This window comes from Ovis aries, chromosome 3 (genome assembly GCF_016772045.2).
Source record: "Ovis aries strain OAR_USU_Benz2616 breed Rambouillet chromosome 3, ARS-UI_Ramb_v3.0, whole genome shotgun sequence".
In the NCBI taxonomy this organism is placed as follows: Eukaryota; Metazoa; Chordata; class Mammalia; order Artiodactyla; family Bovidae; genus Ovis; species Ovis aries.
In genome coordinates this window covers 181378223-181507866 of record NC_056056.1, presented here as the reverse complement: position 1 = coordinate 181507866, position 129644 = coordinate 181378223, and the positions used below count along the sequence as shown (strand labels likewise).

The window sequence follows — 129644 nt, the reverse complement described above, 5'->3', positions numbered from 1 at the left end:
TCAGATAAAGGGGCACTTTGACAGCCCAGGTAGGAGCTAGGTAAAGGTAAGTGCCCTTAAAATTTTACGTCCCAAAGAATTTGCATGACTGAATGAAAGTGATCATGGTGAAATTTCAGGCCTAGTCATGTCTGGGGGGAGGGCTAGGAAGAGGATGTGTCTGCTTGCAGCCCACATCATGCTCAGAGATGTTGGGGGGTTGGGGGTCACAGTGGAGCTCAGGGCAGAAGGGAGGAGGGAGCAGAGGTCCAGAGGGACAGAGGGGCTTTGATCCAGGCAGCCAGGGCTGGGGGCTTCTTTGAGGCATGTCCTCCAGCTCTCGAAGGACCTTGTCCCTGCCGCAACTCTATCTGGGCAGATGGAACCACTGAACACTGAAGCCTTGACCCCTTCTTTTCCAAGGAGGAGTCTGACCCCAAAAGGAGCCGCCCTGTGCTTGTCAGGTGTGGGGCTTCCTTTCTTTCTGAGTTGACCTAATGCTGGGTGTGTGGGCTGCGAGCCGAGTGGGGCGGCCTCTGGGCTCACAGCCTGTAGGGATGGGATGGTGTACTCTACAGCCGACGTCCTCTCCACCCCATGCATGGAGGGCTGCCGGCTGGCCCGCTTTTAGAAGCAACAGCAGATTTACGGGTTGTTCCCAGATCCTGAGGGTCGGGTGGAGGGAACAGGACTCGGGCCATCTGCTGCCTCCATTGTCTCAGAATAGCTACATAGGGCGGGGAGCAGAGTCAGCAAGGATCAGAACTGGGATGGAGGAAGGAGGGAGCCTGGGATTAACCCTTTGTGGGTCTGTGTGGGGAGGGGGAAGCTGCCTATAGGCTGTGCTAGGGTGACCTGAGCGGGCCCCACAGGCAGGGGCTGGGAGTATGGTGGGAAGGCAAGGTTGAACCACCTTGTCTTGGCCTTGCTGTACCCCTCAGGCAAGTATTACTCCCATTTTACAGGTTGGGAAACTGAGGCACCGAGAGGGAGAAGGCCCTTGGTCCAGGTCATGGGGCTTTTAGGAGCCAGGGCCAAGGCTCGAGACTCCACAGTGGTCATCAGTGCGGGACAACCGTGGAGGGTGGGAGAGCCTCAGGCTGGGCTCGACCCTCCGTTCTTCTACCTCTCAGCCCTTGAGCACCTGACTTCGCCATTCCCTGTCCTCACTCCATTCCCTGTGAAATAGAGTGACTACGTAGCCTGCAGGTGTGGTTTTGAGACGCTGCACAAAAAGCTCCTGGTGCAGGTGGTTCCTCAGTAACCACTGTCTCCCAGCTCTCCTCGAACTCAGTCTTCTCAGCTGTAAAAGGGAGTGAGAAGAGCATTACCATAGCACCCTCCTCGCTGGCCCCCCCTCAGACCCCCTCCGCCTTGCTCCTCATTACTCCTCATGGGTCTGCAGTTTCTCTGTCTGCCCCAGCTCTCCCTGGAATGGTCCCTCAACTCTGCATGGCTGGATAGCTCTTGCCAAGCCCCAACATCCTCTCCTAGGGCAGCTTTCCTTGATCACCCACCACAAAGTGGCTGCCTGACTGCCATCACTTCGCCCTGGGGTAGCTCCCCAGGTGGCTCTGAACCTTGCAGGCACGTCTCTTGTTGGTGCATCTGCTTGTCGTATATTTGTTGCTCGCCCCTGTCTGACTGTTATCTCTGTGATCCCAGGGATCGTGTTGGTTTTGCTCACTGCTACTTGCTACCTGGCACATACTCAACGAATATTTGTGGGATGAGTTGAAAAGTGGATGAGTGAGCTTCTCAGAGCTCTTCCAGCTTGTCAGTTTTAAGATTCTATGAAAGGTGCTAAAATCCCTTGGGGACAAGATGATGGGGAAGCTTTGTAATGGAAAGATCAAATTGGTAACATTGACCATTTTTTTTAGTATCACGCACAAAGGAAAAATTTGACCTTAAGCGCTCCTGATATGGTGCACTAGGAAGGATACAGCTTCACCCAGGAAGTGTGCTTGCCAAAGTAATTGACCCCGCGTATCAACCCTCTCGGTCTAAATATCAGTCTCCAGGAAATGGCGGGAGGGCACAGTAGAACATGTTAAATGACACTGTGAGGGGTCAACCAAGCAAATCAACAGTGGGGACAAAGACCTGGTTTCTTCAACAACTAAAATACCATAAAAAAGGAAGAAGGAAGGAATGTTAGACATTAAAAGAGATTTAGGAGTCATAGCAGCAAAATACAGTGCCTGGATCTTGTTAAGATCCTGGTTCAAATAAATGGATCCTAAAAAGACATTTTTTTGAGAAAAATAAGGAAATTTGAAAATGGACTTCGTATTAGATAGTTTTAAGAAATTGCTAATTTTATTAGCTGTGATAATGAGGTTACTTTTTCAGAAATATTCTAATATGTGAGAGATGTATTCTGAAATATATTTGGGTGAAATGATATATTGTCCATAATTTTTTTAAGGAGATGCTTGGGGGCAAGGAATGAAATAAGGATGTTAAAGTGGGGATAGTTGTTGAAGTAGGGTGGTGGGCACACGGGGGTTCACTCTTGCTATTTCCTTTACTTGGGTGTATGTTTGAAATTTTCCATCATAAAAAGTAAAATTAAATAAATAAGAGTGCTATGGATATTCTATTTTGCTGGCTATGGCCCTCCCCATTCCCTTTTTTAACTTTCTCCCTCCCCTCCCCCTTCCTCCATGCCCCACATTCAGGCCCAGAGAACATCTGTTCTCATCAGACACTGCTGTCCTGACTCTACTTCCTGTTCTCCCCAAACACCAGAGAAAGGAGAGGCAGACCTTGACTGGAAGCTGGTCCCTTCCTGATTTGCATTTTGTGTGTTTCCTGGTTTCTCTGAGGCCCATCCTGATTTCTTTTGGTTCTGAGCACTGGTCCCAGCTGCTTCATAACCCAGCAGCACTTTCCTTGGGCAGTCACAGTGACAGTCACAGCCATCGCTTACCACTCCCCCTAGTCATCTATCCAATAAGAGTTTACTGCTCAACTCCTCTGGTGGGGGTGTCTGGGATCCCTGTGTTAGAGATTACACAGGAGAGTCAGGTATAAGCCCTACTCTCAAAAGGGAGCTCAAATCCCAGTTGGAGCAGTATTAAAAACATAGCTTATCGTGTAAGTGATGATGAAATGTGACCGTAGGCAGAAGAAGGAGGACTCAATTCTAGGGGCAGCAGGAATCAGGAAGGTCTCCCTCTGGAGCCAGGAAGACGTCAGACTGAATGAAACGTGTCACATCCTGCCTTGCATTTAAGTCTAGGGAGACCCGAAGGAAAGTGAAAATGTTAGTTGTGGTTGTGAGTACTACTGTCTTCCTGTGCCTACTTATATCGCCTTGCAGGGTAAAGGTGAATGAAGTATGTATGTACCTAGCACTGCGTCCACATGAAACACAGGGAGTTCTCACCCTCGTTCCCCTTCCTATATCTCCTCCTGAGTGACTGTGTAAATTCTCCCAGGGCAGAGACCCGGCACAATGCATCTCTGTGCCTCATATTATCTGGCACAGTGCTAGGCACATAGCAGGCACTTCACACAGACCAAAGACTAGTTGAGTGACTCAACCTCAGGCTAGTACCAAACTGGTTGAATTAGAATCACAGGTTCTTGGTAAAAACAGATTCCAAGGCCCCATCTTAGATCTTCGGAACTCACATCTCCAAAGAAGGGGCCAAGGAATCTGTGTTTTTACCTGGTTCCCAAATAGTTCCTGGCTTAGCAAACAAGGTGGGAGTTGAGGTGAGTTCAGCACCATGGACAGAACCTCACACAGCTGCCCCATCTCCTCTCTTTCCTGGGACCAGCTGGGGCAAGGACATTCTATGTTATGTGACAGGAGTTAATGGTGTAACCCTGATGGGGGCCATGAGACATCTGCGGCCTTGGCCCTCATGTGACGTGGCCCTCTTCTGTGCTTCAGGAGCGAGTTTGGGGCGGGGGGGGCGGCACTGGTCCTGCTGTGGGAGACAGCGCTGAATGCACAGGAAGAGGCGGGATAATGAATATCCCCTCTATTTCTTTACAAGTTATAAGCGACCCTCATACTGTGCAAGCAGCAAAGCATGACGCCTGAGCCAGTGTGAACAAATTAATCCCCCAAAGGTGGTGCAGCACCTACTGTGTTCAAGGGCTGTGCTGGTAGCCAGGGGGCACCTGAGGATGAGCACGATACAGCTGCCTCCCCAAGGAATCCGCAGCTTGTCAAATATGGTTCATTGACTGTTAGAAAGGATAGCAGCCTTGAAGATAACCAGACCCAGAGTCAGCGAGTGTGCTTACTGGAGAGGCAGCCTGGGGAGTGGAGAGAACAGACATGTGGCAGAAAAGGCTTTTGAGATTTGGGACCTTGTTCTAGCACTGACTAGATGTGTGGCCTTGTGCCTGCTGTTTAGCTTTCAGAGCCTTAGTTTCCTAATCTGAGAAGTGGGAGTGATTACATCCTTCCATCAGCCCGGTTTCAGGGGCACAGCCCCAGCACCATTCATTCACTCATAGATTCACGTTCATTCATTCACATTACATTTGTGCCAGGTGAGCTGACAGTCACTGTGAAGGCTATTGAGAGTCAAGGTGCTTGAGAGATGGCATGGAAGGGGTATAAACTGAGGTGGAGGGTAATACTCCTGGCCTCCAGTGAGATGACATTTCCAGCCTCCCTTATAGTGAGAGGCCGGCCATATGACTGAGTTCTGGCTGATGGATGTGTCCCACTTGCAGTCCTGGCCCATAAAATTCTCCCCTATGAGATGATCTCTCTCTGTCCTCATCGCTGGCTAGATGGAGAGGACTTTGGGTTATAGGAGCCTGGAGATGGGAGGAGCCCAGGTCCCAGAATCTCTTTGTGGAAGTCTGTCCACCAAACAGCTGCACTGAATTGTTAGAAGAACCAGAAACAAACAGGTGTTGAGTTGAGGTCTTGGGGTGTTTGTCACCACACTTAGCCTGTCTGTGCTGTCTGTCTGTGCTCAGTCATGTCTGACTCTTTGTGGCCTGCCAGGCTCCTTTGTCCATGGGATTTTTTTTTCAGGCAAGAATACTGGATCCTCCTCCAGAGGGTCTTTCCCGACCCAGGGATTGAAACCACGTCTCTCACATCTCCTGCATTACAGGTGAAGCCATCCAGGAAGCCCCAGCCTACCCTGACTAATACTAATACAGGCAGATACAGCAAGCAGGTAAATGAATAAACAGGAGTTCTAGAAACTGATGGAGTGATGAGGGCCACATGCAGGAAGGAGCCAGTGGGGGATCTTTGGAGGACACATTATGGATTTATTTTTAAATTCTTCTAAGCTTAACAAGTAAACTTTTAGCCTCTCAATGGTCCTGGTCTAAAATTCTCTAGCTTTGTCTGGATAACCTCCTTCTCAAGCCTTCTGAAACCCCATCTTGCATGATCTGTGTCACTCTTAACTCTGCCTTCTGGATTTTATTTCAAGGACCTGCTGTTTGTTTGTCTTTAATTTTTATCTTTAATTTGGCCCTGCTGGGTCAGAAACCTGTCCCTTCATGCTACATAGCTCCAGTGACCTTTCTCTCTCCCACCCATATCCTGGCCTTCTTGGAAAAGTCTCCAGCCCATTGACCCTCCCCCACCCCAGCTTTGTTCAGTATTTGAGTGTGAGCAGATCTGCATCTTTAATGATTTTATAGAAGCAGGGTACAGACCATGAGACTGAAAACATCCAATTTACCAGTTGGTTTGCAAGAGATATTTATGTAGTTCAAATCTGTTTTATTTATATCTGATTATTTTTAAATTAAATCAAAATAAATTCTAATGCATTAGTATGTTTACTGTGATATTTACCCATTGCCGCATAACAAACTACCCCAAAATGTAGTGGCTTAAAGCAGTGACACCACTTACTTTGCTCATGCATCTGTGATTTGGGCAGGTTTGGTAGGAAAATTCATCTCTGCTCTGCTTGGTGTCCACTGGGGTGGCTCTGGCTCGGGATGGATCATCTGAAGGCTCTGACATCTGATGCCTGGGTGGGGAAGACTCCAACTGCTATTGTTATTCTCTCTATGAGGTCTCTCTGTTATGATGTTGTAGGGTAGCTGGACTTCTTACATGCTGGCTCAGGGCTTCCAGCCAAGAGAGTAAGCTGGGTTGCCTCTTATGATCTGGCTTAGGAAGTCTAGCAACATCAACCATGGCCAGCTCATATTCAACGAGAGGGCTGACCCCACCCTTGCCTTTAAGAAATTACATTATTAATTTTAAAAAATGTGTTAAAATATATAACATGAAATTTCCATTGTAATCATGTAAGTGTACTTCAGTTATATTAATTACATTTACAATGTTGTACAAACATCACCAAAACTTCTTTGTAACGGTCATCCATGTTGCAGCATGTACCAGAACTCCATTCCTTTTCACAGCTGCATACTATTCCATTGCCTATATATGTCACGTTTTGTTTATCGCTTCATCCATCCACAGACACTTGGGTTGCTTCCATCTTTTGACTATTGTGAACAATGATGCTGTGAATGATGGTGTACAAATATCTGTTTGCATGTCTGCTTTGAATTCTTTTGGGACTATACCCAGGAGGGCAATTCCTGAATCATATGGTCATTCTGTATACCTTTTTTTCTGAAGAACTGACATACTGTTTTCCACAGCAGCCACCCCATTTTACATTCCCACCAGCAAAGTACAGGGTTCAAATTTCTCCATATCCTCACCAGCATGTTTTCTGTGTGTGTGTGTGTGTGTGTGTGTGTGTGTGTGTGTGTGTGTGTTTTAAGTAACAGTCACCCTAATGAGTATGAAGTCTCGTCAATGTGTATGAACCATCTCCCTGTGGTTAAGGTCCGTCTAGTCAAGGCTATGGTTTTTCCTGTGGTCATGTATGGATGTGAGAGTTGGACTATGAAGAAGGCTGAGCGCCGAAGAATTGATGCTTTTGAACTGTGGTGCTGGAGAAGACTCTTGAGAGTCCCTTGGACTGCAAGGAGATCCAACCAGTCCATTCTGAAGGAGATCAACCCTGGGATTTCTTTGGAAAGAATGATGCTGAAGCTGAAACTCCAGTACTTTGGCCACCTCATGCGAAGAGTTGACTCATTGGAAAAGACTCTGATGCTGGGAGGGATTGGGGGCAGGAGGAGAAGGGGACGACCGAGGATGAGATGGCTGGATGGCATCACGGACTCGATGGACGTGAGTCTGAGTGAACTCCGGGAGATGGTGATGGACAGGGAGGCCTGGCGTGCTGCGATTCATGGGGTTGCAAAGAGTTGGACATGACAGAGCGACTGAACTGAACTGAACTGAATGGCTAGTGATTTTAAGCATCTTTTAATATGCCTATTGCCATTTGTATATCTTCTTTGGGGAAATGTCTTTTCAAGTCCTTTGCCCACTTTTTAATTGGGTTGTTTTTTGTTGTTGTTCTTGTTGATGGGATCTCACTCTTTTTTGCAGTCATGTAGTGTTTCAAAGAAGAGTTATACAGTTCTTTTACTAACCGGTCCTCTATTGATGGCTATTCAGGTTGTTTCCAATCATATGTTGTTCAAGCAATGCAATAACGAATTTTCTCCTACACGTTATCATGCTCAGGTGTGAGTATATTGGAAGAGAAATCCTTGCAGTAGGATTGGTGAATTAAAGAAAAGTTGCATGTGTCAGTTTGGTGGATGCTGTCCAATTGCCCTTGAGAGAGTATGCACCAGTTTATACTCCCTGTAGCTATGTAAGAGAGCAAGGTGCAGCTTTAAAACTAACACTAAGTTTTCAGCATTATGCCAAAGATTTCTTCTTCCTTGGGGATGCTAATCTGACATTTCCTAATACCGATTAAAATGTTGGCCTAACACTGCCCTCTGTTAAGGGATTTGCAACTTAATTGCATTTGTTCATAAAATGGAATTAATATCAAATAACTTGACATCAACAGTGATTTTTGACCCTGTGCTATGACAAATCCATTCATGTTTTATGTTTAAGGAATCTATTCAAAGTTAAAAAACTGCTTCTTAATACCATTAAAACGATATTTAAAAATCAGACTCAATCTCAATATGTATGCCAATCTTTCCAAATAGGATACTATTTATTTTTATCCATTTCCCCCCCAGAGGTACAGCCATGAAAATTCATGCCTGGAAACTCTTTTCTGTTATCAGTGGTATCTAACAAGATCATGGAACAACTCGCACATCAAATATTAACTCAACCTGCACTTTTTAGGTGACGTGGATTTAGAAGCAAACAGCACACTTTCCATAGCGAATGCCAAACCCCTCACTCCTCTGGCTTCTAATTAAGAAAGTAACTGAAAGTCGTTGTGTTCAAGCCAGTATCCAATTAAAACAGATAAACAGACTGTGGCCGCATTAACTTATATTAGTTATATTAATAATATATTTATTATATATTATATATTAATAATATATATTTATTATATATTAATATATATTCGTAATTAACTAGACAGTTTTCAAGAAGAAGGGGACTTTTTTCAGAGGTGAAAACGCCTGTAAATGAAGAACTAACATGTATTAATAAATCAACTCAGGACACAAATTCTATATGCTCTTCATGGCAACTTATGTAATATTTATATTAACTGATAAGACATATGTCAAATAAGACGATGTGCAGGGTGAGTAAATGAGAAATAGCATGTTAAAACCATAGTAAATACACAATTCACTTAGCACTGTGTGTTAATGTAGAAACTAGGTTACATGAACAATAACTCACTTCTCTTTCCTCGCACGATGCCTTCAAGTTCATCCAGTCCAACCTCTTACCCAACAAAGGAACCCCGGATCACCCAAGCACTGCTGATTCCTCCAGTGATGACAGTTGTATTTATCTCAAATGGCAGCGAAGCCATGATGCACCTTAGAAGTCACCTAAATTGGGTGCTTTGGGGCTTTCCCCTTCTCTGGGAGCTGTCCAGAACACACTGGCTTCTTCCTCAGCCACCTGAGGTTCAGACACATAACTGCCCAGAGATTTAAAAAAAAAAAACAAAAAAAAACCTTCCCAGGAGATTTCACTTTACAGCAAAGTTTGGGATCATCTGTTTCTACTTTACAAAGACCATTATCACCTGCTGGTCATCTCCACATTCATTTGTCACACAAATTTTAATTGAACCTTTTTTGAACTTTTATTGAAACTTCTATGCTAGGTACTGAGGATACCCATATGTTACTTGCCTAATTTTTTTTTGCACCTAAAGACATTTTGGGGTGAATTAAAAAAAAACTTTTTTTAATGTGGACCATTTTAAAAGTCTTTATTGAATTTGTTACAATACTGCTTCTGTTTTATGTTTTGGTTTTTTGGCCACAAGGCATGTGAGATCTCAGCTCGCAGACCAGGGATTGAACCCTCACCCCTGCATTGGAAGGGGAAATCCCAGGCCATTGGACTGCCAGGGAAGTCCTAAGACATTTGTTTTAAACAGAAAGTTTATATAATGGATTTGACCGGCCAGATCTATTAAATCTATCATACTTCAACATAGGCACATAATTCTTAAAATAAATAAGAATTACCTAAAAGGTACACTACTATCTAAGAAGTAAACTACTGACTAAAAGGTCCGTTGTATATTACTTGTGATATTCATACCACCTTTTAGGAAACAATTCACTGCTGTATCTGTTCACTCATTCTTTCATCCATCCATCCCATATTTCCTGAGCTCCTCTGATGGGCCATGCTTGATACTGGGCATCCTCCCCTGCCTTCTTGCTTGACTATGCCTAGTGTCCATCAGTCACCCAGGAGCCTCCCACACTCCCTGCTGCTGGAACCAGAAAGGAGCTGTCCTCACCCAAAGCAGTCAGGCCCTGACTGCTGACCTGGGGGTGGAGTCCCAGTGGGTAGTGTAGGCTGTCGCCGCCAGGGGGCACTCCTGCCTCACTGCTGGCTTCTCACCCAGGCCAGGGCCAGGGCAACGTGGGCCTGGCTGGAAGGGGAGGATGGCTGGCATGCTGCGGAGGGGCACCAGGCTAAGCTTTTGAAGAGCCTCAGGGGGCTGAGCGACTTCACTTTCACCTTTCACTTTCATGCATTGGAGAAGGAAATGGCAACCCACTCCAGTGTTTTGCCTGGAGAATCCCAGGGATGGGGGAGCCTGATAGCTTACTGTCTATGGGGTCGCACAGAGTCACTCAGCAGCAGCAGCAGCATGGGATAAGGAGGCATGGAAATGGGGCCCCTGCACTCAGATTCTAGGAAACTTTCCCTCTTCCCTGATGGGGGAAAAGAGCACACAGTACATCTATTTACACAGGAGCAGCTGGCGAGAGCGGCCCTTGATGAAACCATCCTGCCATTTGGTGAAAGGCAAGGCCACCCTGTGTGCAGATACTGAGCCATCATAAGCACCAGACAGTGTACTACAGCTGATCCGGAGCCTGTCCTCTACCTCAACCCTCTGTGATTCTTTCCAGGGCAAGGAGAGGGCTGATGGGGGCCACGGGGGTCGCTCCTGGGGACTGGGGCCACCCTGATCCCCACCTACAGCCAGGAAGACCAGTCCAGGTGGATGGGGCCTTCTACAACTGTTCTTCCCCTGGGCCTCAGTTTTCCCTTCTATAAAATGGAGCTGAAATAATTTCTGCCCTACCTGCCTCTCTTGGGAGCGTGGCTGTGAAAACTGCTGCAAACAGCAAATAATAGATTTGAAGAGAAACAGGAAGATCTAAAATGGAACTTGGAGCCCTCCTCTCTGCTCCTTCCTGCTTTGGAATTTGCTCCAATTTGTAATCTGTGTGAGTAAGTCAGTGCTTCACCACGCCTTGCTGGAGCTGGCAATCAGGTGCGGTGGTGGCTTCTACCTTGCCCTGCAATGACTTTTCTCTAATTGCTCTAATCTGTGTTTTCACGCACTTGCTGTAAAAAGAAGAGCCGCCAGCTCCACGGAGGAGGGGAGCTGAGGCGCGAACCCCAGGCAAGGGGGAGGGGGAAGGAAGCATGAAGCCGAGCACCTCCTGTCTGCAGCCCCTGGCAGCGGAAGTGTGTGCGAGGGTGACAATTCCTGGGGAGCCCGCGTACCTGGGAAAGGGGATGGGGGAGGACAGGGAACCCCGATTAAGTCTGTCTTCCAAGGAGAAGAAGACAGGGCAGAACGCCAGCTGGGCACAGGGCAGAGAGACCCCAGGGAGCAGTCTGTGGGTGAGTGTTTTCTCCGTGTGCGAGTCCCCCTTGTTTCTGGGAGTGTGCAGCTGTGGCTTTCTATGAGACAGGACGATTCCGTGTGGTCTCACCTGATTTGTCATGCCTTTGGGAGGACAGCTCAGTATGCGTCTGTGTCTGGTGTTTTGTCTCCGACTGTGTGTCTGCACGTGAGTGTGTGTGAAAGAGAGAGCGGGTTGCATGTTACCCCCGCTAGCAGCTGGCTCTGTGGGACTTAGCTTCCAGTTGCAGGGCTTTCTTGCTGAGCCTCTGGGAACCCCACCTTGGGCAGAGGTGCTGGTGCAGCTGGGGGCGAGATGGTGCTAGCCCAGATAGCCGCTTAAGCCCCTCCTGCTGGGGTAAAGCGATTATCTGTGTGTGTGTGTGTGTGTGTGTGTGTGTGTGTGTGTGTGTGTGTGTGTGTGTGTACTTGTATAGGTGGGTGAGACTGAGCTCACAGCCTTTAGGGGTTGCAGAATCCTCAACTACCCCCAAAAAAGGTCCAAAAATTTGCCCATGGTGTTTCCTTCCCTCCCTTCCCTTGCCAGGATTCGCTCCCCCTGGCTGACCTGGATATGTGCATTTACACAAAGACAAGATGCTCTGCTTCTAAATTGCTTCTCCTCCTAGGGGTTCTCTGGTGCTAATGGTGGCATTTCAGTCAGTGTCAGAGGGGAGATGGCTTGGGATGTAGGGCGCTTCCTGGTGCTGCCTTGGTGACATGGGACAAATTGAGATTCTTGACCTTGTGTTTGACAAATGAATTGCGTATAATCACCAGTTAGTTTTACCTGTGTAAACCTAAGCAAGAGGAAAAGCTTTGGGTTGCTCCTCCTGGTGCCAGGAGACTCTACACAAGATTAATTACGATCAGAAGCAGCAAGTGTGAAGTCCACGGATGAAATGTTCCAGAACTGGTGAGTAAATTCAGTTTCCTATAACAAACACATGATAAAGAAAGAGAGTTCTCAGCAGAAACATGTCAACAGTGGCTAATACGTAATATCTCCTCCTACATATCAGGCACCAAGCTCTTCCCAGGTCAGCTCTTGAAACCCTCAAAGCCACCGTATGATGCCCATTTTATTTTATTTTTTGGTTGTGCTGCATGGCACGTGGAATCTTAGTTCCCTGACTAGGGATCGAACCCTCACTCCCTGCATTGGAAGCACAGAGTCTTAACCACTGGACTTCCAGAGTGCCCATTTTAGAGATGAAGAAACTAAGGCACAAAGAGGGTAAAGAATTTGCCTTGAGATCACACAGTTCATGGAGCGGGAATTTGAACCCAGGCTGGCTGGTACCCTTGCCTACTACCCAGCCACTAGGTCATGAGTTGTAGGACAGCCCTATAGGGTGGGCTCAGTGTGGGTTTAATGCTGTTCCTTCTTGCATGGTGGCTCAGATGGTAAAGAATCTGAACGCAATGCGGGAGACCTGGGTTTGATCCCTGGGTCAGGAAGATCCACTGGAGCAGGAAATGGCAACCCACTCCAATATTCTTGCCTGGAGAATTCTGTGGACAGAAGAGCCCAGTGGGCTACAGTCCATGGGGTCACAAGGAGTCGGACAAGACTGAGCTACTAACACTTTCTTTCCTCTTGCGGGAGACCCACGAACCTCAGTTTTCACATGGCAAAGTCTGAAAGAGACTTACCCCATGTGGCTAGTATTCGTTTCGTGTGTTTTCTCTTTGTGGTATGCAAATATTCTCCAGCTCGTCCTTTACTTCTGCAGCAGGTATGAGGTTCAGCCCAGCACCTTGCTGTCTCACCTGTGCCTGTGTCAACAGCTCCAGCCGCCGTGATCAGCATGGAGCACCACTGACACTGGTTGGTGAGGCCCCCTCCAGTTCAGGCCAAGGCTGATTCACAGTGTCTGGGAGCTGGGGTTTGAGTGCTGGTATCTTAGAAAATCTGACAGGAGGCTGGGGGTGCACCTGGAAAATGGGGGGTGCAAGAGGTGGAGGTTGCACCGTAAAGTCTACCTCATAAGGCTTTTGTGTTTTAGTTAGGGATTGCTTCGTGTTGCCAATCACAGAGACTGGAAATGACAGTGGCTTATACCAGATTGAGGCTTATCTCTCTCTTATATAAAGGATATCAGGAGATAGGCATCCAGGATTGTGGGGAGGGAGGCTCAACTGTGTCTTGAAAGCACCAAGTACTAATTTCCTCATTTCTTTTAACTTAAGAGAAAATTGAGGTATGATTTATATACAGGAAAGGAAATTAAATGCATGGATTCTAAATGTATAGTTTGACGGATGTGCGTATGTGTATCAAACACGCCCAGGATCCCAGAAGGCTCCCTCGTGTGTTCTCTCCTAGTCACCAACCCTTTCTCCCCCAAGGCAATCACTACCCTGACTTCTGTCACTAGAGACTGGTTTTGCCTCTTTTTACCCTTCATTTGAACAGGGTCATAGAGCACGTTTTCTTGCTTTTGGCCTCTTGGACTTAGTGTAATGCCTGTGAGATTCATCCAAGTTGTGGCACATATATCAGCAGCCGATTCTTTCTTATTGCTAAGTAATGTTCTATGGTGGGGAAACACACCACCATTTGTCTATTCTTTCACTTGCTGATGGGCATTTGTGCTGTTTTCTGTTCATAGTATAATGAATAAAGCTGCAATGAGAATTTATGTCAAGTCTCTGTGTGGACATGTGCTTTCACTTCTCTTGGGTAAATCCCTTGGAATGGAAAGGCAGAATGAGTGTAGCCTTGTGAGAAGTTGCCAGACAGTTTTTCAAACAGGGTGAACCACTGACAGTCCCATCGGCTGTGTGAGAGAGTTGATCCTCATCCTTCTGTGCAATACTTGATACTATCAGTCTTTCACATTTTGGCCATTCCTTTGGGTGTGAGTGGCAGTTTACTGTGGTTTCCTTTTGCATATATCTCTGATAGCTGCTAATGTAGAGTATCTTTTTGTGCGTATTGGTCATTTTGATGTTCCCTTTTGTGAACTGCCTCTTCATATCTTTGCCTACTAAAAAATTGTGATTTTTTTCTTATTGATTTGTAGAAGTTCTTTATATGTGCTGGATACTAGTCCTTTGTCAGATATAGGTATTGAATTATCTTCTCTGCATCTGTGTATTGGCTTTTCTTTCTCTTAATGGTGTCTTTGGCTGAATGTAAGTTCTTAATTATTACAAAGCCCAATTTACAAATTTTTCCTTTATGGTTAATGTTCTTGTGTTATGTTTAAAAACACTTTTCCTCCCCAAGGAGTCTTTCTTCTTAATTTATTTTTTAATTGAAGGATACTTGCTTTACAAAATTTTATTGTTTTCTGTCAAACCTCAACATGAATCAGCCATAGGTATACATATATCCCCTCCCTTTTGAACCTCCCTCCCATCTCCCTCCCCATCCCACTCCTCTAGGTTGATACAGAGCCCCTGTTTGAGTTTCCTGAGCCATACAGCAAATTCTCATTGGTTATCTATTTTACATATGGTAATGTAACTTTCCATATTACTCTTTCCATACATCTCACCCTCTCCTCCCCTCTCCCCACGTCCATAAGTCTATTCTCTATGTCTGCTTCTCCATTGGTACCCTATAAATAAGTTCTTCAGTATCATTCTTCTAGATTCCATATATATGTGTTAGAATACGATATTTCTCTTTCTGACACATTTCACTCTGTGTAATAGGTTCTAGGCTCAACCACCTCATCAGAATGTGTTCTTTTTTATGGTTGAGTAATATTCCATTGTGTATATGTACCACAACTTCTTTATCCATTCATCTGTTGATGGATATCTAGGTTGCTTCCATGTTCTAGCTATTGTAAACAGTGCTGCAATGAACACTGGGATACATGTGTCTTTTTCAACTTTGGTTTCCTCAGGGTATATGCCTAGGAGTAGGATTGCTGGGTCATATGGTGGTTTTATTCCTACATTTTAAAGGAATCTCCATACTGTCTTCCATAGTGGCTGTATCAATTTACATTCTCACCAACAGTGCAAGAGTGTTCCCTTTTCTCCACACCCTCTCCAGCATTTATTGTTTGTAGACTTTTTGATGATGGCCATTCTGAACGGTGTGAGGTGATAGCTCATTGTAGTTTTGATTTGCATTTCTCATGTGTTTGTTAGCCATCTGTACATCTTCTTCAGAGAAATGTCTGTTTAGGTCTTTTTCTCACTTTTTGATTGGGTTGTTTGTTTTCCTGGCGTTGAGTTGTATGAGCTGCTTATATATTTTGGAAATTAATCCTTTGTCAGTTGTTTCATTTGCTATTATTTTCTCCCATTCTGAGGGTTGTCTTTTCACCTTGCTTATAGTTTCCTTTGCTGTGCAAAAGCTTTTAAGTTTAATCAGGTCCCACTTGTTTACTTTTATTTTTATTTCCATTACTCTAGGAGGTGGGTCATGGAGGATCTTGCTTTGATTTATGTCATAGAGTGTTCTGCCTATGTTTACTTCTAAGTTTTATAGTTTCTGGTCTTACATTTAGGTCTTAAATCCATTTTGATTTTATCTTTGTGTATGGTGTTAGGAAGTGTTCTAATTTCATTCTTTTACATGTAGCTGTCCACACCATTATGGAAGAAGCATCTTTGCCCCATTGTATATTCTTGCCTCCTATGTCAAAAATAAGGTACTCATAGGTGCAAGGGTTTATTTCTGGACTTTCTATCTTGTTCCATTGGTCTATATTTCTGTTTTTGTGCCAGACCATACTGTCTTGATGACTGTAGCTTTGCAGTATAATCTGAAGTCAGGAGGGTTGATTTCTCTAGCTCCATTCTTCTTTCTCAAGAATGCTTTGGCTATTCAGCTTTTCCTCCCCAAGGAATCTTTTAACACATGACTCCATCTGGCCTCACCCCACCTGGCTGCTCTCTCTGCCTCCCCATCCTCTATTAGAAGTGCCTCCCAGGAGCAAGGGGTGAGGAAGGCAGAGATGGGATGGCAGATTTGTGGGGAAGAGCAGGGTTAAAGCCTCCCTAGAATACGAGATCTGTGTCCCCCACCCCCTTCCTTCCCTGTGCGGATTTGGGTTTATGCTGGGCTGCAAGATTAAAGCCAAAGAGATTAAAAGATTACCTCTGACAGGGAAGGCAAATTCTGCCTCTTTGCTCCTAGAGCCATGAGGGGGAGGGGTGAGAGTGTTACTTGGGTGCAGGTGGCGGGGTGTACTGATGGAGCCATCTCCACTGCCAGGGCCCTCCCCTTCCTGCTGAGAACTCTGCCTCCTGGAAGGCTGAAGCCTGGGCCACTAGCTCATCTCTCTGAACATCTGATCCCAAGTTATAAAGGGCACGGGGGCTGAGCTGGATACTGAGCACCAACATAGGCTTTAGTGGGTCTTCAAAGTATGACCCCCAGACCAGGGGTCCCCGTATCAGAAATACAACCTTCAGACCCCTTCCCAGACCTATTGAGGCAGAAACTTGGGGGATGGAGTGGGGAGAGCAATCTATGTTTTAAAAGCTTTCCAGGGGATTCTGATGCACATGAATATCTGAGCACCAGTGCCTTTAGTTATGGTAACAATTGCTAATTTTTAAAGCATTTAACTGTGCTCACCAGTGACTCTTCCAAAGAGTATGCACCCACTCACTTATGGCGCTATTACTCACCTTACTTTACACATGAGGAACTGAGATGCAGAGAGGTGAAGCGTTTGCTCAGGGTCACACAGCTACTAGATGACTGAGCCCAGACTTGGACTCTAAGGGGCTGGCTCCAGAGGCTGAGTCACTAACCACTGCTCGAAACCATTTTGAATTCCCAGTGCTGTGCATCCTGGCTTTCTCAGAAGGCCACAGCTTTTGTCAGTGGCTCCAGGGAGTGTGACTTCAAGAGGCTGACTGCTTCAGAGGCCCCTGGCTTGCAAGGTCCTTTCCCAGCTTCCTCAGGGTTTGCTGACCACACATCTTCCTGCTTCCTTTCCCTGCCTCCTGGGGCGGATGGGAGCCCCCTTGGCCAAGGCTGAGGGAAGGAGATGCTGAGAGCTGACCTCAGCTGCACAGTAAGCCAGAACCACAGACAGAGACCCGCCGCGCCACGTCTCAGAAATTCATTTATGTCTCAGTTCATTCCCTCATTTCAGTGTTTAGCAATCAGAGCGAAGTAGAGGCCAGCAGAAAGCCAGAGGCAGAGAGAAGGAAGGGGGAAGAGGAAAACTGTCCGTTAATTTTACGATTCTCCCTGTTAGTCCCCTCCTGTCACTAGGGATGCTGAAAAAGCCCAACCCCCGAAGCTGGAAAGTGATCAAGGAACAGTCAAGGCCGAGATGAGGAGGCTGATTTATGGGGCCAGCGCTGGGGAGAGAGAGTGAGGGCACCAGCTGCGGGAGAGAGCAATTCATCACAGCTCCCGGGGAGAGTGGAGGGCCTTCACAGGTCTAGCCCTCACTGGGCTCCCTGGCTTGCTCTGCTCTCAGGAGGCCAGAACTTATCTTTGGGGCTCCCAGTACCTCTCACTTCTCTCCCCCAGTTCTCCTGGGTCTGTAGCCTCTTGGAACCTTTGAGTTGGGGGTGGGATGGGGAGGAACAAAGAATACAGCCCCAGGCAAGTCCCTTCTCTGAGCTTCAGTTTCCCCATCTGTAAAACCAGAGCCTCGGCCTAGCTGGTCAGCCTCACAGGGAGGTTGTGGAAGAAAAAGGCGTTGGCCATGAGTTGCAAAGCCCTGTCCCACCCAAGAGATGACAAGTGTGAGGAGGGAGTGAGGACCTTGCCTCCTACTGCTGTGGTCCTGGGTTCTTCATGTGGAGGTGTATGCCAGGCACACAGGGCTGCTGCAGCTGAGGTTCTGTCTGTGCAGGTGCGCCCACCTGTGCATAAACATAATGTGTCCAAAGCCACAACCGAGTGTATGGAGCATGCGCAAGTATGCATGTGCGTGTGCAGACACGCATGTGTACATGTGTGCAGCTGCACCGACACCTGTGAACTCCAGCTCTCGTATAATCTCTCTACCCCCACCAGCCTGGGAGGACTGCTCTGGAGAGGTGGTGGGGGTGTGGCTGGGTGCTTATTCACAGGCCCCATCCAGCTGGTTATTTATTGATTAATTCTGCTGCCAGCTGATAGATGCCAAGCCTGTGCCAGACGCAGGCCCTGGGCTGATTTACATAATTAAAAACCATCAGTAACAGAGCGGGGCCTCACCCGCCAACTGTTTCCTCTAGCATGACAGGCCGAGCCTCTCTCCTCTCCCCGCCCCTGTCCTCTGCCTCCTTCCGGCTCCCTCTCCTTCCAGACCCCCTCACCCTCCTGGCCTGCTCTGTGTCAGCATGCTGGCCTGGGCCCCTCCATGACGTCAGCCACCACTCAGTCAGTGATGGAGAGCTCGTAGTGTTCTGGGATTCTCCAGTCACTGACTCCGAGATGCTATTAGTGGATGGTTCTAAGGTTCTTCGATGGAAAGCCTCAGCTATAAGATTCAGCTCTGATCCTCGGAGTTGTGATTTTTCAAGTCTATTACTCTATGTGACAATGGGGAAACGATGTTTGCTCTCAGCAGCTCTGCCTGCGCTCGGGGAGGTGGGGCTGCTCTCTGGAGGGCCTGGCTTTCTGCGGAGGCCGCCATGGTGGATGGGGTGGGTCAGGCCCTGCTTTCCAGGAGGAGAAGAGCATCATGGCAGAGGGCTGGGGTGGGGTGGGGGCTGGGCACCGCAGGAATCTGTCAGAAGGAAGGAGGACCCAGGGATACCCGAGGAGGGCTAGAGGGAGAAATCCTTGCTGATGTCCTAGGCACCAAGAGGGATTTGGAATATATGGGATCCTGTGGAGTGTGTGACATTGGTCCCTTTGCTGGTGTCACCTTCGGTGTCTTCAGAGAAGACTCTGGCATCAAGAGAGACAGTCTGTGGGGAGGAGTGTGGATTATTCTATTTCCCAGCTGTGTGATCCTGAGGGAGCTACTCAGCCTTTCTGAGCTTCAGCTACCTTCTCATCTGTGACATGGGGTTTGTTGTAAGGATTAAGTATTAACTTCTGGGGACTTACTTGGTGATCCAGTTGCTAAGACTCTGTGGTCTCAATGCAGGCAGCCCTGGTGCAATTCTTGGTTGGGGAACTAGATCCCACATGCCTTAGCTAAGAGTTCACATGTTGCAACTAAAGATCTTGCATGCCTCAACTAAAAGACCTGGCGCAGCCAAATAGATAAATAAAATAAGTAAAAAATAATTCTCTACAGTGCGTGGGATGCAATTGGTACCTGCTGAACCCCTAATAACTGGTGGCTATAATTGTGTGGGTCCTTGGGGAAGATGAGTAGGAGGCTGGTCAGATATGGTGAAAGTCCAGACACACAGAGGGGTTGGGTTTTCCCATTTTTGCAGGCTAGCTCCCAGTGGGGCTGGTGCTTGGAGGATGTTGGTTGAATGAATGAGTGATTCTTCTCTCAGCTCTTCCCAAACACAATGCCAGCCCCAGCCAGCCCTCAGCCAACTTAGGCAGGGTATCTGGGTGAATGGCTTCTCTCAGGCGGGTCCCCAGGACTTGCACTCTTCTCCTCCATCTGTCCCATCTCTGCCTCTTGGGCTCCATTCTCACAACCCAGCTCTGATCCTCAGCAGTAAGGTCTGCCCCTCCCCAAACCACCTCCAAGATTGGTCATAATTTTAAAAACTGAAATAAAGTATGTTTAAAATTAACAATAGAATGTGAGATGGTGCAGCTGCTGCGGAACACAGTTTGGCAGGTCTTCAAAAAGTTAAACAGAATTACCATATGATCTAGCAATTCCACTCCTAGGTATACACCCAGAGGAATTTTAAAGTACATCCTCTGAAAAAGCAAAAGCTCAAACAGCTTGTACCCCAGTGTTCATGGTAACATTATTCACAATAGTCAAAAGATAGAAACAACCCAAATGCTTATCTGCAGATGAATGGATAAATAAAGTATAAAACCTTTGCACTTAGTTGCTTCAGTCATGTCTAACTCTTTGTAACCCAATGGACTGTAGCCTGCCAGGTTCATCTGTCCATGGGATTTTCCCAGCAAGAATACTGGAGTGGGTTGCCATGCCCTCCTCCAGGGGGTCTTCTGGACCCAAGGATTGAACACTTATCTTCTGTGTCTCCTGCACTGCAGGTGAATTCCTCACCACTAGGCAACTGGGGAAGCCCATAAAACATATATAAAGGTATGAAAAATACAAGTACATATAATGTACAGTAATATAATGGAATATTAGTTAGCCTTAACAAAAAAATAAAATTCTGATACATGCCGCCACATGGATGAACCTTGAAGACATTATGCTAAGTGAAGAAAACCAGATGCAAAATGACAGATTTGATTTACATTCTTTTTTCAATCAAACTTGCAAATTTGATTCCAGTCAAATTCAATTTTCCATATTATACACTCATGGAAGTGTACGATTCTACTTATATGAGGTACATAGAATAGTCAAATTTGTAGAGACAGGAGAAGAGGTTGTCAGGGGCTGGCAGAGGGAGAAATGCGAAGTTAGTGTTTAATGGGTATAGAGTTCCAGTTTGGGAAGATAAAAATATTCAGGGAGTGGATAGCGGTGATGAATGTACTTAATATGATCGAGCATACTTTTTTAAATGGTCAACTTCTTATTGTATATTTTAGCACAATAAAAGGTTTCTTTGCAACTGAGGGAGATGATTTTGTCTTTAATCCTTCTCTTTTCTTTTTATTTTTTAATGGCCACCATTGACCCTCCAGGCTCCTCTCCTGGTCCCCAGCACATAACAGGACCCTACTCATCCTTTGCTGAATGGATGAAGCGGGCCTCCCATCTGTCCCCGCAAGGATCCTCCTTGACCCGCTACCTGGCCAGGCAGCTGGTTCTCTTTTCTGTCTTTATTTCACCAAATCTGACAGCACTTGAGCCGGCCACAGGTTGTTTGGGCTGCGGACCAGTGCCTGGTAGTGATTAGGTGGTTCTGGGCTTTGAGGATTAGACATGGCCCCGAGGTGACCAAGAAGCGGTTTCTCACAGCGGCCTCTTTTAGCACCCATCAGAAGAGACAGCACCACCCTCGAGAGCCGGCAACCATGGGGACAAACAGCCTGGCCTGAGCTTTGGTTGCATTTCACACTGGAGAGGATTCCTTCTTGTTCAGCATGAGCTCCTGGATGTGGCTTTTATTATGTGTGTTGCTGTGTCATCGATTTCTCCCCATGAGCAAGTGGAGAAAATCGTCAAGAGCTGGGGCAGTGTCAGGCTCTTGGGGATCAAGAAATGTGCCCCACATCAGGTCTTACAAAACCCTGGTATCTTTCATCAAATGTGAACATTATCACATAGGCCCCGGGTGACAGAGTCAGATTATTCAATGCTGACTGTTTAGCCAGGTCATGTTTCTAAAATCAAAGGAGTAGTTTTTATTGGCATCATCATGTTGTAGAGAAAGACGTTCAATCTTGCCTCTCATTTTAAAAAACTTGATGAGCACCTTTATTCAACAGTGAGTGATGCTCAGGTCGCAACAGCAGAGTTTTGCTCAGCCCATCCCTTCTAACTGCTGCTGAAAAGACATCTGCTCAGTGGACTCGGTTTGATTGTGCTTGCTATTTTCTCCATTTCTCTCAACGCTGAATGAAGATCAGGGGGTACGTTGTTGCCTGCCAGCTGCTTGGCGAACAAGTGTAAGGGCTAGCATTCCTGAGCTAGCGCCTCCATCCGTGAAGCTGTGCCCTTTCCTGCCACCCATAGGGTAGCTGAATGTCAGTTCTGATCCCTGTGTGCCTTTCCAGTCCACATCGTGACTCACAGAGTTACCATCCACTTAACCCCTGAAGTTCTCTCTTGCAGCGTCAATGCTGAGTGATGAACAGGACCCAAATAAATCACAGAGCACATTTCCCTCATATATGTACAATAATCAGGCTTCAGGTGATAGAAGAAAATCCAACTGTAAGTACTTTAATAAATAAGGTGTGTTCCTGGAAATATAGGAAAAAACCCACAGCTTTTTATTTTATTACCTGCCTTCCTCATCCCACAGGTAGCTTCACTATCTAGTGTAAGATGGCTGCTCCAGCTCCTGCCACTGCATCTGCATTCCAGCCTACAAGAAGTATGGAAAAACAAGAGAGGTATACATCTTTCCTTTTGAGGGCATGAGCGGGAAATTGCACAATTCCTCTCTGTTCTCATTCCATTGGCCAGGATCCAGTCACAGAGCCATTGTCACCCTGCTTATTTAACTTGTATGCAGAGTACATCATGAGAAACGCTGGACTGGATGAAACATAAGCTGGAATCAAGATTGTCAGGAGAAGTATCAATAACCTCAGATATGCAGATGACACCACCCTCATGGCAGAAAGTGAAAAAGAACTAAAGAGCCTCTTGAGAAAGTGAAAGAGGAGAGTGAAAAAGTTGGCTTAAAACTCAACATTCAGAAAACTAAGATCAGGGCATCTGGTCCCAAAACTTCATAGCAAATAGATAGGGAGACAGTGAAAACAATGACAGATTTTATTTTGGGGGGTCTCCAAAATCACTGCAGATGGTGACTACAGCCATGAAATTAAGACACTTGCGTCATGGAAGAAAAGTTATGACCAACCTAGATGGCATATTAAAAAGCAAAGACATTACTTTGCCAACAAAGGTCCATCTAGTCAAAGCTATGGTTTTTCCAGTGGTCATGTATGGATGTGAGAGTTGGACCATAAAGAAAGCTGAGCACTGAAGAATTGATGCTTTTGAACTGTGGTGTTGGAGAAGACTCTTGAGAGTCCCTTGGACAGCAAAGAGATCCAACCAGTCCATCCTAAAGGAGATCAGTCCTGAATATTCATCGGAAGGACTGATGCTGAAACTGAAACTGCAATACTTTGGCCACCAATGGGAAGAACTGACTCATTGGAAAAGACCCTGATGCTGGGTAAGATTGAAGGCAGGAGGAGAAGGGGATGGCAGAGGATGAGATGGTTGGATGGCATCACTAACACGATGGACATGAGTTTGAGTAGGCTCCTGGAGTTGGTGATGGACAGGGAAGCCTGGTGTGTTGCAGTCCATGGGGTCTCAAGGAGTCAGACATGACTGAGTAACTGAACTGAAGTGGTTTATTTTGAAAATGAAGAGACCACTAGTTGTCCCCCAGTATCCCCTCTCCTCTTCTATAGTACTAGTAGAAGTTTTGCTGAATATGATGTACATAGCTGCACAGATAAAGACTACATTTCCCAGTTTCAGTTAAGTTCAGAGTCTTCTCCAACACCACAGTTCAAAAGCATCGATTCTTTGGTGCTCAGCTTTCTTTATAGTCCAGCTCTCACATCCATACATGATTACTGGAAAAATCATACCTTTGACTAGACAGATCTTTGTTGGTAAAGTAATGTCTTTGCTTTTTAATATGCTGTCTGGGTTGGTCATAGCTTTTCTTCCAAGGAGCAAGCGTCTCAGCTATACGCTTTAGTCTACTTACTTTACTTTTTTGGTCGTACTGCACAGCATACAAGATGTTAGTTCCCCAACCAGGGATCAAACCCACGCCCTCCATAGTGGAAGCATGGAGATTTACAGCCGGACCACCAGGGAAGTCCAGGCAGTCTCTTCATTAATTCAGTGAATAGCATAGACTGCCCACGGGGGTGAAGATGGGACAGTGAACAAAACAGCAAATATTCTATTTCTTCTGGAGCTCACACTAATGTGTGAGAAGAACAACAAGAGAGGGTCTCAAGGAGGGCGTGGTCAACTGTGCCTAAGGTGGCTGATGGGACAAATCAGAGGTGAGGTAAGGGCCTGGTGACCTAGACAAGGAGTGGAGAGGAGGGGCAGAGACTGACTGAAGGGGCCTCCTGGAGAGGAACTGAATTGGGGTGAGTGAGAGCAGACAGTTCTTTGGGTATTTTTTCTTTGTGTAAAACAAAGAAAAAGAAGTGGGAGTATGAAGTTAAGACAGGTTTTTTAAAGATGGAGAAATACAGTATGTGCGTAGTAGTGAAAATGATCTCAGGGGAAAATGAAAAATGAAGATGAAAGAGAAAGATGTGGGAAATGCTGGAGGAAGATCCTTGAGGAGATGAGAGGGATTGGGATGAGGGCACATTGGAACTCTGGTCTTAGAAAGAGGGACATGGGTATTGGTGGAGTCTCTTCTGATTCCTCCTGAATCCTCAGTGAAAAAAGGAAACAAAGTCAACATGTGACAAGAAGCCTCCAGGAGGGATGAGATGGCTGCCACTGTTGTCTCCAGCATCATGCCAGCATTCCAGGTGGGAGGAAAGGGGAAGAAAAGTGAAAGAAGAGAGACATCTTTCCTAGAAACTCACCTGCTGCTTTCTGCTTAGATCTTATTGGTCAGAACTGAATCACATGGCCACCCCTAACTGCAAGGGAGGCTGGGAAATCAGGACCAGGATTCTCAAGATCAGTTGACAGGAGTGCACACTGCCTCATCAAATGCAGCCAGAGTTTAGCTAAAAGAAGGAAGGGGGCTTGCCTGCCATGCCCTTCCATGCCTATGCCAAGGTCTGCTGTGCCCTGCCCCCCAGGGGGTTGTGCCTCTCTAAAGAATGCACAGGCAGCCACTGTGCCTGTATGATCATTACAAGTCTTCTACATCACTGGCCATTAATTCCATGGACCACGGCTCCCAACTCCAATAGTGTTATTTGACAAAAGATAAAATAATCTTGCCAATAGCTTAACCTGTTTGCTCTGACTTGTCACTCACTGTGTGGCTGCCTTTAGAAGGGTCCTGGTGATAGAGTGGTTTGTACCTGGCTTTTCTATGGGGCCAGCCACTTTGAATAATGCCTCTGTGCTTCTGGTTTCTACTCTGCCGTTAGTGATGGGAGCCATCAATTTTGTACTGGAAAGCTTTATTTCATGCTTGTTCTAGAAACACTCCAGTGGTTTCCCAGAGTGATGCTATGATTGTTTTCTAGGGAAACATGTGAAAACTTCAAAGGCTCCTACCGACCACTAGACAACGTGACAGAAGAGACCCCGCACTGGTTGTAGCTATGACACAGATCCACTGGCAGGCACATGGGATTGTACTTTCTATTTTTACTCTTTGTCTTTGCTGGTGCAAAAATCATACCTCTTCAAACCAGAGCATTCAAGTAAAAAATCCTAGTCACTGATTATGGTTATGCCTTATTCTAAATTATAGAATTTAAAAAATATTTTCACCCCTAATTTCATGTTTCAACAAACCATTTTCCACGATCAATCCATTTTGTTCTTTGAAGCTGTAATATGACACAAACATGTTTGAGAGTTTATTACATGCCAGCCACTATACTAAGTGCTTTATATAGAATGTGGCAGTTTTAATACATGCTTCCTTTTTTTTTTTTTGACACTCCTCCTGTGAAGAGCTGGAATTTACATCCCTTTCCTTTTAATCTGAGCTGGACTTACTGATTCGTTTATCACCAATACTAGGCAGTGAAAGTAACGCTTTTTGATTTCCAAATTCAGGTGCAAAAATGCCATGCGGTTTCTGCCTGGTTCTCCTGGGACACTTGTTCTAGAGGAATCCAGGCACCAATTCCCCTGATTCTGCCATGCTAGATGTGGGCACCAGCTCCAGTAGAGCTGCCAGACTCCAGTGGGCACCAGATGCCAGCCATGTGAGTGAGCGATCTTGGACGTCCAAGGCAGCCCAGCTGATGCATCAGATGACGGCAGCCGCAGCTAGCATCTGACTGCACCTGCGCGAGAACCCCCAGTGAGAACTGCCCAGCTGAGCCCTTCCAGAACTCCTGACCCACAAAAGTGTGAACAGAATAAAATGGTTGGGTGTGCGGTTTTTTTTTTTTTCGCCGCTAGAGATTTTCAGCAGCAATAGTAACCAGAAGACATAGAATTCATGTCATCTTGATTTTTCAGATAAAGCAATTGAGCCCCAGAGAGATTAAGCAACTTGCATCTGTTTTCGTGGCAAAGATAAGAGATGAGTGCAGGCAGCCTGATTCTAACATTCTGCCTCTTGACAATAAGAGAGGAGAGGAAGCAAAATTAACCAATAAGCAGGAATACACAAAACGTTAAAGTGTGCCAGCCAGGCTACAGCACCTGCAAAAAGTCACAATATTCCACTTCAGAATTGCAAAATGGAAGCGAATGACATTCCTCCAACTTTTCCTCTTTCATCCGAAAACTCACAACTGCCCAGGGAGGTCAGGGTTTTGAGACCACACAAGGGAGGTCCAGACCCCTTGATTCTTAGTATCAGGCATGGGAGTGCTGGAGCTTCCTGGCAAAAAAATATTACAGCCATAAAATTAAAGGAAATCAAATTGAACTGTTGGAAGCACCTTGGAGTTCATCTCATTCAATCTTCCACCCAGAGCAAAGCAAGGAAAAGCCATGGGAGAGCAAAGCTCAATACAGTGGCCTGAGTAGCATCAATAGGAGACTTATGATTAATGTGCAAGGAACCGTAGAGGAAATATGGCAGGGTCGGATCACGGGGTTAGGATGGTCACTGAGGTCTGGGGACTGGGTCAGCTTCATGGGCATGTAACTTGTGCAGTCACCCCGTGCCCCGTGCCGTAAAGGACCCCATATTTCACTGAATGCTCTGCACTGCTGTCTTGAAATTCTCAATACTTTTTGAAAAGGGGGTTCTGCCTTTTCATTTTTCATCAGGTCTCACACATTATAGAGTTTGTCCAGGCTGTGGAGGTCTGAGAGCTGGCTCAGGAATGAGCATTTCAGCAGGGAGAGTGGGACAGGCAAAGCCTGGGGGCTAGAAAGCCCAGAATCAGCTTGGGAAGCAGTCACTTGCCCATGACCATAGTCAGGAAGAGGCAGACAAGGAATTGGACCTGGTCTCGTCAGAGTCCAAGGCTCACGGTCATAAACACTTTGCTCTTCTGCTTCCTTGGGCACCTGAGCTGCCCTCCTGACTGTTCCTACAGTGGTAGTCTTCTCTTCCAGGGAGCCTTCCTGGATTGTCTGGCCCACCATCCTTGCCATTCCCCCTTTCCTTCATCCTTCTTACCTGACTGAGTCTGTGCCAATCCCAACAGGGCTTTGTCTTCCAAGAAGCCCTGGGCCCAGTGCTCTTGCTGCAGACTTCATGTAGATTTCATGGTGCAACCTTTCTTACTTTCCCATTCTTAGAGCTGGGCTAAAACTCCAAAGAACTGATAATGCGAGTCAGTCTGGTTCACATTCCTCCCACCACTGACTCTGGCACAAGCAGCTTAGCCTCAGTTTACCAATTTGTTAAGTGGGTGTAGACCTCACATTAACCACTGGTCATGTACCTCCTCACACACAGCCATGTCAAGAACATTAAACCTCTGTGCTCTTCCCTGCTCATGGCCCAGATCAATCATGAGAAAACTTCAGGCACACCTGAATTGAGGGACATCCTCCAAAATACCTGAGTGAAGGTGAAAGTGTCAGTCGCTCAGTTGTGTCTGACTGTGACACCAAGGACTGTACCCACCAGGTTCCTCTGTGCATGGGATTCTCCAGGCAAGAATATTGGATTAGTTTCCCATTTCCTTTCTCCAGGGGATTTTCTTGATCCAGGGATTGAACCTGAGTCTCCCGCATTGCATGCAGATTCTTTACCATTTAAGTCACAAATACCTGGGAAATATCCTTTAATTAAAACTGTCAAGGTTTAGAAAAGGAAGGAAAGAATGAGATGCTGTCATAGGCCAGAGGGGACTAAGGAGAAACATGAAAGAATGCAATGTGGGATCCTGGATAGGATCCTGGAACATCAGTGGGAAATGGGGGAAACCGAATCTGGAGTTTAGCACTGGGAAAGATTGAAGGCGGGAGGAGAAGGGGACGACAGAGGACAAGATGGTTGGATGGAATCACCGACTCATTGGACGTGAGTTTGAGCAAGCTCTGGGAGATGGTGAAGCACAGGGAAGGAAGCCTGGTGTGCTGCAGTCCACGGGGTCACAAAGAGTTGGACGCAACTGAGCGACTGAACAACAACAGCAATATATCTGTGCTAATTTTGACAAACATATTGTGGTGATGCGAGATGTTACCATCAGGGGAATTTGTGTGAGTGGTATACAGCTATTCTCTGTGATATATTTGGAGCTCTTTCTAGAAATCTAAAATTGTTCCAAAATAAGCTGTTTATACACATAAGAAGAAACAAACAAACAACCTCAAGGAACCTGTACTGCTGCTCTTCCGGTGTCTGCTCCGAGTCCCTCCCCGAAAGGGACTGACAGGTCCTCCTCTGGCTGCAGCGGTGGGGGCACCTGACCCAGCCTGGGCCATTAATCTGCCCTCATCACCCTGGCCACCATGGTTGGTTCAAGGAGTAAACATGTGACCTACAATGGACCAATCAGAGTCCTCCCCTGGAACTGTGCTGCTTGGAATTGAAGGACCTTCCCATTCTTGCCATGAATCTGTCAGGCTGTTAGTCTGGGGTCTCCTGGTTGCGCTGAATGGAGACTGTGGCTCAGAAGAATTAGTTGCCAAGAGAGAGAAACAGGCAGAGAATGTAGATGGCATTCAAGACGGCCCCTCCTCCTCACTCTTCCTCAGGGAGGCCTTTTCTGCCCTATCCTCTTATTAGAGCGGGTATATCCTCCTTTGAGTTTGTCAGTTCAAACTGGGCTCGGGTTGGGTTTGTCACTTGCATGCAGAGAGTCCTAATATAACATCCCATCCAGTCATTGTGGAGATTTGATGGGATTTGTATATAATCTGGCTCATGGCAGTCATCCTGTAAATGGCAAGGGATATTTTTTCTTCTCCAGGGAGTCTGGGGCCTGCTGTGAACTTCAGCCTGTTTGGTTACGGCCCTGACACTTGCCTTGCTCCCCTCCTGCCTTGGGCATACTGCTTAATACCAGCTCAGCTAATACCACACGACTTCTCACCTCTGGCCCTGCTCCTGGCCTCCTCCTCTTGGTGCTGTGAGCTGTTTTTTTCTTTCTTTTTTTTTTAAATTTTGGTTGTGCTGGGTCTTCACTGCAATGTGTGGGCTCTCTGGTTGTGGCATGCAAGTTCAGTTGCCCCGCTAGTGAGATCTTAGTTCCCGAACCAGGAATTGAACCCACATTCCCTGCATTGGAAGGCAGATTCTCAACCACTGGATCATCAGAGAAGTTCCTGGGAGCTGAGTTTAGGCTCTGCTCTGGGAAGGGTATCAAGGAGAAGGAAATGGAACTTAACCTCTGGTAGCAAATTTCCTCCTCAGAATTGGATGGGGGGAAATCCTAACACTGGCCTGGCCAGACTGAGTGAAATCAAGGTGAAGCTGGGTGTTTGAAAGCCACAGTTTGTCTAGTACTTGTTCTGAGAATGAACTGGAGGAACTGTGGAGACTGGAGTTCCACGGGCCCCAAGTGAGAGGTGGGCGGGGGAGCAGGAGATGTAAGGGGAGGTTTCAGAGAAACCGCAGGCAGAGCAATCAGAAGGATTTGAGTGAGAAAGGGCAGAAGTCGCTCTTTTATCTCAGGTCTGGGCTGTGGGCCAGGAAGGCAGAGACACCACCAGGGAAATCCAGGGCAGAGTGACTGAGGGCACGCAGCCACCTTGCCCTGGAGCTGGGCTGGGAAGGACCTTGCTCAGCCCGAGGAGGGAGGAGGCAGGTCCTGGCTTGCCGTCCTGAGCCTCAGTTGCCCCTAAGTCCTGTTCTGGCCATTTCATGCCTCTCTGGCTTGTTCCTTCCGGGGGCTCTGCCTGCATGTACCTCCCCACCTGTCAGGCTGACAGAGCATCTCTCTCTCTCTTTTGTTTTGCATTAATTAAAATTTTTTATGCAGTTTAAAATGGTTACTTTCGATTTACAGTTATTACAAAATATTGGCTTTATTCCCCATGTTGAACAACACATCCTCGAGCCTCTCTTATTCCCAGCAGTGGTACTTCCCACTCTCCCACGTCTCCATCGCTCCCCCCACCCCCCACTGGTAACCGCTAGGTTGTTGTCTATACCTGTGAGTCTGCTTCTTTTGTTATAGTCACTAGTTTGTTGTGTTTTTAAGGTCAGAGCATGTTTTCTTTTGTGAAGTTTTCTTTTTGCCCACCTCCTCGCCATCTCCTGCCCTGTGTCCAGGGCAGTACTGACTTCACTTGCCTTTCTGTTTCCATGCATTTTCTTTCCCTGTCTGCTTACTCTTCCTCCCTTCATCTGTTCTCTCAGGCGTAAGCTTGATCATTTTGTTGAACAAATATTTTTGGAGTGCCGGCTGCATGCCAGATCCTGAGCAAACCGAGGTGAATAGCGAGGACCCTGCCCTTGCGTCTGTGACAGCGACGGGGAGAGAAGGGGCTGGATTTAGGTATATTTTGGAGGCAGAGCTGATAGGAGTTGTCATATATCTCCTATCAGTTCTGCAGGGAGCTCAGAAGGTATCAAGGTGGCATCTGGGTTTGGGGCCTGAGTAACATACATCAGCCATTCTGCACAGAGCTTGGGGAACACACAGTTACCCTAACCCTGACCCACTCTCATACCTGGGTTCTAGACTGATAGAACACTGGGTATAAAGGCAAGGTGCTAGGAAGGATGAGCTACATGGGGGCTAAGAGTGGAGCTACTAGCCTAGACTATCCTAAGAAACCCTTAGTCACAGCACTGGTCCATCAGCAGGAAAACCTGGATGAGCTGCAGTGTTGCCTCTTGCTTGCTGTGTGATCTTGGTCAAATCACTCAGCATCTCTGAGCCACATCAGTAAAACAGCTATAACAACATAAATACCTTGTAAGATTGCTGTCATTTTTCACTGAGCCTTTGACTCATGGGGAACACTTGGCATCCGACCTGAAAGAGATAGTAAATGCCTCTGTTTCAAGCTATTCTTATGATTCTAGGTAGAGTGTGGCCAGGTTGCAGAAAACTCCAGATGCCAGTGTAAGGAGCTGGCACTTTATCCCGCCGGAGTCAGAGCCTGGACATTTTTGAGCAGAGGAAGAACACAAGGAAAGCAGCCAGTCAGTGCCTCTCCAGTCCCTGCAGCATCCAAAGCCTTGGAGTCGGCCTCGAGCCAGCGGTGACAGCCCAGCCACAAGGCCAGTGACCTCCAGCTCCCAGAGCCCTCCAGCTGCCCCAGTTCTGGACCCAGGCAGTAGAAGCCAGTTTGACCCCAACCCCCAGCATCCCTCTGGGCAGAGCCAGATAGATGGTTTAATAATGCAGCTGCCTGGCTGACCTCGTGGCCGCTGAGCCAGCTGAGATTCATGCCTGCACCCCCCCCCCGGAAGGATGCGTGTGTGCTAAGTTGTTTCAGTCATGTCTGACTCTTTGTGACCCAGGCTCCTCTGTCTTTGGGATTCTCCAGGCAAGAATATTGGAGTGCGCTGCCATGCCCACCTCCAGGGGAATCTTCCTAACACAGGGCTCGAACCTGTATCTCCTGTGGCTCCTGCACTGCGGGTGATTCTTTACCACTGAGCCACCCGGGAAGCCCCCACATAAGGAAGAGTGAGTGAAGTCTCTCAGTCGTGTCCGACTCTTTGCGACCCATGGACTGTAGCCTACCAGGTTCCTCCCTCCACGGGATTCTCCAGGCAAGAGTACTGGAGTGGGTTGCCATTTCCTTCTCCAAGGGATCTTCTTGACCCAGGGATCGAACCCAGGTCTCCAGCATTCCAGGCAGACGTTTTAACCTCTGAGCCACCAGGGAAGCCCCACATAAGGATGCTTAGCCCCAAATGGCAGACACCCCCATGGTGCACGGCTCAGAGGCCTTTGGCTGGTGGGCAGCAGACAGCAGAAAGGTATACAGAGCCCCAAGCATTCCCACCCCCTCTCCAGCTCTCCCTGGTAGGTCTCAGAGGAGACCTCTGGCTCAATCCCACCACCCTCTCCAGCTCTCCCTGGTAGGTCTCAGAGGAGACCTCTGGCTCAGAAGACTAGAGGAGGTGGTCTGTCACAGGGCTGCAGTGCCTGTGGCCTATGCCTGTGTTGGAGTGGTCTTCTGAGTCTGACCCTTCACCAGTGGACGGGGCCACTTATAAGGACCCTCCCCAGCACATGTTATATCTTGCGAGGGCCTGGGCACTCAGGGCACAGAACAGGTCAGATATTGCGGGGTCTGGGAGTTGTTCACATTCTGGTGGAGGCATCTGGTGTCTAAACAGGGGCACTCACAGTCCTTCCCTGCCCCAGGGTGTGCTCCAGGCCTGCTCTACCAAGACTGGCAGGGAGGCAGGCTGGCCAACCTCACCCCCCAGCTCCAAGCCATGCATGCTATCAGCAGCCCTAATGAGGTTCCCTGGGGCCCCTCCCATAACTGGATTTCTGGATCAAAAGGTCTCCACCTGGACATTTCAAAATATCCCCCAGGGTCCGGTCTTAGCCTCTGGCCCTCACAGACACCCTCTCATGGGGGCCACACACCAAGCCACCCTTCATTCTTGCCTGGCTTCATCAGGAACTTTATGTACATTCTTCAAGCCCTATTGACCTTGAGTTGCCCTTGATTCTTGGAGGATGATAGACCCAGACCTAATCTTATGAAATTAGATTCTCCACCTCCTTTATCCACACCCCCAGTTCTGTTTTCACTCTTGCTAGTCTGAATGCAGAACATGGAACCTCCTCAATTTTCCTAAATACAACTGATCTACCTCAAGCCCACTGGCCTGCCAAGATGGCTCCTGATGCTACCTTCCTCCTAAAATTCACACCTGGGTCGTCCCCTCCCACAGTGAACAGGGCAGACCTGTGTACCCAATAGGAAATGGCCTAAATGACAGTGTGTACCTTCTGGGGATAGGTCATGTGAGAATGACGGCTTCCTCCCTGTTCTCACTCTGCGGGAAGCAGCTGCCATGCTGTGAGGACACTCAAGCGTCCTATTGAGACGGCCATGTGACTAGGAACTGAGGCCTCTGGCCAACAGTTGGCACAAACTTGCCATCTGGGAAACAGACCCTCCAGGGCAGTCTTCGGATGAGCGCAGCCCCGGCCAGGCACCTTGACTGCAATCTCATGAGAGATCTCAGGCCAGAATCATACATGCATGCTAAGTTGCTTCAGTCGTGTCCAGCTCTTTGCGACCGTATGGACTGTAGACCACCAGGCTCCTCTGTCCATGGGATTCTCTAGGCAAGAATACAGCAGTGGGTTGCCATGCCCTCCCCCAGGGGATCTTCCCAGGCCAGGGATCGAACTCGAGCCTCCTGTGGCTCCTGCATTGCAGGCGGGTTCTTTACCACCAAGCCACCAGGAAGCTGAAGCTGAAATCATTCGCTCCCAAATTCCTGACCAGAGGAATTGTGAAATAATAACTATTCTTTTGCTAGCTGAAGCCACTGAGCTTCGAGGTAATCTGTCCCGCAGCAATAGATGACTTAGACAATGAGCATGTAGACCTTCCTGAGGAAGTGGTGGGGAGAGGTGGTGGGGGAGACTGAGGTTGGGGGAGGGGCTTACATTGCTGAAGTTTGTGCGCTCAGTCCCTTAGTCATGGCTGACTCTTTGCAACCCTATGGACTCTAGCCTGCCAGGCTCCTCTGTCCATGGGTTTTCCCAGGCAAGAATACTGGAATGGGTTGACTCCTCCAGGGGATCTTCCTGACCCAGGGATTGAACCCATGTCTCCTGTATTGGCAGGCGGATTCTTAACCGCTGAACCCCACCGAGAAGTCCTTATATTGCCCACCTTCCCTCAATTCCCAGCTCCAAATCCTCTCATCCTTTTTATGCCCAGCAATATTTGCTCCCTAACCTCTACCTTTAACCTGGCACACCCTTACCTGTCACAGTGCCCAGCAAAACAAAATGCCCTCAGCTAAGTGGCCCCACTTTCCCAAGAAGACAGCCCACATCTATCTCTTTATATTCAGTCTGGGACGGTTCCATGGTGGACAAGAGGCGGGGGTTTTAGTAGGGGAATTTTCATTGTTTGTCCTCTGGATTCTGAGTCTCACCCCTGGTTCCTGTTCTGAGTGATCATAGCCCTTGGTTCTAGCATTGGAAGCACAGCAGAAAATCTGATTTTTGTTCTGGATCCAAAATAGGAATATGACACCCCATACGTGGTCAGTGTGTGTGTGTTTCTCTAAAACAATCAATTAACCTAATTTTCTTAGCATCAACTCGAAATGCCATGTAAACTGAATGAAAAAAAATTCACCTAAGTATAAAGGGTAGGTCTTGCTATTCACCTTAAACAGCCCATGAAGCTTTTTTGGCAATTGATGGGTTCTTCACACTCTCACTCCTCTTTTCTCTAAGCCTGCAGAAAGTAAGATCTTCCAGAAACAGGTTCTTGTGGTGATATGGCCAGGGCAGTGTGGTCATTGACCACATCTGGTCAATTTAGGGCTCTTGCAGGTGGGCTGAGGGGGGCAACTCCCAGGCAGTATGGAAGATCCCAGGGTCTGGAGCTAGGCAGCTGGAAATGCCTGCACCTCATCTGGCACTGAGGCTTCTGGGATGGTTCTGCTGTGGCTGCTTTTCCCGTCCATACATCTCTCTAGTCACAACTCAGTGAGCCCAGCCTGGGGCACCTTGACCCAAATTCCACCAAGACTGTACATGGCAGTGGGGAGAGAGGAACTTGGGAGTCTTGTGGGAAGGGGGAGAGGTGCTGGGTTCCCAGAACGAAAAATCCCTAATGTTCATTTTATGACTTTTTTTTTTAAACTTTGTGACTTTTTAATGAGAATCATTTATGTTACAGGCCTTGCACAGTGCCTGGCTCTGAGTGAGCCCCATACAAGCTAGCTACTATGAGAGAGGTGTCGACGTGAGAAATAATTTGGGGGAGGATACACGCGAGAATGAATAATAATAGGATGTGATGTGTGCTGTCATTAAGGCCTGCACAGACTGTTCTGGGAGCCAGTGGAGGAAGGAGTACCTTGGTCATCTCAGCTCAGGGGTGGTCAGGGAAGGCTTCAATGAAGAGGCAGACTCTGAGCAGTCCCTGATGACAGACTAGAAGTAGACTGGTGGGGAAGGAATAGGAAAGGGGGAAAATCTTCCAAGTTGAGGGAACAACATGCTCAAAAGCAAGAAAGTGTGGAGAGGTGAGAGATTCATGGTATGTTCTGGAAAGGGCAGGCACTGGTATCTGGGATCCAGAGCTTGTATAGGATGATACGAGATGACGCTGGAAAGGTAAGTAAGGGCTTGACTGCTGAGGGTCTTATTTGGGAAAGGCAGGAAGTTTGGGTTTTGTTCCTTACCAGGGAGGGTGTACCATTCATCTCTTTGTCTGCACCCAAGGTAGACATCACCAATCGATCTTGACACTGCAAAGGAAGCACCCAGGTAGCTGCTGTCAATCACTCGGCCTCATCATGAAAAAAGGAACACACTTCATCTCTGCATGGGCTACTGGAGGGTTGAAATAGGTGGGTGATGAGGGAGGTTGTTGCAGGTGTTCAGGTGAGAGATGGTAAGTCCTAACCTAGGACAAGAACCATGGGGATGGATTTGTTGCTGCCTGCGTTTGTTTCAACCTTACCTGTCCAGCTAGAGATTGCAAGCAATGGATTCATCTCTACCCCTAGGCCTGGTCAGGGAGCTCAGGGTCCTGTGTGTGTGTGTGTGTGTGTGTGTGTGTGTGTGTGTGTGTGTGTGTGTGTATGTATTAGCTCTGTCTGGGCTCCATTGTAGGGAGAAAGGTGCTGTACTTCTGGACCTGCGCTAATCTGCAGGGTTGCCACTAGCCACGTATGGCCATTTAAATCTAAATTAATAAAATAAAAATTAAAAATGCAGTCCCTGAGTCCCACTAGCCACAATTTCAAGCACTCAGTGGCCACATGTGGTTAGTGGTTACTGTATTGGATGATGCAGATATATAATCTTTCCACCGCCACAGAAAGTTCTGTTGGATGGCACTCATCTAGAGAAAGCTTAGTTGGGTGTCCAGATCATGTGAACCACCATGACCCTAGTTAGCCTAGGTCAATTCCATCTTCTACCTGGTGGCAGTGACTAAGTTAAGAGTCTGAAAGTCTTGCCAATTTATGTCTGCCTGCTAAGGACAAAGCCTCTGAAGGGAGACTCTTAGAATGGATTCAGAGCTTAAAGTAATCTCAGAGCTAATCCACCAGACTTGGAGGTTCCAAGGGGAAGGGAGTGCCCTCGTGGTGACTCCCAGCACTGTGCTGGAGACAGGGCTGCTTCTGTTATTCTCATATCACAGAGGAGGAAACTGAGGCTCAGAGGGGCTTCCCAGGTGGCGCTAGTGGTGAAGAACCTGCCTGCCAGGAGACCTAAGAGATGCAGATTCGATCCCTCGGTGGGGAAGATCCTCTGGAGGGAGACAGGGCAACCCGTTTCAGTATTCTTGCCTGGAGAACCCCATGGACAGAGGGGCCTGGTGGGCTACAGCCCATAGGCTCTCACAGTCAGACAACGACCAAAGCCACTTAGCACCCATGGGGGCACGAGGCTGAGAGACAGGTGTGACTTGTTCTTTGGCAGAGGAATAGTAAAGTCACGCAAACTGAACCAGAACAGACTGTTTTGCTGTCTTGTATTCCTTGGAATCATTGCTGAGGTTTTTGGGCCGGAGCAGAATTGGTGGAACTCCTCCAGTGCCCTCCTGGCAGGCCTCTGCACCCGCAGAGCCTCAGCCATAAGGGTAGATTGGGGAGCTTTCTGCTGTTGCTCCCTAGATCCACCAGAGGGCGCAGAGGCTGTTGTGCGTCCGCCTGAGGTGGGCGGTGCGGTGCGCGAGTCCTTCCTTCTAGCAAGGACTCTGGGCTGGGACCCTGCTTCTCGCCTGGCCCTGTGCAGGGCCATATGGTCCATATGGTCCCTGACCTCTAGGAGAGCTCAGTTTAGAGGGCAGAGACAACATAATGGCTTGTTTGGGTCTGCAGCAAGGGGCCTTGAAGGGTGGATAGGAGTGTGCCAGCCAGCTTGGAGTGCAGTTGCGGAGGGCAGAAGTGGGACATTCAACAGTTTTGCTCCTACTCAGAGAAACCGTGACCTCGGTGGCCTAATTTTCAGAGCTTGCCTGCCCTCCTTGCCTCATCCTGGACCTGCTTTTCGGTTTTCAGTTGACAGAATAGAGGGATTTCTGAACAGATTCTTTATGCTCTAGTGACACCTAAACTCCGAGGAGTTCCTCGCACACACCAGGTGGTCTCATGCCTCTGTGCCCTTGCACATGATGTTCCCACAGTCTGAGACACCCTCCTCCACCTTCTTCAGTTGACCAGGTCCTACTCATCCGTTGATTTAGCTCAGGCAATGGCTTTTTCCAGAGAGTCTCTTCCATTCCTGGCCCGGATGAGATGCTTCTTCTGGGAGTTCCTGCAGTCCATTTTGCTGTGCACGACTTGAGGACTGGCACTGGCGCAAGGGGCCCCATAAAAGTGATTGAGACGCCTAAGGCCTGTCCCGAGCAGAGCTTCAGCCAGTAGGTGTGCCGGCCCAGGGGCCAAGGAGGGGCCTGTTTCTTTCTGCACGGGAAGGACATAAGCCAAATCTTCTCACTGGATGCTTGTGTACCAAGTGTGTGTGTGTGTGTGTGTGTGTGTGCGTGTGTGTGTGTGTGTGTGTGTGTGTGTAGGGTGGGGGGTTATAGGGCCCGCATGCCAGAGCTTCTTCCTGCATCTCCTCCCTCTGTGTTTATGTGGGGGACAGTGGCTAGGGAGAGGTTAGGGCTCGAAGGCCTTAGGAAGCATCTCTGGGCTGCAGCAGAGCCCAGTGCGCCCCTGGCCATACTTCGCGAGGGCTGGGGAAAGGTAGTGAGCACCGCCCAGAGTCCTGGTCCAAGGACAGAGAGACCTGGAGTCTAGTAGTACTGTCTCTGCTACCAAGCTGGCTTCTGACCTTGGGGGATTCCCTGCGCTCCGCAAGCCTCAGTTGTCTTGCCTGTAAAATGGGAACGCACCAGCCACACTCCTCCAGTTGCCAGGGGTTGAACACAGGACTGGCGATCGGGGAGAGGGCTGCTGGGGATGGGGTGTGGGGAGCGGGGGATGGGGGGTTCCACTGCTGGGTTCGGGGGAGTCCAGGGGCTGCAGGCGTCTTCGGGCGGGCGCTGGGGGGCGCCGCGCACCTAGGGCGGCTCGCCCCTCCGTAAGTTTGCCTCCAGCTGTTGAATGCGCCCGGGGCGGCGGTGGGACCGGGTCCCCGCAGGGTCAGCGGGGCCGGGGGCCAGGGCGTGCTCGGGACTTAGTCGTCTGCGGGGCCTCGGCTGGCAGCGGCCGAGCCCGGCGCGGCCCCGGCCCGGCGGGCGTGTGTCTGTGAGCGTGCGTGTGTCCGCGGCGGCATCGAGCCTGGAGAGGGGGCGGGAGGGGTCTCGCTGCGGCGAGGCCTGCGGAGGGCGCGGGCGCGGGCGCGGGTGGCGAGGGCGGCGGACAGCCCGCGGCCGCGGCCCCTGACGCACGCTGCGCTCCAGCCCCCTCCCGGGCGCGGGCCCCGGCGGGGCAGAGGCGCGAGGCGGGCGGCGGGGTCTGCGCGCACCCGGCGGCGGCTCGCAGACACACCGGCCGCGCCACAGACACACGCCACGCACCGAGCCCGCCGGGCGCCGAGCGCATCGCCCCGCGCCCGCACTCGCACTCACACTCACACTCGTGCGCAGGCCCCGCAGCCGCCGCGATCGGAGGCGGTACTCGGCCTGGAGCCCAGCAGGGGCCGGAGGTGAGTGAATTCCTTCGGATCTGAGAGCCCGCGGCCGGCCCAGACTGTGGGAGTGGGCGCTGGGACCGGAGGACACCCGCTCCGCCATGGGGGTGGGGCTTGGAGGAGAACTCAGCCGGGGGAGGTTGAGACGGGGAAAGCCACCCCCGGCGCCTCCTGGGTCGGGGGATCCCCGTGAGACGCCCCCCCTACCCCTCCTCCGGGAGGACCACCCTGTGCAGGGCTGGGGGTGGTGGACGGAGGCGGGGTGGGAGGACAAGGAGGACGGTCGGTGAGGTGAGCAGTTTCGGGGGGTGGTGCAGAGGTTTGATGGTGGACGGTCGTGCCAACCAGTACAACAGCGCGCCTCTCTGCCCCCATCTTTGCGATTCGGGGGCCCTCACACCCCTCTTTCAGGGAGTGGTGCGGGGGTCAAGGAATTCATCTTCTAGCTGGTAAGGGGGAGTTGATTGGTGCGGGATGACAGCTGAGGTGGGGGGGGTGGGAGCTAGGGTGGGGCTTTACTCCCCTTCCCCGAAGGAGGGCGACGGTTTGGTAAGAGGACCAGAATTGGGGAGTGGGGGCTTCCAGGGGGTGGGGACCTTTGCGAAGGCTTTACCCCTTCCTCTGATGGCGCTGGTGTGGGGCAAGCAGGGAGGCAGCAGAAATCGACAGACTGCAGCTCTGGCAGGGCCAGGGCCAATGCTGGTGTGTGTGTGTGTGTGTGTGTGTGTCTTCCAACAACTGGCAGAAGAGGGGGGCAAGGGGTGGGTGTGTTGGTTGGTAAGATGATGTGTGCACGTGGGGAAGGATGTGTGTTCTGTGTGCGCACACAAGGCTGTGTGCAGGGATGGACTCCGCTCTGTCTGCACACACACACACACACGCGTGCGCACGCACACGCACACACACACACACACGCACACACACACTCTCTCTCTCTCTCTCTCTCTCTCTCTGTCCGTGGTCTAGCAGAATATTTGGAGGGGAGAAGGCTGTGTGTTTTTCTATGTGTGCACTGGGGGAGCTTGTGTCCAGGACAGAGATGGCCAGATTGTGGTGTGTCAGGCGTGCCCAAGAAGGGAGATGACTGGGATGGTGGTGCTGACCCTCGCTGGGTTCAGCTCCGGAGGAACGTGGTACGTGGTACTTGAAGGCACTTTCTGCAGCTCTGGGCTCCCTGCTGTGTCCCTTCCACCTGGACCCCTCCCACCCAAGTGCCTGCCTTTGGAGGGCGCTTGGATCCCCTTGCCGAGACACAGGTGTTGGACTGGAGTGTGTGTGTGTGTGTGTGTGTGTGTGTGTGTGGGCTGCGGCTGTTGCTGTCAGCAGGCCAGGCTGTCGGAGGAGAGAAGGGGGGAGGAGGGGGTGCTGGCAGCACCTGGAGGGATGTGGTGGAAGCTGCAGGCCCCAGGCTACCAGATTTAGTTATGGAGGAGGGACATTTTCATCTGGGGAGCGGCCTGGCGGGAGAGTATTTGCATGTGCCTATGTGTGTGTGCCTGGCTCACACATCTGTTCTCAGAGCCTGTGGGCACCTGTGGGACGTGTCATGTCTAGGCCATCAGCAGGGCATGTGGGTCCACATATACGTGTAAACATGTGTCCGGGGAGAGTAACCCCTGTGCCTGCACACATGCACACACACAGGTGCTGTCTGTAAATGCCTGTCCTGAGAGAGCTGTGTGCACCAGCGGGAACTCTGGGCCATCAAACCTGGGGCAAGAAGGAAGCAGAGTAACTGAAGGGGGTCTCAGGGAGAAGTGTGTTTGTGTGACGTCAGTGAGGATCTCTGGGTGTGACGTCAGCTCCAGGTTGCCAGTGACGTCACTGGGACAGCGGTGTGAGAGGTCACCCCCAAGGACCGGGATGATATCAATGGGCAGGTGAGGGAGGTGTCACTGTGAGGGTGTGTGGTTCATCGGGGTCACGTCCCTGTGTTTTGAGAGATGAGAAGGGGAGAGGGGTGGAGCTTTGGAGTGAGCAGTCCTTCCCAAGAAGCCCCATTTCCTGAGTGGATGTGGGACCCATTTCCATAAGGCCTGCCCCCACCAATGGCACATCTCTGCTACCTCCCCCTACCCATGTCCCCTCTCTCCCCTCTGCCTGGGACCCCTTTTCTCTACTCCATCCTAGTCAGGCCACACAGAACCTCAGGTGAGTGTGTTCTGGTGGGTGAACATGTGTGTGTGTGTGTGTGTGTGTGTGAGTGCAGATGACAAGACAACAGAAAACAGCCATAGTGAGGGAACCAGAGGCCTTTGGCTTTCACTCCATGTTGCCGCTCTGTGTTTTGTGATATAGACATTCCTGTCCTCTCTCTGGGCCTTCAGTTCTCATCTGTCACCTGGGAGGTGGTTAGGGACTTGAGGGAGGAATTACAGGAGGCAGAGGGCTTCTGAGGAGCCAGATGTCCAGCACATGGTAGAAGTGAGCCCCGTCCCTTGGCCTTCTGTCCCCCCCCTCCCCCCGCCCCACCTAGAGCAACTGTTCCCCTGTTTTGCTTTAAGTCGAACTTTGTCAAGAGCTTTGTTTTCTCTCCTTGGATCCTACGGCAGTCCTGTGAGGCTGGCAGGCTGGCTATTATGTGGCCATTTGCCAGATGAGCAAACTGAGGTCCAGAGGGTAGAGTAAGCTATTGTTGTTTCAATCCTTAGTAAGAACTCCCCTGCTGGTGGGTGTGGGGAGACCCCCATTGGATGGGCAGGGCACCTGCATTTAACAGAGGGACAGAGCTCTCTGCAGTGGGGAGAGGAGTGGGAAGTGTCAGGGTGGGGAGCCCAAGGCCGGGAGCTCGGTGGAGGAAGTGGAGGCCTCCTGACTTCAGTCCAGCACCCTCTTGTTCTGGCGCCCCAGGAGATTCCGAGGTGGCCCGACCGATAGGAACGGCTGCATGCAGCGCCAAGCCTCTTGTAGTAGGGTCGGCCTGGGGTGCTCATCGAGGGCTCTGAGCCTGCTCCCCAGGCTGGTTCCCTACCCCCTGAGGTCTGGCAGGGTGCCTGCTGTGGACGCAGTCCTCGTTCCAGTGACACCTCTGCTGTGTCCTGGCCGTGTGTGACGCAGGGATCAGCCTCCCCGTCTGTCTCCGAGGTGGTGGCTGCTTGCCTCCCAGGCTTACTGCTGAGCGGGAGAGAGTGGCGCCTCCCCGGGAAGTCGGGATAGTACCCATCATAGCTACTCTCACCACTTCAGCTCCAGTGCCCCCAAGCCGGGTCCTCCATCCTGCCACCCCCCTCCATGTCCCCCGCTCCAAAACTGCTGTGACAGCACGCTGTGCAGACCCGACAGCCAGGAAGCAGATTGCCTTGAACCCCAAGTCTCCTTAACAAGTCAGGCCTCTTTGGGGAAAGCTTTAATAGTCCAGGTTAACTCAATCCTCTGCCTCCTGCTGTCTCAGCCCAATCCCCTATTAAATTTGCCTTCTTCTGGCTCAATGAGCACCTGGGGCAGAGGCGCTATCACTAGTACTGGGGATGGTGTCTGGGAGGGATGGAATAATAGTATCTCCGCCTCCCCACCACCCCCAGTTCTGCAGACAGCCCCCAGGGAGGCCCTAGAGAGCCCCTGAGGACTGGGGAGAAACCTGGGAAAGTTTACACCCAGGGTGCCAGGGGAAGGGCGCTGGCTGCACGGTGCTGCTGACAGCAATAATTATAGTGATAATAATAATGATATTAGCTGATATTCATCGAGCCTGTACTGAGAGCCAGCCCTGGTGGGAAGCTCTTTATAGGCATACTCGTTTAATCCCACTAAGCCTTCTACACTACAATTGTTATTATTCCTCATTTCCCGGGCAAGAAACAGAGAGGTTACTGACCAGCTCTGGGCCACACAGCAGCAGAACCAGGACTGGAAGACCCATGGGTGTACTCTTTGCATTGTTAACCATTAACTGATGAAGCCTTTTGCTGGAGGACCCGGGGCATCTCGGGGTTCCCCTCTCTCTGAGACACCTCTCAGGGCCTCACTTTGCTTGTCTGGAAATAGGGGCAGTGACCCTGCTGTAGGGAAGCAGTGGGTGTGGCTGCAGGGACAGAGGCGCAATTAGGCTCCTAGGTCTCAGCCCCTGCTCCCCCTCACTCTATATTGACCTGTGACATTCTGGAAGGTAGGTCCTTGCTCCCAGATTCTCCCACAGTGCCTAGCACAGTGCTGGCTGCACAGCGGGTGCTCCTTAGGGGCTCCCCTGGGTAGTGGAGGGGATGCTGCTCTAGGATTATCATCTTCCGCAGGCCTGAGGCTGTCGAAGCCTCAGTTGGGGCCTCCTGGACCACTCCTCCTCCCTATCCCTATCTGACTTGTGGAAGAGCAGGAACTCAGGGTCCCCATTCTGCCTCTTTGTCTCCTTGATGTGTGTCCCAGGAAAGAGAGTTCACTTCCAGAAGGTTCTGTCTCTCAATGTAAAGTGGGGGTAGTGGTACTGAATTCCTAACTCGGGTTGGTTACATAAGGGAATGACAAGCATGTAGCATTGTGTCTGGCACATAGTAGGTGTCAATTAGATGATTTCCCTCCCCCTTCCCATCTGTCTCCTTTATTCATTCCTGGTTCCCTGGAATGGGGCTTGGGCTGTGTGTGTGTGTGTGTGTGTGTGTGTGTGTCCAGCCTTCTCTCTTTCAGCCTGTAGTTCCATTCCCTGAGATGCATAGAAATTGTTTTCTAGAGCCAGGCTGGGGTAGCCCGGGAAGCATGAGAAGAACCTGGGAGCAGCATACCTCCCAGTGGAGTGTACAGAGGGGCTGGGAGGGGAGCAGGGCATGTTTTTGTGGGTGTGTCTGTGTGTGTGCACCCTGGTCAGCACCTCTCTTGGGCAAGCAGGGAGCCATTCCCAAGGGCCCAGCCTCAAGGCTGACTTAGTTTCCCTCCTTGGCCTGTCTCTATCGCCTCTCTTCGCCTACAGTTCTCCTTGGGTCTGGGGGGAGACACAGGCTGTGGGGTCAGCCTGCCTGCCACCCTCCCTTCCCTGCCCTTGTCATTACCTGGAGCAGGTGCGGGGGGAGGTCTCCTGTTCCCACAATGTGTCAGCTCCAAACAGGCAGAGACTAGCAAGCCCTCAAAAGGTGCTTGTTGAACAACTTTCTTTCATCTACCAACTACTGAGAATGGGCTGATGTATTTTGTATTCAGTTCACACACACACACACACATACACACTATTATAAGGATGTCTCACCAGGTATAACTGCTGTGCCTGGGACTCAGACAGGAACTCCCAGAGATCAGTTCCTGTCCTGAGGAGACACGAGACACCCAGTTTGTCTGCCAGGTGCCTGGCATGAGGCCTGCACACAGTAGGGCTTGCTTGACGGGCTGTCCCTGTTAGTCTGTGACCCGGCAGACCAGGGACTGGTGCTGAGCCGGCCTTGGAAGCAGAGCTGGAGAGGTGGTGATGGCTTCCGCTTTGGGCACTGCAGAGTCCCCAGGATTGCACGCCCACTACGAGCCAGGCTCAGGGCAAAACACTGTCTATTATCTTGTTTAATTTTGGCTGGAGGATTGTGGAAGAGGTCCAGCTGGCCTCTGGGGTGGGGGCATGCCAGGTGGAGACCATGTGAGCTGAGGTCTGGAGGTAGGAAAGCCCGGAGTGGAATTTGGGACAGTGAGTCTGGACATGAAGTTTGGTGATCAACCACACAACAACCTAAATAACCCTAAAATCAGAGCTAAGAAATCCAGCATTATCCTTTCTGTCAGAGAGTATCAGAGTCTGTGGGTACTTATTTAGATGCAGATCCTCAGGCCCTGCTGGCAGAGATTTGGATTCAGTAGGGTTGATGGGGAGCCCAGGAACTTGAATTTTTTAGTGCATTTCCAGAAGATGAATTCACCCTGTTTGTGGGGTGGATGGCAGCTGAGGGGGCTGCTGCCTATTCCAGGGGATCTTCCGGACTCCTCCCACAACCTGGTAGGCATCAAAGCCATATCCGATTTCCAAAGGGGGCCTGAACACAGAGAATCTAGGCGCCCTCCCTTGGGTGACACAACATTAAGACCCAGGCTGATACTGACTAACACTGACTAATAACCTTCGTGGTCACTGACTGCTGTTCTAATAACCTTCGTGTTCACTGACTGCTGTTCTAAGCCTGTTCAAGGAGTCCTTCGTCAAACCCTCAGAACGACCCTCCGCATCCTCGCTGTTGCACAGAGGAGGGCTGGAGGCAGAGTATGGGTCACGGTTCAAGGCCTCACTGCTGGTAAAGAACTGAAGTGCGGTGGGATGGGGAGGGGAGGAAGTGAGGCTGGAGAGGGCCTGCCCCAGCATATTGGAAGGAGCGATGCCCTCCCGTCTCCTGCCTTTGGTGCGAGGACGCGGGTGGAGCTGAGCCTGCGGCTGTGCCTGTGAGCAGAGGCCAGAGGCGGGGGTGGAGTGCGGAGCGGAGCAGCCGGGAGGAGGAGGGTGGAGAGCCCGGAAGGCGTCCAGGAGGAGGCGGCGACGCAGAGTCGCGTAGCGGCGGCCGGAGGCTGTTCATCCGGTGGGCACTCTGGCCGAGGCAGGTCCGGGGCCTGGCGGGCGGCGGGGTGTCTCCGCCCAGGGGACGAGTCCCAGGCTGGCCCACGCGGTGTACCCGAGCCCCCTACTGGGCACGTGCGCGGCGGCGGGGCCGGAGCCAAAGCCGGAGGGGCGGGGGAGGAGGACGGAGGGGACAGGAGAGCCCACACGGCCTCCGCCGCCCCGCCGCCGCGGGGTCCCATCCCGGCCGCCCGCCGCTCAGCCGAGCCCCAGCCCCGCGCCGCCGGCCCGGCCGCGTTGGGCGGGTTTCCACCTTACTTCCCTGTGCTTAGAATTTGCAGCCGCATCTCCCGGCGCTCCAAGCCAATTTCACGGCCTCTGGGCTCCGCGCGGCGCGCGCGATCGTAAACCGGCCCGCGCCCACGGAAACCGGGCCAAGGGGGGCGACCGAAACGAGGACCCGCCGAGGCCCCGTGTTTCCGATGGGGTGTGTGGGTCAGGTGGGTGTGGGCCGGATGGGGCGCGCCTCTGAGCTGCCCTGGGAGAGATGGGCGGGGATGCAGGTGTGGCTATGTGTGTGCAGAGTGGCCCCCCAGTGTGAGCCAGCTTGGGGATGCACGTATGTGTTGGCCTGTGTGTGCCTACAGGGGCCCCAGTGGGCTTGTTTGGGTGTGTACGGGCTATGGTCCGCAGTGAGCAGGGGCCGGTGTGTTTCTGTGAGTGTATTGACCTGTGTCTGTGCAGGGTCTCAGGTGTGTTGAAACATGTGCCAGCCGCCAAGTTAGGGCAGACGCCCCAGTGTCTGGTTCTGTGGGCAGCTGGGTCCAGTACCTCAGGGTCTGTGTGTACACGTGTGTCTGAGGGAGAGTGAAATTCTGGGGGATTAGTTGCTGTCTGGGTGTGCCCCCTGGGTGCCGGTGTGTGTGTGAGGTTATAGTGTGTAGCCCATCCTTGCAGGGTGCGTCCCATCCCTGCTGGCCACTGGGTGCAGGGTCGTGTGAGCCTGGTAGCTGAGGAAAGAGTGTCCCTCCGGACCTGGAGCTGGAGCTAGCTGGCTGCTTCCTTATCCGCCTGGGCTGGGGGTGGTGGATTTGAGGCATCGCGGGGAGGGCGGATGGGAGGGGGGTTGGCCGAGTGTGTGTTTCTGTTTCATTGCTGCCACTGGCTGTCAGCACGCGGTGGGTCTACAATATGTTTGTGAATGGCCGTGTCGAGGGGGCCGAGGTGTGAGCCCCTGCCTGCGGGGGAGGGCCCAGGAGTACCATCTGGGCTGATGAGGTGTGGGGCCAGGCAGAGAGGGGCCTCCGCGGGACGGGATGAGCGTATGCATGTGCACGTGTGCGCACAGATGGAGGGCAGATTCGGCATGTCTCTCCGGGGTTTGTGAGTCTCTGCAGGTGGAGGTCAGGCAGGTACGTTGCTCTAAGGGTGTGTGAGCAGTGGGGCAGAGACACTACACCTGGCAGAGCACAAGTGGGGGGCCATAGGGGTGGGTGCTGGTCCTCTCAAAGTTCTGAACAAGAGATGTGCTGGGGTAGGGGAGGGGTGCTTGTTCCCTGCAGCAGAGAGGAAGAGGCCCAGCTGTAGAAGGGGGCGGGCTCAGTTGGTGTTGGGGTGACTAAGAAGAGGGTGGTGTGGTTGGAGAGGTGTGCGTGGGTACCAGGCATTAGGTCAGTGTGTGGTGCGTGTGGCCATCCCCACTTGGGTGTGTGTCTGTGATGGGGAGTGAGGTGTGGGGCTGGGACTATGACTTGGGAGGACCCTCCAGGCTGTGGGCCCAGCTAGGAGTGAAGGACATGGGAAGGGATGAGGTGGGTGGGAATGGGGGCCCTTCAGCTCCCAGAAAATCTCTCCATCTGTTGTTTGCACCTCCTGCCCAGGGGCCATGGAGAGACTGGAAGAAGCCTTGTGGCCCCCGCCCCTCTGCTCTTCTCACCGCTGCACCTTGTGGGGTGGGGTGGGGAGTCCCCGTCCTCTGTCTGAGTCTCGAGCCCCTTCCCCTCCCTGTCTCTTGCCCCGTCATCTTTCTGTCTCTGTCTCTCTGCTCTCATCGCCCCATCTCTCTGCCTCCATCTCTCTCCATCTCTGCCTCCATCTCCTTCCACTCCTTCCCTCCCTCTTCTCACACTGATATTCATTTGTGGTATATTCGGTTGCCATGGGAAACCTAAGAAAGAAGTGAGTGTACCCTTCAAGACTTCAGCATTTTTCCCTCCTCCCTCCCTCCTGCTGTCCCCCCCTCCCTCCTCTCCCTCCCTCCCCTTTCTCCCCTTGCCTCCTCCTCCTCCTCCTCACAGAAGGAGAGGACTTGGGTGAAGAGCTGCCGCCGCACCTGAGACCCCACTGCTGCCACCGCCGCTGCTGTTACCGTGGGGACCTGCCTGAGACCAGGCCAGGGACAGAGCTTCACTGGTCAGAGGGGCTCCTTCCACCTGCAGAGATCTGGTAAGAACAGGGTCCTTCTCACGGTGTGTGAGTGTGTGGCTGTGTGTGATCACGGCTCACATGACCTGGCCTTCAAAACCCGTGATGTGGCCCGGCCTCTGCCTCCTGTTCCCTCGCCCCTGCCCCCAGCTGCAGGCACCCCCACTCTGCTCCTCCCCAGCTTCCCTTCCACACGGCCTGTGAGGCAGCTGGCAGAACGGTGGGTCTTTGAGGGACTGGGCCAGTCCGCTGGGGAGGGTGGGGAGGAAGCCCCTGCTGGCTCAGAGATCCCACTCCTGCCCTGTAGCCCAGCTGAGAGCCTGAGCTGAGCCTGCCTGAGCCCCAGCAGGGCCGGGGGCATCTGTACCCCAGCTGAGGGTGAAAGAACTGGCTTCCAGGAGATGGCCTGGAAGATCATGGCCTCTTCTGCCTCAGGTGGGGGCCTTTCCATGTAGAGAAGGGCAAACTGAGGGGCTGGGAGTGAGCTGGGAGCAGAGAAGTGCCGGCGGCACCAGAACCAGGCCAGATCCAGTGTCATTGAACTTGGAAGGAGGCAGGGGAGCAGTCTGACACTAGGAGGCCACAGGCAGGGCAGCTGGCAGGAGCTGTCCCAGCTGGGGCTGGTGGCGGCCCTGGAGAGGAGAGGCCAAGCCTGTCACTGTCACCTGTGCTGGTGGTGGCCACGTGGAGGGAGTTGTTGTCCAGGCAGGGTGCTGAGTGATGGTGGTTGCCGTGGCAAGGGAGCTGCCTCTGTGGCATTGTGGTCTCCATGGAGAGAGGAGGAGACAGAGGGAGGAGGCTGGCTGTCTGGGCTTGGTGTTGGTGGTTGCTAAGGAGAGGGAGATGTTGTCTCTAAGATGCGGTGGTCCCCATGTGGAGGGGCTGTGGCTGGGCAAGGAGTTGGGGTTCCCCAGGGGAGGACTTGTGTTGGGTGCTCTGGAGGGGGCTTCTGCAGGGAGGGAGTGGGGGTGGTGGGTGCTCCATGGAGGGCCAGAGGAGGGGACGATGCGGGAGGGGCTACTGCTCTGGTCTTGGTGTTGCTGGCACAGGCTGAAGGAGGGTTTTTGGGGGCGGGAGTGAGGCACCCTGGGTGGGTCTGAGCTGTGCTCCCCGCTCCCATTGCCCGTCCTGTCCTGTCCAGACCAGACTGCGGCCCCTGCTGCACCCCTGGCCTCCCTTCTCCCGTGGCCTCCTCTTGCCAGGCCTCCTGCCCACCTCGTGGCCCAGTGCTCCTGCCTCTGCTCCTTGAGCCCTCTCCCTCTTCAGGGCCTCACTCATCCCTCATCTGGACACGTCCTCCCTGCTTGTCCCCAGATGACTTTGTCCCTATCCTTCGTGTTTGCTGAGCTCTGGGACGCCCAGCACTGATGCTTGCCTTTGAGGTATCAGAGAGGGGAAGAGACTCGCTCAAGGTCACACAGCACAGATGCCTTGGAACTGGGGTTTGATCCTGGGTGCCTGCCTCCCCAAAGGTCCAATTTTTTAGGCCTAACTCCTTCCTCCAGAGACTTCCTACCCCATTCAGAGTTGTCTCTCTTCCCTCAGTCCCCAGATCTTCTCCAGAAGCACACATTCCATTTAAATGTCACTAACAGGCAACACGAAAGAGCACAGAGTTTAAACCCTGACTCTGTGGCTTACAGCTGTTTGAGTCTGTGCCTCAGTTTCCCCTTCTGTAAGATGGAGATGATGCGTTTGCCTCTCAGGGTTGCTGTCACTTGAGATAACTTCTGGGATGCCCTGGTTCCTGGCATGCAGTAGACTCTCAGAAAGTAGTAGCTACCACCGTTATCATAATTCCTTTAAAGAATGACTTTTAAATGGTTTTCTTACTTGCCTGGGGTGGACAGGGTGACTTCTCACCAGAGATCTGCCTCATTTTGTCCTTGTCTGTGCTCCTTGAGCAGCGGAGGTGCTGACCTGACATCAAGGAAGCAGGAGGCGGGGCCTGGTTGTCAAGTCAGGATGGAGGCTGACTCCCTGTCCAGTGCTCCAGGCTGACTCCCTGTCTGATGCTCCCTGTCAGGTACTCCCTGCCTGCTCACTCCAGGGGCCTGGATGTGCACTTTAGTCATGTGGGCCTTGTACCCCTAGCTGTGCCGGGGTACCGCAGCCCTTTGGCTTCCTCCCCAGGGCCCGGGGTTCTGAGCCAGCTCAGCCACCCCTGGCTGGTGGTACCCTGGAAGTATCGGGGGAAAGCTGTCCTGTTAACCTTCTTGGCACCACCAGAGGACAAGCCAGGCAAGGGACTGAAAAAGATATACAAAGAGGGACATCTGAGGGGTCTGGGAAGTGACTAGCAGGATGTCTCTCCAGTGACAGAGATCTGAGTTCAGATCCTGCCTCTGCCACTGTCTAGGTGGGTGGGCCTGGCAACTTTTCTCTGCCTTTCTGGACCTCAGTTTCTTCATCTGTGTAATGGGCATAGTGAGAATCGTTAGACCACCTTGACGATGTGAGGCAGGGGAATGATGTTAAAACATACAGGGAGATGTTTCCTGGAGTGGCAGCGGCTCTTTCTAGAACCTGTCAGCCTTCTTCACCTTTCAGGCTGAGTTGGGTAAGAGGGGAGGGATTGGTCCTGGGTGGCCCCAAATGACAGAAGTGGGCCCAACCAGGTACAGACCTCTGTTAGTCACAGGAGACTTTGTGACAGCCAGAGCTGTCTTCGGATGGGGTGGAGGAGGAACCGAGTGCTCTAAGTGCAGTGGAACCACAGAAGATTGGCAGGGGCAAGAGCTGAGGATTACAAGACCCAGGTCCATGTCCTAATGTTGCCCTTTATGGGCTGCGGGATCTCGGGAGCCTCAGTTTCCCCACCTGCAAGATGGGAGGAATCATAATGGAACAAGGGTTCTGTTAAATGAGTTCAGATACGTGGAAGAGATCTAGGAGTCCCTTGAATCCTCACGGCATCTCATTTTCCAGAAGCAGAAAGAAAGCAAGGTTCAAGAAGCTTAAAGGGTTCATAGCAGTAATACTGACATCTGCTCTCTACCGATTTTCTGCTATGTGCCAGGCATTTTCCCACATGCTCCAGGTCTCATTGAATTCCCCAGCCTTTGCACTTGCTGTTCCTTCTACAGGAGTGACTGTTCCTTCTGTGCCCATTGCTGCTCCTCAGGCTTGTGGTATGGCCGTCTCCTGTTCTGGCTCATTGTCAACTCTTCAGGGAGCTCCCCCCACCCCCTACCCCCTGTTCATTGTTCTGGTTTTTTCTCTCTGTTTCCTTGTAACCCCTAATGCAGCCTATGCTATTTTGTTTATTTGCTTGTTTATTATCCTTGGGGCTTCTCCAGTGGCTGAGCGGTAAAGAATCCTCCTGCAGTGCAGGAGACACAGGAGATGTGAGTTTAATCGCTGGGTCTGGAAGACCGCCTGAAGGAAGGCATGGCAACCCACTCCAGTATTCTTGCTTGAAAAATCCTGTGGATAGAGGAGCCTGGTAGGCTACAGTCCAAAGGGTCGCAGAGTCTGATGTGACTGAGCTACTGAGCACTTATTATCTACCCTCCTACTGTCGTGGAGTATCAGCTCCATGAAGGTAGGAGCTTTTTCTGTCTTGTTCCCTGCTCTGTCCTTAGGGCCTTGAATGGAGCCTGGCACATAGTAGATGTTCAATAAATACATGGTGACAGCATGGATGGGTAACCTGCCAGCTACCCTGGAGGGTCATCTCATCATCCCCATTTTACACATGAGGAAAGTGGCTCTAGGGAAGGTTGGTAGTTGCCCATGGACGCACAACGGGAAGTAGGTGGCAGACCTGGCACTTGACCCCAGATTGGGCTGATTCCGGGTCAAGTCCTTTTCCTGCTATACCACACCTCCTTGCTGTGGGGAGCTTTGCATTTTTTAGGGTATGGAGTTTAGACTTTACTCCGAACACAGAGGCAGAATCACAGAAAGACCTTTAAGTAGGGAAGGCTCCTGCCAGAAGGAAAAGATTTTGGTAGCAGCCAGAATCGTCAAAAGAGATCAGTTCAGCTGCCCACTAGCTGTGTGGCCTTAGGCAAATTAATCACTTTGTGTCTCAGTTTACTTGTCCATAAAATGGGGATACTATCTTGGCTGATCTCAGCTGGCTTCAGGGAGGCAGTGGGCTTTGAGCTTTGGTTTGCAGACTTGCCTCCACAGTCCCCTCCCCAGGGTGGGAAAACAGCATCTGCTGAATCACCCCAGTCCACAGAGGCCCCACTGCCAGCCCTGAGGGGTTTGAGGTTTTGAGTTCCGAACAGGGGACTTTTTCTGTGCTTGGGACAGGCCATTTTCTGCCCTAGCAGCCTGGTCTTTCTAGTCCCACTCCACCCCTACTGCCCTTAGAAAAAGAGAGAGAAGATCAGAGAGGAGAGAGAAGGTTTTAATTGAGCACCTACTATGCACCAGGGCCATTCCTGTATGTATCCCCTTTCACAGTCGCAGCAACCCAGGCAGAGCAGGTTTGTTATACCCATTTTCCAAATGCCCAGACTCAGGCTTGGGGAAGTCTTCCACAGGGCAAGCGCAGGGATTTGAACCTAGGCTTGGAGGCTTCTGTCTCCTCTGTGTTGGAGGAGGGGAGAGAGTGATGAAAGTGTCTGGGGTGGGTCTGCTCTGGGGTTCCCTGGGGAGGGCTGTTGGTATTGGCCCTCCAGGATGGGAGCTTAGTGTGGCCCTGATTCCAGAGGCTGGACCTCAAGGGGTTGTGAATGGGCAGACTGCTCCCACCAACCCAACTCCCCCACCACCGAGTGCTGGCAGCCTCACTCACCCGAGAATAGATCTAGCCTTGTGTGTGGTTATCCCAGTGTCTCACTCAAGACCCCATTTGTTTGGGGAGGAGAAAGGGGGGTCTGTGGTACCCAACAGAGGTGGGATTCATGGACAAGAAAGGGGAGGGGGTAGCCTGCCTGGTACGGGCCAGGCCTGAACGAGTGCCAGGAGGGAGTGAGAGGAGGGGGCGTGGGCGTGGTCTGAGGTCCTGCTTGGGGCAGAGCCTTGGGCCAGGGGCTCTGTGGATGGAGGTGCAGGAGGAGGGGGTGGGAGTCCCGCTCTCATGACTCCTGGTCTGAAGGAAGGAGAGTGTGGTGGCCCTGTCCTCTGGGAGCCTCAGGTCTTAGGGGAGGTGGGGAGAGGCCAAGCCACCAGGATCCTTGTCTGAGGGAGACACAGCCCCAGTCTGAGGGTGGAAGCACTGTGGGTGTTTCTGGAACCATCTGCTTTCTGAGTGCAGGTAGAGAGGATGGTCCAACTGAGTGGAGTTTCCCTCAATTCTGGGAAGACTTCCTGGAAGAGGTGGTCCCTGAGGACTGAAAAGGGGTTGGATTCAAGGCGGGGCCTACAAGAGGGCCTGTTTTGTGGTTGGAAGCAAGGCCTGGTGAGTTAGGTCCTGATTCTGAGTGGTCATGTGTGCCTGAGTCTCAGTTTGCTTGTCTGTGAAATGGGGACACTGCCGGGCTCCCCGGATGGAGGGGATGGAATGAAATGGGGCTGGAGGGAGGAGCACAGAATAGGCCCACAGGGCTGTTGGGAGTTGAGTGAAGAGTTCCAGAAGCTGCCAAAAGCCCATGCCCTGACCCTCTGCCTCCACCCGTGGTCACAGCTCGGCTAACCCGGCTTCAAACTTTACAGGCATAAGAGGGAGGGCAGAGTCTAGGCTGAGCTCTTAGGTGGAGATAGGGCTCCTTCCTGCCTCTGACTTGCTGTGTGACTCTGCCTGCTCCTTCACTGTTTCTGGACCTCGAGGGTAGAGTTGGGGCCAGCTGAGGACCCTGAGCATCCTAGCAGGAGACAGACCACAGAAAAGGGTTGGCAGAACAGAGCAGGTACCCCAGGTCTTGGTGGCTCAGGGGCCCTGCAGCTCAGCAGAGCCTGGGGGAGCAAGGCCTTTCTTGCATTTGCCAGACACTCTAGGGTTCTGGCTTAGGGACAGCAGACCAGAACAGAGAAACTCCTGGGGCTGTAAAAGGGGGTGACACAGAGGTTGAGCATGTGGGTTCAGGTTTTAGGTCTTCCCCCAATTCTACCCATAAGTGCCTCAGTATTCTCACCTATAGAATGGAAATACATATAGTAACCACCTCATAAGGCTGATGCTATAAAGTGCTTAGCCCTGTGCCTGGCATACAGTGAGTACTCAATAAATGCTAACTCTGCTTCTTGGGTTTCCTGACAGCAGGCAGGCAAGGGCTTCATGGCCGTTCCAGCCACAACCTTTCAGGCTGTTGAGGACAGGCGGTGGCTTGTGGAATCCCAAAGCCTGGGATGCCAGGGCAGGAAATGTGGGGGTGTCTGCCACTGTAGCTCCTCCCACTCTCCCCAGTGCCTGCCGAGCAAGATGCTGTGGAAAGAGATAATGAGTTTTGGAGTAGGCAGCATGGGTTCCATCCCAGCTCATTCATCCGCTTGCTGGCTGCCTGGCTCTGGGCAGATCATTTTCTGAACCTTAGTGTCTCCATCTGTAAAATGGGATCAAAGGCTTTTGTGAGGATTAAAAGGCAGCGCCCATCCAGTCCTGTGCTGATGCTGTTGATACCTACTGCCTCCCATCCTCCTCCTCCTCTTCTGCTTACTGATTTGGTGCTGAGGTTGTTGGCAGGCGAGGAGCTTTGGAGATGGAACTCCCATCTTGGTTGAGATGGCATCTGACCCAGAAATTCTGTCCTGGACTTGGGAGGGAGCTTGAGGTGAGAGCTGTCCTTGGAGACCATCTGGGTCTCCAAGGCAGCTGCAGATGCTGAGGGCCCTGGGGACAGTGGGGAGGTGGGATTTGATGGGAAATCAGGACCCTACAACTCTGGAGGTTTCCCGCTAGAGGATCTGCACAAATACCTGCACCCACGGGCAGGCTGACGACCACAGAGGTACCGGCCCAGGGTCACCCTGCCCTGAGTGGCCGGGCTTGAAGGTAGAACATGGTCTGGCAACTTCTAACTTGGGCACTTTCATTTTCCATGGCACCTCTGGGCCAGGCTGAAATGGCTGCAGGTGGAACAGGGTCACCCAGGGCCTGGGCTGAGCTTTCTTAGCTCGGCCTCTGTCTCCTCTGTCAGTATCTGCCCACCCTCTGGCCTGCACCAACCCCCAGCAGCCTGACCTTCCCTGTCTGTTTGGGGCAGCCTTTGTATCCTTCCCTCAGCCACCTGAGGGAGACGGATGAACTAGAGCCAGGCGTGCGTGGGTGTGAGCACACGCACCCGGAGTGGTTTCGTGTGTTTGCAATGTGTTGGAGTGTGTGCATGTGAAAGGGCATGTGAGTGTGTGCACCCTCTTTCTAACTAGGGGCCTGACACGTGCTCTGGGACAGCTGCTGCCCCTGCATCACTGTGGGCCTTGCCCATGTTTCCTGGTACTACAGATACTTGAACACCAGCCTTTTGCCCATGCGGTTCGACTTGCCATCTCTACTCAGGAGGCTGTGACTGCGCGCTCCAGGCATCTCCCCTCGGGCACAGCAGGACCCATCCCAATCCACCTTGGCCTGGGGTCCCCTCACCCGGCTGTCCATGTTATGGGTGACTGGGTCAATTGCAGTTTTTCCACTTTCAGTAATAGTGCATGACTTCACATCCTCACCTCCCTCACCCAGCCGGCTGCCCTGTGACAGCCGACTTCCCTGTGCCCTCGTTTGTGGGGGTCTGCTGCCAGGGCTGAGTGTGGTCGGCTGTGCTCCACTGTGGGCTGAGGGTTTTAGGCAGGACCCCCATTCTGAATGGGTTTTCTTCCTGCAGGGCCCACTAGAGCCTGGAGAGCAGTGGTGTGTGGGGATCCCAAGCCAGGAGGTCCCTGGCTGTCCCCAGAGCAGGATGCCTGGATCAAGATGGCTGTAGCAGTGCTGGGGGCCAAGCCACCCCTTGCCATCCCTACCTGCTGGGTCCCAGGACCAAGGGAAACTGCTTTATGACCTGGCTGCCCAGGTCCCCTGAGTGGCCACAAGAGTGCCTGAAGCCTTCTGGAGCTGGGGGAGGGGCAGGTGGGTGAGTCCCAGCCCCCAGAAGGAGGAGATTCAGGAGGTGGGTACAGGGTCTAGAGGCTTGACCCCCAGGCTGCACTCTCACCCCCAGGGACCTGAGTCTGGTCAGTCCCAGAAATTCTTTGTTCTCTTGACTGAGCTGGAGACACCTCAGTGCTGTCAGGAGAGAGCTGGGCCCAGGGTTTGAGTGTCGTCTCTACCCCAACCCTCAGTGGGACCCAATTCTCAGGCTGCCCATGGAATCAAAGCGAGTCATTTATTCCTTTTATTTAACAACATCGATATAACATTTGGAGCTTCCCAGGTCGCGCTAGTTGTAAAGAACTCGTTTGCAGGTTCTTATGCAGGAGACAGAAGATCCCTGGGTTGAGAAAATCCCCTGGAGGAGGAAATGGCAACCCACCCCAGGATTCTTGCCTGGGAAATCTCGTGGACAGAGGAGCCTGGTGGGCTACAGACCATGGGACCGCAAAGAGTCAGACAGGACTGCATGACTGAACACACACACGCAGGTAACATTTACCTTGTGCAGGCGCTGTTTGAAGAACTTTATAAAAATCAAAAACTCACAACAATCCAGCGAAATACCATTATGCCCATTTTACAGATGGGGAAATCAAGGCCCCGAGAGGTTAAGGATTCTGCCATGGTCACACAGGGAGTCAGTGGTGCGACTGGGGTTGAGCCTGGGCCGTCCGGCTTCCGGGGCTGTCCCAACTGCTTTGCTGTGTGGCGTGCCCACGGTAGTCTGCAGAGGGCAGTGCTTGAACTGGCTCCCAGGCCAGCCTGGTCCCCTGGGCTGAGCATTGACAGTGGTCCAGGAAGCTGGTCTTGGCACCCAGTAGTTGTGGCAGCTTGGGGTCAGGCCAGATTTGAGTGTCTAGTGTATCATTTACTGAGTAAGGCACCTGCCCTCGCCGAGCCTCGGTTGCCCCATATGTAAAACAGGGTAACAGTGTCTACTTGGCAGGGCTGTTATGAGAATTTGGTGCAATGCGGCGTAGGGGGCACTCAGCACGTTGTGGCAGCTGTGATGGCCCCGTGACAGGGTGAGAGGGAGGCAGCTTAAGGGGTGCCCTGTGCCAGGAGAGAGGAGTGTGTGCCCTTGGGAGCCTGTGATTAGGAGAGGATGGGTCTGAGGGGATGTACCACCAGTCCCTCTCATCACTGGGGACACCTCCCACCTGGTGCAGCCGGCCCACCCGGGGCTGGGACACACACAGACACTCCCACCGTGGAGAGACAATGGAGCGTCCTCTCCTGTGAGGGCTGGGGTGAACGCCGGAGACCCTCTGGTCCTGCTCCCTCGGTGTTGCAAATGGGAAACTGAGGCCCAGAACAGAGAAGGGATTTGTACTGGGACCCACAGACAGTTCAGATTATCTGAAGTCATTGCTGAGCAGGGCCTTTTCTACGGAATGCAGCAGCAACCCTTCCTACAGTAGTCCTGTCCCGGCCACACTGGTTCACATTCTGTAGGGTCTATGCCCTGCAGGGGACTTTTCTCCAGCCTGCGCTCTGTGGCTCTGCTTACATCTGACTCCCCGGCTCGTCCACCACAGTGGGAGCCCTGTATCCCTAGCACAGTGGTGCATACGCAGTAGATGCTCAGTAAGCGATGGTTGAGGAATAAGCGACCTTAGGAGTGATCCCTCCAGCACTGTCTCCTGGGAGAGTCTGAATTTCAGCGGGCGGCGGAGAGTTGCCCAGGGCCAAGCTGGGAACTGCAGCCAGGCCTCCTGGCTCCCATCCTGAGCCCTCTGTGCATTCGTAAACAGATGCAACAGACACACACTCACACACACACTCCAAAATGCACACATACTCTATGCCATGATTCAAAAGCTTCACGCTGATCATTGCTCAATTTTCTAGCTTTTTAGCTTTAAAGTGTCCATCTGTCCATCTCTCTGCCAAGGCCGTGGGCTGGACACCTACTGAGGCACCTGCTCTGGGGCCTCCCCTACAGCCTGAGGCTGTCCCAGGAAGGGGCAGGGGTCCTGGAAGGGGGCCCTGGGAGGGTGTGATCTGTCCAAGTCACACCCCCGCCAAGGTACATTCCCTGCTGTGAACCCAGTGAATTCTCTGTGTCCCCTTCTTCCAGCCCCACCTCGAAGGCCCACCTGCCCAAGTCTTCTGGTCCCCACACCCCAACACTCAGCTGTCTTAGGCTTTGGGGGAAGGGGTGTCATTCCTGGGGACAAGACTCCACCTCTGCCTCCCCCGGGAAGTCTGCCCTAATGCCCGGGAGGATGGTAATTAGTATGAGGCAGGCTGATTAGCTCAGAAATTAAGTCTTTGTTTTCTTCACTACCCAGTTTCCCTAATTGAGCAGATGCAGAGCGGGGGAGGGGGAGGGACTGCCGGGTTGGTCACGGGGCTGGATGGGAGCACGCGTGGCTGTGTGCTCACTGCAGGGGTGGCAGGGGTGGGGGTGGGTGTGGCTGGGGGGCACGGTCGACTGGGGTGGCCTGGTGGAGGAATGCCAGGGCAGGTGTGCCTGTGGATGGGTGCCCAGGCTGCAACCGCCTGGTGGTTGCGTGGCCCTGGGAGGGCGTGACACCTGGGACCCCCTCTGTCAGAGCTCGTCTATATTCATTCCTTCCTGCAGGTCTTCACATCCAAAAATTAATCATAACTGCTGCTTTTATGGAGCACCTACTGTATACATTCCCTCGGCTAGATGCCTTTTGTATATTTCCTTGCTCTATCCTCAGATGATGGTGCAGGTAGGGGACCCTCATTTCTTCAGGCTCAGAATCTAAGGCTCAGGAGGTGAGGTGAATAATCTAAGGTCACACAGCTCAGAGCAGCCAGGGCAGGGTTCATACCCAGGCGGTCTCATGTGGCCCTGCCCTGGGCTGGGGGAGAGAGGATCCTCTGACCAGATGGTGGCCGGTCCAGGTCCTGGACACTATGGTGGGTGAGGCCTTTGTCCTTCTAAGTTAGATGGGGGCCAGTCCATCTACCTTCTTGGGTTGTGGGGAGGAGCAGTAACAGCAGCTGTATTGATTGAAGACTAAGTGATGATTTATGTAGTGCTTTCTGGGTGCCAGGCAGGTGACATATGCTTTACATGTTTTCACGTTCTATGCTCACAGTGATCCCAGGAACCATGGTAGACACCCTAATTACCCCATTTCACAGTCTCAAAAGAGGGGCCTCTCCTGGTCCCACTTAGTAAGGAGAGGACCCAGGATTTAGCCAGTTGCCATCTGACTCCAGGCCCTTCCTCCTTGATTGTGGCTGTGTGTGGTCTAAAACCCCTGTGAGGTGCCCTGTGCCTGGCAGGTGCTCAGCAAAGGTCAGTGGCTTCTACCCTCCCTGAAAGGGCTGGTTCCTGGAGAGCCTGTGTCTCTGGGGCTCAGCCTAAGGGTCCAGGGGGATGGCCCTTCTCATAATATCCTACCGGGCAGGTATTACTTTTATTTCCATTTTACAGATGGGGAAATTGAGGCTCAGAGAGGTGAAATGACTTTCCCAGGCTCTCACAGCTGGTGAGGTGAAGGGTCTGGGATTTGAACCTGGTTGGCCTGGGTCCTGGTGCAGCTCGGTGGCAGGCTCCCGAGCATGAGTGTCAGCTCCCAGCTGTGTCCATCCCTGAGGGCTGATCCTGCCTGCCTGGTCTCTGGGCGATCCCTCTGCTTCCCTGGTTCCTCTTAGCCCCATGTACAGGGGATGCCCAGTTCTCATCCTTCTCTGTGCCCTGCTTCTGGCTGTTGGGCAATGGGTATGGCTACCTGCTGACTGGACATGTCTTTTGGGGTGTCCCTCTGGCCCCCAAAACTCAGCTTGTCTGATGCAGGCTTTTCCTCTCTCCTCCTGCCTTCTGGCCCGTTAGCTCCTTCTCTGAAGTTCCCTGTTCCAGTGTGGGTATTGCCATCATTCAGCCAGCCACTTCAGCTAGCCACCTGGACCCGGAAGTCGTCTCTGAACTTCACCCCTGGCCTCTCAGCCTGTAGGTCACCAAGTCCTGTGCTCCGATTATCCCATTGCCTGTCCTCCCTGCTACCCTTATCTGCGTTGAGTCACCATCATGAGTCTAGACTATTGCAGCAGGCTCCTCAAAGGCCAGCTCTCATTTTCCCCAGTTTGTCCTGCACTCTTCTGTTGGCCTGGGCTCCCTAGCATGTCACTGGTTCCCTGTTGTCCTGGGGCTTAAGTCTAGGTTCCTTAGCCTAGCTTCTGAGACCTGCTGGACTTGGCCCAGCCACAGGGCTCCTGCCTCTGGGCTCCCTCTCCCTCTCCTATGCCGTGATCTTGTCTCCTGGCTTCATTCCAATTTCTCAGAAGTGCTACCTTCTGGGTAGCACTTCCTACAAACTGGGTAGGCAGTTTGATTACCAGGATCACCCTCAGCAGAACATTCCCTCCCCTGCACTGGGGACATCCTGCTAATTCTAAGAGCCCTTTGCAGGGAGCAGTGTTGCCCATTTTGCAGATGGGAAAGCTGAGACTCAGAAAGCTAAGCTGGCATCTGAACCCAAGTCTCTTGCTGTGGAGCCTGTGTTCTCCCCCATCTGTGTCCATGTGTGTGTGCACGTGTGTGCGTACAGCAAGCACTGCTGTCTGCCCTTTGAGCCAGGCAGTGTTTGGGCTAGGATGAGCGCTGCCTCCCTGGGAGGAGGTCTGAGATTGTCTCTGGAGGCCGGAACCTGTCTCTTCCTGTTGGGGGTGGAGATGCTATATGTGAGCGTTGTGGGGGTGTCAGCCCCTACTGGCCCCCGAGACCACAGCCTCCCAGCTCCTCCCACTTCTCTCCCCTTCCTTCAAAATAAACACCCGCGAGCCCAAACCACCCATCCAGCCAAGGCACAGATGGAACCAGAGTTGGAATTAATTAGTTCTGTTGCCAAGGTAACTGGGATCCAGTCTTCTCTCTCCCGCCTGCCTCTACCTCCTAGGCCCCGCCCCTGCCTCTCTTGGCCCCACCCCTCAAGGCCCTGGCCCCACCCTCTTCTCCAGCGGCAGCTGATGGTGCCCTTGTGCCCTTGGAGAATCGAGGAGGGAGAGGATAGGTGTATCAAAGAGCTGGGTTCACGTCCCCACTCGGTCGCTCTTGGCTTGGTGGGAGCTTGGACAAGGTCCTGAACCACTGGGAACCACGCTATGACTCGACCTACCTGGGGAGGGGTACCCTGGAATGGATTTGAGAGACTGGTAAGAAAGGAAGAATGAAAGTGGCCTGAACTGGTTGGTGATGCCATTGAGACTAGCATGGGCATGTGGGCTGCAGCAGCAGGTGTCCAGGGTCAGGAGCTGTTAGAGCTACAGCTGGCAGCAGCTATGGGGCCCCCTACCCTGGCCACAGGTTCTGACTCAGCTCTGCCTCCTCCATCCTGACCTTCCTGGCATCCTCTAAGCCTGCATCTTGCTGACTGAACACCAACAGCCAGGGCTGTGGTCTCCATCATTTCTCTGTTGGTCTGTCCACCAGTCCACTTTGCACTGTCTCTTCCTGAGCGACCCTGAGCAAGTTACTTAGCTTCTCTGTGGTTCCACTTGTCTGGAAAATGGGCATGACAGCATCCACCTAGTGGATATGAAAAGCCCTCAGCATGGTATTAATATTTAGTCTGTGCTAACCACTCGTTGCTTCTGTGCCTCTGCTGGCTGCGGGCCAGGGGGTGCCCTGTGAGAGGGGTTGTGAGGAACACAGGGGACAGTGGTCCCACCTACTTCTTGGGGAAGTTGAGGATGATGATCACAGCCACACTGTTGAGTTGTTGAGGCTCCTAGCCTTACCTCTCTCCTTTCTAAGACGGGCTCACTGGGTCTCGTCACACTGCAGATGGAAAATCAAGGCCAGCAGGGGTGGGGGACGGTGGTGGCAGTTGTAGCTGGTGCCTCAGGGGCTGTCCCTTCCAGTGTTGGCCCTGCTTCCTGGATCTTGCTAGTTGATGCTGGCTGGAGGGTGGGACAAGCCAGGTCTTCAAAAGCCGCAGCTTGAGTCTCCCTCATTGTAACCATAGGGAATGTTCTTCTCCTGCCTGGGCCTGTTTTCTCTTCCGCAAAATAGGAGCTCATGGGGCTGTAGCTGGTGGTAACTGATTGGAGCTGGCTGGGGCCATGGCTACTTAGGCTTTGTGCCAGCAGAAGGGGGCCAGTATGGGCAAACGAGGTGCACTGTCTGACTAGGGCCGTTCCTGGAAGTGCACTCAAGGTAGATGTTATAGGGGGGACCTGGGAAGAAAGGGCAGCTCTGACGCCCAGGCCCCATCTTTTGGAGGCCCCAGTGCTGGGCTCTGCTAGGCTTGCCATCGTCTGGCTAATAGGCCATTTGCTCTTCCAGGGACGCCACCAGGGAGGTGGCTCTTAAGCTGGCATGGTGAGGCAGGGGTGCTGGAGAGAAAACAGGCCAGGATTGGGGAAGAAACTCTCCTTGGTTCTGCAGTCCCTTCCTCAGGGACTGTGGGTAAGTCGCTGCCCATCCGTGAGCCTATTTCCTCATCTGTGAGTTGGGCCTAATGATGTGATCAATGATCCACTGGAAAAGCTTTTGAGAGGCATAAACTAGGGGTAGCTAACTCAGATGCCCATAGGGGCTTCGTCACAAAATGTGAGCATCCGGGCTGAGGAAGGCAGTAGGGTATGGTGGGGCCTATGGTAAAGGCTCTGCCTCATAGCATCAAACCCAGATTTGCATCAGCTCTGAGCCCACCAACAAAACCTGTCCATGGGCAGCCAGCTGGCCCAGAAGGCAAACCCTACAGATGGATTAACTGGAAGGGAGCTATTTAACTCTTCTTTACATAATAACAAGGTCTGACATTTATTGAGGGCTTGTTCTGTGCCTGGAGTAGACTCAGCACTTCACTAGGATTACCATGTTTGATCCTCACGCTGACCCAGAGGCCAGCTGCGTGCACGCGTGCTTCCTACTTGGTAACTGAGCCAGTTAAACCAGAGAGGTTAAGTCAGAGCTCAAGATCACACAGATGTGGGGGAGGGAGCAGAGCCCATTCCTGGGACCCTGGTTTCCTATCTGGGGGGCAGAATGGGGGAGGGGAAAGGGCAGACCCACTTGGTAGGGAAAGCCCCAAAGATGTGGCTTTTCATTTCTGTTGGAGAGGAGGCTGGGAGAAGGACAAAAACAAAATTAAACAAACGCAGGGTGTTGTGGAGCTGAGGAAGAATAACTTATTTTTTATGAGCTTGTTAGCATTTGTGGAGTTAAGTAAGTAGAAATTTATGCCATTCATTTGCATGTATTCAAGGAAGGGCTCCCGGGGCCCTGTGTGGTACCTGGACCCTCACCAGCCCCCCAGGGCAGCTGCCCCTCAGCTCACAGGAAGCAGCTGTTTTCTGGGATTTCTTCAGATCTGTTTCCTGATGGCCCACTGTGTGCCTGGCACCAACAGCTGTGTCTGTCCTTGCTGTGTCTGGAAGCAGCTGACCTGGATGCCATCAGAGTGGTGTGGCCCTTGGTTCAGAGGTTGAACGTTCTAAACATGGTTTCTAGTCTCTCCAGGGGCCTCAGAAGGTGCAGGAGGCCCAGAGACCACCAGCTTGGCTGCCCAAGAGCTGGGGGACCTGAGACATGTGGTTTTAGCTCTCCGTGCCTCAATTTTTCTCACCTGTGAAATGGATACAGTAGTAGTAGTACATGCTCATCTGAGATGACATTGGCTTGTGGGGCTGGCCTGCCCGTATTCCTAGTTAACCTGGCTGTTTGGTTCCCTTTCTTTCCGGTGGAGCTGGATGATCTGAGAACTGGCAGACCCCTTTTCTAGGAGGCCTTCCTGGAACGCTTACTGGGCCTCAGCCACTTTGTCGTGAAGCCCAGCGGCTCTCTGACCTTCTCCCTGAGATGCCTGGTCTCCTGCACTCTTGCCTTTGAGCTGTGAATGCCTCGGGGCAGAGCCACTGTGTCCAGTGCCCTGGGAGGCCCTGCTCCTGGCCCAGGGCTTGAGAAACGGTACTAATGAATGAGTCTGTGAAATACTTGACCTCAGCCTCGTTTTCACTGCTTTGGAATGAATAGTCCCTTCCAGGTGTGTAGTGATGTGTGGTTTTACAGCATTTTCAGGCGCTGCTGTCATTTGATCTCCACCTTTTGATCCCCACATCCCTTGTGTTCCCCTCACCCCCTAGCCTTGGAGAAGGGAGGTCAAGGACTGCAATGAGGAAACAGGCCCAGGCAGGAGCGTCAGGATTTGAATCCAGTGCTCATTCATTTGTTTTTGTTGCTGGGAAAGATTGAGGGCAGGAGGAGAAGGGGGTGACAGAAGATGAGATGGTTGGATGGCATCACTGACTCAATGGACATGAGCTTGAGCGAGCCTCGGGAGTTGGTGATGGACAGGGAAGCCTGGAGTGCTGCAGTCCTTGGGGTTGCAGAGAGTCAGACATGACTGAGCGATTAAACAACCAGAGTTTGTTTATTTGGCTGTGTCAGGTCTTAGTTGCATCATGTGGGATCTTCGTTGCGATGCACAGACTCTCTAGTTGTGGCTCATGGGCTCCAGGGTGCATGGGCTTCGGGCTTTAGTAGTTGCTGTGCGTGGATTTAGTTGCTTGTGGGCATGTGGATCTTAGTTCCCTGATCAAGGATTGAAACCCAGGCCCCTGAATCACAAGGCGAATTCTTAACCACTGGACCACTAGGGAAGTCCCTCATTTATTTGTTCATGGAAACTTTCGAACTCCTGCTCTGTGCTGGGTATCGGGGATCTTGGGAAGAGTAAGCCATGTCCTGCCCTTCAGAGGCTTAGAGGCTGCACTCAAAAAACAGGCTCAATGAGGGTCCAGCGTTAGGAAGCTGCAAACTCTCATTCTTTCGTTCACCCAGAGGAGCAAGGCGGCCTTCCCTGGGGCTGGAGCACACGAGTGAGGAGAGAGGTGAAGACAGGAAGTCAGGGAGGGCTGTGGAGGTTCTTCAGGAAGTCAGCAGGCAGGTGGGGGTGGCGGCAGGGAGGAAGGTGAGGGCCACAGGAGTAGTTGATGTGAGCCATTGGAGGCTGGCGGAGGTGGGGAGAAGCGAGTGGATTCACACTGGTCATGGTTGGCTAATGGAACTTGTTTCCTCTGCCTCTGGGAGCTCAAGAGGGAAGCAGCGTGTTTATTCGGCAGACAGTTCTCCAGCGTCTGGTGTGGGCTGAGCATCGTGCAGGGTTCTGGGGAATTGGGAGTGAATGAGAACAGTCCCTGCCATTAGGAATTCCACAGCCAAGCGGAAGGCAGGTGAGGCTGACTGATGCCTGGGTGGGCTGGAGGGCTTCCTGTGGGAAGTGGCTTTGAGTCTGAGGAGTAGCAGGCAGGAGGTGGGAGTGGGACATGCCAGGTTGTGGCCATTTCAAGGGGAAAGGCCAAGAGGTGTTGGGTGAGAAGGGTAAGAAGCTCCCATGTGAGGACCTTGGAGTGGGGAAATGGGGTGCAGGAGTCTCGACAGGCCCTGGGAGCTCCAGACAGGTCAGAGGAGTCCAGACTGTGTAGTCTTCCAGCAAGAGGGAGCCCGCCACCGGCTTTGAGAAACGGTATTGGGGATGATGCAGATCAGGACGGAAGGAGCAGGAAGAGCTGAGGAGTTGGGGAGGGGAGTTCTCCACGGTGCTCTTCTGGGGTCAGGCTGAGGAGTGGGAGGCTGGTGTGGTAGAGGGGGGCTCAAGGGAGAGTCCCAAGTAGGAGGAGTCAGGCAGGTTGTGGCGGAGGCACATATGTGCAGGCGTGTGTGTGTGCAGGTATGTGTGGGGGAGGCACATGTGCACAGGCATATGTCTGCACAGGCATGTGTGTGCACAGGCATGTGTGTGCACAGGCATGTGTGTGTAGGTGTGTGTAGGTGCAGGCATGTGTGTGTGCAGGCATGTGGGGGGAGGCATGTGTGCGTAGGCATGTGTGTGCACAAGCATGTGTGTGGGAGGCACGTGTGTGTGGGCATGTGTCTGCGCAGGCACGTGTGCGTGGAGGCATTTGTGTGCAGAGTGGGGTGCCGTGTCTCTGGACAGTAGCCTCATTGCAGGAGGGGTGTCGGAGGGCAGAGTTGCAGAGATGGGACCAAGCCCGATCTTGACTGTGGGTATAAGGGCCTGGGAGGCCCCAGAGGCTTCCGAGCAGAGAGGCGCTCCATGAACCTGGCTATGCTTCAAGAAGTTTCTTCAGGCAGCTGTGCAGGGACTGGGCAGAGGCAAGGTCTTCTAGGTGTCTGTTTGCCAGACCGCAGGACCCATCCGGGTAACTTTAGCAGGTGGCGATGGAGAGGATGGAGGGTGGTGGAGCTCAGGAAAGGCTCAGGGGAGAAGTATTTGATCTGGGCCACTGAGGGCGAGAGGGTTCACTCTGTGAAGGTGGAAGGAGGACCCAGCAGGTGGTTTCAGTGGAGGTGGGAGAGGCCAGCTTATTCAGGATGCCTTTGAAGGATTAAAGGGAAGGTCTGAGCTGGAAAGGAATATCATTAGTGAGGACCCATCCCGTGCTGATCATTCTCTGCCCAGCGCTGCATGCCCAGGTCCACACTTATAGCTGCAAGGCTTTGGGAAGATCCTTTGTGCCTTCATTTTGTTGTCTGTAAAATGGGGATATTGTAAGAATTTGCCTCTTGTGGGGCCACTTAAGGGAGTTAACCTACCTGTAGCCCAGCCTGGGAGATTCTCTGTAGTTATTGGCTGTGGTCATTTCTGTCTCCTTTAGCACTCACGGCAGGCCTGCAGGGCAGCCTCCCATCCTCAGGGGCAGATGAGGAATCAGCTCAGAGAAGCTGTTCAGGCTCCCTGAGACCACACAGCTGGCAGGGGTACAGAGCAAGTGTCTGAACTGAGGGTGTGCAGGGCGCTCTGTCCTCAGTGCCCGTGGCCTCCTGGAATGCCTGGACTCGGGGTGAACGAGTCCCATCCTTTGACTTTGAAAGCTACCGGATCTAGTGCAAGGAGGGTGGGCAGGAGTCTGGTGGGTAGGTTTGAATCCCTGGCTTGGCCCTCACTGGCCATGAGGCTCCAGATTAGCTGCTTGCTCTTGATCAGAGCCTCAGTCTCCTCATCTGTAAACAGAGGCCCTGTGTGCCCAGATAAGAGCTGCTGGGTCTTCTTCAAGGTCAGCTACATCAGCCCCCCCGCCCAGGTGAGGCTCCCAGGAGGGGCTCTGTCCACCTTCTCTGCATTCCTCTGCTCCTCTGCCCCTGCCTGACCATGCTGCCCCAAGCAGGCTGGGACCATGGTGGACACAGGAGCCGCAGCACTGGTTGAGGCCTGAGTGGTCATAATAACAATGACAAGGAGCTGGGAGGCCATGTTGTCATCAGTAGTAAAAGCAGGTCCACTCAGCGAGTGGGGAGGTGGGCAGGTGGATAGGGACAGAGGCAGGCTGGGAAGGACATGCCCGGGGGCTGTGTAGTTCTTGTGCTTTAGTCCCCTGTAGTCCCCAGGCCCCAGGTACTTCCTCCATGCCAGGCCCCTTGATGGCACTGAAGGGACACACGGTGTTGCCTTGGCTCTCAGGAAGGGAAATAGTGACTGTGCCACGGGGATACCGCTTGGAGCTTGTGAGCCCAGGGATGCTGTGGAATGGTGAGGCCAGGCTTAGGGTTCAGGGCAGGCTTCCTGGAGGAGGTGGTGCCTGAGCTGAAGCTGGTAGGGGTTCACAGTACTGGTGGCAAGTGGCAGGGAGAGGAAAGGGCCTTTGTCAGTCAGGGAGGTGGGCCAGGAGAGTGAATAGGGGCTGGGGCAGGAGGTGGGGAAGATATGGATTCCCCTCATGGAAGCTTCACATGCCAGGAAGGAACTTGGCCCCTGTCCTCAGGGCTGCAGGGAACTCCCAGAAAGATTCTGAGGAAGAGAGACAGTGTCAGGGCTGCCCTGTGCAAGACTCCCCCTGGCCGCCATGAGGGAGGGACTGGAGAAAAACAGAGCCATGATGGGCAAGGGGGTGATGATGGCGGCAGGTCCTGGTGAGCTGGGGAGCAGAGGACACATGGGGGAGATGTTTTGAGGATGGGGCTGGTGGCTGGTCTCATTATTCTTTTCCGGCAGAGGCAGGAGGAGTTTGTGATGGTGAGATCTGTGGTCTGAGCAGGCAGGCAGGCAGGGTGGTGGTGACCTTGACTAAGAAGAGACGTGTGCAGAAGTGGCTTGGGTGAGAAGATGACCTGGGGCTGAGCCTGGGGCCTTTCAGGGCACCTGGGGAGACATCCAACAAGCTAAAGTCCAGGATCTGGGGGACCAAAGGCATGCCCGAGGTCACTCTGGAGCGGGGGGCCACACGTAGGTGGGTGGAGACTGTAGAGCCTGTAGGGGCAGCAGCCTTTGGGGAGCTGAGGCAGGAAGCGGGGGCCTGAAGGAGAAAGGATGTGGCTGCCAGCCTTGTGCAAGACTCTCACCCACTCTGGACTCAGTTTCCTCACCTGTTACATGTCAGGAGCCCAGATGTGCTGAGGAGGCTGCCAGCTCTGACTTTCTCTCAAGTACCCGAGAGGGCCTGAAAGTGGATGAGGGAGGTGACTGGGGCAGGGGCGGGGGTTTGCCACACACAGTAGTTTTGATACAGGGCCCTGGAAATGATGCACTAACAGTTTGGCCAGAATTACTGAGCACCTTTGTGTGCCGAACCCCTAAGTTGGGGCCTGGGGCTGAAATGGGACCTGTCCATGGTCCCCACACTCAGCACTCACACTGGGAGTGCAGTGAGGAAGTACCCAGAAATCCACTGGTGTTATCCCACTTTTAGCAACCCCAATCTGTGAAAATTCAGATTCTCTCTTAAGAGAAATTAGAGGCTCGTTCACCTCCTGGAGGCTCAGATGGTAAAGCATCTGACTACAATGCAGAAGAGCCGGTTTGATCCCTGGGTCGGGAAGAGCCCCTGAAGAAAGGAATGGCAAACCCACTCCAGTATCCTTGCCTGGAGAATTACACAGATAGAGGAGCCTGGAGGGCTACTGTCCATGGAGTCACAGAGTTGGACATGATTGAGGGACTAACACTTTCTCTGTTGTACAAATGGAAATAGAAAACCATAATGGAAACTCTGAATGAACATTTTGGCCAACCCAGTAACCCGCAGGAGGGTTTTCTTAAATAGCCAAGATCCCAGGGCCTGAGTGCCGGGTCTCCTCTTGCCCAAATTCCCTCCTGGCCAGAGACGTCCTTGCCCATCTTTGTTTCCTCTGCCCTGCGCCGGGAGTCCTAGCCCAGCCCCGCAGCAGGGGCTCATTAGCTGTGGACTGTCTAGTTGGCAAGGTGCAGTCCCTTCTGGGGATGCCCCGCCCCCTCAGGTCCTGGGCGGCAGGTCTTCAGAGGTGCCAAGCCCCCCAGTTAACCATCGTCTTCTCCTGTTGGCTTCATGTTGCTCTTGATGACAGCAGGCAGGCACCTGAACCCTGTTGCTCCTAAACCCTGGATAAGACCCCTGCCCCTTCCCACCCAGGGTCCCTCACCCCCTGGTGATCCCCAGAGGCTTGTTTTGCCAGTCCGGGGCCTAGTGTGTTGCAGGCTTTAGGTGTGGGGATCATATGCTGCTGGTGAAGGGCCCCTGGTTGGTCTGTCACCCTCTTCCAGATGATGGACCCCGGGCACGAAAGGAAGGGCGTGGCTCCAGTCCTTGCTGCCATGGAGCTGGGGCTGGTGAGGGGGCCGCAGTGGAGATGCTTCTCACCCAGGGCAGCCCTGGCAGCAGAGGCCTGGGGAGATTTGAGCAGAGCTGGCGGGGCAGACTAGCTGCACGACTACAACTCGGCGTGTCCCAGGCTATTTCACTTCTTTGCTGTGTGCCCTTGGGTGAGTGGCTTCACTGCTCTGGGCCTCAGTTTCTTTCTCTCTCAAATGAGTGTAATAGTTGTGCCCATCTCCCAGGGCTATGCAGAGGCTTGGATGAGTTAATGTATAACCTCACTGAGGTCTGGCATGTGGTTAGTGCTCGGTGCCTGGAGCCCAGGCAATAAGGCTTGGCCTCAGCCCCACCACTGATGAGTGGTGACCTGGGAACCCACTTTATCTTTCTGAACCTCTCACTTGAGAAATAGGTCCGACGACCTTTACCTTGTCACCCTGTTGACAAGGTAACGGGGGGGCTGTGTAAGCAGGGGCTGTGTCTGCATGCAGATGAAGAGTGGCAAGGCCTTCGCCGAGTCTGCTGGGTTCCTTGTTGGCACAATGCAGCCCTGTGGGTTTGCTCTCTGGACTTGACAGAGGCATTGGTACAGGCCACAGTACTGCCAGGCTGACTGTCTGTGCCAGGGGTTGGAGCTGCCGTGGAGAACACCCTGTGCTCGATGGCTGGGCAATATGGGAGTGACAGATGCCATCAGGGGTCAGACAAGAGCCAGGAGAGTCTCCATGAGAGAGGGGAGAGCTGCTTTGAGGGAGGATGCAGGAGAGGGGTCTGGAGTGGGTGGTTGGGCCAGGCCTCATAGGGCCTTGACCTTCAGAAGGACTTCTAGCTTCAGCCTGGAGCCACAGAAGATTCTGGAAGGGCTTTAAGAGAGAGGTCCTCAGCGGGTCCATAATAAACAGGCTATTTTGAGAGGCTCTCTGGCATCTGAGCTAAGGGTTTAGGGGAGGCACCCAGGGGACACCTGGAGTTGCTGGGAGCCAGTGGCACCTTCCAGACAAGGGCCATCAGTGACTCGAACACTCAGGTGTGTGGCCTGGGCAGGTGTCAGGATGGATTGGAGATGAGGGATGAGGCAGGGGGTGGAGTCAGGTTTGATTCAGATAATGCGGCCGAGGCACAGAGAGGTTTGGTAATGGGCCCATAGTCACACAGCCAGAGAATGAAGCCTCAGGCCCAGCACCGGTATGAGGCGGCAGCCTGGCCCTTCTGCTGTTGGCAGCCCAGCAGCCCTGGGAGCAGCCCCACACAGAGATGCCCGAGGAGCAGAGCAGGAGGGCAGCGGAGCCAGCAGGGGTGACATAGGGAGCAGCAGCCTCACGCTTTGTTCACAGGCTCTGCTCTGTGCCAGACATAAGAGGATCGATCAGCGTATGCCAGGGAGTGGGGGCCCATTCTGTGTTGCCTGAAACCCCCCATTAGGTAGGGTCGGTGTACAGAGGACCCAGTCAGGAAAGGGTGGAGCCAGGGCAGGGTGCTGACCGAGGGTCGCACCTCCAACCGAAGTGTGTGATGGTGATGAGCTGGGGATCCCAAGTGAGATGGGGAGATGGCCTTGACCTCACTGCACTTGGTTTCCCCATCTGTAACGTGGACGTGGTTCTGAGAAGGCTGAGACAATGCAGGACTTTGCCCAAGGCCTGGGGCCTGGTGTGTGCTCAGGAAATGCTGGGCGCACTTATGATTATTGTCGTGGTCATCATCGTTGTTGTTGTGTGGCAGATGGAGTCCACCCTTGCTGGCCACGGGAGTCAGTTGGCCTCTGTGATCTGGGATATGTTCTGGTCTGCCAAGCCAGCTTAGCTCAGGATACATGATGCTGGCTGCAAAGCCCAGGCTCAGGCCCAGATGTGAATGGAGGCCACTGGTGGGAGAGGATCAGGAAAACAGCAGGGACAACTGGCTCCTGTTTTATGGAGAACAAAGGATCATGTGAGCCCAGGAAAGACTTGTAAGTGCAGGGAAGGGTTCAAGGAGCCTGTGGAAGGATGGGACAGGGCCAGTCTTGACAAGCCCAGGCAGTGCTTAGAGACTGTCCTTTGCCTCATTTTATCAGGTAAACATGCGGGAGGCCCAGAGAAGGTGAGGGCCTGGCTCAAGGTCGCACAGCAGCTGGTGCAGACCTACTAGCTTGGGGGCCTGGGCGCTGCCCCACTCTGTGAAGGACGGATGTGATCATTTATCAGAGGAGTTTAATAATGAATGAAGTCGAAGTATCTTTAATGCAGGCAGCAGGCCCGAAGTAATAAGGGGCCCTGTATTAATTCGTAAGTTAATGAATATGCAGGTGTGTCTGAATGATTAATGGGGCTCCCAAAGGCCTCAGAGAAGGGTGCGTGAGCTGCTGCTGATGGAAATATGAATATTGCATACATCTGGGAAGTTGGATAAACCAGGGAACAGGTGGGCATTAGTGAACTGGAGGACACTAGCGGCCCCAAAGGGCTGAATATACAGATACTTGAAAGCAGATATACAGGGTCATGGCTAAGTGCTCTCATTTCTTGCTGTGTGATCTTGAGAAAGTCACATCACTTCTCTGAACCTCCATGTCCTCATCTGCAGAATGGGCATAAAAATAGCAAATGATTCCTAAGATCCTGGAGATGAAATTCATGACAGCCCCTTAGCACCAGAGGCAGGCGTAGTGGGCATCTGATAAAAACTGTCATAGCCTTGTTAGAAAGGAGGGCAGAGGAGTGGTTGAGGAAGGAAAGTGTAACAGTAATGATTAAATTCCCTTCAATGTCACTAGCACTTTACAGTTTGTAAGGGGGTTGATCTTTCCTCTGTGGCTTCCCAGGTGGCACTAGTGGTAAAGAAGCTGCTTTCTAATGCAGGAGATGTAAGAGATGAGGGTTCGATCCCTGGGTCGGGAAGATCCCCGAAGGAGGGCATGGCAATTCACTCCAGTATTGTTGCCTGGAGAATCCCATGGACAGGGGAGCCTGGCGGGTACAGTCCACAGGGTCACAGAGTCGGAGACGACTGACGTGACTGATCGTGCACGCGTGCTCTTTGCTCTGCTCCTTGAAGCAGCTGCGTGGGGTAGAGGAGATGGCTTTTGGGAAAGCTGAGGCTCAAGGAGGGCTGGTCCCTGCCCGAGTCACCCAGTCGGCAGAGGCAGATCCAGGCCCGGGCCCAGGTCTGCACCCCTTGCTGGTGAATTTCGGAGGGGTTGGAGGTGGAACTGCCAGTCAGCAGGAGAGTCCCACTGAGGTACTGACCAAGAAGGACCTGGGGTTGGGGAATCCTACACCCTCTCCCAGAGCCCCGGTTTTTCTGTCTGTGGTATGAGGGTCTGTCTGCCACCCAGAGCTGTTTTGAGGCTTTGGAAAGAAGATGGGATACTGCACCCTCACCTGTGCTCAGCGTGTCGGAGAGTCTCAGACTCTGCAAACGTTACCCCTCTGATGCTTGAAGCAGCTGTATCTGGAATTTATATGCACCAGCCTATCTTATATTTGGGGAGCTGCGGGTCCTGGGCCGTTCTTGTAGCTTTGAGGTCCTTGGGCACATCCCCTAGCCTCTTTCAGTCTGTTTCTCCATCCTTCAAGTGGGCAAATTGTGTATTAATTGTGTGGGCTCCTTCCTGCTCCCCTGCCCCGCCCCTGCCATGTCATGGCCTTGGGTATGGACGCCCTTTCTTTTAAGCTCCGTGACGTTTTATTCATTCTTCGGTCCTTTTGTGAATACTAATGGAGTGCTTCCTGGTGCCGGGTTGGGCTCTGGGTTTACAGGAGGAGCGAGATTGCCCTCCCCATCCGTGGCCTTGATGAGGTCCAGGCAGATGCAGGTGGGACTCTAGTGTCAGGTGATGCAGGCTGGGATGGGGCGCAGAGCCTGAGCTTGGCCTCTACCCTGCCGCACTCGTCTGCCTTGCTGTCTTCCTCACTGGAGCATCTATCTACCTGAGGCTGTGCCTTTTGGCAATGAGTTCTCGGCTCCCCCAGCAGGAGATCCTCAGAGGATGGCTGTTGGAATGAATGAAAAAGTGAAGGAGTGAATGGCTGGCATCCTAGGCCCCTTTCCCTGTCTCTCCCGGGCTCCAGGCCAGAGAGCAGAGGCCCAGCCAAGCCCTCCCTTGGTTGTCCCAGGTAGACCAGGGCAGCCTCTCTTGCATCCTTTTTTACTCCTCCTGGGACTCTAGTCTGGGCCCTGAGGCCCCCCCTGCCAGCCTGACTGGGTCAGGGAACTCTAGGTTGTTGGAAAAAGAACCTGTCATGATCGTGTTGTAGCCTGCTCTTGACAGATGGGGATCAGAGGCCCAAGGAAGAGGGGGCCAGGGTTCGAGCCACTGCTGGGCTGCTCCATGGGCTTGGCCCTGCAATACCTGGCCTGGCCAAGTATTTATAGTTTCTGCTGATCTATATTAACATCAGGGCCTGCCCAGGCCTTTGCAGCCTCTGGATCTGAAAGGCTTTGAACCTTCACAGCCGTGGGGCTCATGCTGGGCCCTGTGTGTGGAGTTCTTTCTTCAGCCCGGGCCTGGGCTCCAGCCACCTTTTGGTGGGTTCAGCGTCTTTGGGGTTTTTTTTTTTATTATGCCTCGCTTTCCTCCGTTCTCTGCAGGGAGATTGTGTGTACAGCATGGGATCAAGCATGCGGGCTGTGCGGCCTCAGGGGAGAAGGCTCCCCGCCTCCCTGAGCCTCAGTCTCCTCGTCTGTAGAATGGGCCATCATTTCCACCTGACTTGGTGTTTCAGGCGCTGAGGGCTCAGTGTGAGCGGGAGTCACTGTTTACCCTCCTCACATCTCTTCTGCTCCTCACCACAAGCCGTCCTCAGAGCCCCTAGGGATTGGAGTATCCTCTCCAATGGCCAGAGGAGGCCACCAAGGCCCCAGGGGCGGTACGACTTGTCAGGGCTGTGCTGCCTGTTGGAGCAGAATTTCAGACTCCTCTAAGTCTGAATGTTCCAGCTTCCCAGACCCTCTCCTTTCCAGGGCCCTTGGGGTCCTTGGGCCAGGCTGCCCTCCCACCCCACCAGCTTGGTTCCCACCCCCGTCGCCATGGGAACGGCTCCACTAACTCTATGCTTCTCTTACAGAGCAGAGACGACTGGCCGCCCTGAGCGCAATTCAATTCAACAGACATTTACTGAGTGCCTACTATGCGCCAGGCCTTAGGCTAGGCACTGGGGTGGGGGCGCAGAGAGGAAGATGGAGTCCCGTCCTCAGGTAGCTCTGGGCTGGGGGGTGAGGAGAAGACAAGCAAGGGCTGAACAAGGACATCTCAGTTCCAGGAGAGAAGCTGCCTGTACGGTAGCAGCAGATACCTGGGTACAAGTACATCCCTGGAGAGCTGCTGTCCCTTGCCTGTGCCTCAGTTTCCCCATCTGTAAAACAAGTGTTGGGGTGGGATGGGGTGAGACAATCTCTAGGATCCTTCCAGAAGTCCATGAGGGTGGGATCAGGGCATGGGGGAAGGCACGGTAGGGAGGCCCACACCCTTCCTGTGGAGAAGAAATCTCTGAAGGCTTCCTGGAGGAGGAGGCACGAGGCCTGGGCTGCAAGGGGGTAGGGAAGGTGGAAGTGGTACCCCAGGGTCAGGAAGAGCATGAGCTAAGGCCCAGGGGACACGTAGATGGGAATCCATATAACTCTGTAGGTTGAGAAGGGATGTGGTAGGGTGTGAAGTTAGAGAGGGAGGGGGGGACCCAAGGCTTCATGTTGGGGTTTGAGCTCTGTTCTGTGGGCTGTTGAGGACTGAGAGTCAGGAACAGTGGCCCTGCCTTGTGCTGCCCCCTTCACCTGCCCTCTCTCCTGCGTACACTTGACCATCACGTTCCTGTAGAACCTGTGACCACGGTGGTGCCTGCATGTGCTGGACACATTGCACATCAGTTCCCATGGCAACCCCATAAAGTGGGCACTACTGGGCCCCGTGCACAGACAAAGACACTGAGGCTGAGAGAGGGAAGTTTTTGCCCAAGGTCATGATCTGACCCTCAGTCTTCCCATGGTTCTTCCACTAGCTCTCACTTTTTTTTTGCGGGGTGGGGGGAGGGGATGCGCATCTCTGTCCTGTGTGACACCAGCCATCCTAGGAACCCCCAAGCTCATAGAAGTACCTGCCAAGGGCAGCGCAGTTGGGTTTGGAGGGTGGGGGTGGGTGAACCCTCAGATGTTAGCAGGGCTGGCTTTCTCCAAGACCTGAGCTTCTGTCCCCACAGACATCCCCTGAGATGGGAGTGAGGCAAGGCTCCTTCCCACTTTACAGATGAGCAGGCTGAGGCCCTGGGAGTCCAAGGTCAATGCAGTGACAGCATGGGCAGGGAGTCCCATCCTATCATCCAGCTAAGGCTGGAGGGAGGTTCAAATCCCCTGAGATCTGTGCAGAAGCTGACCCCCACAGTCCTCCCCCCACCCCCAGGGAGTGGGAAAGACTGGCATTAGAATCACAGACCTGGGTTCAAATCCTGGTTTTGTCTTGCACAAACAGTGTGATCTTGAGCAAGTTATTACTCTGAGCCTCAGTTTTCATATCTATAAAGGGAGATAGCAGGCTTCTTTCAGTCAGTCATCCATACATGTTTATTCAGAACCTACTGGGTGTCTGGTGTTGGCCTTTAGTGCCCTTCCTCAGAGCACTCAGCTCAGGAGTCACAGCAGCGGTTTTCACTCTGGTTGTGATGGAAGAAGCCCAGGGTGCCGTGGGAACCCACAGGAGGGACCCCAGCCAGACAATTTTGATTGGTGGAGGGAAGCAGGAGGGCAGGAGAAGAAGGCAGGAAACCAGCTCCGCAAGACCCCAGAGGCTGAGCTTCAGATGATCCTTGTTGGGAATTTCCCAGATTAGTACGGGAGCCGGTGAAGGCTTTTGAGCAAGGGAGCACCATGCTCCGATGTATGTTTAGAATGCTCCTCCTCTGCTGGGTGGAGGGGGTGCTGAGAGTGGAGGCAGGGAGACCCTTGAGCATGCAGATTGAGAAATTCACCTGGGGTGAGGAAGGAGACTGCAGCGGGACAGGAGCAGTGGGAGGGCGTACGCCAAGACCACCCAGGTGTGGGCACGTGGGGATGCTCCTGCCTGGCTCAGGGACAGGGGAGAGGAGCAGGGGTGGGGGAGCAGGTGGGCAGTGGGAGGCGAGTCCAGTCATGGATGAGGACAGGCGGAGTTTCACGTGCCAGGGAGGGGTCCAGAAGGCAGTGGGAGGAAGATGGTGGTTGGTACCAAGCTGCTAACAGAAGCCTTGGGAGGGGCAGAGATGCTGGGCAGTAGGAGTGGCGAAGTAGGTTTGGGAAGATCAGAGAGTGAGGACCAGGGCTTCAGGGAAGGTCCCTGCAAAGTAGCCCAAGGAGGGAGTGGCCTGGCAGGAAGGAGCAATCCTGGGGTGTAGGGACTTATGCGTCAGGCAATCTGCCCAGCGCCAGGAGCACGGGAGGGGTCCAGGAGGACCAGCCCCCACCTGGCTGTCACCAGGAAGCAGAACTGTGGTCTGTCCCCCATGCCATCCCGAGGAGGAAGGGGCCACCAAGGAGGAGGAGGTGTTTGGGAAGGAGGGAAAGGGGAAGAAACATTTGCATGCGTAACAAGGCTGAAGCGAGGGAGAGAGAAAGAGGGAGCAGGGGATGAAAAGAAATTACCATACGCCGGGATCTTGTTATTCAACCCAATTTTCAAAGGACCACAGCTGTCGCACTGAGATAATCCGTTAATTATAACAGCCATTGTGTTTTGGCAACGGGAGAGAAACCGAGGCTGGGGAGCAGGCTAAAGGCAGGGGTGGGAGCAGGTCTCTGAGGGGGCAGGAACAGGCAGGAAGGCAGACACTGTCCAGGGCTGGGCCTCATCCCTTCCTCCCTGCCACTGCTGCAGCGATGGGTCACAGGGACCCTGTTTGTCCACTGTGCCACACCTGTGAGCCAGGCCATCATACCCATTCTAGACGTAGCTATGAGCACTTACTATGTGCCAGACCTGCTCCAAAGCTTCCATTCTCCCACCCTCTGAGGTTGCGCCCTTCTAGTCCCATTTTACAGAAGAGGAGACTGAGACTCAGAGGAAAGACGTAGCTTGCCTGGGCCACACTCTTCATTCAGTGGCAGGGCCGGGATTTGAGTTGAAGGTGGCCTGTCCTTCTAGGAGAACACTAAGGAGGGCCAGTCTCTATGGGTTGGCCACGTAGACTTGGTGGACACGTGTCCCAGGCTGTGGTTTCTGTGCAGCCGGCAGTCCATGGGGTGGCCCTCCCCTGGGCACTTCCGGGGCTCCTCCTGCCCAAACAGAGCTTCCTTGTTCTCTGGTGCCACAGCTGCAGGCCCCTGCAAGCCATGCCCCCCCCCCCCCCCCCCCCCAACCCATGCAGAGAAGCCAGTCTCAGGGCTAGGAGAAGGACCCCATGCGACCACCTGGTTCAGGACTGTGATAGGCTGTCACCCTGGGACGGGCCTGGCCCTGGCCAGCTATGAGCCCAGGTGGCGGCCTGGGAGAGGCCGTGGGGAGGGTGGGCAGGAGTCCCAGGTGAGCAGAGCAAGGGGAACCTGAGCTCTGGGGGAGGGGCAGGAGCAAGGGGCCATTCTAGAAGCCCCAGAGACCTTTGCCGCAGTACCTGCTCTGGGCTGTGGCTTGAGCAGCCAAGGCTTTAGGCCTCCTGGTGTTCACAGCAGCCTTGGTGGGAGCCTCAGCCCATCCTGGCTGGCAATATTTTATGGAGTAGGAATCATATTTGGGAGCCCGTTACTCCCAAACCCCAGCAGGAGCCCCCAACTTGACCCAGCAAATCGAGCAGCGTTGTTGAAGAGCCAGGGACCACGCAGGGTGACAGGCAGGTCAGGGGTGTGGGGGTGCTCTCCTGGTTAGGGGTCCCTACTCCGGTGGCCTGCTTGGAGGTGAGCAAGGGTTGTGGATGGGCCAGGGAGTCTTGTACCATCAGTGACACAGAAGCCAAGTAGACTTTTAGGATCAAAGAACTACAGAGATCTTGAGCCCCAGATTCGTAATCAGAGACCTGCCATCCCCACAAAAAGATCTATGCCTTCAGAGTGTCCCAGAGCCACAGAACCAGGGAGGCTCGCGCCATCCGCCGTCTCCGCAGGGATTTAGAAGGTGGGCAGCCAGTTCTTCCAGGTTTTCCAGTCATTCCAGAAGTGGGGATTTTAAAAATAAAATCTCCCAAGTTATCAACATTGGCAAGTAATTCAAAAAAAATTTTTAAAGCCATTGTCCAGATGAAACAGGAACTCATAGTATGTCTTGACCCAGAGCCTGGTGCCATGGAGGGTCAAAGCCACTTTGTAGCAGTTGTGAAACCTCAGTTTCCTCCTCTGTAAAGTGGGAATGAAAACAGCATGACTCATGAGGTTGTGCAGAGGATTAAGTGAGTTCACATGAGAAGTGCTTAGGCCTACCTGTGTCAGCCCAGGACTCTGTTTTCATTTTGCCCCCGGGGCTGCACTCTTTGCCACCCGGAGCCTCCGCTTCTCCCCGTGGGCTCCAGCCGTGCCAGTCCGCCCCGGGGCAGCCCTGAGGGTGTTGGAAAACAGGGAAATATTCACCCCTTGGGGCCCTGGAGAGGGAGCAGAGCCGGGAGGGTGGGCCTAGCCAGCGCCTGGTACATAGTAGGTGCTCCATAAATGTTTATTGAATGAATGAATGGAGGCCATGCAGGCAGAGGCAGCCGTGCGTGCGCAGGCACTGGTGAAAGAGCGGGTCCAGTGGAGACTGGTGAGTAGTGCCCGGGGCTGCAGCTGAGCGGGGCCTGGGGTGTGCCGGAGCCAAGGCCAAGGGGCAAGCAGGGAGCAGGTGGGGGAGGCAGAGGACAGGTGTGGGGGGAGGCAGGGGCCAGGTGAGCGGCAGGGACCAGGTGGGAAGGCAGGGCCAGATGGGGGAGGGCAGGGACCAGGTGGGGGTGAGGGGCAAGGTGGGGAGGCAAGGGTCAGGTGGGGGAAAGCAGGGGTCAGTTGGGGAATCACAGGTCAGATGGAGGAGGCAGTCCCTTGAATGGCCTGGGGGATTCGGGGAAAGCCAGAGATGACTCCTGCGGTGGGACTAGGAGACAGACTTTTAATACAGGTCATTCTTGGCTGTGAGCAGGAGGGTCACATGCTCTACACAGTAGTCCTGGGGGTGGCTGGGGTGGATGGTGTGTTGCTCAGGGTCGGGGGGTGGGTACCAGGGAGTGGGCCATGTGAAGAGTTGCCCACAGAACCAGTGTCAGGGCCTCTCCTAGCAGGCTGCTGGGTGGTTTCCCCAAAGCCCTTCCATCCTCCTGCCTGCCTCGTTCCACGGAGGTCTGGACCCAGCACTGGTGCCAACAACAGATCCAACACCCCTGGGAGCAGGGGAAGCCCAGGCCCCAGTGGGGCTCTTGGGAGATGACCCAGTGAGCGGTCACAGAGGGCTGGGGGTGGCCCCAGCAAACCAGAGAGACACAAGCACTCAGCTGTTCTCCCTATAAACAGATGAGGAAACTGAGGCCCAGAGGGGGACAAGGCGCTGACCTGCCCAAGGTGACACAGAGAGCCTGCCCTCCGAGTGTCATAACAGCGCGTGGCACAGCAAGCTAGCCCAGCCCCCTTCTCTGGCCGAGGTTACTCCTCTTGGAGATGGGTGCACGATGCATCGAGGCCTTGCCAACCCAATTAACCCCCGTAACTGTTGCTGTTGATGTGGCCGTGTTCTTACTAAGCTCTTTTGGGTAAGTTGGAAACCCGGTGAAGGTAGAGCAAGTCTGTCTGCAATAACACACATCCCAGGCACACAGTGGGTGTGCAGTGATGCTGTGTGGGTGCGTAAGAGCGTGGGCGAGTGTGTGGCTGGTTGGACAGCGTGCCCCCCCCAACCCCAGGGCTGAGCCGCGGGCCTGTTCCCTGATTCCCTGTGACATGGATGCAGCTGGCACAGCCTGCTCACCTGGTGCATGAGGGCATGGAGCTGGGAGCGGGTGCCACAGTGTCAGGGGGCAGGAGCCAGCTCCCCCGAGATGTGGAGCAGCTGGCACGGAGGCCTGAGACTAACAAGACGTGACTGAATGGGAGTGGACAGAAACCCGGCACCTCGGGTGAAACCAAAACAGATACTTCCCGGAGCTGCCTGACGACGTTCTGAGGGCATCGGGGCAGCCTGGCAGGATGTGCGAGGGGGCCTGGGGGCTTGGTTGGCATCTTGGATGAGGTGAGGACACACTGCTGTGCATGTTCACCTGCTCTAACGACCAGGGAGCCGAAGCTAGTGAGGCAGAGGGTCCCTGGTGCCTGTCACTGCTCCAACCATGCTGGTGCTGAGGCTCAGCTCTAGGTGACCCCTTTTAGGAGGGACCTTGACAGCAAGCATGACCCAGGACGGCTGGACCCAAGGGCGTGGGGCTTGACACCATGGAGCATGAAGAGCAGTAGAGGGCTTGAGGCCATTTAGGCTGGGTACGTGGATGGCAGAAGCATGAGATGCAGTTGAACAAATACCAGAAGGACCTCTGAGGAGGGCTCTTGGCCGCAGTGGCTCCAGATGGGCTGTGTCTGGCCAGTGGCAGGCTGGGACCAATGAGCGGACAGGGGTTCAGCAGCTAGGTCTCGCTTTGTAATATAAAGAAACCTCTAACAATCAGAGCTGTTCAAGAAGGGAGTCAGTAGCCTCAGATGGGTGCTGAGATCCCTGTCCCTGGAGGTACTCAAGTCAGGGGAAGTCATATCTGCAGGGATCCTGGGAAGTTTGGTAGTTCTAAGAGCTCAGGCCAGTTCAAGTTCCCAGCTATGTGGTCTAGGGCAGATGATGGCACCTCTCTGAGCCTGTTTCCTCATCTGAGATAGGAGGCATCAGCAGAACCATGAGGCTAAAGAGAAGGCTCAGCACATTTCTTGCACACTGTGAGCACTGCATCAGTAGTGGAACCCTTTCCGCTGATGGTTCAAGTCCTGACTCAGTAGAGTCAGGGACTCTAGGATCTCCTTCTGTCCCTCGTCCTTGTCCCTAGCCCTGATCTGTCACTCCACACATCATGTTCTGGCACCTGCTAAATGCCTGACCCTGTTCTAGGCATGGAGGCTACAGTTTCGAACAAGGTAAAGCCTCCTTTTATTTTATGATGGGGGCGGGGAGGGAATGACAAGGAGCTAAATGGTGTCTGGTATTGCTGAGAGCTCTGAAGGGACCAGAGCAAATGAATCATCTCAGATTTGGTATCAGGGAGGGCGAGGTTGAGGGGAGCAGTTGAGCAGAGACCTGAATGAAGTGAGGTAGTGGGGTTGTGTGGATACTGGGGGAAGGGCATGCCAAGCAGAATAGCATGTGCAAAGGCCCTGAGGTGGGCATCTGCCTGGGGATACTGGAGGAGCATAGGTGGCCTGGACTAAGTACCTCCTGATGAATGGATATGTTGAATTCTCTCTCGGTTTACGGATGGTCCACTCTTACATGCTTTCCTGGTAGGGAGGGAGGTGTTTACTCAAGGGGCAGGAAACCTACAAGATGGCCCACATGTCCAGTCCCTGTGATGGACCCAGCTCTTTGGAGGAAGCTGGAGAAGGAGGGGGCCTTGGTGTTTCATCTGTTAGATGAAGCCAACAGCACCAACCATGCAGGGCTAACACGAGATTCAAGGAATGTGAAATATCAGATGCAGATGAGTCTGTTTAGCTGTGTCGCTCTTATGGGAAAGGGACTGAAGCCCCGAGAGGTTAGTTAACGTGCCCTGTGTCACACAGCACAGCATTCACTCTCAGGACCTGTGGCCTCCCACATCCATGCTTTTCTTTTCCTCTCTGTCTTGCAGCTGGGGCTCTTTGTACCTGAAATCCTGATGGTTCATTTACCAGACAGTAGTTCAGGGGCAAAGGTATAATTATCCCATTTCACAGGTGAGGAAGCAAGGCCCAGAGCAGCCTGCCCAAGAAGCCCTGGTGAGGTGGAGACAGTGACAAGACCCAGTATCCAGTTCCCAGGGGGTGGCAGGCTTTGTCCCTGAGGGCAGAGCGGTGGCAGCCAACCTCTGGGACCCCTAGCCTGGTGCTGTGCTTCCAGCAGAGGTGAGGTGGCCGCCTACCCCTCGAGTTCTGGCTGGACCCCAGGGGTCCTTGGTTCTCCTAATCCTGGGTAATGGCATTCACAAGGACAGTGTCAGTGGCACCTCAGGGAGCCTTGGCCAGCCGGCTCAGGGAGAAGCCCGTGCCAGGGCTGATCAGCTGCTGCAAATGAGATTTCCCTGGCTAAGCCTTACGTCCCGCTCCTGGGAGGTCGAACACACATGGCCTCTCCCCCATTGACTCCCAGGACCCTACCAACATCCACAAGGGTGTGACATTATGGGCGGGAGCTGTGCATTCGCCAGGCTTCCTGCCCTGTAGAGACTGTGTTTGTCTCCACTGTGTCCTAGGCTTTTGTTGGGAGCCCTGGTGGCTGGGAGATACTCACCTTGCCACACAGGTGGAAAAACTGAGGTCTGGAGAGGACCCAAGGTCTCAGAGTCAGCGGCCCCACCTCTTGCCTTCTGACCTCTGCCCACCCCCACCCCAGCCGCCCTGAGCCTGGGGACACACAGGCCCTTACCCTGTTCATCATCTCGCCCAGCCCAGGCAGGAGGAGTGGCCCAATGACCCCCTGACCCTCCCAGCCCCACAGCCTGGGGTGGAGAGGTCAAAGCTCCCCTCTGACTGGGGGGCTTGGTGGCCGGCCTGAAGTGAAAGGGTCTGGGGGGATGTGACCGAGGGCTTCAGGGAGCCTGAGTCTGGGGGAACCCTGATGGGCTTGTGAGGAAATCATGAGAAGAGCCTCATGAAGGATGGTAGCTAACATTCTCTGAGGCCACCTGCTCTGCACTAGGCAGCATGCTTGCCCTGGAGCCTTGCAGGGAGGGATCATTCAAACCCACTTCCCAGGCAGAGAAACTTGCCCATGCCCAGTGTCCTGGGGCAGCTGGGGGGCGGGGCCCATGTCGGGGGAGTAAGCTCCCAGAGAGGATTCGAGGTTGGCATATCAGAGTCTGTTGCTGCAACCCTGGGTCCTGAGTGGACCTGCCACCAGCCGTACGTGCCCTCCCCAGTCCTGGCCTCAGCTTCCCCTCTGACAGTGACTGGGGTTGGGCAGAGCCAGGATGCCTCGTCCCGGCTGCTCAGAGGTTCTAGGATTCTGAGTCTATGGAGGAGTCTTGAATCCTGGCCACTGGAGCAGGGCACAGAATCCATCAGGGATGACCGGCGACTTGAGGGTGGGTGCTGAGCCCTGGAGAGAGGGGAGGGCTCTGCCCAGAGTGACTTGGATGTTCTGAGGCCCAGCTCCTAACAGAGACCCCCGGCCCCTCTTCGGTTCCTCTCAGACCCTCATGGGCCTCGCCGACTCTTCCTTCTGTGCAGGGGTGTCCACATGAGAGCGGACATCATGCAGTGTGTAGCCTGCTGCACTGGGGTCCCCAGGCTCCCTCGATGGCATGCTGCCCCCCAACTTTGCCACGTTCCGTCTCTGTGGCGGCAGGAGAGAGACCCTCGAAGAGCTGCTGGCCTGCCCCCCTCTCTGGCCAGAGTTCGCTCAATACCCACACCTATGGGAGTGGGGCGACGGTAGGACATTAGAAGAGGGGTCCAGGTCAGCTGGGCCCCCTGCTCTTCGCTGCACAAGCCCTGGTGCCCGGCCACTGGCCCACAGTTGGCTTCCCAGGGTGACCATACCCTCCCACGTTTTGCACCGGTTGCATCCTGGGCAGTAAAGGCCTCTGCTTCCACCAGCCGCTTCCCGCTGCTCCCCACCCCGCTCCCGGGCTGGTCACAGACAGCATCGTGGTGGCTTCAGTGCTCATCTGTCTCCCTGGCCCCTGGGTGGGTGGGCGGAGTGGGCAGCTGGACTGTGTGCCCTCCCTCGAACCCCCCCCCCCATTTGTCATCACGCCGTGCTTCTCTGCCGATCGATTCTTCCGTCTCCCATGCTCCCTCTCCATTTATCTCTATTCCTCTCTCTCTCCCTGCTCAGCTGGCTCCAGATTCTGGCTTCTCCCTCCTCCTCAGCTCTCGCCTCTGGGCTGCAGCTCCTCACTTCCTCTCTCCCTCACCAGCCCCTGGCGTGTGGGGCGGGGTGAGGGGGCGGATAGGGCCCTGGTTCCTCCCACTAGTGTCTGGGCTGGGGCATCACTCCTGTGGGAGCAGGGGGGCCCGGCCCCCAGAACCGTCAGCCCGAGGCCCGACAGCACAGCAGCCGGCACGCCCCTCCCCACACCTCGAGTGGGTGTGCAGCCGGGCGGGGGGCCAAGTGCTGCTGTCAGCGCCTTAGCGGCCTTGCCGTTCCCCCTCCCTGGCTGCGTCAGGCCTCGACGGGTGGTGGGCAGGCAGCCCGGGTCAGGGACAGGCAGCTGACGCACATGGGACGATGGGACGGGGTAATGGGGAGCCTCCTCCCCACTCTGAGTCATGGGGGAAGGAGGGGGAGCTGGACACCAGGAGGAGCAGGAGAGAGGGCGGGGTCACCTTGAGGGCCGAGGTGGGCAGAGCTCAGAGGGGCTAGGCTAGGGGCACAGGTGCCACTGTACCCCTTGGACTGTTTGGGAAGGGAGGATGCAGGGCGGGGCTAGTGCGCCCCCCGCCCTGCCCCGGCCCTCTCTCAAGCCTGGGCCCCTTCGCCTATTCCACTCCCCTCCCCTTTGCCTCTTCCCACACCCTCAGCTTGGCCTGGGATTTCCAAGAGTCTGGCCAGCTTTGCCTGCCTGCTAGCTGCTAGGTTTGCCTGAGTGGGTTCCGCTTTGAGCAACTCAGATCTGAGGGTGGGAGGGGGGGCCTGATGCGGCTAAAGTTGCGCATGTGCATACATACACACGCATTCATGTGGGACACACGTGCTTATTAACATGTCAACATACAGGCAGGAGCGTGCCTGCGTTTCCATGAGATGGCCCACATGCATCCCTTCCCACCCCTCCACGCACAGATAGCCCCTTCTTACTCTGCTGTTCACTCCTGTAGCTGGCCAGGCGGGCACATGACCTGTGCACATGGGCATGAGTGTGCACACGCTGGCCTGCACACCTGTCTCCTCATACACACCAACGCACACCTGCACATCACCTGCATACAGATGCGGTCCCCAGACGTTCCCAGCCGGTGGAGGCGCAGACGGAGGGTCCTCGACAGGACAGACCTGGCCAGTCAGCCCCCTGTGGTTCAACCTCTCTGCCTGGCGGCGTAGGGCAGTGAGGCCCCAGAAGGGTAGGACTGGCCTGAGGCCCCCTGGGAGCCAGCTGCCACGTCAGAAGGGAGCCCAGTTCTCCTGACTCCAGCCCTGAGAATGTGCTTGGCAGAGCCAAGGACAAAAATGCTCTCTGCTGCCTGGGGACCCCATCTTGACCCGCAGCCTCGTGGTTACCTCCTCCCCAGCCCCCATCTGGCCTCTCAGCCTGAGCTGGCCCAGGGACTGGTGGTGGGGGCAGGGGGGTTGTCGAGGAGGTGTGAGGCTGACCCCCTGTGGCAACTGTGATAATCACAGCCTCTCATGCTGCATCAGCCTTCCATCTGATGGGACATCTGGATGCCCTGTTCACTTGCCGCCTCAATGGAAACTGCCTGCCTGCGCTGCTCTGGGGACTTCTCTCCATCTCCACTTCCCTTTCCTCAGTTCCAGCCCTCTGGGGCTCAGGGCTGTAAATTGGTTTTGCTTTTAACAGCAAAGGTTTCACATTTTTTCTTAAAGCGCTCTCTTTCCTGGAGTTTCCTGGGAGGAGGAGCGGGAGGCAGAGGCGGCCCTTGTGAACAGTCTTTGGCTTCCTTGATCCAAACATGGGTTTCTCTGGCTTAATCTCCACATCCCTGGCCAGTGCCCAGGACGGACGGAGGGAGGGCTGAGTTCTTCCCACAGCCAGGAGAGCGCTGGGTGTGAGAGACTGATCTGGGTGACGGGCCGTGTCTGGCTTGCTGGGAGACCAGGGCAAGTCCCCCCTAGACTGAAATTCACGAAGTTGAGGGTCTGCGGGCTGGGAGCCCTGCACAGCCTCCCCTGACCCCTGAAAGTCGAGCATGGGCAACATGGCTCACTTTACTTCTCCCCCCGTCAGAGGCCCGGCAGGGGCCTGGTCCCCACTTTATAGATGTGGAGACAAGACTCAGAGGTGGTGCAGTCCATCTGACTAATCGAGCAGGGTGGATGGGGCTCCAGGCCGGAATGCTGCTGGCTCAGGAGCCTTGATCCTGGCCGTGACCCAGGCTGCAGTATACGACTCTGGGCAGGTCACTGCCCCTCTCTGGGCCTCTAACTCTCCAGCCACTGAGGAGATGCCTGGGCATTCCTAATGCCTCTGTCTTCTGCCTGAGGCACCCCCTACAGGATCAGGGTTGGGGGTGCCCCCTACTGGAAAACACTATGAGGAGGGGCTATTGGGAGTGTGTCTGGGTTCCCAGACTCGCCCTCTCTTTCCCTCGGCTCTACTTTTGCTATAAGAAGAGCTCATCTCCTGCCCTCCCACTGCGGGAGACCCCAGCCGCTGTGCACCCCCTGCCTGGGGGGCTCACAACCATGTTGCTCTGCTGCCCCTCCTCCCCCATGAAAGCCGAGACAAGGGAATTATTTTTGGAACAAGAGCAGTTACACAACAAATGAATTATTTATCTTTGGGCATGGAGGAGAGGAGGCATTTCGCTGGGCTCCTTAATTCTTTTCTGGATTGGAGGGTGGCTGCCCGGGTACGTGTGTGTACCATGTGTGTACGGGCCTGTTGTGGTACACAAGACCGTAGGTGTGCTTGTGAGTGTGTGTGTGTGTGGTGGTGCGCACCTGTCTATGTGAGCTTGCTATGCAGTTCGGATTCGCGTGGGGGCATGTGGGTCTTTGTGCGGGCAGGTGGACGAGTGTGGACGCGACGATGCTGACACGTGCATGTATCTGCCCCTGCCCTGTTAAGTCTCCAGTCTCCCTTCCTTGTCTCCTGGCTTCAGACACTGTCCCCTCCCTCCTCCCTCTTGTTTCTTTGATTTCCCTCCTCCCAGATCCTCTGGCCCCCTCCTCCCCCTCTTGCCCCCCTGCCACCCCCCTCCTTTTATGTAACAGGGGCCCAGAGTGCTGCTGGCACAGGACGCCCTGGGAGGGGGTGGGAGTGGGGCCGGGGGCCTGCGCTGGAGCTTAGAGGGCTGCCCTGAGCCTTCACGCTGATCTGTTGCCCTCTCGGTGCTGCCTTTCAGGAACCAGGTGACAGACGGGTCTCTTCCTTCCTGTCCCTGCCTTTCGTGCACCCCCCTCAGAGTCCCAGTCTCCAGCCTCCTGTGGGAATCATCTGAAATTCTGAGCCCAGAGCCCCAGGAGGAAGAGGAAGAGGCAGAGGAAGTCAAGCCCCGAGAACCTGGGCATCTTCCTGGCAGGAAAGGAGCACCTCAGGGAAGCAGGCTGTGGGGCCCGCAGCCCCCCTGGCCTTGGTCTGGCTCTGGTGCCCGGCAACTGTGGGTAGCACCCCAGAAGGCCCCCTGACGGTTGGCACTGGCCGTGCCCGCCTCACCTGGGGCCCCCGAGCTGGGGGTCCCCCCAAAGATGGTGGCAGCCCCAGGGAGGACTGTGCTGCTGGCCCCGACCTCTGGCCACTAGGCCCCCCGGCGCCCCGGCCCCCCACCCTGAGCCAGGCCTGAGAGGGGGCCGTGGCTGGAGCCATGCTGCGCCTGGGGCTGTGTGCGGCCGCGCTGCTGTGCGTGTGCCGGCCAGGAACCGTGCGCGCCGACTGCTGGCTCATCGAGGGCGACAAGGGGTACGTGTGGCTGGCCATCTGCAGCCAGAACCAGCCGCCCTATGAGACCATCCCGCAGCACATCAACAGCACTGTGCACGACCTGCGGCTCAACGAGAACAAGCTCAAGGCCGTGCTCTACTCCTCGCTCAACCGCTTCGGGAACCTCACCGACCTCAACCTCACCAAGAACGAGATCTCCTACATCGAGGACGGCGCCTTCCTGGGCCAGTCGAGCCTGCAGGTGCTGCAGCTGGGCTACAACAAGCTCAGCAACCTGACCGAGGGCATGCTGCGGGGCATGGGCCGCCTGCAGTTCCTCTTCGTGCAGCACAACCTCATTGAGGTGGTGACGCCCGCCGCCTTCTCCGAGTGCCCGAGCCTCATCAGCATTGACCTGTCCTCCAACCGCCTCAGCCGTCTCGACGGCGCCACCTTCGCCAGCCTGGCCAGCCTCATGGTGTGCGAGCTGGCCGGCAACCCCTTCAACTGCGAGTGCGACCTCTTCGGCTTCCTGGCCTGGCTTGTGGTCTTCAACAATGTAACCAAGAACTATGACCGCCTGCAGTGCGAGTCGCCACGTGAGTTCGCCGGCTACCCACTGCTGGTGCCCCGGCCCTACCACAGCCTCAACGCCATCACCGTGCTCCAGGCCAAGTGCCGAAATGGCTCGCTGCCCGCCCGGCCTGCGAGCCACCCCACGCCCTACTCCACTGACACCCAGAGGGAGCCTGACGAGAACTCAGGCTTCAGCCCCGACGAGATCCTGTCGGTGGAGCCGCCAGCCTCGTCCACCACAGATGCGTCAGCGGGGCCAGCCATCAAGCTGCACCAGGTCACCTTCACCTCAGCCACCCTGGTGGTCATCATCCCACACCCGTACAGCAAGATGTACGTGCTGGTCCAGTACAACAACAGCTACTTCTCCGACGTCATGACACTCAAGAACAAGAAGGAGATCGTGACGCTGGACAAGCTGCGGGCGCACACCGAGTACACCTTCTGCGTGACCTCACTGCGAAACAGCCGCCGCTTCAACCACACCTGCCTGACCTTCACCACCAGGGACCCAGTGCCCGGCGACCTGGCACCCAGCACCTCCACCACCACCCACTACATCATGACCATCCTGGGCTGCCTCTTCGGCATGGTCATCGTGCTGGGAGCCGTCTACTACTGCCTGCGCAAGCGACGCATGCAGGAGGAGAAGCAGAAGTCAGTCAAGGTCAAGAAAACCATCCTGGAGATGCGCTATGGGGCGGATGTGGACGCCGGCTCTGCGGTCCACGCCGCCCAGAAGCTGGGCGAGCCCCCCGTGCTGCCCGTGTCCCGAATGTCTTCCATCCCCTCCATGATCGGGGAGAAGCTGCCCACTGCCTCCAAGGGGCTGGAGGCTGGATTGGACACGCCCAAGGTGGCCACCAAGGGCAACTATATCGAGGTGCGCACAGGCACGGGCAGCGAGGGCCTGGCACGGCCGGAGGATGACCTCCCTGAGCTGGAGAACGGCCAGGGCTCGGCCGCTGAGATCTCCACCATCGCCAAGGAGGTGGACAAGGTCAACCAGATCATTAACAATTGCATCGATGCCCTCAAGCTGGACTCGGCCTCTTTCCTGGGGAGTGGCAGTGGTGGTGGGGACCCTGAGATGGCCTTCGAGTGCCAGTCCCTCCCTGCGGCCTCCACCACTTCCTCCACCGCCACCCCTGTTCCTGGGGTGCTGGAGCGGCCCAGCTTCCTTTCGCCCCCCTATAAGGAGGGCTCCCATCACCCGCTGCAGCGCCAGCTGAGCGCCGATGCCGCCGTGGCTCGAAAGACCTGCAGCGTCTCCTCCAGCGGCTCCATCAAGAGCGCCAAGGTTTTCAGCCTGGACGTGCCGGATCATCCGGCCACTCCGGGGCTGGCCAAGGGCGACTCCAAGTACATCGAGAAGGGCAGCCCCCTCAACAGCCCGCTGGACCGGCTCCCGTTGGTGCCGGCCAGCAGCAGCGGGAGTAGCGGCGGCGGGGGCGGCACCGTCCACCACCTGGAGGTGAAGCCCGCCTACCACTGCAGCGAGCACCGGCACAGCTTCCCGGCCCTGTACTACGAGGAGGGCACCGACAGCCTGAGCCAGCGTGTGTCCTTCCTCAAGCCGCTGACCCGCACCAAGCGGGACTCCACCTACTCGCAGCTCTCCCCCAGACACTACTACTCAGGTTACTCCTCCAGCCCTGAGTACTCGTCCGAGAGCACGCACAAGATCTGGGAACGCTTCCGGCCCTACAAGAAGCACCACCGGGAGGAGGTGTACATGGCCGCCGGCCACGCCCTGCGCAAGAAGGTCCAGTTCGCCAAGGACGAGGACCTGCATGACATCCTCGATTACTGGAAGGGGGTCTCGGCCCAGCAGAAGCTGTGACCCTCTCCCCACCCCCGACCCTGGTGAGGTTGGAGGGGGCGGGCCAGGGGCACGCGGGGAAGGGCCGGGGCGGCCGGGCGGGGCGCGCTGGGGGCCGAGGAGTGGACGCACACGCACACCCGCACGCACGCACCCACGCACACACCTGACCACCACCTGACTGTGAACAACCACCACCCGACAATAACGGACAGGAAAACAAAGACATGTTCTCCTTAAAGTTTACACACTGATACCGAAACCAGTGGTCTTTACTGTGCTGCCCAGGGACTCTGCCGGGGTGTGCGGGCTGGGTTGGGGGCGGGGGAGGGGGGAGGGGCAGACGAGGAAGCCAGAAGAGGGTGTGGGGTCTGGGGCTCTGGGACTAGGGACAGGTTTTGGGGTAAAGGAGCCTGGGGTGGAGATGGACCCAAGCTCTCCTGGGGCGGGGAGTGGGTCCCCCCAGATGGGGGACAGGTTTCTGGGAGACAGTAGCATATGGACATTGGGCATCGTTTTCTCCCTTTATGGATGGGGAGACCAAGGCCCAGAGGAAGGGAGTCACATGGCAGGTGAGAGGCAGTCTCCCAGTTTCCCAGCCCAGTGCTGTCCCCCAGTCCCCCAGTGGCTCCTCTGGGGCCCTCACCCTCTGTCCATCCACTACCGGTTCCAGAGCTGTGGTCTCCTGGAGCTGAGGGTCAGGCAGGTGCTTTTCCTTTCTAGAAAGGCTCATGGCCACGCCCCCAGAGCGTGGAACTGTGATTCATCATGGGCGGCTGTGGGGGACTCTCTGCCCCCTGATGCCAGCACCCAGGAGAAGTGGGAGGTCCTGGTCATAGGGGAGGTGCAGGCATGGGACGGTCCACCAGCCCCCTTCAAGTGTCTTCCAAGTAGCCTGGGAGCTGTCGATGGGGTCTGAGGAGAACGGCTGGGCCAGCGGCCTCCGCATCTCAGGTGCAGGCCTCCACACCCTGGCCCCCCAGCCTCTCTGGGCCTCCAAGACCCCTCCTCATCCCAGAAGGGCAGGAGTGAACTGTGATACCTGAGAGCAGCCGGGGGGTGGAGTCCACTGGGGGCCTTCCTGCCTCTGCCCCTACATCCTGGCCTCCCACCTGCCAGAGCCCTGCTGTGGGCTCTCTGGGCAGCATCTCAGCCTGCCCAGCGGAAGGAGGACCTTCTGGGGTTTTTCCACTCACACCCTCTTGGCTGCCTATCCCCACCTTACCCACTGGTCTGAGAGGCCCCCATGTTTCCATGGAAATGGCCGCTCCTCCCATGTTGACCCCCACCCAACATCGAACAAAGCACAAACAGTGAGCACCCCCATACCCCTACTGGGAAGGAGCAGGCTGGGTTCCTGGGGCCCCTCCCCCTCCCTGGCCTGCCTCTGTCGCCATGGCAACCCAGAGCCTGGCAGTTGGGACCGTTGGGCTTCTGGGGGTTCTCTCTCAGTCAGTGTGGGTGGCAGAGGGCGGTGAGGGAGGGCAGGGCCAGATGGGGTGGCTGCCTTTCTCAAGAGCTGGAGGCTTCCTGGGGTCAGCTCTAAGGGGCGGATCTGGGGTCCTGAGACTATCTTGGAGACTGTCTTGAACACTGTCAGGGTGCTGAGGGGCCGGAGTCAGCTCCCCTGCACCTGTGGATGAGAGGTGGGCCAGTGGGGAGTGAGATGACTCTGGCTTTGCCCACCTGCCCATGTGCCCCTTGGTACCCCACCCACCTCAGGAGTGGAAGGAGCCCACTGGGCTCTCCTCACACTCCTGCTTTGGGCCTGTCACTCAGCTGGGTTCTTGAGTTTTAAGGGTGTGACTGTGGGGTGAGGGTGGGTGCTGGATGGGACCAAGACCTATACTGTGGAGGGGATTCTGACCAGGAAAGCTAGTGCCATTCCCTGGGTGGTGGGCTCCAGCGACCTTCCTGGGGGAGGACAGTGGAGGGAAAAGGGGCCTTAGGGCTCAACTGAGCCCCACTTGGGGGACAGACCAAGCCTGGGGCTCACTTTGGGGTGACATTTGCAAAGAAAGGACTGTTCTCCTGGGGGAGTGGAGGGGAGGGGGCCAGCATGGATATGCAGAGCAGACCTCCCCCAACTCCCCAAAACCTGCCCCCAACCTCTCCTCACACTGAAGTGATGAAACAGAAAAGCAAGCAGAGAAGCCAGTGATGTGAGAAAGCAGATTCCCTGTTATATTTGCATGACGATTTTACTGTATTTTTCTGAGCAAACATCTGTCGTGTATGTGCCAGTTTGTCCAGACTCCCTGGCCCGCCCTCCCTCCCCGCCGCGCTCCCATTCCCACATTCCCTCTGTTGTGATCTGACAAGCAGCTCTTGAAACCCAGGGAGGGGCCCGCTCTGCAAATGACCCAAAACAGGTGCCACCAAAAACACCCCCCCCCCCCCCCCGCCCGCCGACCCACCTCCTGTCTTTCTGGACATCAGGGCCAGCCCACAAGTGCCGCCTCCCCTCCTCCCATCAGCCTCTTCCTGGCCAGGGAAGGGCAGCCCCAGGGAAGGGCACCTGGGGGGACGACTCCTCTATCCCACTTGCTCCCATTTTGCAGATGACGTGGGAGGTCCCCAAAAGGGAGGAGTCTGGTGATTTGCCTGTCGGGAGAGTGAGTCATATTGCTGAGTACAGGAGGCCAAGAGCTTGGGGCTTCATGGGTGGCTCTACAAGGAGGGGCTTGGGGCCCTGAAGGAAGAACCCATAGGGGGAGCCCCTCCCTTGAGGGTGGCCTGGGGACAGCACTGCTGCCCACGGGGAGGAATCCTGCAGCAGGAACCAGAGCTCCCCTCAATCCCCTGTCATTCCTGGCTGAAGGTGACCTATAAAAACCTCAGATAGGCTGGCTTTGGGGGCTTCAGAGGATAGGTCCCCATCTTAACCGCAAGGGTCTTCCACTTCAGGAGGTGAATCCACATTCACAGCCCAGGGCACACAGGTCTATGAAGCAGAATAAGACAACCTCCTAGGTGCCCAGGCCAGGCCAAAGCTCTGGGGAGGGGGGCACACACTGTTGCTCACTCCAGAGGCTTTCCTGTATCTATGTCCTGTGTCCTGTTCAGGGCAAAATATTCACAAAAGACTGGTGAACATTTACGTCCAGGAATCTGGCTGGCCAGGGTCCTGTGTTTGTAATGGTGATGAGCACGGTGGACCCCGGGGCCATGGCCTGGGCAGGCCAGGAGGGCATGCAACCAAGAGAGAAGGGAAGGGGGGGTTTCCCGGGGAGGAGGGGGACAGGGGGGCCTGGTGGAGTGGGGTTGCGTGCTGCACCCTGGACCTTCTGGAAGTTGGCGGGCCTCTGAATAAACCTTCACAGGAGCTTCCTTGGCACCTATCCCCAGGAAGGGGCACGCATGGTCTCCTAGAGAATGCAGTAGGGACTGTGACCCCTCTGTTGGAGCTAATAGCCTTCCAAAAGTGAAAAGTAGGGGTCTGGCAGGAAGAAAGCTTAGTCTGGGGTGGCCACCTCCTCGGGGTCTCGGGCTTGTCTCCTCTCCACAGGAGGAGCCTGTGTTGGCCCCCCAGAGGCTCCTTGCCCCTGACCCCTCCTAGGGGACAGAGCAGGAGGATGGTGGTGGTCTGTGTCCAGGCTGGGAAGGGACTGTCTGCCAGGGCCGGGGTGGGGGGGGGGGGGGTGGTTGGAGTAGAAAGACCCACCTGGGAAGAGGAGGTCTGCAGAGTCCCAGAGAGGCAGGGAGAAGAGTCTGAGCCTGGCCGAAGGGCTCTGAGGTTCCTAGCGAGGAGTCGCCCACCTGCACCCCTCCTGTCCTGAACATGTTAACAGATGGGGAAGCAGAAGCACAGGGAGGGGGAAGGAAAGAAATCTTCTAGGGTCTCCAAACATACTAAGGCCAGGAAAGGGGCCAGACATGGGGGACAAGAGTGACAGGTCCCGGCTTATAAGGGGCTTACATGCAGTGAAGGGACAGCCACAAAATGCACAGAGAATTAAAAATCGGGAGAATAGAGTGGAGAGGGGCCGGGGGAGCCCTCAGGGCAGGGGAGCCAAGCTCTGAAGGACAGAGCCAGAGGACTAGCCCGCTGTCCAGGGGAGGATGACATGAGAGCGGGGAGAAGTGAGGTGGTTAGAAGGGGCTGGACGCCCCCACGTATCTCCTCCGGTGACCTCCACTACTCTGGCCCTGCCCTGCAAGGACCCCAGGATTCAGCAGCATCCCACCACATTCGTGAGGAGGGAGTGGGGGCCTTCTTTCTGAGGTGGTGGATGGGTGATCAGGCATGAGGAAGCCTGGGGGTGTGAGAGGCCCACAGGGCTTAAGGGCCCCCCCCTGAAGTTTGCCCGCCAGGCCAGAGTGAAGTTTGGGGCTTGCCTGACGGCAGTGCTGGTCCCCTCTCTGCTGAGACCTCTGCTCCACAGCCACCTCAGTCCTAGGAGCTGCCGTGCTCCTCGTCTGTCCTCCCACCTTTAAGACAGAGCCGGTATTAGACTCCTTGTTCTCATGCTTGCCACTGAGTCCCCCATTAAGGTCCATCACTGCTGCCGAGAAGTAGGGAGAGGAAAGGGGGTGGAATGGGGTGGGCTTGAGAGGGTCTGGTCAGCCTCTCCTTCCTTTACCTGCCCCTTGCCAAACAAGCACAGGGCTGGGCAGGGCTGAGGGGGGTCCACTCTTGTCCCCTGGCTTCCTCCGCCGCCCCCACCCTGGCCCTGGAGCCACCAGCCCCTCCATCCCGTCCCATGGTTTGGCACCTGGTTTGGGTCCTGCAGAGCTGGGCTCCTGGCCCCGGGCTACGAACCTGTGAACCCCAGCTGTGTGTGGACCTTTCTTCCCGTGGCGGGGCCTGAACTCTCCTTTTCTTCTTTTTGGGGTGGGGGGAGGGGTAACTTCATTTATTTTCTCTTCCCTGTATCTGCCTCTCCCTCCTCCCTATTTCCTGTTTTAAACTGAATGGCACGAAATTGTTTTCCTCAACTCGGAGATTCCTGTATGGAGAGAATCAATTTCTATATTTGCAATAAATTTCTTATTTAAAACAACAGGATGAAGGTCTTTGTTGAATGTTGACCCCTTCCCTCTGCATGTTGGGATCCCAGCGCCTCCAGTTTCTGGTAGCCAGTTCCCATCTCCCTTTCTCACCAGAGCCTCACACGCAGGGTTAAGGAAGGGGGCCTATCAAATGGGCAAGTCCTCGCCCATGGTCAAGGAAATAAGTGTGTTCCCCAGACAGCACGTGGGCCAGCTGGGAACTAAGGGTCACTTTCCCTGCCCCAAGCCTAGCTGCTGGGGGCCTCGTGGTGTCATCCCACTAGACACATGGGAGCCCACTGCCATGTGCCCCCACTCCCCTGCCTGGTGTCCTGGCCTCCGTTATCACTGGATCTAGACTGTAGAGGCGGAGGAGCAGTGGGCATCACTTCAGTCTCAGCTGATTTCTGGGGGTTACGCACCATAGTGAGTGGCCAAGGACCCTGCCTCTAACAGCTCTCTGTCCTTAGAGGGTTGGGATGGTGGGAGTACCCTTTCTCCTGGCCAAGGTTGCTGAGGCCAACTTCCAGGCTGCTTGCCTCTTCCAGCTGTCTGCTATCCTTTTCTCCACAGCTCTGAACCACTCATGCTCCTTCTCAGGGATCAAGAGATGCACCTTGTCTCTCTGGAGAGGCATGGAGCTCAGGCTTCATCCAGTGACGTCAGGCTGAGCTGCCAAAGCTTAGATTGGGAAGGGCGAGTCGGGGAGCCTGGAGCCCAGCTCCAAGTCCTAGCCTCCCTGTCTCCCCAGTAGACAGAGCCCCTTCCCTTCTCTTCCCAGACCTCTGCTATCCAACTGCTGCAACCCCCTGCCTCTGGGCAGCCCCTGGATTCAGCCTGGGTTGCTATAAGGGAGTTTGGCCTCCCTGACTCTGAGCTCTTCCCCATGAGTGAGGCCACTCAGGCATTCGGCAGCCCCACCTGGGGTCCATGTTCCCTGTGACCCCCCTGGCTCCTGGCCCATGGGCCTTTCCTGAAGCCTTTTGCCTCCCTGGGAGTTGGTATGGATTAGGGGGAGGGCTCCCCGGAAAGACCCAGGCTGAGCCCCAGCTTGTATCCTGTCCGCTGTAAGCTGCCCTCAAGCACCCTCTGTGCCACCGTCTCGAGGTGGCCACAGCCCAGGCCGTGGTCTCCTTCTGCTCGTCAGCTCCTCTCAAGCAACTGTGTCCTGCTTCCCTGCTAACTTGCCCCCTGGGCTGGGGGGGGGGGGAGGGGAGCAGGTGTGTGGGGGAGGGTTCAGAAGAGCAGGTGCTGGAATCTCACAGGCTCTGTCATTTCAGGCCTGGCCTAGGGTCCCCCAGCCCAGCCCAGCTACCTTCTTTTGACACTCTGTCTTGGTTTCTCTTCATCAGCATGGGCCTTTTCTCTTGGAAAATTTTTATTATTCCTGAAGCAACAAAGATGTGACCAAGTGTGGGCATGTGTGTAGGGGGAGCAGGGTCCAGGTCAGGTCAGATCCCACCTTTTCTGGCTGCCCCAGCCCCCCCCCCCCAAGCCCCCTGAGTGCCACTACAACCATGAGGGTTAGGGAGTTTACAGTCACTGGGCATTTGGAAGGTGTCCTCAAAGACAGTTTTGCTTTTGGGTACAGAAAGGCTCGCTCCTTTGTTACTTGGATTCCAAAATGAACTTTTATTACAAAGTTAGTTTCAAAGATCCATGCCCTTTCATTTCAACGCAAAGGTTACTCTATGAATAAATCTAGTCAATTTGAACATTCATTTTTAAGGGGACTTTGGGTTAATTTAGGTCCTGCATACACATGTAATTAAGTAAATTTTCTTAACTCTCCCAAAACTATATCAGGAAATTTAATATATCTGATTTCCTTCTTCAATACTTCATTTATGTAAAGAATCTTGTATCCTGCTAAGTTTCCGCTTACTCCTAGTGTGACTGGGTTCTTGTCACGTCCCAAGCTTCTTATCACACTAGTGGTATTTCCAGGAAAATCACAATTCTGAACTAATTCCGTATTTTCAAATCATCGATTTGAATGTCAAGGACACTGGTGCTTTAACATTTAACAGAGCAGACAAGCATCATAAATACCTGGAACACTAAATATCCCAGATCACTCCACACAATGTTTATTAATTAGGCAAATGTGACATGTTTATTTGGTATCTACTTCTGATTCCTTCTGGGGTGAGGCAGTAAGGAAATCAATGCCTTGTGGCAATTTTGGGTAAAACCTTGCTGGCTAAGGCTCCCGAGGACCTGAGGCTTCGGGTGGGGTTGGGGTGCTATAGAAAGAGCCCAATGCCAGGAGGCACCCCACTTTTACACTTTCTGTGTCACGCCCTTCAAATTGGGGTTCTTCCAAACCAGTGCCCGTGGGTGCGCTGCAGGTGACATGGCTCTTCTGTCTTCTCCAGAAAGTCTGACAACGCCCTCATGTCCTCTCAACCTTGACCCTGTCTAGCTCAGGACTGCTTCCTCCTTCTCCACATTCACAAACACACCTCATATACAAAAGCCCCCACTACCCGAGCTCCGCCGGGGCTTGGTTTGAAGGTGTTCACAGTTCCAAGGTTATTCTGTGACCCCTCACAGCTGCTGGCCAGGGAACTTCTGTTAAGTCACTCAGTTCAGTTCCCCTCCCCTGGGCTTCCACTTTGCCTTCACAACAACAAAAAGCTCTTTCTCCCGAAATACCCTCAAATTGAGCCCACTGGGGCTTCGCTGGTTCTCAGAGGCAGCCCCGGGTTTGTGACTCCCAGACCCCTGCTTCTCCCAGGTTGCTACCTCCTGCCTCTGCCTTGGGGGGTTGAGATTTCTATAGGACCCAAGGGCTATCTCCTCTAGGCCTGGCAGGACCCCTGATCTAGGCACCCTAGCTTACCTTGTCTTCCTACTCACTGCCAATGGTCTGCGGTCCCTTTTCTCCACAGCTCTGAACCACCCTTGCTCCTTCTCAGGGTCAAAAGATCCACCTGGTCTCTCTGGACAGGCACGGAACTCAGGCTTCATCCAGTGACCTCAGGCTGAGCTGCCAAATCTTGGATTGGGAAGAGTGAGTGGGGGAGCCTGAAGCCCAGCTCCAAGCCCTAGCCTCTCTGTCTCCCCAGTAGACAGAGCTCCTCCCCCTCTCTTCCCAGACCTCTGCTATCCAACTGCTGCAACCCCCTGCCTCTGGGCAGCCCCTGGATTCAGCCTGGGTTGCTATAAGGGAACTTGGCCTCCCTGACTCTGAGCTCTTACTCAGAAGTGAGGCCACGCACAGGTATATTCAGCAGCCCCACCAAGGGTCAGTGTTCCCTGTGGCCCTCCTGGCTCCTGGCCCGTGGACCTTTCCTGTGGACTTTTGCCTCCCTGGGAGTTGGTGTGGATTGGAGAGGCGAGGTTAGGAGGGACTCCCCAGAAAGACCCAGGCTGGAGCCCCTGCTTGTATCCTGTCTCCTCCAAAGCTGCCCTTAAGCCCCCTCTGTGCTGCTGTCCCAAGGTGGCCACAGCCTGGTCCCAGTCACCCTGTTTACTGACTCCCCAAGCAGCTGTGAAAAGTGATGAAGGGAGACCTCACTGAAAACCTCACTAAACCTCACTTCTGCTCACATGGGAGAGCAGAAGGGGGAATGCTTAGGCATGTACCATTAGCTATCAATACTGATCCCAACAGAAAGAGATAAACCCTGCTTTTCCGGCAGGAAGTGACACTACCTTAGCACAGCCAGCAGGAGGAAGATTTTCTCCTGGCTTGAAAGTGAAAGTGAAGTCGCTCAGCCGTGCCTGACTCTGCGACCCCATGGACAGTAGCCTGTACCAAGCTCCTCCATCCATGGGATTTTCTAGGCAAGAGTACAGGAGGGGGTTGCCGTTTCCTTCTCCTGGGAATCTTCTCGACCCAGGGATCGAACCCAGGTCTTCTGCATTGCAGACAGACGCTTCACCATCTGAGCCACCAAGGAAGTCCCTGGCTTGGCAACAGCTAAGTGTCACATCTCAGCCAGAGTAAAGCAGTTTTCTCCAGTGGACTTTTTGTTTATAACCGCCCCTCCCACGTCCCCTTCTCTATAAAAGAGTTTCCTCTCCTTCACTTTCTTGGAATTTACAAGTATTTCACCATAGTTACATGTCCCCAAGTTGTAATTCTTTGCTTCTCCCACATAAACCCATTTTGCTGGTAGAATAACTGGCTGTTTTATTATTTTAGGTTAATATAGCCCATGTCTTGTTTCCTAAGGGAAGGTTCACTATGAACTTGCACCATGGGAGGAGGAGGAGGAGAAGGGCCAGGCTTGCAGGGCTGGGAGTGGTCAGAGGAACAGGTGTTAGAATCTCACAAGCTCTGTTTGCTCAGGCCTACAGCTGGGGTTGCTCCGAGGTCCCCCAGCCTGGGTCAGTTTCAGGGTGCCCTGCCCAGCTGCCTTCCCTCTTGCCCTTCCCTGCTGTCATTGTGAGGATGGGGGAGGGGTGTGTGTGTCTACAAACCTATTCTCCAGGAAGGACCTGGAATGAAGTCCTCAGGAAAAGAGGCTCTTAGAAGGGCCATGTACACACTGTAAGGCCAGCAGCTAGGACCTGGGTCTGTGCTTCTCTTAGGCCCCAACCCTTCCAGGACTTTCTTTCAACCTGAGGATTACCTTTCCAGGTCACATGAAGTCTTCCTTTTGAAGGAAGGTGGGGGGGGGGGGGTTGGGACATGAGGAGGTGGGCTGCCTCCCAGGCCTAAACTGTAGCTCATGCCTATGCCTTGCTGGTCTCCTTGGGCCTGCACCCCCCAACTGGTCCCTCTACTCCTCACAGCCTCTTCCTCCCAGCTGGGTGCCTCAGGGAGCTGCAGGGACCTACACATTCTGCTCCTAGGTGAGTTGAGCCAAGTGCATGTCCCAAAGCCAGGTCTCCCCAAACTGCAGTAAGGAGGGCCTGGCAGTGGACCCAAGGCACTCACTGTTGAGGAAGGAGGAGGGGACTGCATAGAAAATATCCTTCTCATCCTGGGGGACCTCAAAGGTCCTCATCCAGTGACCTCAGGCTCCTTTGCACTATTGTTTGCTCCTGGGCCATCAGCCCTTCTTCCAGACCCTTGCCATCCTGTTGGGACTAGAAACGCCTTCTTTCAGGAAGGTGCCTAGATTTTGCCTATCAGCAGTAATAGTGACAATTGGAAGGTATAGCCTGCTTTCAGCTTATTCCCAGGAGCAAGGCACCAATGTCCTGTAACAGGTTCCAGGCATCTCCTTCTATCTCTGCCTTGAGTGCTTGGAGCATCTGGGGGACCCATAGGCTTCTTCCTTCAGGCCAAGGCAAGACCAGCCTCCAGGCTTCACTGGACCTCTGCTTGCACATGGACCCTCTTACTTGCACTGTCCTGTTGCCCGACCATACCAGTCTGTGGGCCCTTTCTCCATGGTTCTGAACCACCCCTGCTCTTTCTCAGGGATCAAGAGATGCAACTCATCCCGTGACCTCAGGCTGGGTTGCCAGACTTGGATTGGGAAGGGGAAATGGAGGAGCCTGAAGCTCAGCTCCAAGCCCCAGTCTCACTGTTTCCCCTATAGGCAGAGCTGTGACAGGAGGGAAAGGGGCAGGGCACAACTTTTGAAAGAATAACATAGCCCAAGGACACAACATAAACTGATTAGAGTCAAATGGGACCAAGATGGCGGACAAGACTAGACCTTGATCCTGAATCAGCAAGTGAAGTGACAACCCAGAGATGCCAGGACAGTTCCAAGGCACTATTAAAAGATCAAGGACTGGGAGGTGGCCCAAATCCAGGAAATCTCTGCCCCTTCCCCAGAATAGTTGGAATAGTCCTCCAACTCATTAGCATATGAAAACACCTAGCCTATAAAAGCTAACCATGCCACAGTTCACCGCCGCTGCATCCGCCCTCGGTGGCAGCCCACACTCTGCACGTGGAGTGTGCTTCTCTCTGTATCTGAATAAACCCGCTTCTTACCTATCACTTTGTCTCTCACTGAATTCTTTCTGTGATGAGATATCAAGAACCTGAGCTTCATTAAGTCCTCAGGTATTGTGGGTTCTGGCTGGGTTTGAGTCCCAGCCACGTGGGCTCAAGTCCCAAGCAGGGTTTTGACTGGGTTCGAGTCTCAATCTGTGGTAAATGGATTCAGAGTCGCTCCCCTTCTCCTCCCAGACCTCTGCTATCCAACTGCTGCAACCCCCTGCCTCTGGGCAGCCCCTGGATTCAGCCTGGGTTGCTATAAGGGAGTTTGGCCTCCCTGACTCTGAGCTCTTCCCCATGAGTGAGGCGCCACTCAGGCATTCGGCAGCCCCACCTGGGGTCCATGTTCCCTGTGACCCCCCTGGCTCCTGGCCCATGGGCCTTTCCTGAAGCCTTTTGCCTCCCTGGGAGTTGGTATGGATTGGGGGGAGGGCTCCCCGGAAAGACCCAGGCTGAGCCCCAGCTTGTATCCTGTCCGCTGTAAGCTGCCCTCAAGCACCCTCTGTGCCACCGTCTCGAGGTGGCCACAGCCCAGGCCGTGGTCTCCTTCTGCTCGTCAGCTCCTCTCAAGCAACTGTGTCCTGCTTCCCTGCTAACTTGCCCCCTGGGTTGGGGGGGAAGGGAGCAGGTGTGTGGGGGAGGGTTCAGAAGAACAGGTGGAATCTCACAGGCTCTGTCATTTCAGGCCTGGCCTAGGGTCCCCCATCCTGGCTCTGGCTCAGGGCCCCCTGTTCCAGTTGCCTTCCCCTTGCCATTCATGAGGTGTCCCCATGCCATAGCTGTGAGCATGGGGGTCTGCTAACCTCTTCTTCCAGGAAAGCCCTCAAATTCTGCTCCCTAACAGTAGGCTATTTAAGATGGTCTCACAGCAGCTGAGGTATTTTCTTTATTGTTTTCTAGACTGTGACGTTGGAGAGTCCAGCTCTGGGTCTGGACTCTCTCGGCCCCAACTCATCCTGCTCCCCTGACTCAGTTCAGTTCAGTCGCTCAGTCGTGTCCGACTCTTTGCGGCCCCATGGACTGCTGCAGGCCAGGCTTCCCTGTCCATCACCAACTCCTGGAACTTGCTCAGACTCATATCCATTGAGTTGGTGATGCCATCCAACCATCTCATCCTCTGTCATCCCCTTCTCCTCCTGCCTTCAATTTTTCCCAGCCATCAGAGTCTTTTCCAATGAGTCAACTCTTTGCATCAGGTGGCCAAAGTATCGGTGTTTCAGCTTCAGTATCAGTCCTTCCGATGAATATTCAGGACTCATTTCTTTTAGGATTGACTGGTTTGATCTTGTAGTGACCCCACAAGAGACTAAGCCGGACTTGCCTGTGAGTGTCCAGGAGTCTCCAGCGGAGGTGTGGGTCGACAGTGGCCTGCCGCAGGGGCAGGGACACTGACTACAATAGTCCGCGGGGCCCTGGCATGCAGGCGTAAATCCTTTTGAAGGAAGTCGCCATTATCACCATTACCCCTATGGGAGGGAACGAAACCCCACCTAACAACAGCAAATTGGATTAAAGATTAACTGAGCCCCACCCATCAGAGCAAGACCCAGATACCTGAACAGCCAGTCCCTCCCATCAGGAAGCTCCCACAAGCCTCTTATCCTTATCCCTCAGAGGGCAGACAGAATGAAAACCACAATCACAGAAAACTAACCAAAGTGATCTGGAGAAGGCAATGGCACCCCACTCCAGTACTCTTGCCTGGAAAATCCCATGGACAGAGGAGCCTGGTGGGCTGCAGGACAGAGGAGCCTGGTGGGCTGCAGTCCATGGGGTCGTGAAGAGTTGGACACGACTGAGCGACTTCACTTTCACTTTTCACTTTCGTGCATTGGAGAAGGAAATGGAAACCTACTCCAGTGTTCTTGCCTGGAGAATCCCAGGGACGGCAGAGCCTGGTGGGTTGCCATCTATGGGGTCACACAGAATCGGTCACGACTGAAGTGACTTAGCAGCAGCAGCAGCAACCGAAGTGATCCCATGGACCACAGCCTTGTCTGACCCAATGAAACTATGAGGCATGCTGTGCAGGGCCACCCAAGATGGATGGGTCATGGGGAGAGTTCCGACAAGACATGGTCCACTGGAGAAAGGAATGGCAAGTCAGTTCACCATTCTTGCCTTGAGAACCCCATGACCTGGATGAAAGGCTTGCCTGACTACAGGCCCCAATTTGTCGCTTCTCAGGCTCTGCATTTGTAGTCTCACTCAGGGTGAGGACTCAGCCCTCAGGAGCCAGCTTCGCAGGGCTCTTTACCTGCAAGAAAGATGCTGGTCAGATGTGACAGCTGTGGGCACGCTCATTGCTCATCCTTCCCCCTGCTGAGTGTCACCCACTCTCTGTTCCTAGCCCTGCTCTCGTTTTCGCCATCTTGGGAACTCAGCTACTATCTCCTTCCATGGGCCCTTAGCTCTCAGAGTGTCTTCCCCCTTCACACTTGTCTTTGTCCCCAAGACATCCTGATGTGTGAGTCAGGGTGGCAGGGTCTCTAATGCTGCCACCCTCATCAGCAGTTAACTCAGGGCTTACTCCCTCCCCACTCTCTCACTGGTGCCCAAAGGGGTTTGTGGCTGGGTCCGCACAGTCCACCCTCCGCATGAGGTCCAAGGCTACCTCTCTGCCTGGCCTAGGTCCCCATCTTGCTCCTGTAGGCCTGGGTTGCCAGCCTATCTGTCCTCTCTCCACAGTGCCAAGTCTGGCACATCCATTCCTGCCCAGCTCCCATGGGAACTGGAAGCCCCACCCCAAATCTCCTTCCTTGGACTGAAATACTTCCCCCCATGACATCCCTGACAGCCTGTCGAGGGTCGTCATGGTTCTTGCCAAACTAAGTGAGATCACACGTGAGGGACTCACAGTGACAGAGGTGAAGACCTGGAAGCTGTAGCCTCTGAAAGCCCTTGTTCTCAGGATTCTTGCCTGCCTTTCTCCTGACCTCCTCCTCCAGCAACCACCCCTCCGCATCAGAATCTGTAATGGCCTGGGAAGTAAAACCCACTCATCCATTCCTTCTTCTAGTCAATACAAGAAACATTTCTGGTCCCTGTCCCTATTAGCCAAACACAACAGCTATGAATTTGGCCTGGACTTCGTTGAAGACAACAGAATTTTCTATAACCAGTTGAAACAGAGAAGGGTTAATGAGAGGGGGACCAAGAGTTGTACAGAATTATTGGGCGAGCTGAAGATCCAGACTCTAGCTTGTGCTTTCTGGATCGACTTTCTAAGTAACAGTGCAGACCTGGGTCACCTAGAAGGCAGCTGCCCCTTAGTCCATTAGCAGGACCCAGGCTGCTGGTGCCAGGACAACAGTGGCCCAGTGGATAGCCATGGAAGCTGATGATGGGCTGAAGGTTCCTCTGCTAAGGCAAGGGATGGTCACCGAAGTATACCCTCTGGCTCATTGCCTGCTTCCATATCTCTGCAAAGAGCCCCTGATCTGCAGAACTGACCCCGCCTGACACCAGCTTCAAGAGGGTCTTACATTGGGCCATTTTTTAGCTTTCTGGCCTCCATAGTGCCAGGAGGTATGCTGTAGGGCAATGCGCCAATCCCGCCTGTCCACTATACAGACCAAGTTAAATCGGATTCCCATAGCAACTCTGCAAAGTAGATGCTTTAGCTGTGCTTTACATTTGGGAAATGGAGCAGGGTCAGAAACAGAAATGCCCCTGAGGTCAGGGGCAGCCTGGGAGGGAACCCCACCCCACTTGACTCCCAGTCTTTGCTCATTCCTTTGGATAGCTTCACCCAGACATCCCCTCAGGACAGTGCCCAAAGGCCCGAGGCCCAGTTAGGACACTGCGGGACATCCCAATCTGTAGGCCAACAGAGAGCAGAGGAAGGCCAGCTTCAGGCCCAGCACCTGTGGCCATCCTGAGCCTTGGACTGAGGTAAGATGTCCTAAGCACTATCAGACCCTGCATTCTGATTCTTGCTATTAGAATTCTGGTGACTTCTGATATATCTATGCAAATTCCTCATTTCAAGATGAGATGATTGAAGTCCAGAAAATTGGGGATGGGGGAGAAAGACTTCCCAGTCGTAGGGAGTATGGTATGACCTGGGAGGATGAAGGTCAGGCCTTACACTATTTCACCTAGGCCCCAGACAAGGGAAGGGAAGGAGGCAGATGTGACGAGCATCAAGAGGGGACCTGCCTTGGGCCACGCACATCTGAGGGCCTGCTTTGACCTGCCTGCAGCACCCTGTTCTTCCCTGCAGGGCAGTGAGTCTACAGAGCCAACACGTGCATGCCCAGGGTCCCCCCTTCTAGATCCTGCTTGAAATAACCTGGGATCCAGGGATCATCTGTCCAGTCGGCCTTAGGTCTGCTTCCACAGTCTGTCCGCTCAGGGTGAACTGGGCCACCCAACATGGGCACAAGAGATGGCCAAGGGGTAGCTGTGTGTGGGAAGTGTGGACACAGCCTAGATGTGTGGGTTGGTGGGGGTGCTATTTGCACGCATGTGAGACCCCTTAAGTTATAAGAAAGCACTGGGGAGAGAAGAGAAGGGGTTGTGGTGGGCCAGAAAGTGGGGGCTGTTTCCCAGAGCCATCACACTCAAGGCATCCAAGGATATGAAATTCACATCTTCCTAGGTCATTATGAAGGTATATTTGTCAAAGCAGGAGGATGTGCTAATGATTTCTAAGCTTGATTTATAACTTAAATATTTAGACCTACAGTATTTGAGCTTCCTTTTGTATTCTTGCCCAGGCCTTACTAGCACTTGGAGAGGGGTTCAGCTGGGGGGAGCTTAGGGTGCCCTCAGTGAAGGGTGGGAGGAGAAGCCCACCATCTGAAGGAAAAGGCTCAATAAGTGGTGCTAGTCAAGTAAAAATGGTTTTGCTTTTTTATGTCTGGGCAGGAGCAGGATGGGTGGAAGCCAGCCACAGGAGAGGGCGTGACACTGCAAAGAGGGATGAGATGAGGTGGCCTAGCTTGGGCACAGGGGTTGGGAGGCTGGACTCTTGTCTCCTGGAGGAGTGAGGGGATGAAGGAACTGGTTTTGGAGGGAAGAGAGGTGGCAGGGATCAGATGAAGTCAGAAAGGCCGTTTGCATTTGGGATGTGTCCTTCCTTTGCCTTGCTGAGTAAATCGCCAATTTTTCCATCCCTCTTCTGCTACTCAGCAGAATCCCCAGCCCAGATGGGTTTTTTAGTTTCTTACTCTGAGGGTCAACCCATGAGCCTGTGTGCTAGGTGGAGCCCTGGCCCTGGCTGGTGTATGCAGTGGGGAAAGCTCAAGGAGACACGGCCTCTGGCTCCTGGGAGCCGAGAGATGCTGAGGCAGAGCAAGGGCCTCCGGGGGTTGGGGTGGGGGCGTGGAGGTGAGAGTGGGGAAAGGGCCAGGCATGGGAGCTGCTGGATGTTACCATCCCTTAACTACTTGTAAAGTTCTTCAGGTGAGGCATGAATGCTGGGCTATAACCCTAGGAGACAAGGGGGCCTCGTGTGGCTCAGTCTCTGAAGTGAACACTGTTCCAAACAGCCTAGCCTTCCCATCAAACAACAATAAAAGAGGCATGCTCCTCTTCGCTCTCTTGAAGTACGTCTAGATTGCATTTAGGATTCATGGCAATTCTTCTCAGAAGCTCCTTCTTTATTCTGCCCATTTGTCTCCTGCCCAGAAGCCTGTTCCAGCACCCATCCTTCCACTTCTCTGGTGTTGCTGCTGTCAGCTCTGATCCTAGCAACCCCAGGTTTGGGCCATGGGTCCCCCTTGCCCAGCCACTTCTAGCCTAAGGACTGTTCTGGCTTTAGGACCTGAGGGTAGAAGCCTCGCTATCAATGCAATCCATTCCTGATAGTCAGTCCCTGAGCTGTCACTGGGCGAGGCCTGCCACGGGCTGCTTTGGGGGGTGGGAAGGAGAGTGGTCCATGGTTCCCGCCCTGGAGGACCTCACTGTGTATCAGCATTGTGCTCAGCTATTTAAACCTCACAATAGCACCACGAGGTAGGCATTAGGTCGTTAAACCTTTGCAGTATGTCCGTGAGATTAAACGTGTTTCTTATCCCCAGTGTACAGACCAAGGGAGTGAGGCTCAACAGATATTGATTAACACAGGCAAGGCCAGATTCCCCCAGATCATGCCCCTGCCCTAGACCTGGCTGCCTCTCAATAACCATCAATAGATGATATGTCCCAGGCCAGTCTAGAGCCAATCGCTGGACTGACTGCCAGGGGTGACTCTGATAAGAGGAGTATGGTGGCTGGATGGTGAACCATTGAGTGCTTCCCCAACTGCAGAACCTCAGTTTCCACCTCTGTGAAATAAAGCTATAGCTGCATCCACCTCCCAAGCTGTAGGGAGGTGTTGAAGACTTGAGAGCCGAGGAGCAATGCTACCAGGGCCTGGCCCAGGGAGGCTGCCAAGAATGTTAGCTGAATGGAAGAGGCGCTGACAGAGTGGCCAACACAGCAGCGGAAGCACATGCTTTGTCCAAAAGAAACAGACCCCGGGGCGGGAGGCATGCGGGGGCAGCTCTAAACGAGAGAGGGAAAGGAAGAGAATCTCAGAGTGGGGTGAAGAAAAGGGGAACGAGCAGGGCGTGGGGAGGCCTCAGCGTGGGCTCTGGGGAAGGCCCGGGCCCTGGGCAGGGCAGAGCCTACGGAGTTAATGGTTAATGTTGAACCTTGTACCACCCAGTCCTCTCTGAAGCCCAAACCTGCAAATTACCTCAATTTCTCCCTCTCGTTCCCTACTTGCATTTGCTTAGGTCCAGAAGTCCTACAAATGGTATCTTCAAGGAGTCTGAAGTCCATCCTCTCTAGTACACCTTAATCCTGGCCTGTCTGTCTGTCTCTTGGATTCCTACAATGGTTAGAGAAAGGTGTGGGCTCACGAAAACATCCGCTCATTGACTCGCTCCTGAATACACTTGCTGAAGTCCCAGGGCTTCAAATACCATCCATATGTTGATGACTCTCAGCTACATATCCGACCCAGACACCCCCAACAGCCCCCCAAAGCAACCTGCTTTCTATGTAAATGGCACCACTCAGCTGCTCAAGCCAGCACCATGGGCCCTCTTTACTGAGCTCTCCCGCTTGTTCCCCAGGTCTGAGACTGCAGCACATTCTACTGACCTGACTCTGAAAACCCACCTCGAATCTGACACCATGTATGCCATTCTCCCTGTAGTCCGAGCACATCACCCTTCACCTGGGCGACTGCAGCAGCCTCTTAACTGGCCTCCCTGCCTCGGGTGCAGGCCCCAGTCTGTTTCTTTGAAACGGGCACAGGGATCGTGATGGGCATGCATCTGGTTGCGCCTCTCATCTGTCTAAATAATCTCATTGCCTCCATCAGCCAGGCTGAGAAGACCCTTCACCCTGTCATGCCTCTGGACCTTTGAACCTGCTGTTCTCTCTGCTGGAGATTTCCCCCTAAACCTCCATTTCTTCCCTTTACTTTCCCTAAAAGAATCCTCCTTAGGTTCAGAAGAACTTTCCCCACCTACACTCAGCACTGGACACGGCCCCGCCCCTGCTGCTGCTGCTGCTGCTAAGTCGCTTCAGTTGTGTCCGACTCTGTGCGACCCCATAATTGGCAGCCCACCAGGCTCCATCGTCCCTGGGATTCTCTAGGCAAGAACACTGGAGTGGGTTGCCATTTCCTTCTCCAATGCATGAAAGTGAAAAGTGAAAGTGAGGTCGCTCAGTCGTATCGGACTCTTCGCGACCCCATGGACTGTAGCCTACCAGGCTTTTCTGTCCATGGGATTTTCCAGGCAACAGTACTGGAGTGGGATGCCATCGCCTTCTCCGGGCCCCGCCCCTAGCTCCAGGCAAATGTGGATTGGCCTGGGCAATCATGGTGGCCCTACCCGCCCCCACTTGCCAGTGATTGGTTTAGGAATGGCCACGAGACCCACTTTCTACCAAGGGAAGGAAACCTACTGGGGTGCTTTGAGAGGGGAAGGATCTTTCGTGCTCTCCTGGATGCCCTTGTTGTATGTAATTGGGATGCGGATACTGGAACCACTTCAGCCTTGTGGCCACAAGACCCTTCTCTGTGAGCACAGTTGACACACCAGGAAGGCCAAATGGGAAGAGATTATTTGAAGAAATGGAGCTGAGGAACATTATTTGAAGAAGTGGAGCTGAGGACTGCACTGGGTCTGGACCTGTCTGCCTCTGCCTTCTCATGTGAGATGATGTCTCTTTAGCTGGAACTTGACTAGGGACTTTGTGTCACTTGTAGCCATATGCAGATACACACCATCAACATGTCACTCCTACTCCTGGAGGTTGTGGTAGATTTGGGCTCAGAGTCAATTCACAGAGTGACAGCTGCTTCTAGGGTTGATGCAGCTGTGGACCACATTAATAGAAAGTAGGGTCCAGGCCGAGGGAGATGAGGGTTCCCTACTCCTCTGTATTGCCCAGACTCCACCTGGAGAAGCTGTGGTCAATTCCAGGAGGGAGCTTGACCCAGTGGGGCCCCTCTACTGAGAACAATACCATTTGGAAAGTTTGGGAATCCTGTCAGACAATGGACATGTAAGAAAATGGGGGTTTTAGCCTGGCAAAGGGAAGGCTCCGTGGGTGGCCTCATTAATCTCTTGAAGCTGTGTGTGTGGGGCAGCTGAATGGAGGAGAGACCAGCCTCGTTTGCGCTACTACAGACCACCAAGAGGAAGAGAATGACAGCGTAAAGAAGTCTGATAACAATTTAGGGCAAACTCAGACTTGCTGGGCATTGTTCTCACCTCAGGAACTTAGTAAAACCACAGGCCCAGTCCTTGTCTTTCAGTGAGTCCCAGACTGAGTTCTTAGCACTCCAGCGGCTTGTGATACACACCAGCACTGGGCGACCCCTGACTTAGGAAGGAAGTCAACATTTGCAGGGCACCTAAGATGAGTCAGGTGCTGAGCTGGGTCCACCACTGTGTCTTCCATTCGATTGGGACACAAATCCTTAGAGTCAAGCATTGTTGTTACAGTCATGAGTTCCCCACAAGCAGCATCACTAAAAATGAGAATAACTAATGCAATAGCAATAGAGACTACGAAAAGATAATTCTGAGGTGAAGAACTGAAAAGGGGAAGAGCTCTTATACATTCACAGTGAGATACACAAAGACTCACAGTGAGATACACAAAGGTTTGTGTACTCCTCCAGTGTGGCAGAGATCACAGGCTGTTCTCCAGTTTACCTTCCCTTCTTCCATAGGAGCAGAGCCCTTGACTTTTGGCTAGGCACGTGGTCATCTAGAATAAAGACATTCCATAGTCTCCCATCTAAGTGAGGCCATGTGCCCAAGTTCTGGCCAATGAGAAGTAGCAGATTCCAGGAACCTCCTGAAAAGACAAGTGGTAGGTGCTTTTTGTCTTTATCCCTTCTTCCTGTGACTGGAAGACAGGACTTGATGGTTGGAGCACCAGCAGCTATACTGGACTGAGAAGAGACCTTGGGAACAGAGATCATACACAGGGAAGTAATAGGAGAAGGAGCTTGAGTGATTGACACTGTGGAGTAGAGCGACCATGCCATTTCTCAACTATCAGCCTCAAAGTTTTACTTGAGCAACACATTTCTGGCTTAGGTCTCTGTTACTTGTACCCGTGCCTAATCCTAACTGATAAAATGACAATAAACTGTCACTTTTCACTTATGATATTGATAAGAATTAAAAGATGATTATATCATTGGAGACAGTGTAGTCTTGTGGTTCATGTCCCACCTGGGTTGGATTCCTGCCTTGGATTTACCAGCTATGGAAATCTGGATGAATTATGTAATCTCTGTGCCCCATGCCCTTTTCAGGTTCCTTACGTGAAACAAATGATTGTCAAAAAAAACCAAAAAACCAAACACAGTATTAGTGAGTATTGTGGGAAATAAATTCTTAGAAAAGGTACTAATGCACCTGCCCTTAAAATTCCTACTTAGCTATCACATCTGCTGTTGACTGGGGCAGAGGTGGTGTAAAATGTAGAGAGCCATTCCAGAAGGCTCTTGGTTGCATCTATTAAAACTTGGCTCTAATGGAGCAATTCTGCCTCTAGGAAGTGGAAATCCTTGGGGCCAGATATGTTCCAGATTTTAAGAAGGTAATTTGGTGCTTATGCCACATTCTTCATCCCTCTCCCACAGGGTCTGGAGGTGTCCCATGCTGGGGTCTTCAGTTCCACTTCTGATTTCAGCCTCGTGCGCACAGGTCCCACCTCAAGTGTGGCTGGGAAGTTCCGGAGAGTGGAAGCTCCTTGGGGCAACCCTCGGCTAGGGCCCAGGGGCAGGTGGATAAGTGCCTAGAAGACTCCATCTTTCAGGTGAATACTCCAGGCTACTCATGAAGTCCCAGAGGACTGACCGCCCCTCTGCAGCTACCTCGACAGTGACCCTTGTTTTGGCTTCTCCCTGTCCCTATCTTACTCTCCCCAGTCCCTAGTTCCTGCTTCCTGGCATCACCTTCCAAATAAACCACCAGCACCCAAGTCCTGTCTCTGGCTCTGCTTTTAGGGAGCCCAGCCCAGAATAATCCCTTAATGAAACACTTTTTAATATTTCTTCAGCAAGCTCCATGCATATTCACAGTGAGATACACAAAGACTCAAACTAGCCTCACATCGATTTGGGTCAGGTTTGCTGCCATCTAGGTAAAGAGAAGGTCTTCTGAGCACCGGAATTTTATGGCTGCTGATAAGAGCCCAGCCTGGTACACGGAGGTGCACCCTCTCATGCTTGCTTAAGTCAGTGTGAGTGGGGAACGTCTTGGTGCCATGGACTGCTCCCAGAAGTCCCCAAGGACACAAGAGTGACCAGGCTGTTGAGGGTTGCCCTCAAGGAGCTGACATCTAAGCAGGAGGAGACAATCGACAAATACAGGTAGGTAAACAAGGTAATCTGACCTCTGGTAACACTGGGGAAGGAGGCCCCAGGGTGATTATAGGCGATGGGGTGCTCAGGGGAGGCCCATCTCTGGAGATTTCTGAGCAGGGAGGGGGCAAGGAGAAGGAGTCCCGGACAGACGATTTGGCTTAGGGGAAGAACAGATTTAATTTCCTGAGACAGGGTGGGGTTTGCCCTGTTTGAAGAAGAGCAAGGACGCCAAATGGGTAGGCACAAAATCCTGCCAGCAGGGCGAGGGGAAGAGCCCTAGTTAAGGCTTTCTAGCTTCCAACAGCAGAGGGAGGTACTGAGGGGCTTCGAGCAGGCAGCACCATGATCTGATTTGGAAGAACCCTCTGCATGTTGCTCAGGAGCGGATGGGAGTTAGTGGCAACAGTGCAACTCAGAAGCAGCAGAGTGGTGTCTGCTGCCCACCAGCACCTGTGCCCCTCTTGTCTTAACAATAACAGTGCCTGTCCTGGGCCCTCCTGCCTCCAGCTACTGCTGCAGGGAACACAAGCCCCATCACCACCACCACCACCACCACCACCACCAGCACCACGGGTGCTCTTAATTGGCCTAAGGATGACACATCCTCTGTCAGTGATAGGTCAAGAGTGTGCATGTGACCAACCCCACCCAAAGAAACATCAGGGAAAGCAGCCGGGACTCTGCTGTGGAGTCTACCGACACAGCCAGCTTGGCGGTGATGTCTGCTACACCACTGAGATGGGGAAGAGGCTGCTTCCTGCATCCCGGAACCCAAAGCTCACTCCAGGCTTCCTGTTGCATAGAAATGGGGATAGGCTTGTGGTCGACGCGAGATTGAGCAAGGGTGTCTGTTACTTGTGGCAGGAAACCTTCAGTGGACAAGCAAAATGCCTATCGGAAGGGAAGTCTTAGTAAATCAGGGCATGTTGGTATTGTGGAACATGGCAGAGCCATTGTAAAGAAGAGTGGGATCCTCGTGTTGAGAAAGGGAACCAGCTACAGGAGATAATTCTGATTCTCAACCAGGAATTATTTTCTCCCCAGGTAGGTTGCCAGATTGAGTGAATAAAAATACAGAATAAATATATATCTCAGATAAACAACAGATAATTTTTTAAAGTAAAAAAAGTCCCAGGGAGTACATTATTAACTGAATAACCTGTATTTTATCTGGCGACACTGCCTTTGGGACTTTGGCAATGTCTGGAGACATTTCTGGTTATCGTGACTGACAGGAGGGCACTAGTAAGTAGAGGCCAAGGATGCTCGCAGACATCCCACAGTGCACAGGACGGCCCTCCCAACAAAGCATGTCCCAGCCAAAAATGTCCATAGTGCCAAAACTGAGGATCCCTGTTATAAAATGAGAAACAACTCAGTAAGCTACACTGGAATCCCACTGGTGTTAAAATTTGACGTAAGCTACATGATTGCATAGAGAAATTTACGGAGGTCACACTCCATGGGCTTCCCTGATAGCTCAGTTGGTAAAGAATCTGCAATGCAGGAGACCCTGGTTTGATTCCTGGGTCAGGAAGATCCCCTAGAGAAGGGATAGGCTACCCATTTCTCCAATATTTTTGAGCTTCCCCTGTGGCTCAGTTGGTAAAGAATCTACCTGCAATGCAGGAGACCTAGGTTTGATCCCTTGGTTGGGGAGATCTCCTGCTGGAGAAGGGAAAGGCTACCCACTCCAGTATTCTGGCTTGGAGAATTCCATGGACTGTAGAGTCCACACGGTCTCAAAGAGTTGGAGATGACTAAGCGACTTGGAAATAGATGGGGAAACAGTGGAAACAGTGTCAGACTTTATTTTTTGGGGCTCCAGAATCACTACAGATGGTGACTGCAGCCATGAAATTAAAAGACGCTTACTCCTTGGAAGAAAAGTTATGACCAACCTAGATAGCATATTCAAAAGCAGAAACATTACCTTGCCGACCAAGGTCCATCTAGTCAAGGCTATGGTTTTTCCTGTGGTCATGTATGGATGTGAGAGTTGGACTATGAAGAAGGCTGAGCGCCTAAGAATTGATGCTTTTGAACTGTGGTGTTGGAGAAGACTCTTGAGTCCCTTGGACTGCAAGGAGATCCAACCAGTCCATTCCGAAGAAGATCAGCCCTGGGATTTCTTTGGAAAGAATGATGCTAAAGCTGAAACTCCAGTACTTTGGCCACCTCATGCGAAGAGTTGACTCATTGGAAAATACTCTGATGCTGGAAGGGATTGGGGGCAGGAGGAGAAGGGGATGACCGAGGATGAGATGGCTGGATGGCATCACGGACTCGATGGACGTGAGTCTGAGTGAACTCCGGGAGTTGGTGATGGACAGGGAGGCCTGGCGTGCTGCGATTCATGGGGTCGCAAAGAGTCGGACACGACTGAGCGACTGAACTGAACTGAAGAGACTTTCGCTTTCTTTCACACTCCAAAGTCATGTGGGATAGGGAGTGAATATACTCCTCACTTTAAATCCTTCTGCAGTGTTTTGTTATTTTTTTTAAAGTTAATAAATTTGAAGTTAAAGTTAATATATATATATGGCTTCCCTGGTGGCTGAGAGGTTAAAGCGTCTGCCTCCAATGCGGGAGACCTGGGTTTGATCCCTGGGTCGGGAAGATCCTCTGGAGAAGGAAATGGCAACCCACTCCAGTATTCTTGCCTGGAGAATCCCCTGTGTACCCACAAAGCACACAGATGAAAATGATGGATTTTTCACAAAGTGAGCACACCCACGACACAGGGACCCCAGACGAAGACTAAATGACCAGCCTTCCTTGAGGCTGCTTCTGTCGCCTTCTAGTCTCTCACTGCCCTACAAGGTTATTGACTCTCCTGGATGCTAACCTGTTTTGAACTTCGTAGAAATGGAATCACGCAGTATGTATATATGTATACATGCATTTAGGGTTTCCCAGGTGGCGCTAGTGATAAAGAATCCGTCTATCAATGCAGGAGATGCAGGAGACTCTGGTTTGATCCCTGTATCAGGAAGATCCCCTGGAGGAGGAAATGGCAACCCATTCCAATATTCTTGCCTGAGAAATCCCATGGACAGAGAGGAGCCTGGTGGGCTATACAGTCCATGGGGTGGAAAAAGCGTCTGATATTACTGAGCACACACGCACCCATGCTCAGTTTTACTAGATATGAGCAAAGAGCTGCCAAAATGCTCACACCAATTTACACATTCCCCAGTTATACATGAAGGTTCTGACTGCGCCACCCATATCCTTACCAACCCTTGACACAGTCTAGCAATTTCATTTCGATCCCTCTCACTGGTGTGCGAATTGTTAATCACTGTGAGTTTAAGTTGTATTTCCCTGAGTAAATAAAGTTGAGTGCTTTGAAAGTATCTTTATTGACCTCCTGGATATCCTCTGTTGTGAAATGCCTGCTCAAGTCATTTGTCCATTTTCCTGTTAGGTTATCTCCTTTTCTCCCATTGATTTGCAGTGGAGTCTTATTGGTAAGTATCTTTTCCCAAGGAGTGTCTTGTCTTTTATTTCACGGTGCTGTATCCTTTTTGGGACAACACCCAGGCTCAGGTCAGAGAAAGGAGATTGCTGAAAACTGGCTCAAGGCTGAGAAGGTAATGGACACTCTTTGCATTATATAATACAGTACAGGATAAAGAACACACTTAGCCAGAGGTTGATCTTTGCAGTGTAAAAGGTCTGGTTGCTTTTTTAAGAAATAAGTGCCACTATTGGACTGGACCCCATGAGGGCTCTGCTCTTCCCCTCCCCTTGAGGACCTCAGTGCCCACGCCTTCTCCCCCGCCCCACTCCCCACCAGAGCAGTTGCAGGACTGGATAAAGCTGAGAAGGACGGGAAAGCCCATGTGGAAGGCTGGAGGCAAGAGGAGGCAGGATTTTGGTGAGAAGGGAATGAAAAAGAACTGAGGCATGGGTATGGAGTGGAAGGTGAAGGAATGTGAAGGGGGAGGGCCCTGGGAACACACTTCCTGCTGTCATAGGTGGAACAAGTGCAGCGGACCTCGGCCTGCGGCCCTCCCTCTGTTCCCCAGAACCACTTCTCTCCTCGCTGCCGCTGCGCCTGTGCCACCAGCATCCCTTGCCTGCATCTCTGCAGCATCCCTTTAAACCGGCCTCCTAGCTTCTATTCTTCCCACCCCACCCTCAACAACCCATTCTGTGCCAGCCACCAGAATATGGAGATCTTTTACAGGAACAATAGAACACGTTTCCCTTGTGCTTAAAAGCTCTACTGGGTGTTTGTTGTGCTTAGAATGCATCGCCAGCAACTTCCAGGATCTACCAGGCAAGATGCGATCCAGCGGGGACAGTGTCTCTGACCCCTTCTGCTCCAGCCACGCTGGCTGCTGGTCCTCAGACAACCACATGTTCCAGCCTCAGGGCATCTGTACTTTGTCCCTGCATCCAGAATGATGCGCCCCAAACCCTGTCATATCGGCTTCTTGTCATTCCAGCCCCATCTCCGTGTCACCTCCCCCGAGGTGTCATCCCAGAGTCCTTGAATCTGGCCTTGTCCCGAAGCATGATCCTGTTCCTCTGTTTTCTTTCTTTCCTAATGCTGGTCTCTCTGAAATGATCTACCGTAGCCTTTACCCGTTTGTAGACTGTGAGACAAGAGGACTTGTCTGTCAGGTTCCTTGCTGTGCCCAGAGTCCCAGCACGCTCCTGGCACACAGTAGGAGCTTGACGCTGATTCCCCCTCAAAGATTCCTGGAGTCTGGACTGATGGGAGAGCCTGTGGGATCCTGTGTGTCCTCTACCAGCTGATGGAATGTGCGTTGTGTGGCGAAGAGTCTTCTTGTTGGGGGTTCTTGTTACTTGGGTAATTAAAAAATAATTTTAAAAGTAATATTAGTTATAAAAGAAAACTGTTGATCTGGGTGAACCATCAGTGTCCTCAGCCCTGGCCAACTTCTGACACCTACAAGGTCTGAGGAACTGGAATGGAGCTGGACCCTTGAGACCAGGGTTGGCTTTGGATGGGAGTAGGTAGGGGCCAAGGAGAGTGCGTCATCCATTCCACTCAGAGGCACTCTCTTGGACTGTCTGGGGGGAGGCGGAGGTGGGGCTTGGGTTACCTAAATGCCTGCTGGCCCTGGGTGACTGCCAGCTCAGAGTTAGGAAGTCCAAGGAACCCAGGAGGAGCAAAAACATTGTCTGCTCAGGGGCCAGGCAGGAGCAAAGATGAGTGAGGTGACCGCAGAGACAGAGGGAGCGAGAGGGTTTGTGAGGATCAGGAACTCTGTGCCCAGCCCCAAACCATTCATGTGCTGTGTGTGCTTAATCGCTCAGGCAACTAAGTCGACCATGGTGTCGACTCTTTGCGACCCCATGGACTGTATCCCTCCAGGCTCCTCTGTCCATGAAGACTGTCCAAGCAAGAATACTGGAATGAGTTGCTGTGCCCTCTTCCAGGGGATCTTCCCAACCCAGGAATCGAACCTAGGTCTCCTGCATTGCAGGCAGATTCTTTACTGTCTGAACCACCAGGGAAGCCCAAACCATTCATAATAAAAACAAAAGCACAAAATGAGGCCAGCCATAGGAGCAGGTTTGGAGCCTGTTGCTTCGGAGGAAAAACTGAAAGACCTAGAAGCCACACAGCCTGAGCTGGAAGGGCTCTAAGGTGGAACCTCATTTTACAGATGGGCAAACTGAGGCCTAGAGAGGGGGACTGGCAAGGATGGGGTCTCTGGACTGTCAGCCCAGCACTCTCTCCTCCAAGCTGTGAATTCCACTGGCAGCCAGAGCTGAGCGAGGGGGTGGCCGAGCAAGGGGAGGGGGTGGTTTGCTCCCATTTGGGGAAGTGAGAGGAGCCAGTGGTCTGGGAGGAGGGGGAGCAGCAGAAGGGGAGAGGTGAGGGTCGGGGGAGGGCAGGGCTGGGGGCATTGGGATTCCAGACAGCTCCCGACACCCAATTTTCCAGCTGGTTGCCCTGGTCTGCTCTCGGAGCATCCTGCCAGAGCCGATCTAATTGACAGGGAGAGAAGACGCTGCTGCTGAGGGGCCGGGGTGGGAGAGGATGGTGTTGGGGGGGGATGGTGTTGGCCGGGAGGAAAGGGACAGAGTCGGGGTAGAGAGAGAGGGGAGGTGGGAAAGAAGAGAAGGGAGTGTGGAGGTGAGTGGGAGATGGGGGAGACATGTAGGAAGGAGGGCAGAGGAAGTAGCCGACCCCTCAGGACAGGCAGGTGGACATTGGCACTGGTGGCTGCCGGGGAGGAGAGATTGGCAGGATGATGTAGCTGGAAGGGAGGCAAGAAATGCCACTTCCTGGTTTAAGGGAGGAGGAAACCGGCCCAGAGAGGAGAGGTGTCTTAGCCGGGGTCACACAGCCACTGGAGCGGGAGTGCAGAAGGCAGGATGGGAAGAGTCCCAGTCTCCTGGTTTCCTGCCTCTCAGACTACAGGAGGGAGAGAGAATCCTTAGGGGAGGGAAGGGGGCTTCCGGGGCCATTGGAGGTGAGAGGGGACTGTCTCAGGGGTCGAGTAGCCCCTGGCTCATGGGAAATTGCTGGGCACTGGCGCCTGCCCCCTGCGTAGAGCAGGCTGATTGGCATTTCTGACTCTGTGGGCTGATGACTGGGGTGGGGGCCAGAGCTGCGCCCTCCGTCTCCCACGATGCTGATTGGGGTAATCAGAGCTAATAACAGGATTGTGGGCTCTGTTATCACACATGCTCAGCCCTGCTGGGGTGCCATCCGAGGGAAGGAAGGCAGATGGGCCCAGAGAGAGACCTGAGGTGGGGAGGGGGAGGGCAACAAGGAAGGGAGGAGTGATACAGTAGGGGACCTGGGTCTGCTTCAAAATGCTCCTCAGTGTGGGCAGAGCTGGGGGCTCTCTTTCAGGCCCTTGAATCACAGGACCCACAGGGGCTTCTTCCTACAGAGGGAGGAGTGGGTGCCAGGGGAGTCAGGGTGTGGGTCTAAGATGTAGTTGAAACTGGAGCTGGGGGGAGTGGGGAAGCCCTTCACACCACCAACCCCACCCCACCCCAACCCCACATGCTTCTCAGGAACCTCCAAACATCCTTGAGCAGAAATAGACCAGTCCGTCAAACTGGGGCAGGTGCAGGGAATCTGGGCCAGCGGGCTGGCTGGTCCCTAGGGCCATGCCTTGTGCGCTGGCACCTCTCTACTGCCCACCCCGCTGGGGGAGTCCAGGGCAGGGCTCCCTGTCCATCCACCAGTCTGGGCCTGCCCCTCACAAACCATAGCTCCTGGCTCCACCCACCACGAGGTCCAAAGAGACAAAGTAACTCATCTCCAATCCCACAAGCTCATGGTGGCAGGGCTGGGGGCCTGTACCCAGACCTCCTTCATGGTCAGGGCTTGGCCTTTTCGAGGCCATCACACTGCTGTGGGGGAGCCAGAGACCCAGGGATGCCCGCTGGAGTCACCCACCCAGCCCAGGCCAATGCCTGGCACACAGGCACACAGTAGGTGCTCAACAAATATCTGGGCGACTTCTCTGGCAGCAAAGTGGATAAGAATCCGCCTGCCAATTCAGGGGACACAGGTTGGGTCCCTGGTCCAGCAAGATTCCACATGCCGTGGAACAGCTAAGCCCGTGCATCCCAACTCCTGAGTCTGCGCACTAGAGCCCACCCCCTGCAGCTAATGAAGCCTGTGCGCCTAGAGCCCGTGCTCTGCAACGAGAGGAGCCTAGCACCGCAACGTGGAGTAGTCCCTGCTCGCTGCAACGAGGGAAGCCTAGCAGCAACAACGTGGAGTAGCCCCTGCTCGCTGCAACGAGGGAAGCCTAGCAGCAATAAAGACCTGGTGCAACTCAGAATAAATTAAGAAAAAACCAGATGCTTAGGGACTGACTGATGGTGTAAAGCCCTCAGCATGCAGGGAATGCACAACAAAAGGGAAGTAAGCCAGTGGGTAAGTATATAAGCGGTGTGGACACCATGAGTCCCAGGAACAAGGCGGATCACTCCCGTTCACTTCATGTCCCACCAAGTGGCCGGGATCCTCCCCATCCCCAGCGTGGCCTCACCTCCTGAAGGGTCTGACTTTGCATCCCCTCCCTGTCCCCATCCCAGGCGCCCTTGGCTGATGGGTGAACCTGGGGCTGCAGGCAGAGGGAGGGCCTAGGGAAGGTCCCCGAGTGTCGTTCCCTGAGGCAACCTGTCCTTAATGAGAGAGGCCCAGACCATGGGCTGGGACTCTCCAGAAAGGCTCCTTCCTCTTCAGTCAGGGTCCTTGTGCTCATCTGTGCCGCCTCTTGTTTCCTGAAGTCCTTCATCCCTTCCACCCTCAAAACAGGGCCCTATGTCTATCGCTGCTGGGACCCCCCTCTCTGCACAGTGCCCCCAGGGGCTATCCACATCAAGGGATGGCCCCTGCTTCGCATGTGTGAGTGTGTACGTGTGTGTGGGGGGGGGCGGGGGAAGTGGTCTGGGAAACCTCTGTAGGTCCTCTGAGCCTGGCAGCAGCCAGAAAAAGAGAGGATTTGGAGTCCCAGCGAAGAGGCCCAGGACCCAAGGTGCGCTAGGCCCTGACAGGCAGCATTCAGCTCAGCATAAGAGAGGGTCCTCAGCCTCCACAGCAGCTGGGAGGGGGCCGGTAGGAGTGAGCTCCCCAGGCCTGGAGGGGTGCTAGTGCAGGCCCAATGGCCCTAGGCAGGGATATTGTGAAGGGAGTTTGAAGGTCAGAGGAGCTGGACTAGATGAAATTTAGGGTTTCTCCTGGTCTCAGGTTTAAGGAATTTGGGGGTCCCTGGCCTTAGAGTATAAAATATGATACCTTTCCAGACACAATGCATCTTCAGAGAGAAACCTTTGAAATCTTCCAGATGCAAAAGAATGGGATGATAATGTAGACTGGAGGCCCAGTGACGTGTGTGTGTGTGTGTGTGTGTGTGTATGTGTATGTGTGTACGGCCACCTACCAGCTGTGCAACCTTGGGTGAACCCCTCAGCCTCTCTGAGCTCTGTGTTCATCCACAACACGGAGGCCACAGTCGCAGACACAGAAGCTGCCTGGTGGGTCAGGGGCTGCCGAGGGAGGTGTGATATAGACAGCACGTGTGCTTCAGTGCCAGGAGGTGAGGGTGTTTACGCCCACGGATATGGTTGTGAGCTTTGTTCAGTCAGGTAATAGGGAGCCCATGAGTGTTAATGAATGAGGTGGTGATGTCCGATTTTGCATACCTGCAGCTTCAGATCTGGAATGGACCTCTGGAAGAGGTAAGGAAGCCAGTCCATCCCAGAAATAACAACAGTGAGGTTGGTCCCAGGGCAGGATGCTCTGAAGTGCTGCGGGATGGAGGTGGTCCAACCACGGCCCCTCCCTGCCCTGCTGAGGATTTGCAAGGAGGTGGCTGGGGGTCCCTGAGGTGTGGGTGCAGGCAGTTCACTGAGTGTGGATTGTGTGTGTGTGTGTGCATACGCATGCATGTTTGTGTGTTGTGTGGGTGACTGTGTGTGGTTTTTATGTGTGCTGATGTGCACATGTGCGTGTCCAGTACCCATGCCCTCCCATGCACACCTTTTTTCTGCTGTCTCAGAGAACTGGGCACACAGGCCCCGCTGTCTATGGCCAAGAAAGGGGAATTCTTTATTTCCGTGGCCTTCCACAGTGATTAAAGTTCTGAACTTCTCCTTAACCATCATTTCTTCAAAATGAAAAACCCAATTGCATCTCCAAGCAGCTTGGAAATTGATTTGTCTCAAAATGAACTTTTGGAGAAGCGATTCCAAAGAGAAATAAGAGGAGGAAGGTGGGGAGGCCACAGCGTGGGGTCAGAGCCATCACCAGGGCCTCCACAGGCAGGGGGTGGTGAGGGGGCTTTGGCCCCAGGTTACCTGGGTTATCTCCATGCCCTTGAGACCTCAGGCAAGTTGCTCTGCCTCTGGGAGCCTGAGTTCCATGTGTGTAAAATAGATGCCTGAATGCCAACGGCATACAGTAGGTACTCAGCAAACCCTGAGGCACACATCCGTTCCCCATGAAAGGTGGTCCCTGGGCTTGGCTGTGGCTCTGAGATGCAAAGGCCCCAGGACACTCTGGACCCTTGGCTGGGTTGCTGGTTCCTCCCCAGCCTCAGCCGGGACAACCTCAGCTCCTCCAGTTCCTCCATTCCAACCCTTTGCAAGCAACCTGGTTGGAAGAGTCCACGTCATGCTCAGGTCTGAGGTCTTCTGGGGGTGGGAATGAGTTTCAACAACAAACCTAGAAATAACGGTGGCCTCCATGTTTTCATTTCACCCTCATATAAATTCTGGTTCATATTATTCTGTTTTAATGACAAAGAAACTGTGGCTTGTGGAGTTTTGTGAGAGGATACTGGAGAGGATTCAGGTGAGAACAGTAAGAATAGGTCAGAAGTGCTTGGCACTGCACCTAGGATCAGTATGGGGGTCACAGGCGTCCGGGAGGGGGGCTCGTACCATGGACAGTCACAGAAGAGTCCAGGGATGACCCCTCATGAGGGACAGGTGTGTGCCTCAGGGTTTGCTGAGTACCTACTGTGTGCCGTTGGCATTTATGAATCCATTTCACACACAAGGAACTCAGACTTGGAGAAAAGGAGCAACTTGCCTGAAGTCTCATAGACAGGGAGAGAGCCCAGATCATCCCAGGTCTGAAGCCTATACACCACCCAGGGTCACCATGGAGAGCATGGGAAGGGCTTCCTGGGGGAGGTGGCTTATAAGGATGTTGAGGAGGGAAGAGCAGAGAGGGTGTTCCTGGCAGAGGAAACTTCACGGTGACAGGCAAGGAGGGTGGGGAAAGTGGGGATGACTAGGAAGAGCCTCACAGTTCGGAGGGGCGCAGGCAGGGACAGGCCCGCTGAAGCCCTGTCAGTGGCGGCTGGGGGAAGCTGAGGTGGAGGGAGGCCCAGAGTGCTGGGGAAAGGCAGCCGGGCCAGGTCCTGATGGGAGAGTGGTGCTCAGTGGGCAGAGAAGGGACACCTGGGAGGGTGGGCATCTGGCAGGTCACATGGAGGTGTGGCCGGAGTGGTGATGACAGCTTGCTGACTGAACACTTACTCGGCGCTAGGTGCCCAATAACCTGATGAGCTGGGGACCATGCCTGCCCACTTTACAGGTGAGGAAACTGAGGCCCAGGGAAGTGAAGGCAGAGCCAAGAAGTGGCTAAGCTGGGCACTGCACACAGGTTTGCCCCCCACTGCCCGCTGTTGTGCTGCTGGAGAGAGTGGCAGGGTAGGGAAGGCAGGGTGCCCACTGGCTGAGGGGACGAGTGTGGGCAGGGAGAGGAGAAAGAGACCAGCGTGTGAGGACCTGTGAAGGCCATGCCAGGGAATTTGGGCCTCCCCCAGAGGCTGGCTGCGTGGGAGTCTTCGGGAAAGGAGCCAGGGTGGTAGCATGGCCAGCGCCACTGTCCCATTGTCCCCTCCAGGCACCAGCGGAGGCAGTGCAGGGAGGACCAGGAGACGGAGGAGCCTGTTAGGCGGCCGCAGAGGTGGGCTCCGAGGCAGAATTTCCTAGTGTACGGCCGGGCCATGCCTCTCCCAGCGCTCTGTCTGCCTGGATCCTGAGAATGGGGACTGAAGGGGCCTCTGCGGCGGGCTTGGAGCTCCCCGGTGTGTGCGTGCGTGTGTGTGTGTGCGCGCTGCTGGCGGTGGTGGAGGCAGGTATGGACACGGGACAGGGGGCCCAGGGCAGGATGGTGTCTGTCACTCGGAGTCGGGAGAGGGTGGTGGGCCTGAGGCAGGGGATAGATGGACCCCAGGTTGTGCAGAGTTCATCCCCTGTGGACAGATTCTCCAAAATAGCAGGAGGGAGGAGAAGCTGAACCTTTCCCTGATAAGAGATAAAAGACCACATTTTCCTCACTCTTGAAGTCAAGGAGACCTTCCCAACTACACGTGTGCGGAAAGGCTCCTTGGAGGTCAAAAGGGAGGGGGCGTCACCTCATAGCAAATGATGCCAACCTACCCAAAAGCCTCTTCACTAGAACCCATCTTGGCTAAGAGATGTCCACGCACCCATGGGAGGACCCTGAGATGTACTGATACAGACTCAGAGCCAGGCCAAGCAAGATGACTGGCCAAAGGAAACAAGAAATGCCCCATGTAAGCGATCCAAACCACCATGCGGGCGTGTGACTCTCTCTGAGCCCACCCAGGTGTCTCTGCACATGCACCCTTTCTCCTCCTAATAAACACTTTACTCCTTTCCATCTCAATGTGAAAATTCATTTCTACACAGCTGACAGGCCAAGGCCTGGTGGCTAGGATTGAGCACTCTCAGTGTCGTGGCCTGACTCCAACCTCTGATGGAACCTAAATCCTGCTTCAAGCTGCTTTGGGCCAGATCGCTGAGGTCAGGCCCTGAGGGCTGGGCAGTGGGGGGTGGCTGGTGTCACTTCAGCGGAGGAGCGCGGAGGGGCTCTCGGAGCCTGCAGGTTCAATCGGTCTACCAGACAGGTGGGCGACCAGTGCTCAGCCCCCCACCCTTTAGACCCCTCCCCACTGCTCTGCCCACCCCTCTGTTTGGGGGAGCCCAGGGATCAGAGGCCTGAGGCCGGGGGACTAGAGGAGAACGGGATGGCTAGGGGGCAGAGGGTCGGGGACATCTGGGAGGGTCTGGAGAGGGCTGAGGGGCTGGAAGGGTCTGAGGATGGGGATCGAGAAAGGGTGGGAGGTGGCAGAGCTGGAGGGGTCTTGGAGTTTGGGAAGGGGCTAGAGGCTGGCTGGAGGAGACTGGGAACTGACAGAGTCGGGGGCCTGGAGAGGTCTGGGGACTTGGAAGGAGGATGGTGAGAGCAGAAGGTTGGACTCGAGCTGGAGATGGGAGGCTGAGTGGGTGGCAACCACGGAAATTTCTGAGCCGAGATCCTAAGTGCCAACCAGGCTACTCTCCGCCACACTCCCGCCCTCCCTGCCTGGCAGCTGGGGTTTTGATCATCTTCACAGCAGCGGGAGCACTGGGAGGGGGCAAGGCGGGTGAGCAGCCAGGAGGGAAGCCCGCCAAGGTGGAGGTGGAGGAGGCAGGAAGCACACACAGTGAGCCGCGGGGGCTGAGAGAGAGACAGACAGGATTCTCAGACTGGGGGCGGCCTGGGGGGAGGAGGCGGGCACCTCTCTGTGCCAGGTCCACACCGCAGGCCAAGAAATGGGCTGGTGTGGTGCCCAGTTTCCCTGGGGGAACTGAGGCTTGGAGAAGACGGCTGGTCTGGCAACCCTCCGGTCGGAGCTGGGATCACAAAGCCCAGGGTTTCATGGGAGGAGGGAGAGTGAAGGGAGGGGGCAGGTATGTGTGGTCCAGGCCTCTGGGCTGGGGACACCAGGGCCTCCCCACCGAGGATCCCTGGATGGAGGGAGGAGGCTGGCCCGAGGGCAGGAGCCCTTAGTTCTAGTCTCCCCCTTCCAGGGCCTCACTGTGTGCTCTTGGCAAGTCCCTGGCCCTCTGCAGGACTCAATTTCCACATCTGTGAAATGCAGGAGGCCTTGGACAGACCGTCTGCCATATTTCCTTCAGCTTTTGTGACATGAACCCCATGAGACCCATCTTGCCAGCATTAATGGGGTGCTGAGTGGGCGCAGCTAAGCTCCCTACCCAAGACTGTCCCTTAGCTGCTGTGGGACCTTGGGCAATTCTCTCAAGCTTTCTCTCGCTCAGTTTTCTCTTGCTCCAACAAGGAGGGACTTAAAACGGACCAGGATGGGGCTCCGTTCACTTTCCTTCCCCTCCCCCTCACCCCACCCGCTACCCCTTACTCCAGCTCTTAAAGCCTCTGCAGGGGCCCAAGGCTGGCTCTGATGAAAGGTTCATTTTCCTTTCATTGTGCAGGTGACAAGTTCTGCCGCCAATAATCATTTGTGAAAAATCAACAGTGAAGCCCAGAGGCTCCCAGACCCCAGGAGAAATGTCAATGGATTTTCAGAGGAGCAGGGTGGAAAAAAATCAGGGGCAACTGTGGGATGGAGGAGTAAGGGGCTGGCCACAGTGAACAGTGTGCTGAGCGCAGGTCTCATCGCCACTGGAAGCCTTTGCACTGGCTGGTCCCTTCCAGCTGGAATGGCCAAAATAAACCAGGGTGACATGTGCTCTGAGGGTCGGGAGGGGGGAGGCAGGCCTAGCTGGAAGAGAGGGTAGAACCAGGGAAGTGATGGTGGGAGATCAAGACAGAAAGGAGGTGGGCTCCTGTTCTGAAGGGCCTGAAAACCCAGAGAAGAAAAGCTCATTTGGAGGACAATGAGGGGCCACAGAAGGTTTTGGAGCGGGGGAGAGAAACAGGTGTGAAGAAAGCTGTATTTCGTCTGACTGCTCTGCACCCTTTCAGATTTGAGACCTTCCTGGGAAGGCCTCCGAGGACCCAAGTCCGAATCCTCTGGGGATGGGGTGAAGGTTGGGGAGTTCATGGAGCAAGTGGGTCAGGGGGAGGGAGGTTGGGGGAGGCACCCACTCAATGCATATCAGACTGGATTATCTTGAGGATCCTCAAAGGGTGACACAAGTGGTAAGCGACCCAGCCTGACTCTGAGAGGAGATCTGGGGGAAATAGAGCCCCAGCAGGAAGAGGATCACAGCAGTGGCCTGTCTAGGGGCAATTCCCATAAATGGTCTCATTTGTGCCTCTTTCTTGTTCTGCAGGAGGAGCTCTCCATCACCAGTCTATTTTATAGATGAGGAAGCCAAGATTCAGAATTGCTTCCCTGATAGCTCAATTGGTAAAGACTCTGCCTGCAATGCAGGGGACCCCGGTTCAGTTCCTGGGTTGAGAAGATCCCCTGGAGAAGAGAAAGGTTACCCACTCCAGTATTCTGGCCTGGAGAATTCCATGGGGCCTCAAAGAGTCGGACACGACTGATAGACTTTCACTTTTAGAGGTCGCGAAAGAAAGCAATATTTCAGTATTTCCAGTCTTTCTGAACCAGTCCTTGGCACATAGTAGGTGCCTAAGGGATGGATGAGAGGCAGGATTTGAAACTTCTCCTCTGGACTCCAGAATCACTGCTCTTCTGATGGCACCAAAGAGCTTTCCCTGAGCTGGCAATGTTGTCAGCTAGCATGAAAACCCCAGAAACAGAACCAGCTGGGAAATGTTCAACCATCCTGGAAACCCGGCCCAGAGAGGGAACGTGACTTGCTTGAGGCCGAACAGTAGCAGAGTAGGGACCAAGATTCAGGTCTTCAGACTCCTCTGCTCCTTGACTCTGAGCTGGGCAGGAAAGGTGGGTATTGCCCTGCTGCGATGACAGCTCCCTGGCTCTGTGGCTGGATGGGTGGGCCCTGGAGGAGCAGCGAGGGAGGGCGAGTGCCATGGTAACCAGCCAAGGGATGGGCAGCAGGTTACAAAGTGGACAGCAGTGGAGGGGGAGGCACTGAGCCCCCTTCAGCTCCTGGGTCCCCCAGGTTAGAGCTCTCAGGGGCAGGCTTGGCCAACTCAAGTCCTCCACCTCCACTCAGCACCTAATTTCCATTTATATGGCTGCTCCCAGGGCTGCTGGTGAGGACAGTGGGCTTCTCTCCTCACATACTTCTTGCTTGACCTTTCCCCCATCTCTCCATTTCTCTCTGTCCCTCTCTCCTCCCTCTCTTCCTCCCTCCTTCTCTCTGTCCATCTGCCCTTGTCTCTCTGATTTCAGCTTCAGAGGGATGTGCTTTCCCCAGCCTCAGCCCAAGCTCAGGAGTTTTTCAGCTGTATGACCTTTGTGGAACCAGGACCAACTGTCCATGGCCTTGCTTGGGCCTCACTTTTCTCATCTGTACAATGGGGTTAATATCCCTGGTGCTGGCCTCTCCAGGCTCACCGTTCCTACAGAAGCCCCAGAGCATTCAGCAGGTGCTCGCTATGCAGTTGCCGCCAGACGGGGATGGGATCTGTGATATAATTCACTGGACTCCGAGCGCCTTGCCGCCTACCCGCCGCCTGACACTGACACCCGCCTCTCCTTGTCTCTCCACCATAGTGGGGGAGGCTGGACAAGTGCCCTACTCCTGCTGTTTCTCCCCTGAAGCCTCCCAGGAGATTAGTAGCAGTTTCTCACGGGGCTATTTGGCTTTTTTTCAGAGCCTCCTTTGCCTGTTTCTACACTTGGAGGATATTCCCAGGGTGGGCTGCAGTGGAAGGGAAGGAAGGGAGACTCTGGAGGCATTTACTGACTAAGGCGGGCACTTAGAGATGGGAGGAGGGCCTGGTCTGGGCAGGATGTATACCAGACAGTGCCTGTTTCAGAAAAACTCCCAGGTACCAGGCTGGATGGGCTCTGGAGCCAGGTTGCAGGTTCCACCGACCCTAGCCCAGGTTGTCGGACTGTGGGGGTGTCTCTGAGTCTATTCAGGCCTCAGTCTTCTCTCCTGGAAAATGGGCCTGATGACCCATGACCTGCCCCCCTGGGAAAGGGACAGAGTTTTGCTGAGTTGCAAACAGAGGTGCAGACAACAAGGACACACCCTGCTGATGGGCTTGGCTGGTAGAGCACCCAGGGTCTCCCTGGCTCATCCCTGGGTCCCCGGGTTCCTGCTCTCCACTCGCCCTGGGCTCAGGGCCTGCTGGCCTCAGGCCTGAGGAAGAAGGCAGAAGAGAGGTCCCGGCAGCTCTTCCACTGCCCTGGGCTCAACACAGCCCCTCAGAACTCAGATCTCATGCCCTTTCCCAGCAGGGGCCCAGCCAGCCCTGCGCGATAAGGGCTGATCACTTTATTTACTTTGTATTTTTTTTTAATGTGATAGAAAGATGTAACATGAAACTTACCATCTTAACCTTGTTAAAGTGTACAATTCTGTGATACTAAGGACATTCACAGTGCTACCCAGCCATCACCAGCATCCATCCTCAGAACTTTCTCACTTTCCAAACAGAAATTCTACCCATTAGACACACCTCCCCATTCTCCTTCTCTCCCCTAGACCCTGGTAACCACCGTCTACTTTCTTTCTGTATGAATTCACCTATTTGAGATACTCCATATAAGTGGAATTAGCCAATATTTATGCTTTGGGGTCTGGCTTATTTCCCTTGGCGTAATCAGATGGCCTCTTTTAACAAAAGAGAAAACCGAAGCACAGGGAGGCCATGGGACTTCCCAGGCTGGGCTCTATCCCGTGTCCTCTCTGCCACCTCTGTTCTTTTCCCTCACAGCCCTGGCAGTGTCCTAGTTCACCTGGCATGCCCTCATTTCATGGAGGAAGAGACACTATGAGGTCTGAGGCCCCGAGAGGCTAAGAATCCCTGGGCTGAGTGACTCCAAGTAGAGTGCTCACAGTTAGGGAAGCCCCCCCAGCTCTCCTCAGGAGGGGCCAGGGGCTGGATCACTCCCGGGGCTGGATGGGGATCATGCCGTCTCTTCTCAGGTCTCACCGTCTCTTTTCCCTGAGACTAACCCAGTGATCAGACCCTGTGGGTTGCCTTGGGCTGTGCTGACATCACCCCTCCCTGGGGCTCTCAGGGTAAAGAAGGGGACACGCTAGCAGAGCAACATGGCCTGAGGGGCCGCTCTAAGCAGAGAAGAGACTGATCAGGGCTCTGGGCTCGGGTACACAGTCCCCCATGCCTCCCTCTCGGGCCTCCCACGCGGTGTATGTGTGTGCTTGGAAAGGGTCAGGGTGGCTGGAGAGTTTTTAAGAATTGGGAAACCCATTTACCGTGCTCTTATGTGAGCTTGGGGACATCAGCCAAGTCAGGCATCTGATGAGAAAAAGAGGAGGTGGAAAGATTTTCCTCAGGTCCCACTCACCTTCTTACTGTAGTCCGACACTCTAAGCCTTTGGTGATCTGGCCTGGCCCCTGTGTCCATCTGCAAATCCTACTATACACTGACCCTTTCATAGATTCAGTCATTCATTCAGCAATTACTGACTGAGGATGGCTATGCCCAGGCACAGTAACAAACGCTGGGGCCATGGCCACAGAAGGCAGACCTGCCTTCTCACTAGGAGTTCCTGAGCCTGTGGTCCAGGGGCCAAACCCAGCATTTAGCAAACAATCAGATGGTGTGTAGCCACAGGCAGC

At 53.8% G+C, this 129644-nt stretch overlaps 1 protein-coding gene across 3 annotated transcripts; it reads left to right on the top strand.

Annotated features, from left to right (window-relative positions):
- The first annotated feature begins 38413 nt into the window (after positions 1-38413).
- On the top strand, positions 38414-94980 carry ELFN2 (extracellular leucine rich repeat and fibronectin type III domain containing 2). Of its 3 annotated transcripts, XM_027967763.3 has the most exons (4): positions 38414-38628; positions 47362-47509; positions 74027-78645; positions 87063-94980. In XM_027967763.3, the coding sequence occupies exon 4, from the start codon at positions 87522-87524 to the stop codon at positions 89994-89996; it is 2475 nt and encodes an 824-aa protein (XP_027823564.1). In that variant the 5' UTR covers positions 38414-38628; positions 47362-47509; positions 74027-78645; positions 87063-87521; the 3' UTR covers positions 89997-94980. The 3 variants fall into 3 exon arrangements, with proteins under 3 accessions (XP_027823564.1, XP_027823565.1, XP_060270161.1); XM_027967764.3 differs by lacking the exon at positions 74027-78645; XM_060414178.1 differs by lacking the exon at positions 74027-78645 and having other exon boundaries at positions 38596-44807.
- The last annotated feature ends 34664 nt before the right edge of the window (positions 94981-129644 follow it).

Coding starts and splice junctions, on each gene's coding strand:
- ELFN2 (XM_027967764.3), top strand. CDS start 87,522: ATGCTGCGCCTGGGGCTGTGTGCGGCCGCGCTGCTGTGCGTGTGCCGG.